General features: G+C 44.0%; 1 protein-coding gene and 1 long non-coding RNA gene across 2 annotated transcripts in view; one reads left to right on the top strand and one right to left on the bottom strand.

Annotated features, from left to right (window-relative positions):
* Nucleotides 1-46,336: 46,336 nt before the first annotated feature.
* Nucleotides 46,337-121,671, bottom strand: LOC120241015. Its single transcript, XR_005530813.1, has 3 exons — nt 121,582-121,671; nt 57,949-58,112; nt 46,337-46,542 (listed from the first exon to the last, which is right to left on the bottom strand). It is a non-coding gene; the product is annotated as an uncharacterized LOC120241015 (long non-coding RNA).
* A 1,421-nt stretch (nt 121,672-123,092) lies between these two features.
* CALM2 (calmodulin 2) overlaps nt 123,093-133,689 on the top strand; it is a 14,530-nt gene continuing 3,933 nt past the window's right edge. Inside the window, exons 1-2 of the mRNA XM_039245925.1 lie at nt 123,093-123,185; nt 128,958-128,988. Of these exons, the coding sequence (XP_039101856.1) occupies nt 123,183-123,185; nt 128,958-128,988 (34 nt within the window). The 5' untranslated portion in view covers nt 123,093-123,182. The remainder of the gene's footprint in view (nt 123,186-128,957; nt 128,989-133,689) is intronic.

The raw sequence follows: 133,689 nt of genomic DNA on the forward strand, positions 1-133,689 counted from the left end.
TCTGGCTTTACAGTCCCTCCACCTCCCTGTGCTGGCCCTCACACAGCGGCCACAGAGCTTCCCCCGCAGACTCGATCACATCAGCACTGCCCTTCAGTGGCTTCTGCAGCTGCCAAGAGAAACTTCCTTAGCTGGCACCCAAGACCCTTCAGGAGCTGGACCGTGCCTTGTCACCTTCTGGTCCACCCCCTCAACAAATAGCTACCAGACTCACACTCTCAGCTCCCCCCCACCCCCCCAGCTCAGCACTTCTGCCCCTCAGAGCTGAGAGCTATCCCATGCTCGACAGATTCCTGAAGCTTCCCGTCAGCGTCAGCGGGTGTGAGGATGAATAATCCCGGTCAGGCTTCCGGTACAGTGCTGACCCACAGGAGGAGCTCAGGAATGTTCCTCGTCGTCCTTTACTCAGTCCGTGGAAATACTCAAGGACAATACAACCACAAAGGCAGATGTATGTGGTGTAATGCTCCATACAGTGCAATCCCCGGGTAAACATTTCCAGACTTAGGCAAATGTCCTCAGGCTGACACCAATTTCCTATACTGTTTTGATTTTGTTTTTTCCTCCTGTGCCCATGGTGAGCTCCAAGGTGACTCAAACACCATCTGGAGGCTAACCTCCTTGAGGACAGGGACAGGGTTGTGAACCCCTGAGCAACTTCCTAGGTCCGACACTCCTAGGTCAGCACTGTCCTTTCTAAGAATGTGAGTTGATCAATTAATTATTGACTGGATGTATGAGGAGCTGTAGGGATGGGCAAGTCATTTCAGGGTATCATCATATGAAACAGAAACAGCATTGTTTTAAGAGCCTGTCGAAGCCCAGAAGAAATATGGTACTTTCTTCTTCCTGTTGCAGGAGATGGCTAGTAAAACCACAGGGTAGGGGTGCCTGGGTGCCTCAGTCAGTTAGGCGTCTGACTTCAACTCAGGTCACAATCTCGTGGTTTGTGAGTTTGAGCCCTTCGTGGGGCTCTGTGTTCTTAGCACAGAGGCTGCTTCAGATCCTCTGTACCTCTCTCTGTCCCTCCCTCACTTGCGTGGTTTCTCTCTTTAAACAAACATTAAAAAAAAAATCCACAGGACGTTAGACCCAGAAAGACCATGAGATGACACATCAGCAGCTTGATTTGAGCTGCTGGACTGGTGAGACTGACGTGTTTAGATGCTAAGATCACAGGCCTTGTCCCGCTCTCTTCTCTTATTTCTGTTCAGTCTTCTTGTTCTGAGGTTCAGAGAGACAATGCCTATGGGATGTTTCCCCAGGTTCCAGAAAGTTCTAAACAGGCTACGATCATGAGACTCAGCCTCTTCCAGGAAGGGCTGCACCAGAGCAGATGAAAAAGCAGGCCTGTGTTCTGGGCCCAGAATCTCCTGACTCCAGCCCGATCTTAGTCTCACCCTCACACATTGAGGGTTCCAGTCCCTCAGTGCCACATGGAACCTGCCTACTCTGGGTTGGCCTGTCGGGTAAATTTTCTGATCAGTATGCATTTGCCTATCCTGTTCCACAGCCAAGGCACCTTTGGTGTCACGGTGGTCTGCCTGCCTAAGTTCTCGTAGTCTCACATCATCAAATGCCCTTTGAACATTGTGAACATGTTTTATCCAGATTATTCTTGCCTTCTCGGTAACCGTTATACATCATTTAAACTATCTGGGAGGCCTTGTATACTTTACCTCCTTTTTAAAAAAATTTTTATTAAATTTTTTAATGTTTATTTATTTTTGAGAGAGAAAGAGAGACAGAGCATGAGAGGGGAGGCACAGAGACAGACAGAGACACAGAATCCAAAGCAGGCTCCAGGCTCTGAGGTGTCAGCACAGAGCCTGACAAGGGGCTTGAACCCATGAACCATGAGATCATGGCTCCTCTGAGGTCAATTAATTACTCCTCTGAGCTGAAAGCTGGACACTTAACCAACTAAGCCACCCAGGCACCCCTACTTCACCTCTTTGAGAACCACAGGGAAAACTGATTGCTATTATTCCCATGAAATATGGGGACTCTCAAGGATCTTGTCCAAGGTTGCCTTGTAAGGTACTGATGGGCAGGGCCTCTGGCTCCTGTATCAGTAGCCCTACCAGAGAGAGTTCTGTCCATGCCGTGTAGTGGCCCCAGGGCCTACATGCAAATGTGCTGCTGTGGCCACAAAGACAAAGCGACTGCAGAAGCTGGTGCAGGTGGGCAGGTGGGTGTGAACAGGGTCAGCCAACCAGGCAGGGAATGCCAGAATGGGGGCTAGAAAGAGCTCCTCAGTGCCCTCTACTGCCTGAAAGCCTCGTAACAGAGAATAAAGTCTTCCAGACCAAGCTGAGGGGAGTGGGTGCACAACCCAGCTCTGTTCCCTATTGACTGTACACTACCGTCTTTGAGACTGTTTCATCATCTGTTAGAGATTCAAATAATATCTATTGTATAGGCTTGTGCGGATTCAATTTAAAAATGCATGATAGGCTTAGCACTCCGCCTAGCCTACCTTGATGGGTAGGTCAAGGAGTTGTTATTGTAAACGTGCAGGTGTGGTGGGGTTGTGGTGTTTTTTCATGTTTCTTTTCTGCTTTTCTGGGTTTTCAGCAAATTAGCACATATTGCTTTGGTAATTAAAAAAAAGATTTTTTTTTTTTAAGAGAGAGAGAGAGCAGGCAGGTGAGAGGGGCAGAGGGAGAGATAGACATAAAGAATCCCAAGCCAGGCTCTATGCTCTTCAAGCCTGGGGTCATGACTTGAGCCAAAATCAAGAGACAGACACAGACTGAGCCACCCAGGCACCCCCAAAAGATTATTTTTGATAATAAAAGTATTAACACCCACATTTGTTTTTGATCTATAACAGAAATGACTTATTGACAGAAGAGCGAAAGACCTTTAGATTCTTCTTTTAGGAGGTGTCTTTCCCTCCTGGAGAGAGCTAGCTTTTCAAATATGTTAACTACTGTCCCCAGCGCAAGACCAGATGCCCTCCCCCACCATAGCATCAAGCAGGCTCTGACCTGCACACCCCGAGCTTCAGAAGCTGGATGGGTTGTTGTGAAAGCTTGGGGGGAGGGGTGCCTCGGAGCCAAGGCTTCCTAGTCAAGGTCTGGTTCCGTTGTGACAGAAAGAAGTGAGCTCCCTGCTGGTTGTGACTCAGCTCTGTTGCTTCAAAATGCACAGGGATTTCACACTCTTTCCAAACAAAGGCTAAAAAGTTAGGAGGCCCTGCCTGAGGGCGTGGGGCTATGAGAACAGTAGACAGCAGAAGAGGCTGACCTTGGAAGGGGCCAGGGGCTCACACGGACATGGGAGCCACAGCTGCCCAAGAGGAGAGCCGATGTCACCTGCGTGGCACTCCCTCACTGTTCCCTTGGCAAGGCCTGGGATCCCAGGCTGAAAGAGGTCACAGTGCTCCCTCTGTATCGAGGTCTGGGTCAACAGCTCACTTGAGAGAGTCAGTGGGAAACCTATGGCTAGTATCTTTCAGGAAAGGACAGGGGTGTGGAAGAATGACAAGCAGCTTCAACAGTGTACAGGGCTCCTTAGAGAGGTGTGGAGACCCTGGCTTCTCAGAGGGCATGCCTTGAGCATGGTCATGACTTGGGAGGCTCAAGGGCAGGTGGCTGCATCCTGTTTTGCCTTTGAGGCCAAGGTGGCGTCCACACGTGTCCCCAGGACCCAACACCATTTGTCCTACTGGGCTACCTGTCAAGTGCACATAAAGCCAGTGCACACAGAGCCAGAGCACCTTGCTCTCTTCCACACAGCTTGGCCTCCCTGCTGCCTGGCCCTCCAAGACTGAGTATTTGCTAAGAGCAGTGCATTTCAGGAAACAGGCCACCTGGGGCTGCTCGAGATATAGCAATGCTTGACAACCACAATGAAAGCATTAATACCCACACATATAGGAAAAGGAAGATGTGATTGAAATGTGTACTGGGGCTTAAATAAAAAAAGAGCAGCATCTTTCCATAGAGAAAAATGGTAGAATTTGTCTCCATTTATCAAACACCTACTATATGCCTGATACTCTGTGTATGTTTTTGTTTAATTATCACAGCAGCCATATCAACTAAGTGCTGCTATATCAGCTAAGTATCATTATCCCCATTTTACAGATGAAGAATCTGAGGCTTAAATGGGTTTTGTAACTAGCCCAAGTGCACACAGTTAGTTGGGGATTGAATCCAGATCTGTCTGATTGCAGTCTATAGTCTTTGCAACAATCTTCCAAGTTACCTGGAAGGGTAGAATGGGAATGGGATGGGGGCGAGGTGGTTGAGGAAGGGAAAATGGTGAGCAGAGCACTGGGGACACTGGACACTTAAAAAAAAAAGTCAAGAGGGCAAAGAGAAGGGGAGAAGGCAGAGTGGGAACGGAAGTATCTCAAAGTTGACCAATTTCAAAATGTTCATATGGAAGATGAACATCTGTAGCTTCAGTAACTCTATTTAATCTTCATTTAAAAAGTCTGTTTTATTTTCCGTCTTCTCTTTGCAGTGTGAACGTGGGCACATCAGCATGTATTGTTAGGTTTGCAAACCTGCCCTCAGCACCCCTGGATGGCTGAGAGCATGCACATGAGCTATCTGCTCTGCTCTGTCCCAGCCCCGCACAGGGGCCAGTTGAGGCTGCAAGAGATTCCACAGCAGATTCCGGAGCCTCCTCTCTCTCCACCCTTTCCCATTTGCAGACCCCACATTCCATCTCAGGTGAAGGTAAGTCCAGTGTTTCCTTCACCACTTAAATTTCCTTTAAGGTGTGTTTCATTCAGGCCAGGTTTACTTGTTCATTATATACGAGCAGGCAGCTGAGGGACTATCAAAATCCAGAATTCACTTGGATTTGTACAAAGTCACTGTATGGACCAGTGGCATCCATGGTCACTTCACAAATTCATGAATTTCCCTGAAACTCAGAACTAACCTATCTGATCACAGGTATTAAATGGAACAAGTGACTGGGCCAGGGTCACATGGGCTCTAAGAGAGGACTAAAGTCCAAACCTCCTGGTTCCCAGACTGGTGACATTGCTCCTGAACCACTTATTACTATCCTGCCCCTTCCTCCACCAAAAGACACAGAGAAGAGAGCTGGAGAACAGAACCATCCATGTGGGGCCTCAAGGTTGTGGCTGCTGAAGTCATCAGGGCAGAAGGGCAGAGCCCAAAGGGTTAATCCACCCTCCAGAGAGTTCTGTGGTCTGGCCAACCCTTGGCCCCGGAGGTTGGCCCCGGAGGCAGGAAAGGGGCTTCAGAGAGAGCAGGTGTTAGCATATGTGGTGGGGGCTTGCATCCCTTGCCCTGAGATCTCAACACTGACTGGACACTGAGATGGCCTAGGGGCTTTAAAAATGCTAATGCCCAGAGCCCTGCTCCAGGGAATTGGAAGTAGTTAATCTGAGGTGGGGTAGCTGGCTAGATTTTAAAATCTTATGGAGTACCTGGCTGGCTCAGTTGGTAAAGCATGAGACCCTTGATCTCACGGTCATGAGTTCAAGTTACAGTTCAAGGTACATGAGTTCAAGGTACAGTTTACTTCAAAAAATAAAATTAAAGGAGTGCCTGGCCTCCCTCCAGCTGGGGATGGATCCAGCACTTGTTATCTCCCCTCTTTTTAATGAGGAAAATTTTCTTTTTAGAGAAAGGTTCAGGAGTGTGGCTGGGAGGTAGACAACCCCAGCCTGGAGCAAAAGTAACCAAGGTCTTAGGGGATCCTAGTAGAAAAGGAGAGAAAAAAGGGTATTGTGTCAAAGGATACAGTCAGAGGCCCCCATCAAGAAGTAAACTGTTGGGGCACCTGGGTGACTCAGTCAGTTGAGTGTCAGACTTCAGGTCATGATCTCACAGTTTGTGAGTTCAAGCCCTGTGTCAGGCTGTGTGCTGACAGCTCAGAGCCTGGAGCCTACTTCAGATTCTCTGTCTCTCTCTTTCGCTGCCCCAACCCGGCTCATATTCTGTCTCTTTTTCTCTCTCAAAAATAAATAAAGATGAAAAAAATTAAAAAAAGAAAAAAGAAGTAAGCTGGGGGGTGGGAGGGGGCTGTGGAACTTTGTGTGCCCTGCGGCCAATCCCACAGGAGCAGGCAGGACTGAGTAATGTCCTCCCAAGAGGAGCCTCAATCATGGGATTCCGATGTTACCTTTGTGTAATGAACAACAGACTATGAACACAGTTGCTGGAAGCCTGAGGCCAGCATGGGTATCAAGCCACTGTTCCTTGGGATCAAACATCTAGACACTTTCTGGAAGTTCGTTCGTTCATTCATTCATTCATTCATCCATCCAGTAAGCATTTCATTCACCGATTGCAAAAATATTGATTGAGCAACTACTACATCCCAGCCCAGGCACTGAAGCTATAGCAGAGAACAAACCAAACAAAAATCCCTCCCCTTATGGAGCTTCTGTTCCAGTGGGGAAGACAGATGACAAGATGGATAAGTGAAAATTCAGGAGGTTACACAGCAATGAGTGCTAAGCAGAAAAACAAAGTGGGGAGGAGGATGGGAAATGAAGAGGGAGCTGTGATACTGGCCCCACTGAAGGCTTCACCGATAAGTGACATTTGAGCATGCACTCAGGGGAGGGTGTCAGGAGAGGGGAGTCACACAAGTGTCTGGGGAAATGTTTGTTGAGCTCCTGAAACAGCACAGCTTCCATGGGCAGGAGCAGGGAGAGCCTGACCCTCATGAAAATCCAGCCACATGAGGACCCAGACTTAGGTGGGGTTTTTATTCTGCAAAGGGAAATATAAAGCGTGTCCCTCATGTATTCATATATGAAAACTGAGGATCATAATAAACTACATTCAGTAAATATAAAACATGTAGTTTCAAAATCCTTATCCTTTTGCATCTTCTTTCTAAAAAATTATTTATGTAAATTATAGATCACAGTGCAGAACAAGACCTTAGCAACTGCCTGGTGTTAGTGTTTTCCAAACTTGCTGGAAGATAAGAATCCACCGGGCTGCTTGGTTTAAAGATATAGATTCCAGCCCCCACAGCCCACCCCGCCTTCCCATCCAGGCAAGGGTCTGGGGGGTCTGTACAGTTAACCAGAGGCCCCTGGTGACACTGTGACAGGCAGGCTCGGGAGACAGAGAGAGCTCAGTCTTCGTGTTTCACAGATGAGGAAACCAAGACCCAGGGAGAGGGGGTGTCTTGCTCAAGGTAGAACCGATCAGTCAGGCAGAGCAAAAAATAATACTCAGGTGTCCCAACTCTCCCAGGTCAATAAAAGTTTTCCACACAGCACAAAGACTGTTTATGATGTTACAACTTGGGATGCGAAAGATACAGATCAAAAACAAACACCAGGGCAGACACCTGTTGGGAGAAGCAGATGTACCTGGGTTGAGTAAGTGGCTATAACCTATCCACCAAACTCAGCCAGATCTGCAGGGGAAGTGGGCTGGGTTATTCCTTTCGCAGGGTGCAATAAAATGATACCTAATAATTTCATTTGATAAGGCAGGCTTTTTCCTCTAACAAACAAAATTTAAAACCCTTCAAACCTTCAGCTTCCTATTTTGGCAAAAACAGGAGAAAAGGGAAAAAGAGGAGGGAGAAAATGGCAAAAGGACCAATCTACCCTCCCGCAGTGAGAAATATTTCTTCCACATAATGGATCTTATATGGGCGGTCTGGAGTTTAAACCCAGAAGCCAGTGGGCCAGGAGCAACTATGCGTTTGATGGGGCCCCAGGATAGACTTCTTGTAGACAGGTGTTTCTCTGATGCTGCCAGGTGTTCTTCACAGGAATGGCTTGTGGGCCTCGAAAAGAACAATGTGACCTGTGACAAGTCATAGGACCCTCTAGACCTTTGTGGCCCCACCCAAAGAGAGGAATAATCAAGCGATGGCTCCTGACGGCAGCGTCAGCGGGACGCCTTCCCCAGGCCCCTTGCAGTTGTGGCGTGTAACTCTCAGCCCTGCTGGGCCAGCACAGGAGCAGCTTGTCAGGGTTTGTATTTATGTGTGAGGGTGTGTACTGTGTGAGGGTGTGTACTGTGCCTGCCACACACGTGGAAACTCAAACACCACACCGCTCCTGTGTTGTGTGGCTGTGTGACTACATCTGGGATTGCAGCCGCTCAGGCAAACTGGCCTCTTGGGGAAAGAAGTTTCTCTTTCCAAGCCTGCTGTGCAGGCCAGCGAAGAGACATACAATCGCCTTTGTCGTTTGTTCTTCCTGTTGGGGACAAAAGCCCTTTCAGTTGCTGTGGAATGTACAGAGAGTTCTGTGCCGAAGGGCTGCTGGCCCTGGCCTGGAATCCTGCAAAAGGGGATCAGTGTGGGGAGCTGGCCGCCTCCACCGCAAGCTCCTGTGCCCGCCCTGTAGGCCAGCCTGCCAGGTATCTATGTGCCGGGCAAGTGCCAACACCCCCCCCACTCCCTGCACCCACCCCCCCAGTGCATGCTCCTGACAGGGGCCTGCAACAGCCCAACCTAACTAACTGTGGCCCTGACACATCGAAGGCATGCTTCCTTCTAACCCTCCCTGCTCTTGAGGCTGCAGTGGTCTGCAGCCTAAAGGAACTGTCTTCAGATAGGGCTGATAGGGGAGGACAGAGCTGAAATAGAGAAGCCAAGTCACTAAAAGGAGGGGGAGAAACTCTCACAACACAAAAGCAGGACGAGGCCTCAGCTCCCTGTTTATACTTTCATTCAAAGTTTAAATAGAACAACAAAGAAATTACAACTAATGCTTTGGGGGGTGGGATGAGCTTGCCACTGCAGACCTAATAGTGGCACAAGTGGCCTTTTCTCCTTGGTATTTACATCCCTGGGTGTTTCCACTGTTGCAGAGACAGAAGACTTGCCACAGGGAAACCTGTTGCCAAAATGCTGTGGGGCTGTGCTATTTCAGGAGGGCAGTTTTCCCAGGTTGCTATTATCTATGCATTTTTCTAACCAGGGTTGGGCAATTCATAGGGTACTGAAGCCAACGGGTGTTGAACTTTGTTCTAGTTTCAAAATGTAAACGAGCAAGTGCCAATGGGAAGTGCCCAGGAACTGGTCTGAGCCCTGGGGGCAATCCCAAAACATCGGCTTCCAGAGAGGGCTGGGAAACAGATTTGTGTGTCTGAAAGCAATGGGCATTCGGTCTGTCAGGGCCTGAGTCCCTGGGGTGGACTGCACAATCCCATAATCTTCCAAGCAGGGAAGAAGAAAGCAGAGAGGAGACCAGAGGGGAGAAGGGTGTGGAGATCAGACCAGCTTTTATATGTGATCTTGTTTAAACAAGACTCTTATCAAGGAGTAATCCTAAACTTTGGTCTTTCTTATTATCTCAGGTCCTTGGGGAATGGGTATGTGACTTTTGGGTTCCAAGAGGGGGATTGAATTGCCTCTTAGTGATAAGAGACACAACAAGCAGATAAGGTTGATAGAAATGGGGGAGGAATTCATTTGTGTCCCTTGGGGATGTTCTTTGCTTCCCATTATTTAGATCTGTGTTATTTGCTGCACATGGCATGGACCAAGGCTGAGAACAAAGCCAACATCTAGTTATAGAGCAGCATCTGATGGTACAGCTGTGGTGGAGGTGCTGGGGGTGCTGGGGGTGGTACAGAGCACAGAGTTGTCCTATGGCTGTGCAAGGACTGCTCAGTCCTGTGATAGCTATGTGGGTGCAGGGCACTAAGTTTTAAATCTCAGTGACATCGCTCTTATATGCCTAACACTGTCAGACACTCTGGGAAAAACCCCAAGTGGCTGACATATAATTAGCATTTTATTTATTTATTTATTTATTTATTTATTTATTTATTTAAAGTTTATTTATTTTGAGAGAAAGAGTAGGGCAGGGGCAGAGAAAGAGGGAAAGAGAGGATCTCAAGCAGGCTTCACACCAGCAGTGCAGAGCCCAATGTCAAGCTTCAACTCACAAACTGTGAGATCATGACCTGAGCTGAAATCAAAAGTCAGATGCCTAACCGATGGAGCCACTCGAGTGTCCTGACATATAATTAAATGTGTCTTTAGTATCTACTAAGTTCACAGTACTATGCTAGCAGAGAGGCCAAGGAGTGTGTGCTTGGTGGGAAGTAGTTAGGCACTGGTATTTAAACCGTCTGGGTTTGGAGCCACACTTGGCTGTGGGACTGGATAAGTTACCTCTTTTTGCCTGTTTTCTTACCTATAAAATGGGAATAATTCCCCAGGGTTGTTGTGAGGATTAAATGTAAAGTGCTTAGCACAGTGCCTGGAACACAGTAAGTGCTCAATAGATGTTGACCATCATGTGTAATTATCTAAGACTCTGAGCCTTGCCCTGCAGATGTTTACAACCTAAAGTGAAAGTAAGTCAGACATGTCCTAAAATATGACATCCCAGAATGTGATTATTGCCGATAAATATGTTACGGATGTCAGAGGAGGGCAAAGAGCCTTCAAGCAGAAGTCCTTAAAGGCCTCAGGGAAGAGAGGAAGACTTAGGCCTTCGGCACATGGCTGCAGTTTAGCAGGTGAGGACATTCTAGTTGGGAATAAGTGGCACACACAAGGACATGGAGGCAGGAACAGGCCAGGCATGCTTGTGCAGTGCCAGGCTGCTCTGGCTTGGCTTTAGCTAAGGTCCTACTGGGGAGTCATGAGAAAAGAAGCTGGAGATGAGGTAAATCAGAGCTAGATGGCAGCCTATGGAGTTTGAACTGTATTGTGTATGCAATAGGAAGCCAGGAGGACGGCATTAAGAAGGGAGTGGGATGTGCCCCTCCACCTTCCAGGAAGGTGATCTGGACTCACATATTGCAGGATGTTGGACCTACTATCACCAGATGTGTCGAGACTAATCAGCTTCAGCTTCTTGCCATACAGTATGCCAGAGGGTAAGGCTGTTCAGTGTGTAAAAAGACCCTTTCTCCATTTCTCCCATTCTTAGAGCATTCAGGACTGGCTGGGAAGTGACCTGAGAATGGAAATATGGTTGGAGAGCCTGCTGCAGGTCACCAAGTGGAGCTAAAATTGGTCTGGAACCGTGCTGTCCAGTATGGCAGCCACTGGTCATGTGTGATTATAGAGCACTTGAAACGTGGCTGCTCCAAATTGAGATGTGCTATAAGGCTAAAGTGCTTACTGGATATCAAAAACTTAGCACAAAAAAGATTGTAAAATATCCCAATAATAGTTTTAATATCTCGGGTTAAAATGTTTTAAAATTTAATTTCACTTGTTACTTTTTACTTTTTTATGTGGTCACTAGAAAGTTTACAATACACATGCAGCTCACATTATATTTCTATTAGACAGTGTAGAGGGATAGGGACTGGTTGATTTATGACATGATTTACTTATTAGGGCTGTAACTATATACTCCCTATTAGCCTGGGTAGGGTGCCTAGCTTCTAAAAAAGCCAGCCTCAGAGTTGAACCAAATCAGCATTATGCTCAGGATAAGAAGTTCAGGGAGGAAACAGTGTATCATTGTTTGTGGTCAATTCTCCAGACTTCTCTAAAAGTTGGCTTCAAAACTCTGACTTTCAACTGAGGCAGGAAGATTGTGGGACATAGCATTGTGGGGGCTGCTTTGAGGAGAAGGTCTTCACCAATGATAGTAAAGGGAGAAGCTTCTAGGACATATGGGGTGTTAGGTCATGGTTTCCTGAACCTTCTGTGGGTAGCATCTAGGGTGGGCCTGCCTGTGAACACTACCAATGTTCAGGGTTAGGAACTAGTAGGGGCGCCTGGGTGGCTTAGTCAGTTAAGCGTCCGACTTTCGCTTAGGTCATGATCTCGCGGTTCGTGGGTTCGAGCCCCGCGTTGGGCTCTGTGCTGACTGCCAGCTCAGAGCCTGGAGCCTGTTTCAGTCTGTGATTCCCTTTCTCTCTGACCCTCCCCTGCTTACTCTCTCTCTCTNAAATAAAACATTAAAAAAAAAAAAAAAAGGAACTAGTAAGAGAGTCTGGGGACAAGAGGCCTCTGAAAAACACTTTGTATGTGAAGGAAATACATTGAGCTGTTTTAAAAGCTTATCTCAAGGTTTTGTAATCATGAATAATTTTTTCTCCTCCAGTGCTTTTCAGGAGTTTTCTAACTTTCTACAGTAAATAAATAAGCGAAAGAAACTTTTTTTTTTTTTTAAAGGGCAAGAAGGGAACTGTCATAGGTTCTCTGCAGCTACTTGGGTGGAAGCTGGTCAAGAAGGGGAGACAGACGGTTCACCTGGGTGGCTCAGCCAGTCAAGCACCTGACTTTGGCTCAGGTCATCATCTCACAGTTTGTGAGTTTGAGCCCCATGTCGGGCTCTGCATTGAGCTCAGAGCCTGGAGCCTGCTTCAGATTCTGGGTCTCTATCTCTCTTTGCCCCTCCCATGCTCATACTCCCTCTCTCTGTGTCTCAAAAATAAATAAATAAATAAATAAATAAATAAATAAATAAATAAATAAAGACAGACAGACAGACAGACGAGGATACAGACAAGAATGCTGTGAGTCCCCCAGGCTCGATGTAAGCATGTCTGGATGGAGAAAGTTTCTTTTTGTGAGGGCTTGAGGGGATCCATCAGCAGCCCACGTAGGCAGGTCTGACTACTGATGTCGTGTTAAAGTTAAGGGCATTCAGGAGACACAGAGACGTGCATTCAAAATCTCAGTGTACAAGTCACCATCTGTGTGTCCTTGGCAGGCCCTCCACCATTTCCAAGCCTCAGATTCCTCATGATGCACTGGTAACACCTTTAGGTATCTAATATCTAAATACTAGACAAATGCTAGCTATCACTACAATGGAATTTAGCCTTTCGAATACTCATTCTAACAGTAATGGAATGACATTTTTAAAGTTTTCTAGGCTCCAAGACAGGTATTTCACAAGTCTTTCTTTCCAGATAAAAGTGGGAGGGAACTGGTTGCAGAAGGGCCTGTAAGGAGATATGAGACTCAGCTATGTGGATCACCCAGCCGCACACATGCTCTGTTCCAATGCCTGACATTCCATTCCCCATGTCAGAGGCCCTGAGGAAAGCTTGCAGTTCTAGAATCTCTAATTAGGAAAAACCAGAATGATGGTAAACATTTTTATAGGGTTCTTACATCAACAACCTGCCAGTCACACAGGCCAAGAAAACAATATATCAGCTTCTAACACCCCAGCTGGTGTTAATTGGGGACTCTAGTTGGCTTGATGCCAGGTCTAATTGAACAGCATTTCACTGTCCAACTCTGGGACAGTCACAGTTGTCATCTTATTGCTAATGGGTTCAATGTTCAGAAGGAAATAGGGCATTTTCCCACCATTCTTTTTTTTTTTAATGTTTTATTTATTTCTGAGAGAGAGAGAGATAGTGTGAGGAGGGGAGGGTCAGAGATAGAGGGAGATACAGAATCTGAAGCAGGCTCCAGGCTCTGAGCTAGCTGTCAGTACATAGCCCAATGCGGGGCTCGAACCCATGAACCATGGGATCATGACCTGAGCCAAAGTTGGATGCTTAACTGACTGAACCACCCAGGCACCCCATTTTCCTACCATTCTTGATGTTATTTTGTATCTTTATGGTGCTACCAATACATATAACAAAAAATTTACCATTTTCACCATTTTTAAGTATACAGTTCAGTGGTATTAAACCCCTTCTACCTTCTGTCTTTATGATTTTGACTACTCTAAGTACCTAATGTAAGTGGAATCATATAGTATGTGTCTTTTTGTGACTGGCTATTTCACTTACCATACTGTCTTCAAGGGTCATCCATGTTGTGGCATACTGCAGAATTTCCTTTTTAAAACTGAATAGTGTTCCATTGTATGTATATATCATAATTTGCTTATCCATTCATTGGTTGATGGACACCTGGTTGTTTCCACATTTTAAGTTGCTGTGAATAATGCTGCTTGGAACATGCATGTATAAGCAGCTCTTTGAGACCCGGCTTTCAATTTTTTGGATACATACCCAGGATTGGAATTTCTAGATCACAGGGTAGTTCTAGTTTTAATTTTTGGAGAAAACTCCATACTCTTTTTCACAGCAGCTGTACAGTTTACATTCCCACCAGCAGTGCACAAGCGTTCCAATTTCTCCACATCCTCATCAACACTTGTTTTCTGTTTTGTCAACAGTGTCATCCGCATGGGTTTGATGTTAATAATAAATTGCTCCAGAACTCTCCATTTGGTTTTGTTTAATATCTTTAAGTGTGTCATCTCCACTCAGATGGCAGGCTCTTGTTAATTCTTGGCTTGCTGCATTGTACCTGTTCTTTCTCCCCTATGTCATTCCCTAGGCATGCTGAAGTAGGGGCTGGTGAAGGAGGACACCACCCACGACTGAATCCACCAGGAAGATGGATTCTCTCTGGGCTGTAGGTCGCTGTCATAGTGCCGTGAGCATGGAGCCCTGATGGTGCATGGAAGAATGAAGCCAGTTCACAACAAACAACAGACCTGTCGACTCCGAGAGAAATCACACAGATCACACATACTATTACAATGCCTTAACCCCGTAGTTCGCAGCCCACCGAGCAATTTTGACCCCCAGGGGACATTTGGCAATGTCTGAAGATATTTTTGTGTGTGTCACAACTGAGTGGGAAGGACAACAGGCAGAGAGGGTACTACTGGCATCTAGTGGGTAGAACTCAAGGATACTGCTCGTCATCCCTAACCACAAAAGGGTTCCTTCCCTCCACCTCTACCCTCCATACAAAAAGAACAATCTGGTCCAATATGCCATTAGTGCTGAGATGGAGGAACCCTGGGTGAAGCTGACTCAGCAATCGATGCCCTCCATTCTATGCCCCTCACCCACACGTCCAACCGTCGCTCTCCAATCGCACTCTTGCTTCTCGTAGGCAGGTCCTGTCCCTATGCCTAAGCTTGCCTTTCTTAGTTCTGACCTCTGTGCCTTTTTTCTTGTGGTTCCCTCTGCCCGGAATGCCCTCCTGTGCACTCTTTGGACCCTGTCTTTTTTTTTTTTTTTTAATGTTTATTTATTTTTGAAGGAGAGAGAGACAGAGCGTGAGCAGGGGAGGGGCAGAGAGAGAGAGAGAGAGACAGACAGACAGACAGACAGAATCAGAAGCAGGCTCCAGGCTCTGAGCTGTTAGCACAGAGCCCGACATGGGGCTCGAACTCACGAATTGCAAGATCATGGGCTGGGCTGACGTTGGTCGCTTAACTGACAGAGCCACCCAGGTGCCTCTCCCCTGTCTTTTCTTCAAAACTCAAGCAGCTCTTCTGCTGTGAATGTGTCTTCAACCTCCGGAGTCACAGTAACCTTTCTGACCTTCCTTGGAAGTGAGAGCATTTATCTCTCACTTGCAGTGTCCAGGAGGATGGTTGTTAGGTGATATGTGGAGTTAAGCTCCTTGAGAGTAGGAACCACTTAATGTGTGTAGATACACATATGTGTCCTCCATAGAGTTTAAGGTTCTCACTAAAGAGTTGCTGAATAACAACACATCTACACTGTCCAAAGTTTTTCCTTGCTGTTCTACTGAGAACAGTACTTGTTTTTATAGTACTTGTTTCTGTACTGTGAGAGAAATGGAAGAAAGATAGAAAACTGGTTGGCTGAGGCTTGGGAATACACATGATGTAGTAGGATTTGATCTACATGACCCAGTGATGAGGATTTTACAGATTTCTAGCTCTTTATTATTTTTATTTTTTTTTACTTTTTAAATATATTTTTGATATTTATTTATTTTGAGAGAGAGAGCAGGGAAGGGGCAGAGAGAGGGAGAGAGAGAGAATCGCAAGCATGCTCTGCACAGACAGAGTCTGTGCACTATCTGTGCAGAGCCTAGTGTAGGGTTCGAACCCATGAACTGCAAGATCATGACCTGGGCGGGAATCAAGAGTCAGATACTCAACCAATTGAGCCATGCAGGTGCACCCCCCAGCTCTTTAGATTAGATAAACAGCTACTAATTCTTCATATAAAAAGTCGGTGAGGACATACATGAGTAAATAAATAACACGAGAAAATAAATGTAACACTTTGCCAAACTGCAAGTCCAGCAGCAGAACAATAGGAACTAAGGCTGAGGTTCTTCATTTCCCCAGTGTCAGAACAAGAGCTTTACCAGCCTGGAGGAGTGACTCAGCCCAACCTTTATGACCCTATGATATTCTATTCCCTTTGTATTGCACAGGTTGAACTGAAAAATCTGTGTGGCGGGGGTGGGGGGTGTTGCACAGTTGGAGAGAAGGAACTTTTAAAAGGAAAAGAATGAGCCATAGTGTTCAGCTGTGAGTGTGAATTGTAGTTCTTTATGTCCAAGCTCTGAAACCATATATCTCTTTACCTTGCTGAGTCTTAGCTCAGTTTCTCATCTGTAAAGTGGGACTCTGGCCTCTGTCTTGCTCTAGTGAGGATTAATAATGCAAATTGGCTGGCACAGTGTGTGGTAAATTAATAAACTTACACATGTTCTTTTTCTCCATTTCGCATTCCTTCCCTTCTCAGCCAACAATGATATAATAACATTAGTAATAATAATATAATACTTTATATTTTATAAGAATTTTCATATTTGAGCTTTATCAGCCTCTTTAAATAGCAGAAGTAAAGTAAATCCCATTTTCCAGATGAAAGGACAACTGGAATGTCAGAGTTGCAATGAAGTCATAGAAATAACACAGTTACAATTTCACAGAGTTCCTGTCAGCAAAGCTAGAAATGGGTTGTTTTCCTGCAAACTAGCTTTCCTTCCTTACAACTTTTTCCTTTTCTTTTCCTCCCACCCTTTCTCCCTTCTTCCTTCTTTCTTTCTTTTTTTTTAATTTATAGGTGGGTGGGAAGGAACACTACGTTTCTATACATTCCTTCCTTAGGCAACCTCAACTATGCTGGTCTATAATTGCCATCTATATGTAGATGACTCACAAAGGTTTTTAGAGCTCTCTTTTGAGTTCCAGGCTGGTACATCCTGCTAGCTGCCTATTCACCATACCCTCTTAGAGTTCTCAAAAACACCCCAAGTTTAGCAAATACATATCTAGTCCTCTAGTTCTGCTTCAAACCCTTCAATTCTTCCCAGTGCCCACAGCCTAACAGTGTTGTGCGCCATCTTGGTCCCACTGCCTCTCCAGCATCAGCTTGCATCAGCCACCTGTGGAAACCCACTTAGAACCCCAGAAACAGTATGAAGATTCTTTTAAACTGAAGACATTTGAGAGTCAACAGATGCACAAAGAAGCCTTCTTAGAGTTTCCCTTATCTGACTAAATGCAGCAATTTCTAGGAGATAAGGATGCCACTAATTCCCTGTTCAGGGTGGCTTTTGCTTCTGGAAATGAGACCAAGAGCAACCTACCATGAACCTACCATGAACCTACCATGAACTCCCTCTCTAGGAGTTTTATGACCATGATGAAGTCAGAGAGACCACTTGTACCTGCATGAGCAAACCTTATCACAAACTTTTTGATCTCCCATTTGTTCTTCTAGAAACCCATTTGTCTCACCTAAAGAAACTTATTTGTTCTTTTATTAGAGGCCTTCCCCCTCATCTCATTTCCCGACTATATTGATATATAAACCTCTGACTTTAACCATTTATTGAGCTACTTCTTTTGTGAGCTCCCACATATGCAAATATATATATATATATATACACATACATATATATATGTATGAATAATTTTTTCTCCTGTTAAGCTATCTTTTGATAGTTTAATTCGCAGGCTGCTAGTACTGAACCTAAGAGGGTAGAGGAAAAGATTTTCCTCCCTGACATGCCCTTGATCTTTGTGCTCAACTACACTAGCTTTCTTTTAGTCTCATGATTCTTCCTTTCATAGACTTCTGCTGATACTTTTTTCTCTTCTAGGAATGTATTTACCTTTCCTTGGCACCTACTTAATTACACTCATCTTTCAGAACTCAGTTCAAATAGCGCCTCCCTAAGGACCTTCTCTGAGCTTCCAATTTTAGGTTCTTAGGGCATCCTGTATTTTTCCTTTGTAGCACTCTCATTACAGTCACAACAAAATTTTGTAATATTATTTGATGTCTTCTCACTGCAGTGTAAGCTTCTTGGTGGTAGAGATCCTGTCTATTATTGCTCATATTGTATTCTAAGTTCCTGGCACAAAGTGGACTCTCCAGAAAAACAAATTACTGAATGAATGAATGCATGAAACCACATGTCACAGACTGGAACCTCCAAGATACGCCTTTCAAACACAGACACGCGGGGCCCCTACATCACAGTTCTTTGAAGGCCAGTCAGATAACTGGGGCAAAGAAATCTCAAAATAGCCAATGATAGTGTGGGAAAAGCTGTTACTCTATAGCGACAAATGTCTTGGTCATGGATTAGGTGACAGTTTATCTGAGAAAGGTTGACCCAGAAAACCATCCTGTAACATGCAACATGCATGAGGGAACCAGATCAAATTTAAAAATAGCTTTATCACTGGAATTGGAAACACTTCAGTGAGGACTCAGTCTCTCTGCTTGCAAACTCTACCCCTAAGGAGACTTTTACCTTTCTTGTTGAACCACAGAATCCCAGGATGGTAGTGCTAAGATACAGGCCCGCTGCTCTCATTTTAAAATGAGAAAATTAGGTTCAAAGAGGCTTAGCAACTTCTCCCATATCACCTAGGTAGTCGTTTGCAGAACCAGGGCTCAGACGGGGACTGTCTGCTTCTCTTCCACAGTGATGCTTGGATTTGACACCTCCTAGGTTTTAGACATCTTGGGTGGTGAAGACCCTGCAAGGTTTATGTTTTTGTGGGTCACTCGAATAGGAGGTAGGAGAGCTGGACTTTTTTTCCATTTCTTTGGTCCACTGTCAAAATGAACAAGTTTGGTTTGGGGAATTTCTGACCAACCACTCAAGGTCCAGGGGAGGGATATCTGGACTGGAGTCTGGACTATGGCAGCATGGAGGGCAGGAGCTGGGATTCTGAGGTTTGGTCTTGGCTTTGCCACCTGAGAGCTTGGGTGATCTCCTGGGCAACACCCTTTAAATATTTGTTAAATGGGTTAATAATACTTGGGCTTCAGGCTACTGTGAAACTCAAATATGATAACGAACTAAAGACGTTTAGCCCAATGTCTGGCATCTGGTGGTCAATAATAGATGGAGGTGTTGTTCATTGCCAACCTAATTCAAACCCCACATTTATGGGAGGCAAGCAGTTGGGGGAAGTAGAGTAACTATCTGGGAGGGGAAAATTCAGCCCTCTTTCTAAAGACACACTCTCTTTAGATATGTTAATATATTTAATCAGGTTGCAGTCAAGTCCTGCCTGGCAGCTGAGCCTCTTTCAGTAACTTTGCATATCTGCTCTCTGATCCATTAGTCACAGGGTTTACAGTTCACCTTCTGGAGCCATCCAACTTCCCTCATTCCCAAATTCTCAAGTAGCTTATCCGTGTAACAACCAATCACTGACAAAGAGTACTCGTGGTTAGGAGAAGACTGAAGGGGTTCATTTAAGTCTCTGTGACTATGGTATAAAAACTATTTTGAGTTGGAATGGAAATATTTTGAGTCCTGAAATCCCTTATCTGCCTAAAAGCAGAGCCTTCCAAAAGAACTCAGTTGTCATAAATCCCCTTCCCAGGTGCCATTAATCTTCCCAGAGAAGTCAGCACCATCCCCAAATACTATTGTCACAAAACTATCCTGAGTCCCATCCACTTCCTTCAGGGCCCATTTAGTTTTTTCAGACTGTGCCCTCCTCCTGTTAGACCACCTTTCCAAAGGAGAATCACCGAGGACAAAGCCCACAAAACACAAAAGGAGTTGGTTATCCAGGTTTATTTTAGTCCGGCCTAGAACCCAAAGAGTCCTCGGAAGAGCGCCCCGCTGAGCCATAGCTCAGTGTTTATATAGGGAGGGGGGCGAAGCCGGTGTACAGAAGCGAGAATTTTGCAGTTAGAGGTGGGGGTTGCTTAACAGTTGCTTGAAGAACATGTTTGACTGTTCTAATCACAATGTTCATTCAAGATTTACATCTCAGGGGCTTGCTGCAGCCAGGAGGAGCTATGTTGCTCAACCCCTGATCTTTAACCCAAATAGAGTTTGAGATCAAACAACGGTTGGTATTTCCTCATTTGCAAGCCCCTCACCTTTTGGTTCAAGGGAGTTTTACACTCCTTCTCCCCTGCTTCATCTCTTAGGATGGCACGTAACCCCCAAATTTGTAATCCCCAGTTCTAATCTCACCTTTGAATCACACTGCTTTGTGAACTCCCAAACACACATGATTAAAATAATCTTTTCTCTTGCTAAGCTCTCTTGTCAGTTTGATTCAGTTTTCCTTTCCAATGAGATCATGGGAGCACCATGTTGTTCATAAACTAAAAACAAACAAACAAAAAACCATAAAATATGCATAAGAAAGTATACTTTATTCTAACTATTATAGTGTTGTTTTTTTTTTTCCATCAAACATTAGATTCCTACAAAAGCATTTTCTTTGGTGCCTCTGCTTTGCGAGGGCCTGTGCACATCTGCATATTGGGCAATCCAACCCTGGGCATTGTTAGTCCTAATTTTACAAACTTGGAAGGCCAGGCCAGGGGTTCAGGACACATACTTGGTGAGGAGCGGAGTGAGGATAAAGTCCCAGACTGTTGAAGGGGTCAGAGCTTCTACTACATATCATTAAGGAACCCTTTCCTTTGTTTCCAGTTCCTCTCTGTGATAAAGGGCACCAAAACAAACTTCTTTGAGCATGAAGCTCTGGGCACATGCACTTCCATATACTTCTGTAGCATAGATTTTTAGCAGTGGAATGTTGAATTCAAAGCCTATGAACACTTTTCACATCTGACTGTGTTTGAAAGTTACCTGGTAGTATTTTCTCATTTCTTAGGAATCAGAAAATCTAGTACTTGAAGTTGCCTTTACTTGTGGTCTTTGGTTCTACATTCCAGAAATGAAACTTTATTCAGGGAAAATGATACAAAACTTGGAAATAAGGCACAGATGTCTGAGTGATGTTTAAATATCATCTGAAAATGTGTCCTAATAGGCCAAACTAAGGCTCAGCTGATTTGCCAAAGAAGAATGTAACTTCATTCGATGAACAATGATTGTTATTGTCATTGTAACAATTTCACAATTTCCAAGGTCCTACTCCCTCACAAGGACTCCCTAGAGGAAAGAGCAACCCCCAGATCAAGAACCTCACAGAAAACAAAAGTTTGAGATACTTTGTGTCTCCCTGACCTTCCGAGTTCAGAGTTGCTTCAACTAACCAGTGAATTTTGGCCAAAATCTGGCAAATTTGGCTCATTTTCAGAGTTCTTATACATCAAAGTCTGGTGGTCATACCTATCTGTCCGTTGTGGATGAGCTGTTTTTTGTCTTTCAAAAGTTAGAAACAGAAAATGTGGCTCTCTAAGTCATGTCTGTGCACCTGCTGGAAATCGCTAGGACCTGATTACTGTCTTTCGGGGGAGAGTTGAAAGGCCTGGTCTGGGTCCCAGAAGTGCTGACCGGAGAGGTCAGGTAGATGAGGTTTGAAGTTAAATGCTCATCTTCCAGCTTAAAGGCTGGGAACCTAGGTAAGGCTCTGGGGAACCACTGTTGTGCTGGGAAGTCTGAGAAAAGTCTCCAAAGGTGGTGGAGACCTGGGCTTGCAGGCTTCGGTCAACATTTCTTTGTTTAAGGAATTCCACGGGATGGAATCATGCAAGATCCCGGAGTGGATGGGGAGAAAGTAGTGGCCCACACTTTCTGCCTGTCTAATTCTGTACTCTCAGAGGTGTTTACCTACATAAGTTTACTTCTGTTTTTTGTTTACGGTAGGCACTCGTGTTAGTGTCTGTGTTTGTGTCTCACCCATGGCTAAAGTTATAGCACTGGAGCTTGAGGTTCTTGTTTGTGCATCTGTATGTGAGGAAAACCTTTGCCCTTCCCACTGAGGAAAAGTGATTGGCCATGTATGATGATCTGTCTGTATGTCTGTGATTGGCTTTGTTGAGGGATACTTGGTTAACAGATAACAGGAACCTGTCACTCAGACTCATTATGGGGATCTCAAGAGAAGGAAAAGAAATGCAAATAAAAAATGAGGTAACAATTAGCAGTCTGTTAAAAATGAATCCGGGATTTTTTAAAAAACATTTTGTTTTTAAATAATCTCTACACCCAACATGAAGCTCGAACTTACAACCCCAAAATCAAGAGCTGTATGCTCTACCTACTGAGCTAGCCAGGTATTTTTAAAAAGCCAGTATTTTAAAAAATCAGGGATGGTAAGACATAGAGACAATGGAAACAATTGTCATGAAAAGAAGTTTATACTTACAGATTCCTAGAAGCAGGAGGCTAGGCATGTGACATAAGGCCACATGGGGAAGCATCAGGGCTGATCAGAAGCAGGGAATACAGCCCAAAGCCTTTATTGTAGTTCATAGGAAGGAATGGGTGAGGCAGGGTAGAAGTACTGAGTAAACTTAGCATTGGGTGCTTTGAGTAATTTTGCTGGGTAATTTCCCTACTTGCCTGAAACTTAGTGCTGAGGTGGTTTAGGGCTTGGTGTGTGAAGACTTTGATGAAAGAGATGGTCAGGTGTAGGCTCTGAACTAGTTGCTTTATATATCAAAGACACTCTGAGAGAAGAGTGTTGGCTTTCTAGGGATTGGCTAGCCCTGGGAGGTGCAGTCTGTCCAGGATCAAGGCCTCAAATGCCAAAGCATTTTGATTATGAATACAGAAAATAAAGTCCACACAGTCATAAGAAAGTATTAAGATGAACTGCTATGAAGTATTTTTAATATTTGATAAATGAATGCAGAATTATATCTGGATCCACATTCACCAATACTCTCAATAGAGGTGAATCCTTGAACAGATAAGACTGATTTGACAATTTTGGTTTAAAAACAGCTCTATAGCTTTAGCTTCATTTTATCCACAGTGTGGGGTGTAATATAAATGTGTATCTCATCTTAGGCAAGACTCAAGGTTTTTTGTTTTTGTTTTTGTTTTGGTCTTGTTTTCTTTGGAAAGCTGAATTAATTTGAACTTTCTAATTTTTTGATACTGGTTTTATGGGTCAGACAAATGATCATTGTTTTCCACAAAATATTTAAGATTATGGGAATGCAAATATGTGCATTCAACTAAATTAAATTATAACAATAAATGTGTTAATAAAAAAGAAAAAATGGATTTGTTCTTGTGCATTTCAGACAATGCTTCAAATCCTTTGGATTTCATTACTTCACCTTCAATGTCCTAGGAAAGTTTCTTCCTTCCTTCTTTTTCTTTCTCTTTCTCTCTTTTCTTTCTTTCTATCTGTCTGTCTGTCTGTCTTTCTTTCTTTCTTTCTAGTAGGCTCCATGACAAATGTGGGACTTGAACTCATGACCTTGAGATCAAGAGTTGCATGCTATGCCGCCTGAGCCAGCCAGGCACCACTCATTTTCTACCCCTTGGAAAATTTCTAATGGTCATCTCTCTTGACAAACTTTAATAGCAATGACTGTGTTATTTTTATAATTGCAGCTTAAACATAATATTCAAGATCCTCAAAACACTAAGCCTTTTTTAAAAAGTGAAATCTACCCCAAACATGGGGTTCAAACTCACAACCCCAAGATCAAGAGCCAACGTGCTCTACCGATTGAGCTAGCCATGTGCCCCACTAAGACTTTAGATTAATATTATAGAATATTCAGTTAATTAATGAGAAGTCTTTGGCTGCCTGAAATATTTTTAAGAAACTTGAAATTCACAGAGAAGAAGAGAGAAAAGAACTGGATCACCAAATGTAGCTTATATATATATATTTTTTTAAAGCATCAATGAAGACGAAATTCAATATGGTATACCTTGTCATGTAATGAAAGGTTAATTACATTTTAAAGGTAAGATTGTCATTTAACTTTATACATAACTGTACATGTTTAAATATATATATACATACATATGAATATTAAAATGAATAAGCAAATAAATTATGTATGATGAAGAGAAGATGCATGGTTCAAAACTGATCTTGGGGTTTTTAGTCTGCTTTTCACCAAAGGTAGTAAAAGATTATTTACCATCTGTGTAATCTGCCTTGATAGCACACATGACTTACATCAACTGAGTATTCTTTCTCAGAAACCCATTAATTTTTGGTGCTTTTGAACCAACATCAAAAGTTCCTCACTTCTGGGGCGCCTGGATGTCTCAGTCAGTTAAGCATCTGACTCTTGGTTTAGGGTCAGGTCATGATCTCATGGTTCATAAGTGTGAGCCCCACATCAGGCTCTGTGCTGGTGGTAAGAGAGCAATCAGGGGAGGGGCAGAAGGGAGGGAAAGAGAGAGAGAGAGAGAGAGAGAGAGAGAATTCCAAGCAGGCTCTATACTGTCAGCATGGAGCCTGACACAGGGCTTGAGCTCACAAACTGTGAGATCATGACCTGAGCCAAAACCAAGAGTCAGACCGATAGAGCCACCCCGGTGCCCATGCCCTGTTTATTTAAAAATATTGCATTGAGGGCACTTGTGGGGATGAGCACTGGGTGTTATATGGAAACCAACTTGACAATAAACTATTTGTAAAAAAATATATACACACACACACACACACACACACACACACACACACACACACACGTATTGCATTGTTACCCTGATTAGCCACCTAGCCAAGTTCTCAAGCACCTATGCTTCCATCTGAAATGAGGGCTCAATCTCCTCTGGTAACTCTTCCCCCAAATTCAAACGAAAGGCAGCAAGGTATTTTTTGCACATGAATCTTATTTGGCACTTTTTAGATGCTGTTTGATATCTACCAAAAGTCTACTTTTTTACTTTATAAAAAGAAAGATGCTAGAAATAATTAGGCATGTTTGGTAATCTCCATGTTTTTATCACTCAACTGATAGTGAGAGCTGTTTTGTTTATCAGATATGGGAAGAATCATCAACAAAAAAGGGATCAACTCTTTTGAGGCAATTAGGAACAGGTTAAGCGTTGCTTCAGGGACTGTTCATTTTTTAAGATGAAAAGACACAGATGAGTGTTCAGGTACATAGACGGATACAATAACTCTCAACAAACTAATTTATAGATTTTTCCCCTATGCTTAAAATACTCTTGCTAACCAGCAGCAATTGTAACACACACTTTACCAGATGGATTAGAATGACCTTAAGATTTGTCAATGCTCTCAAAGACTATGATACACTTTTTTTTTTTTTTTACAAATAGTTTATTGTCAAATTAGTTTCCACATAACACTCAGTGCTCATCCCCAAAGTGCCCTCCTCCATGCCCACCCCCCCTTCCCCCCACATCCATCAGTCCTCAGTTTTTGTCAGCATTCAAGAGTCTCTCATGGTTTGCCTCTCTCCCTTTCCCCCACCATTTCCGCCCTTCTTCTCCCCCTTGGTCCTCCGTCAAGTTCCTCCTAATCCTCCTATACGTGCAAACATATGATATTTGTCCTTCTCTGCCTGACTTATTTCGCTCAGCATAACACCCTCAAGGTCCATCCATGTTGCTACACATGGCCAGATTTCATTGTTTCTCATTGCCATGTAGTATTCCATGGTATAGATAAACCACATCTTCTTGATCCATTCATCTGTTGATGGACACTTAGGCTCTTTCCATGTTTTAGCTATTGTGGAGAGTGCTGCTATGAACATTGGGGTACATGTGCTCCTATGCCTCAGCATTTCTGTATCCCTTGGGTAAATTCCTAGCAGTGCTATTGCTGGGTCATAGGGGAGTTCTATTGTTAGTTTCCTGAGGAACCTCCACACTGTTTTCCAGAGGGGCTGTACCAGTTTACATTCCCACCAACAGTGTAGGAGGGTGCCCGTTTCTCCACATCCTCGCCAGCATCTAGAGTTCTCTGATTTGCTCATTTTAGCCACTCTGACTGGCGTGAGGTGGTATCTCAGTGTGGTTTTGATTTGTATTTCCCTGATGAGGAGGGATGCTGAGCATCGTTTCATGTGTCTGTTGGCCATCTGGATGTCCTCTTTGGAGAAGTGTCTGTTCATGTCTTCTGCCCATTTCTTCACTGGGTTGTTTGTTTTTCGGGCGTGTAGTTTGGTGAGTTCCTTATAGATTCTGGATATTAACCCTTTATCTGATATGTCATTTGCAACTATCTTTTCCCATTCCGTTGGTTGCCTATTAATTTTCTGGGTTGTTTCCTTGGCTGTGCAGAAGCTTTTAATCTTGATGAGGTCCCAACAGTTTATTTTTGCTCTTGATTCCCTTGCTTTTGGGGATGTGTCAAGTAAGAAGTTGCTGCGGTGGAGGTCAAGGAGGTTGTTTCCTGCTTTCTCCTCTAGGGTGTTGATAGTTTCCTGTCTCACGTTCAGGTCCTTTATCCATTTTGAGTTGATTTTTGTGCATGGTGTGAGAAAATGATCTAGTTTCATTCTTCTGCATGTTGCTGTCCAGTTCTCCCAACACCATCTGTTAAAAAGGCTGTCTTTTTTCCATTGGATATTCTTTCCTGCTTTGTCAAAGATCAGTTGGCTGTATACTTTTGGGTCCACTTCTGAGTTCTCAATTCTGTTCCATTGGTCTATGTGTCTGTTTTTGTGCCAATACCATACTGTCTTGAGGATGACAGCTTTGTAGTAGAGGCTGAAGTCTGGGATGGTGATACCTCCCGTTTTGGTTTTATTTTTCAGTATTACTTTGGCTATTCGGGGTCTTTTGTGGTTCCATACAAATTTTTGGATAGTTTGTTCTAGTTTTGAGAAGTATGCTGGTGCAATTTTGATTGGAATTGCATTGAATGTGTAGAGTGCTTTAGGTAGTAATGACATCTTAACTATATTTATTCTTCCTATCCATGAGCATGGAATGTTTTTCCATTTCTTTGTGTCTTCTTCAATTTCCTTCATAAGTTTTCTATAGTTTTCATCATACAGATCTCTTGTATCCTTGGTTAGGTTTATTCCGAGGTATTTTATGGTTTTTTGTGCAATTGTGAATGGGATCAGTTTCTTGATTTCTCTTTCTGTTGCTTCATTATTGGTGTATAAAAATGCAACCGATTTCTGTACGTTGATTTTGTACCCTGCCACTTGGCTGAATTCTTGGATCAGTTCTAGTAGGCTTCTGGTGGAGTCTGTCGGGTTTTCTATGTAGAGTAACTATGATACACTTTTACCCAAGAATCATTATGAAATGGTTGCATATTATACTCAATGGAGAAGTCCACTTTTCTTCATTCTAGTATTGTGGGTTGGTCACTGTAATAAATTAACTGCTCATTCAGTTTTGTCATTAGCAAGTGGTTTCTGCTATCTCTTCACGCTGTCTAAAGACCCTTGTTACAAGCCATAGGTCAGAAATTGAATAAAGCTTTCAGGGGTGCCTGGATGGCCCATTTGGTTAAGCATCTGACTCTTGATTTTGGCTCAGTTGATTTTGGCTCAGATCATGATCCCAGAGTTGTGGGATTGGACCTGCATCTGGCTCTGTGGAGCCATCTCCACTTATGTGGAGCCTGCTCAGGGTTCTCTCTCCCTCTTTCTCTCTCTCTGTCCCTCTCCTCTGTTCATGAATTCTTTCTATCTCTTTCTTTAAAAAAATGACCTCTTAAAAAAAAAGAAATTGAATCTTTTTTTAAGGCTAATAATATGTATGTATGTATGTATGTACGTATGTCTATTTTTGAGAGGGAAAGAGTGAGAAACAGTGTGAGCACTAGAGAGGCAGAGAGAGAGGGGGACAGAGGATCCAAAGTGGGCATGGCACTGACAGCAGAGAGCCTGATGTGGGGTTCAAACTCACAAATTGAGAGATCATGACATGTGCCAAAGTCATATGCGTAACCCACTGAGCCAGCCAAGCACCCCAAAAATTGAGTCTTTTGAAGGAAACATTAAAAGGGTAAGTAAAGGTCTCAATAGGTACTCTTAACAATTGACACTGCAGGGTCACACTCTGGGGTACAGTCTTCCTAGTTTGGCTTCTGGTTATCTGAAGTATCATCCACACAAGAACAGAATGCATATGCAAAGATGCTGTGGGGGGCTGTGCAATGTTCACCCAGTTTCATTCAATCCTTATTCCTTCCTAAGCTATATACCTAGGAAACCAAATTTATCTATTGAATGAAAAGTCTTCCTAATTCTGGCTCACACGGCATGGTTGGAAACCTCTGCTGTATGGTGTGGACTTCCTGGCACTCACTTCTGGCCATCTCCTAACCAAAGTAGAATATTTCTTCAGAAATGGTCACCACTGGAGAGCAAAAGTAGCCTCGGTTTCTCTGGATCCACTCTATCGGTTAGGTTTAGAGGCTGCGGGGGAAATAGAACCACTCCATTTATTTTAACAGACGATTTGAAATCAATGATTGTTAACTCGTGGTAACAAGGTAGTTGATAAGACAAAAAGAGAATGCTAACTTATCACGGATGTAGCAACTGCCACTCCTAAGGCCGAGGGAACGAAAGAGAGAGGTTGGAACTGCTGAAACTTACAACTTGGACGAGGGGCTCTGTGGAGCTGGAACTCAGCCTCTGAGGAGGGGCTGCTGCCTGAACGCTTCCGGGGTCCCTGAGCAGGGTGTGGTGAGGGTGTCTGCTGCTCCCTGGAAGGAGCTGCAGCAGCGAGGCGCAGACTCATTGCTGGCGTGATGCTGGCAGGAACAGGAGGCACACAGGAAGAAGCAAGCCCTGTGTCCCTAGTCCAGCCTTGCAGGCTCCCACAGTAGAGCATGTTGGGTGGCAGCTAGAAAGGGAGAAAAGTGTATCGTCCCAGCCAGCAGCTGGGAGCTAATGACTTAATAACGGGCACATCTAGCTTTTCCTATTCTCTTTTTTTCCTTCTATTTTCTTACTAATTTTCTAGTAAATGAACCAGAGGTGTCATCTTTCTTTCTTTCTTTCTTTCTTTCTTTCTTTCTTTCTTTCTTTCTCTTTCTTTCTCTTTCTTTCTTTCTTTCTCTCTTTCTCTTTCATAAATAAAAAATCCATTAAAATATTAATGGATATTAATATTTCATATTCATCCATTAAAAATATTTTTTAATGGTTATTTACTTTTTGAAGAAGAGAGACACAGAGTATGAGCAGGGGAGGGCAGAGAGAGAGAGGGAGACACAGAATCTGAAGCAGGCTCCAGGCTCTGGGCTGTCAGCCCTACATGAGGCTCAAACTCACGGACCTTGATGAGATCATGACCTGAGCCGAAGTCGGACGTTTAACCAACTGAGTCACCCAGGTATCCCGGTGTCATTTCTTTACACTTCTCTTATTTGCAGTTATTTTCCTTCCAAAGGTCCAGGCCTTTGGTTTTTCTGGCATAAAATCTGATTAGTTTCTGTGTGCAAGGCAATTCCTGTTCATACTATTGAAGCTGGGCTTTTTGGTCATCAGCTACTGTGATATATCAAAGCTTCCCTATCTAGGCCCTAAGGTCTTAAAGAGGAAGTGATGTGTGTCCCACAGTGCCTGGTACAGGGCCAGACCACAGAAGGGCTGAAAATGTACAGTGACTGGCTGACTGATGAATAATGTGTTTTTACTTAAAAAAGACTCATTCCTAGTCATCATCTCTGTTCTCCTGCTCACACACAACTCAGCCTCTTCTCCACACTCCACACATGGCCAGTTAAGAAGGATTGTCTACTTCATTTCTTGGCTGGAACAGGGTGGTCATTTGGTCAAATGACGAAGTAAAAGCACATCTACTGTCATTAAGCTTGGAAACAGGAGGGCTGCAAAGCAAAGGGAATTCTAGCAAGCTCACTGGGGTAGGCTTGAGATAATCACTACATTGCCTGAATACCAAGAAAAATACCCAGGGGGGAATTTCATGATGTGCGACTTCCTGTGGTCAATCCAGAGCTACGTAGCTGATTTCATCCTTAAAGTACACAGTATTCCCTTCTTAATGCATTGCAACAGCAGGGCCCACTGCTTCCTGGGGGAGTTCTATGGTGACCAGAGAGGGGACAGGAAACATCACTTACAATCATATTGAACACAACAAGATCGAGCTTCCTTAAAAACTTCTCACTGGAGGGGCACTTGGGTGGCTCAGTCAGTTGAGTGACCCACTCTTGGTTTTGGCTCAGGTCATGATCTCATGGTCCTGAGACTGAGCTTTGTGTCAGGCTCTACTCTGGGCGTGCAGCCTGCTTGGGATTTTCTCTCTCTTTCCCTCTGTCCTTCCCCAACTTGTGTGTGCCTGCATGTGCTCTCTCTCTCTCTCCCCTAAATAAATATATAAATAAACCTTAAAAAAAAAAAACAACCTTATCACTGGAAACAACCCAAGCACCCATCAATGATGAATGGATAAACAAAATGTATTAGATCCATATTATGGAAACTTGTCCAGCAATAAGAAGAAATAAAATACTGATTCCTGCTTTACAACATGGATGAACCTCAAAAACATTATGCTATATGAAAGAAATCAGTCACAAAATATCACATTGTATGATTCCATTTATATAAAATGTCCAGAATAGGAAAATCTGTTGAGACAGAATGTAGGTTAGTGGTTGCCAGGGGCTGAGGGAAGGAAGTGGAGAGTGACTACTAACAGGTACAAAGTTTCTTTTTGGGGTGATGAGACTATTCTGGAATTAGTGGTGATGGTTACATAACCTTGTACTAAAACCCACTGAACGGTACACTCTAAATGGTGAAATTTATGGCATATAAATTATTATCTCAGTTTTTTTAAAGGAAAAAAATGATTTCATAAAAAAAAAAAATCAAAGCCATTCACTATTGCCATGAGTTTCCTAGATGACTAAGTAAATGGTATGGTGGCTTTCAACATCCAGCACTTTATAAAATTTGGAAATAGCAACATATTGAAGAAGTTGACAGCAAATATGGGTTTTGCAGGGTTCCTCCCATAGAAGTTTACAGGCAGAGTTCATATCATCCTCAAATTGGAAAGTCTACCCAGATGACCTCATGTCTGTATGTGACCGTATGTCCTGTTTCCTAACCAATTGTGATTTCTTCCCAGCAGAGATATTTATTTATTTAGACTGTAAGTTATTTGATTTATTTACTGAAAGACCACGTTTTCGCCATCTCTCAGGTCCCTCATATCTATCTATGATCCATATGTAGAAAATGTAGACAAACTTCCTCCCCTTTTCCCTAATTATAGGAGGAAAAAAAAAATTCAGCTCTGCAAAATCCTACACTGAGTTTGATCCACTTATTTTTATTTTTTTTAAAAAAATTTAAATGTTTATTTATTTTGAGAGAGAGACAGAGAGACAGAGCATGAGCAGGGGAGGGGCAGAGAGAGAGGGGGACACAGAATCTGAAGCAGGCTCCAGACTCTGAACCATCAGCACAGAGCTCGATACGGGGCTCGAACCCAGGAACTTGGAGATCATAACCTGAGCTGAAGTCGGATGCTTGACTGACTGAACCACCCAGATGCCCTGATCCACTTACTTTTAAAGAGATGGAAGGAGCGCTTGGGTGGCTCAGTTGGTTAAGCATCCGACTTCGGCTCAGGTCATCATCTTGCAGTTCGTGGGTTCGAGCACCGCATCGGGCTCTGTGTTGACAGCTCAGAGCCTGGAGTCTGCTTCAGATTCTGTATCTCCCTCTCTCTCTGACCCTCCCCTGCTCAGCTGTCTCTCTCTCTCTCAGAAATAAATAAAACAGTAAAAAAAAAAAAAACAAAAAAAAAATAAAGACATGGAAGCAAATGCTGTTTCTATCTCCTTTTAAAAGAGCAGAGCACAGGAATTCATGTCAAACACAGTTAAGGAAATGCACAGTCCAGTTACCACTGTTTGCTTTTACATTCCTTTATTGGGCTGAAGTACAGAGCACTTGAACTTTCTTCTCCTCACCTTTCTACTTTTTACTGCCTTGCTCTCAATTCAATTCAGACTTCCAGAAGCTTCAGTTAGAAAGGAGCCAAGGAGATGGAGAGTCATTTGTGCCAAGTGAGGGTCATGTGCCCATCACTGGGACACTGGTTGGGTATCTCACCAGAATCAGAATAATTTGGCAGGGCTCCAAACAGTTCTCTCTGCTCTGTTTCCTTTTGCTTTGATGATTAGCTATCTAATGCTGTGTAACAAATCATCCCTAAGCATATTGCCTTACAACAGTAAACATTTATATCTCTAGCTTAACTGTGTGGTCTGGCTCTGTTTCTCTTGTAAAAGGTGGCAGAATCAGGATGTCAGTTGGAACTGCAGTCATCTAAAGGTATGACTGGGGTGGAGGACTGACTTCCAGGCTGCCTCCCTCACACAGGTGGCAAGCTCATGCTGGCTGTTAGCAGAAAGCCTCTATTCATCACTACAGGGACTTCCCCATAGGCTTCCTTGAGCATCCTCACAACATGGCCCCTGGCTTCCACCAGAGTAAGTGATCCAAGACAGAGCACAGGGCAGAAGCGACAATGTCTTTTATGACTTTGCCTTGGAAGTCACATTCCATCATTTCCACAATATCCTGTTGATCACACAAGTCAGCTCATGCTGTGGGAGGGTACTATACAAGGGTGTGAATCGCAGGAGGCAGAACCATTCTAGAGGCTGGGTGCCACATATTCCATAAGCTAGAGGGCATTCCTCTCGATGTGCCCCAACACAAACCCCAAATCCTGGCTGGGACACCTCCAAGGAGGCATACTGCACGTCTCTACAGAGGATCCAGGGTTTGAGTAGGGATTATACAGAGGGAGGAAAAGCCACGGGGAAGATAGTCTAAGAAGGATTCAGACTTACCCATCAGAGAGAGAAAGAAAGGACTTGGGGTCCCTAGATAGCTCAGTTGGTTAAGCATCCAACTTTGGCTCAGGTCATGATCTCCTTGTTCATGGGTTTGAGCCCCTTGTTGGCCTCTGTGCTGACAGCTCAGAACCTGGAGCCTGAGTTTCTGTGTCTCCCTCTCTTGTCCCTCCCCGACTTATTCTATCTCTCTCTCTCAAAAATAAACATTAAAAACATTTTTTTAAAGAAAATGCTTGATTAGTGTCTATAAATCAGGAAGGGGCTGGAACAAAGTCAATTTTTCCAAATTACAGGAATTGAATAGAGACGGGCTTCCTTTTTAAAGCCAGGAAGTTGTAGAACAGTCAAAGCTTCTCTCCAATGAATCTCAGTACCTTGGAGTTATCCAGATTGAGAAAATAGACAATACCTTCTAAGAGGAGGTCAAAAAGTTCAGCAGGGTTCTTCCAAACTGCTCCTTGGTAGTCTCTCTAGGTTTGAAATCTGCCCTGGAGGTGCCACACACACAGTATATCTCAAGTGGCCATGAGACTTGGTCCTGTTTATGCTGGTGTCCCAGGTGGCCTTGTTAGCATAGAGCAACTGAAGGTAGCTTGGCAGGCCACTCGGCAGCTTTTCTTTGTTGTTTTGGTCGGTAGGATTGGTCCTGCGGTTTCAAGGTGGGGGAGGGAAGGCTGTCTCACTAGGCCAAACCAACTCTACAAATCTGGCTCAGATTTGAGGTGAGAGCTGGCTCCCCCTCTTCTACATAGTTCTGGCTTTGAGAGATCAGAGTTGTTACAGGAAGGCATTTGTGTGTGCTTGTGTATGTATGTGTGTGCTTGTGTGTATGTGTGTTGGGCCCCTAAAACTCCAGTTGTCGTTTCCAGTCTGGATACTGTAGAGAAAGTATTGCCAACTGAACGATACTTTGGTTGAGTATTTGTATTTATACTTAATATAAATACAGCTGATTCAAATGACTTGTGTCATGAGTAGGAATGCAAAGTTTGGGAAGATAATAAGGGGAAAATGGAAACAACTCCTCGTTCCCAAAATTCTTGGACTTTTCTGTCCTTTGTGATTGCAAGTTATACTTTCTGACTTAGGTCCACCTGTGCCTTCTCTGTCCCCAGGACCAGGATGGAGGAGCCTGTGCTACTGGCAGCTAGTTGGTGCCTCTCCAGGTGCAGAAGTGTGAATCTCCTGACGCTGTGCTTTGGGATGCCTGTGTCTGGTCCTGAATCAGGGACCGTCAGAGCTGGTCATAAGAGAGTTCTGGGTTTAGCTCTGCTTCTGTCCTCAGCTTGCCTGGTGAACTGGAGCAGGCCTCCCAGCTTCTCAGAGCCCCAGTTTCATCATTTGCCTCCTCACAGGTGGCAAGACCTGTCCTGCCCATCTCACAGGCTTATGGGGGAAGGACTGGCTGGGATAATGAAGGTGAAAGTGGGGTAGGCGTGTATGGGATTATTATTTTTAGCAGATATAAGTGAATAGGTACACGTCAAGCCACCACAGTGCAGTGGCCTGTGCTGTGTGTTGCTGAGTTTGCTCATCAGATCAGAATGGGTGCTAGCCAGTATCCTCCACCATCCATAGTAATGGCTCCAAATCACAGGCCATCTGGCAGGGCGGGGGCCAGATTTCATGCGGTTTGGAAAGATACAGTTTGGGGATACTCTCCTTAAGGAAAAGAAAGTGAACACAGGGCTTGAGCTCTCCAAGGCCTTGGGAGGGGTTCATGCAGGTGAGGGACCCTGAAGCTTCCTTAGCTTCAAGATAATTAGATAATTCTGCTCTCTGGCTTCTGGTCTTGATACAAGCCTGAGATCTGAGATTCTATGGAAGTAGGCCAAGATTCAACCACTTTTCCTCCATTGCCTTTTCTGGACTGGGAGCTTCAGGAGACCTTCCAGATGCTGAAGCTAAATTCTACTATGAAATATTCTAGCAGCTCCTACCTGGCTGTTCCCTGGTTCACTCAGGGATGGTTCTTAGTATGGTCATGATCTCTATCCCCAGAGATCCTTGCCAGGCCTCAAGCCATCATTTCACAGGTGGAGAAAATGTGGCCCAGAGACGGGCAGTGACTCATCTGACGTCACATAGCATTTTAACGGCAGAGCCAAAAGAGGAAACTGGAGTCTCTGAGTCCCATTTAGATTCTCTTTTCATCATGTCCCCTTATACTCTTGACTACCACCTAGCTGTCCATCATGAATCTACTGTCGGTGAACCAATTTGGTAGTCATTTACGATTCCATCTGGGGAGAGCCTTTGACTTGGCCAGTATGAACTCTTGCAGCCTCATCCTAGCTCTCCCCAGGCATCTGGCCATACTGACAAAAGGTCAGCCCCAAACAGCTCTTTTACCCAAGACTTGCCCATAGGATTTGCATCTGACACACCACAGGAGGTCCCCTGGCCCTAGCACCTGTCCCTTGGTATGGGGTCTGGCCCATAATTCCTTTATGTGTTTTCTGCCTTTTCCTAGAAACTGACCCTTTAGGTTGACCTTGCCTCTGATTTTGACCTTTGGTTGCTTCTAGCTCACATACTTCCAGCAAGCAACAACTCCAACTATACAAGCAAGAGGAGCAAAGCATGTCCTTCACCACCATGCCCCAGCCAGAGTACTGATTCAGCCAAAATAGAAATCCTAAAGGTCTACTCAGGACCCCTACACTGGGATCCATAGGTCCACTGAAGTGGGGGGGAGTACGTATGTGTGTGTGTAAGGAGCCCACTGTTCCCTGGGCAGACTCAGCTCTGACCCAGTCTATCCCAATGACCCTTAGACTGTAGGAAAGTCAGGGGCCTCAAGCCACACTTGTCCTTCTGGGCTGAGGGCTGACACTCAGACACTAACAAACAGCTTCAGTTGTACTAGTGTTCAAAATACTGATGTACCTCCATACCAATGGGACAATGGCTGTAGCTCTATGTCCCTTGAGGACCCTCTGCCAACTCAGATGCCTTGGCCCCTCTGTCAGACTACCCAGGACCTCCTCAGGGTCCACAAAATACAAGGTTGGCTCTTGGCCTAGTAGGAGGTCTCCAGGACCCTGCCCTAGTTATAGGGTCCAGGTCTGTCCTGAGATGGGAGTCCGGCCAAACTGGTGATTCAATATTTTGAATATCATACCTACTTGAGCTGACCCTGAGCCCACTCTCTGCTACTAAATGGGCCCCCTGCAGCCTGGTTTCTGACATGAGGTTCCCGCTCCAGTTTCACTCCTGTCCCTGGTAGTGTGTGCCTGTTGACACCTTGCTCCAAGGACAGGGATCTAGACAGTCTTCCCAGGAAGGACTTTTGCAGCCCAGCCTGGTGCTGCCTGGGACCCTGCTATCAGACAGATTGGTTTAGAGCTGGCTGCTGAGTGACCTCAGGTCTCATGCCCTTCAGGGCACATGCTGAAGACCCCCACCTGAGCTTTGCTACATTTCTGACACTCTGGGTTCTACAGCACCTCGGCCCAGAGGTGGTTCCAGTTCAGATCCCAGGCCTTCCCAGACTGCCCTGTTTAACTGGACTGTGACTGACAGTGTGGTCAGACAGGTCAGGAAGGGACAAAGAGGGGCAAAGTGCACCTCTATCACCTTTAAAAGCTCCCACCCTCATATATACACAAAGGCAGCCAACCACCCTTCTTTCTGTACTTTCCATCTTCACTGACGTGCACACTCAGCCTGTATTCTCGGGGCTGTGTATGTCCGTTTCCTCCTGATGCCCGTTCCCCAGGGGCCTGGATCCCAGCCAGTAGCCAGGCAAAAGAGCATCTGATGGACTGTGGCTGAGGGTGGCTGAATGTGTTATTCCTGAAGTCTATCTATTCACCTCGTACTTCCTCCCTTCCGGTGGAAAATGAGGCCTGAAGAGAGAAATGGAGACTTAGAGCACTAATGGTGTACTTGAGGCATGAGTGTGGAAGACACTTGGGAGGTAGTTTTCACCTCTGAAGTCCATAAATCACACTATGCAGAGAACTGTCTGTTCTGTCCAGGTATAGAAATAGGCCTATCTGAGACCAGAGAGTAAGAGAGAGAGAGAGAGAGACAGAGACAGAGACGGAGACAGAGAGAACATTTTTTTTTTCAGTACATAACCTGAGCAAGGCATTTATCTAAGCACTTTGCAACCATTTTCTCACTTTTTTCTCCAAGAGACAGATTGCCACAGAGTTTCAGATGTGTGAGGCACCTGAGGCAGAGCTATCTGAGCCAGCATTCCTTTCATCCTTCTTCTTTGGTGAGAATGTTCTGATTTCATTTGGGCTGGCAATGTACCCAGAGGAAAGTCTACATTTCCCAGACTTCTCCGCTCTGTGACTAAGATCTGGCCAACAAGATTTAAGTGGAAGTGTTCAGGATTTAAGCTCCTTCATTGAAATGGCATTCTTATTCTTCTTCTTCTTTTTTTTAATGTTTATTTATTTATTTTGAGAGAGAGAAAGAGAGTGCATTCTCAAAAGCAGAGGAGGAGTAGAGAGGGAGAGAGAGGATTCCAAGCAGGCTCCACAGTGTCAGCACAGAACCATGAGATCATGTTTAGTCGGACACTAAACTGACTAAGCCAACCAGGTGTCCCAGGAGTGGCATTCTTTTATCCCTCCCCATTCTCCTCTTGCTGCTTGGAATTCACAAGTATTATTGGCTGAAGTTCCAGCAGCCATAGTGGACCTAGAATGGAAGCCATGCATGGCAGAAGAGAAAGACAGAAGGTGCCCATGGAGCCATCACAACATCTGAGAACAGCCAACCTATGGACTTCTTTTAGGCAAAACAATAAAAACTTGTGTATTTAAGCTATTGCAGTTTCTATTTGTTGAAGCTGAACAAAATTCCTAGCCAGGAAAACTAGATATCCACATGCAAGAGAATGAACTGGACCCTTATCTACACCATATATGAAAGTTAACTCGGAATGAATCAGATGCAAACTTAAGAGCTATAACTACAAAAATATTAGAAGAAAACACAAATAAAGACCTCATGACATTGGACTTGGCAGTGCCTTCTGGGCTATGACACTATAGGTACAGGCAACAGAAGAAAAAGTAAACAAACTGGACTTCACCAAAAATTAAAAACTACCAACTATCAACTGAGGAAAAAGCAACCCACAGAATGGGAGAAAATATTTGCAAATGGCCTATCTGCTAAGAATTAACATCAGGAATATACAGAACTCCTAAAACTCAATAGCAAAAACCAAGCAACACAATTCAAAAATGGGCAAAGGACCTGAACAGGCATTTCTCTAATGGAGATACACATATGGCCAATAAGCACATAGAAAGGTGTTCGACATCATTAATCACAAGGGAAATGCAAATCAAAATCACAGTGAGATACCAATTCACACCCACTAGGATGGCTGCTTTCAGGAAAAGAGAAAACAAGTGTTGGTGTGGATATGGAGAAAATGGGACTTTTGTGCATTACTGGTGGGAATGCAGCAATGGAGCAGCCACTAAAGAAAATGCCCAGGAAAACTGGGTATCCACATGAAAAAGAATATTAACAAAACACAAAATTAGACATACCATTTGATTCCATAATTCCATTTCTGGCTGTATATACAAAAGAACTGAAAATAAGACTGGCAGAGATATTTGTACAAGCCATGTTCATAGCAGCATTATTCACAATAGCCAAAAGGTAGAAACAACCCAAATTCCTTCAATGGATGAATGGATAAACAAAATTTGGAATATTATTTAGCCTTACAAAGTAATGACTTTTGAACACATGCAACAACATGGATGAACCCTGAAGACATTATGCTAAGTGAAATAAGCCAGGCATAGAAGGACAAGTGTTGTATGATTCCACTTAGATGCGGTATCTAGAGTAGTCAAATTTGTTGATACAGTGGAGAGTGGTGACACACCAGGGAGTCAGGGAGGGAGGCAGAGGGAGTAATGCAGGGTTATTGTTTAAATCGCTACAGAGTTTCAATTTAGCATGATAAAAAAAGTTCTAGAGATGAATAGTGGTGATGGTTACACAACAATGTAAATACTTAAGGCCACGGAACTGTGCACTTAAAAATGATTAAAATGGTAAATTTTACTTTATGTATACTTTGCCACAATAAAAATATTAAATTTAAGTAAATCAGTAAATCAGGAAGTCCAAACCCCTTATTGACAGATGAACTGAAACTTATTTGGTCTGAACCATACAACTACTGAAACAGCTAAAAGAAACAAACCTGAGTGTCTTCCTGCACCTGCTCCTAAGCGCCCTGCCCCAAGGCCCTTTGGTGGAATGGGTTTCACCACCTGCCATACCTCTGAATCCTAGAAACCCTTTAAATTCTTTGATTACCCATCTGGGGTTTTCCACCTTGGGGATGAACAGTTCTCCCTTCTGCAGGGGTGGGAATAAAGAGGGGTATGGGGTTGGGTGCTAAGGTCCAGCCTGAGACCCTCTCTCTAGGGAGGTAAAGTTCAGGACACCTGCTCCAAGTAGGTAAGTAAAGCAGCTGCTCTTTCCTTTGAGGGGATGAGGGACTTTGTAGGAACTTCACTGGTGGTTAATAGTCTCCTTGTTCTCCTCTAGAGCTAGTTCTGAGATCAGAGGTTCTTCACCTCTGTTCCCTACCCCCAACATCCCTCTCTCCTCACACACTACTTTCTGTTACCAGCTGCTGGAGCCTCTTGGGTTTTTGGCTTCCCTAGCTAGATTAGATATTCTCTGAGAGCAGGGATTACATCTTCTTTGTAAATACTACTCTCCCTCGCCCCATCCCCAATTCTCCCCCCAGCATCTGCCAAAGCAAGCATGTTAACCAGGGCCCAGCACTCAGTAGTCCCCAGGGAGTTTAGGCTGCTTCATGCTCCCAAGCCTACATATCTTGTCAGAAGGTGAACCTTGGAAATGTGCCTGGTTGTTCTCCGGCAAGTTCAGCAGTCCAAGAAGGCCAAATCTGGGACAGCTGGGGAGAACCTGGGAAGGGTCTGGGAGTGGACAACAGGCCAGTGTAGGCTCTGAGCCATGTGTAATGAGTGCCTGCTACAGAGCCTGGGAGATGAGCCTGGGAGCCCAGTGAGGTGGTCTCGAAAGCTGTCTTCTTTCATAGGGAAAGAACTGAAGGTCAAGGATAGGTCAGTAGCACTGACTCTGAGGAGCCTTGTGGTCATCTTCAGGCCCAGGACTGCCTCCATTGGTCTGGTCACATGTGGGGTGGATTTCCCCAACTTTGCCCTGACCTTCCCCATGTCTACAAAGCCAGAAGATAATGGCAAGAAGAGGAAAATGAGGGTTTATGGAATGCTGGCCAACCCCCATCAGTCACTGCTTTGATCAGAGCCAGACAACCCTTCTTTTCTTTCCTTTTCTACTCTTGGACTGAGCCTCTGGGCCAGAATCAGCTTCCATTTTAAAATAGATCAGTTTCCATCTTTAAATGCTTGGAGACTTGTAAAAATTACCCAGCTCCCACCTGTCTTGCCTTTAGTCTTCCAAGGTCTTATCAAGAAAAACTGTGAAAGACTATGAAATGGGCAAAGATCCCTGGCATTCTTTCAACAGAATGCCAGGCATTATCTAGACTGTTGCCTGGACTATAGGACCCTTCCTAAGTTATCTGATTCTACAGGGATCTGTGCCTTTTATTGGTGATGACATTGCATCTCTGTAGCAACAGAAGTTAACTTAGGCCTGGCTGATGCTGAGACATGGATTCCTGTTCCAGGGATGCAAAGGAAATGCCAGTTTTGCACCTCTCAGCAAATCCCCTCCTGTATCCCTGATGGCTATATGTCTACGTTTTGGATTCTCCCATGAGCTGGCTGTAACATCTTACAGTTCCCTCATTAACTACTGAGTTAAATGAAGTTGAAGACATGTGTTCATTTTACATTTGCATTAGAGTCATGATGTTACCTTTTAAAAAATTATCCTTGGGGCACCTGGGTGGCTCAGTTGATTGAGTGTCGGACTTTGACTCAGGTCATGATCTCACAATTGCGTGAGTTTGAGCCCTGCATCAGGTTCTGTGCTGACAGTGTGGAGCCTGCTTGGGATTGATTCTCTCTCCCTTTCTCTCTGCCCCTCCCCTGCTCATACTGTTTCTGTCTCTCTCAAAAATCAACTAAAAAAAAAATTATCCTTTAACAGTTTCTAATATCTGTCTTGTGCTTAAGGTGAAAGAATAGAGAGAGAGAAGTAAAGAAAGGAGGGCAAGGAAGTAGGCAGGGTGGAAGGAGGAGTGGGAAAGGAGAAAAAGGAAAGAAAGGAGAAGCCAAGAGGAATAGGATCAAGGGCAGAGCTGGGCAGGAGAAGGAGGGGAGGGAAGAGCAACGTAATCAAGGAGGAAGCAAAAGAAAAGAATCTTATCCTTCAAACACACAAATGCTCTCTGTCTTCTGGAAGGAAAAGTCTTTATTTTGAGTTAGCTGTGAGAGGCCCTCTCAGTCTCTCAGTCCGAGAGGGAAATTATTTTCTGCCTGTTGTTTCCCAGGTCACCAGTTATATTAAGCCAAGGTCCCTTGGTGGCTGCCATCTATAATTTTTCCACTCCCTACCCTTTTAAGTCAGATCACAAAATAAGGACATTTTGAAACTTGAACTCTTGGTGATCAGAATGTGTAGAGTGTGGTCCAGGATACTCCCCGGTCTCGTGGAGCTGTCTAGGGTCCTTACTGAGTCCTGCTTAGATCAGGAACAGGAGGGCAAGCAGAGCTGTCAGGTCACACTCCCTTGGGTGCTCAGATCCTTGCCTGGCCCACTGAGACCACACGGTTCCAGGCCTTCCTCAGGCAGCAGGCCATAGCTGCTTCTACAGTGCCCTGTCTGGGATGAGATGCAGGCTCTTTGACCTGACATGCCCCACTGGCCTGGCATGGATCAGATATGTGAAGAGTAAGTTGCCTTCATTCTGAAAAGCCCCTTCACAATACGTCCTTCATCTATCTTTCCAAACTTACGTGCTGCCACACCCACCACACATCCTGCACGCTAGCCAGGCCAGTCTCCTTGCCACTCCCTGAACAAGTCAAATATTTTCATGTCTCTGTGTCTTTGCTCTTGCTGTTTTCTGCCTGGAATGCCTTTTCCCTTTCTCCTCTACCTGGTGATGTCATACTTAAGCTTTCCTTTTCTTTCCAGGCAGAGTGAATTATTTCTTCCCTTGAGTCTTCATGTGTACTTTATATATATCTGTACTTAGACACAGTACTCATCACTCTGGTTTGTAATTATTTGCCTGTCTGCCAGTCTGTTCTTCAAGGGCAAGAACCCAGGCTTATTCATGGGTTGCCCTGGTACTTGGCTCAGTACCAGGCTAGCACATTCATTTAGTCATTTCACAAATTTATTGAGCACTGATTACATGCCAGGCTGTTTTCTAGGTCCTGGATAGTGAATGAAACTGATCAAGTTCTCTCTTTTCATGGAGCTTACATTCTTGCTGGGGAGGCAGACAATATGCAAATAAACAATATATCAAGTACTAATAAATGCTAGAAGAAAATCAAGGGGGCTAAGTGCATAGACAGTGATGGAGGGTGCTATTTTAGCCAGGGTGGTCAGGGAAAGCCCCTCTTGATAAGGTGGCATTTAGATAGATACCTGAAGGAAGTGAGGGAGTGGGTCATGTTGGCATCTGGGAAATAGCATCCCTGACAGAGGGAACGGCAAGTGCAAAAGTCCTCAGATGGGAGCATGTTTGTGTGTTCAAGGACAGCAGCAAGGGCTAGAGGATGCCAGAGTAGTGTGATGGGAAGAGCTGGAGGAGAGTGGCTCCAAGAAAGAAGTAGGGGGCCAGAACTTAGAACCTTCAGGCCAATGTAGAAAACTTCAGCTTTACTCCAGGCGAGACGGGGAGCCATTGCAGTCCTGTCCCAATGTACATACATACATGGCACCGCTTCTGCTTCAATCGTCTCTCCACTACACTAAATCTACTCAAGTCTTTTTTGAGGAGAGGAGAGACGGACTTCTATTTTAGAGCATTCATGATCTGACATGACCTCTTGGCTACTCTCTGGAGTATACACAGTCCAGGGTGGGTACTCAAGAAGGTGACTGATAATGTGGGACTAGATGCAAGAGTGGCCTTGGAGGACTATGTGAGCTTGTCTTTGGCTGGACAGTAAGTCTGAGCATCTGCTCCTTTTAATCTATGTTCTCTTCCTCTTTCTTACTTAGAGAAATGTCCCCACGGATGAGGATTTTCTGTGCCTGGGTACTGAATGAACTTGGAGAAACCAGGCAAAATTTATGAGAAATAAATAGAGATCCTGTCCTGCTAAACTGAAAGATACTAACCTTTTTTTTTTTTTTTAATAATTTTTACTGCCTTTACCAAGGACATTTTTTTCTTTTAACATTTATTAATTTTTGAGAGACAGAGTGTGAGCACGGAAGGTACAGAGAAAGAAGGAGACACATAGTCGGAAGCAAGCTCCAGGCTCTGAGCTGTCAGCACAGAGTCGGATGTGGGGCTCGAACTCACGAACTGCAAGATTATGACCTGAGTTCAAGTCAGCAGCTTAACAAACTGAGCCACCCAGGTGCTCCTGAGAGATACTAACCTTGCCCATAAGACTCACCAAATAAGTCAAGGGTGACTTTTTGGAGGAGGGAGGCCCAATCTAGGAATTAATAAAAGGCAAAGCATGGCAAGAGAAACTAACCACTCCAGCACGCCTGCAGTATGACTGTTGGCTCCCAGTTACCTTTAGGAGGCCGGAGCATAGGAGGGCTAATGAAAGCCTGTCTGAGAGAAGGAATGAGGAGGCTTTGACCACCTACTGCTTCCAGGCCCCTTCCCAGGCACGTGTGGAATATCCTCACTGCTAAAATATCCACTGAATGTTGAAGAAGTGGCCTCTCTACCCCTCCATGCTCTCTCTCCAAACGGCGGAATCTCTAATGGTGGCATTTCAGGCACCAGAGAAGGTGCTAGCGAAGGGATTTCTGGAAGCGCCTCTATTCTTATTACCGGGGGGGGGGGGGAAGGCAAAAAAAAAAAAAAAAAAAAAAAAAAAAAAAAAAAAATTCCACCTCCTTTCTCCCGGAAAGGAACTCGGACACCGGAACGGGTAGAAAGTGGCCCAAACTGGCGGAGCGGTTCAAGGGCGTGCCCGCCGCCAGGCGGAATCGCCGCGCCCAGGGGCGACGGCGCCGTGTGCAGTGGAGGTCGGCGCTCGGCAGAGGGCGCAGAGGAACTGCGCCGTCTGCCAGTAGCCCAGGCTCCGCGGCCTTCGGACACCCTCCTCCCACCCGGGCGCCTCGGCGCCCCACCGCCGAATCGCTGGCTCAGCCTCCGCGTGTGTGTGGGCACCGCCAGGAAGCACCTTCCTAGGCCACCCGCAGCCATCATCTGCCCCCTTATCCGGCGCAGCCCATTTTCCGGCCAACCTGGTCTACAGGCAGTCCCGGACGCGCCACACCCTCCACGGGCCAACCCTCTCCTCCCGAAGTTCCTTCCTTTCCAGGTGTGGCCGGCGGGGGAGGAGGGTGGTCGGGGAGGGGCGTGGTCGGGAGAACACGCGCCTGGGACCTCGACCGTGAGCGTTAGCGGTTTTGTAGAAAGAATCTGCAGGTGAGAGGTTTGAGCGGATTTCACCCTAGGCACTGGCCCTTGGCTCCCTGGCACTTGGGTGAGGGCCTAGAGCCCAGAGCCCCCAGGAAAAGAGGGAAGGCATCTATCTGCAATGTTCCCTTCTGCAGGGCCTGGCAGGTGACAGGGAACATTGATATTAACTGACTGAATAAATGAATGCAATGAAATGAAATGGAAAGTGGTCTGAGACCCGGGTCTGGCCAGCTCCATGCTGGCACAATACCTCCCAGCAGAGTTTGCCACACTCACCTTGCTCCTTACCTGTCTTCCCAGGACCATCTTCCCACTCCCAGCTTTCCTTTCACTTCCTGCCACTAGTCGAAAGCTTTCCCTAGCTGCCTGATCCCAATCCCTTCCCCGAGCATTCAAAGCTCTGTACAGTCTTGCCCCAACCTACGTACATACGTGGTACAATCTTCTGCTTGAACCTGCTCTCCAACTACACTAAATCTACACAAACTGGAGTATAACATGAACTGGCCTTCCTCTGGGGAGCTGGCCACCTCCTTTTACCCTATCAGCAACACCTTCTCCCTTGCCTGCAAATCTTTCTCTTCCTTCAAGGTCCAGCTTCAGATCTCTTTCCCTTTCTTCAGGAAGCATTCCCTGACTTTTTCAGTCCAGAGTAAGTTTTCTCAGCTCTGACCTCCTATAGCATACCCTCCTTGGCACCTGATTGGTTATCAGTTACCTATGATGCTTTATCATGTAGTGCTTACATACCTATCTTTTTCTCTCCCACTACATTGTAAACATTTGAAAGGCAGGGTCCAAGTCTTGTTTATCATTGTAACTCCTCCTTCAGTTTATCACACATTTGTTGAGCATCTACTACATACCCGGTATAGAGTCTAGCATATACATCCCCCATGATGATGTTGGGGATAAAAGACGACACATGTGGCTTGAGGAAAAGTAGAGGGTATGGCTTGGAAATGAAGCACTCACTAGGAAAGTCCCAAATGTTTTCCTTTGGTAGCACTCAGCATCCTGGATTAGGAAGCCGTCTCATTCTCTAAGGGAGTGTCTGCCCATTAATGGAGCCACTCACTCATCCATTCCCTCATTCATTCATTCATTCGTTAAATATTTGTTGAGTCCTTACTTTATCCAGGTGACTCATAGGATTGGTCATACTGCAACCCCATAAGGATTGGCTGTGTGTGTGTGTGTGTGTGTGTGTATCAGGGAGCTTTTGGCGTGAGTTGCTTCTTTGTCATTTCCTGTTCAGAAGCATAAGTCCCCACTGGAAATGGTCTTGGGAAATCCTAGATTTTTGGGGAGGAGAGGAAGACCGTCAACCCTTCCAGAAGGTAAGGTGCCCAGATTTTGCCTCATAGTTCACTTTGGAACAGCCTACTATGGCAGAGCTGTTCATTTCAAAGTCCTTTCCTTCTGTGATGATTCAAGGCTTTCCAAAGAGCCCTCTGAGGTTAAGTCCATTTCCCAGATGAAAAAGCTGATGCTTGGAAAGGTAACGTTTTCCCAAAGTCACTGAGGTACGGTAGGGCTGAGCCTATTGCAGGTCATTCACATCCTGGTCTCCTGAGCTTCACTGTAGGGGGCTTTGACCTAGATACCTTTAGGACCCTATATGCTAGACTTTATACCTGGGGTGTGTAGGTGCTTAACGTGTTCCATTTATAGATAGGTACACCCAGGGCTACTGAGGAGCCATTCAGAGGACAGGAATCTCTGGCTCTCCATAATGAAGGAGGCAGGTCTCAAACAGGACATTTTAAAATTCAGATCAAAGTGGTGGCCCCCATCATATCTGGCCACTAGCAACTCTCCAGTTCTCACTCAGAAATTTAATGGTAACTAATTACTGAATCCTAACTCCAAATTCTAATCTTAATGCCCCACTACTAACCACTCCTTTAAATTATTCATTCCCGGGGCGCCTGGGTGGCTTAGTCAGTTAAGTGTCCGACTTTCGCTTAGGTCATGATCTCGCGGTTAGTGGGTTCGAGCCCCGCGTCGGGCTCTGTGCTGACTGCCTGGAGCCTGTTTCAGAGTCTGTGACTCCCTCTCTCTCTGACCCTCCCCTGCTCACGCTGTCTCTCTCTCTCCCCTAGAAATAAATAAAAAACATTAAAAATTAAAAATAAATAAATAAATTATTTATTCCCTAATTTTAACCAGAATACAACAACTCAACACCTCCAAGATCCTGGCAGTCTGATGCTGTCTTTAATATCCTTCATATAGTCCACAGCGGGGCGAAGCCTGCTGCTGTACTAGTGGGGAGCAAGAAGGTCCAAAATGAAGGTGCAAGCAGCCAGGGAGGGACTGGTAACACCATGAATTTGTCTTTGTTATGAAAGTAGCCCCTTTTCCTCTCCAGGTATTCAGGCCTTCATGTTGTCCTCAGGCCCTTCTGGAAGAGGGGAAAAGAAATAGGGTGAGTCGTTTTAGAAATTTTGAGAGAGGCCTAAAACCATGCTAGGCTTACCAGAAGAGATGAAGCATTAATGGAGGGATTCCAGCCATTCAACAAGCATTATACTAACAAATAAATGTGTCAGAGCCCCCTGGCAAGCTGTGATTCAGATACAGTTCCTGCCCTCAGGCAGATTGCTCTCTGGAGGCAGTGATTTTTTGGAGCACTGGCCATGTGTTAGGCCACTTGTTACCTACTTTTCCATGTCACATTTTGTTTAATTGCTACAACCTATGGAAAAGGAACTATTATTCCATTTTATAGATGAAATAGCTGAGGCTCCGCACTAGTAAAGGGCAAAGTCAGAGACTTAAATGCTAAATCCCTTTTCCTGCATTGCCTTTGGGCGGGGAGGGAAGTTTTCCAGTAACTGACATTTGTTCCTGAGTCAAGTCGCCTCCAGCACCACCCTAGTCCCAGGCCGCAAGTGTGGAGTCAGGGGATTGGGTCAGATTCTCTCCAAGGCTCCTCCCACTCGTGTGATGCTAAGCCTATCAGATCGCAGGCTTTGGGGGCGGGGCCAGAGGCTGTTAGAATGATCGCTTGCTGTCAGCAGTAGGTCAGAGCCCAGGCTTCAGGAGTCCTCTGTGTTGGCTGCAGTCTTTTCCTTGGTGTCTGGCTCTACCTGTTTCCCTGTTGACTACCAGGATTCCAAGCCACTGGACAATCATGGCCTACTCTTGCTTCAAGGTCAGACTAACTTTGTCCCTAAAGCACCAAGCCCTGCCTTATAGGAAGCACCTCTGCTTCCACTTTATGATCATCATAAAATAATGCTATTTAGTTAATTGGTATTTCAGGCAATTACTTTGCCTGGCCTTGTAGAGAATGACCCCTGGCCTCAAGGTGTTTACAACGTGGTTATAAAAAAATATGAACTAATAAATAAGAGTACTGTAATAATAGATCACATTCATAGAACACTAACTGCATGCCATGTGCTATAGCTTTAAATAAAGACTAGCTCATGTAATGCATAGCCACACATCACAGTAACTTTCCCCCTGCAACATATAACAGAGGTGGGAAAAGCTAGGGGAATGGCATCAGAAGAACTTACATTCAAGTTTAAATCCTGTCCAATGCTAGTTGAATGATGCTTGGAGGTTACTTAACCAGTATAAGCCTTAACTTTCATATCTACTGAATGGTAGTGTTTTACACTCTATTGGTAAAGAGCTACTTGTGAAGGCTAAGTGGAATAATGCTTATGAAATACCTAGCATGGTGTCTGGGATAGAGTAAGTGCTTAGGTGTTTATTCATTCATTTTATAAATATTTACTGAGTGTCAGGCACAGTTCTAGGCACTAGCAGTAAAAAAGTGAACAAAACACAAAGCCCACTTACTTGCTATGGTTTACTGAATCTTGGTTTCTTCTTTTCTGCCCGTGTATTTCTATTTAGTTTCTTATTGATTAGCTCATTTTAAGTAGATGTATTTATTTATTTCATCTTTGCATCATCTTGGTCAAATAGGGATAAAAGAGAATTAACTCCATGTGATGGATGGAGAAACAGAGGACTAGAGAGATGAGATGATTTATACAATACATCTGTAACAAAAGCTTAACCACAGATTGGTCTCCTGTTTCCTAGCATGGTATCCTTTAGGAATTCTCTCTTTTAACATGTATTCCAGGCAGACCTATATCTTTGGCGAGGGGGGAAGGGAGGGGGTGGTGGTGGTGGCGGTGAGCCTTCCAGAGAAAGTAACTGCAGAGAGCTCACTGTTGGAGGTTCTACCCCTCCCACCCTCAGGCTCTGTCTGAGGCTCTGTCTCTTCACCTCAGGGTGAAGTAGAGTGCTGAGCACTAGGGCATTAGGGCCGAGCCCTCCACCAACACAGACAGATTGGGCCATTATGATAGGGAAGAACAGGTGGAGAAAGAGGTAAGTGGTGATGGAGCACCTGCTACCCCCAGCCCACCTAGCACCTAGCCCACTTCGGTTCTTTGCTGCTGACACTCCTCCCATCCCTTTTTGCAAACTCACTGAGTTGACGCATGAGGATCCAGTGGGATTCCTGTGCAGAGTGGGAAAAGCACCATGAGTTGATTGGGTGTACAGGGTAAGTACAGGGCAAGTAGTTAAGAAAACTTGTATTTAGTAAAGCTGGTCCTCAAATGTATTAATATGCAGCAAAATTTATCCTAAGAAAAAGTCAAAAGAGTGGGCAAGATGATATACAAGCTTCTTCATTCATGGAAGAGCTACTTAGGATTGCAAAACATTGGCAATAAGTCCAACAAGAGGGGGCTCATTGAGTGAAACCGTGGCTTTCTCTACTCTGGAATATTAGGTAGCCATGAACAGTTTTACTACAAAATATATTTCCTGACCTGGGAAAATGACCATGATATATATATTTTTAAGTTTATTTATGGGGGGAGGGGCTAGAGAGGTGGGGGAAGAGGGAGGAGAGAAAATCCCAAGCAGGCTCTGCACAATCAGTGCAGAGCCTGATTCGGGGCTTGAACCCATGAGCCAAAAGGTCATGACCTGAGCCAAAGCTGGACACTTAACTGACTGAACCACCCAGGCACCCCACCATGATATATTTCTAAAAGGTAAGAAGCAGGCCAGAATATCACAGAGAGCGTCCAGGAAGAGGGGGCCAGGTCCAGCTCTCTTTGTCACCAAAGAAAGCCTGGCCTGATTTATTTGTTTGTAGAGCCACATCTCAACAACCTGTAAGAGGTCCATCTTCTATAAAGGGTTTCAGAAACCAGTTTCAGATTCTCCTTCCTTCCCCCTGCCTTTTTATTTTGTAACCTTAATCCTTGATGTTTCCTAAAGTCCAGTAGGAGAAAGATCACATGAAAATCGTGTTATTTACTCTCAGTCTCAGCCAGGGCCTTTGCACAAGCTGTTCCAACTGAAAGAGCTCATCATAGAGCACATATCCCTCTACACACACACACACACACACACACACACATGCACACACACACGCACACACACACACACACTCTCCCCCCAGCTCTCAACTCAGTCATCACTTCATCTGGGCCATCTTCCTTGCCTTGACTTCCCTAACTGATCACTTTCCTCTCTGATACATCCTCACAGCACCATGTACTTCCTTCTTTGTTTACATTTACTGTAATTATTTGGGGAGTGTCCTTCTCCATCTATGCTGTCTCCCTCCATGACAACAAGGATGGTGGCTATAGATGCTCTCCACCCCCTTTCCCACTCAGCATGATTCTTGCCACAGACTTTCAATAGATGTTGGATGCATAGATAGATGAACAACAATGATGGAGGGACAGATGAGGCTGCAGGATCTAAACAGCAGGAGGGGAGTGACTACAGCAGATGTCTCCAGGGCAGGATGGGCTAGCTCTATACTTAGGATTAAGTGGCAGCCTTTAGTGCAATTTCAGGGTCACTAGGACAGCCCTCTGGACCTGCACTCCAGTGCCTGATATCCCTTTTACACAAGGAGACAAAGCCTTTTGTTCCTTACAGTGTACAGAGCTCAGGCATGAATCCCACATTCCTGGAGAGGAGAGAGGTGCTCGGTGGCTTACTTACATTCACGCTAAGGGGTAAATGACTAATAGAGTCTTTCCTAAGAGCAAATTGTGATGGGACGTGATGCGTGGAGGAGGGGAGAGAAAATTAGGGAGCTAGGCTAGGGCCCAAAATGGGGAAAGGACACAGAAAAAGGAGCCTGATGCCAACCTTGACCCACACTGTATTTTGCCTTTGCTGCACGCAGCCCAGTCCTACTGGGTATTAACAGCCTTTTTGGTAAATCGGGTTCTGCAAATATTTGACGTCTGGAAAACTTTCAACAAAGATGGCGTTCAGGAGGCTGGCTCGGAGGCCCCAGGATGACAACCTAATTATGTTCCTTTTAATAGCTCCTTCCCAAGTGCTCAGTCAGGGACATCTGCTCTGCCGCAGTTGCACCTTCAGGGAGGAATATTTTTAACACCATGATGCCACAAAAGGAAACTTCTGAAGGCTAGATGAAAATGGCCTCTGCATTCACAGTGCCTCAGTGCCCAGGTAGGCAGGGCATAATGCTCTCCCCTTTCCCCACCTCCACACACTAAAACAGGGCCAGGCTCTTTTTCACAAGGAGAGGAGGTGTTGGCTTACTAGGAAGTGGTTGTTGTGGTGTGTGTGTGTGTGTATGTGTGTGTGTTTTAAATATTCCTTTTTGAGATTTCACAGAAGTATGTTTGATGCACCATGCCACCTCACCCAGCTTCCATATAAGTGAGGTGTCAAAAATAACAACCAAGAACACAGCAAATCCTCTGATGCCAGCCCTCCCTGCATGGTACTGGGCCCTGTCACTGCTTCGGCCAGTTAATTGTTCTTAGTTCACACCTCAGCTGAGGATCCTCCCCCAATACAGATGCTAGTTATGTCAGAGAAAGGAAAGGGGGAGAAAAATAAGAAAGGGAAGGATTTCTGTGGTTTGTTTACTAGAAGACTAGCTTGCTGGGAAGGCCACAGGCTAAAGATGATGTGTCTTGAGGGTTCCTGGGATCAATGAGAAAAGTGCAAGGAGCCCAGGAGATGATCTACTCTAAATTCTAGACTCCTTTTCTTCAGACAAGTTACCTGAGGCCCTGAGAGGTAAACAGACTTGGGTAAGGAATTAGCTTTGACGTTTGGGTTGGCTCTCCTGTTTTTAGCCCAGGGTTTATTTTGATGAGAGCTGCTCTATTAGTTAACCAGATCACATTGGTAGACTCTTGATTGAAGCATGGCCTCTTTAATGAGGAAGGCAGTTCTCTTTGACGGAGGGACACTGTGGAGCAAGGAGGAGAAAGGGGTTGTCCTTCTGCCAGCCAGATCACCTGGCCTGCCCTGGGCTAGACACTCATGCTAGAAGGAGCTGCTGGGCAGATGAAGGTTGTTCTGTGCTGTGTTTGTACTCATATTTACAACCCACAAATTGTTTAAGGGTGACTGCTTTTTTTTCATTAGACATTCAAGTGCATCTTAAAGGTGTTTATACTGACTTCAAGTCCCTTCTGTGAAGACAGAAGAAGCAGCATTTCCACATAAGCACCAAGGAAGACCACATGGAGTGGAGGCTGAAAGGTGCTGCTCTACTCCCTTAGCTAGAGATCTTCATTTCCCAGCTGAGTCCCAGGCCACCTGGCTCAGTGGGGCTCTTTCACTGCCCACTGAACTTTTGTTGCCTCTTCTCTTCAGCTCTCACTTGACCACCATAGACCTCTCTGGGCCCCTTACTTTTCAATTTCAGCCTCTGTTGCTAACCAGCTGCCCATTCTTTGGGTCCTTATGCAAATTCTGGAGAGGGAATGTGATTAACTCAACTTCCCTTTGGCTCCAGATGTTTTCCCTTTAGGGTGCCCAGTGTCTAGATGCACTGGTCTTGGGTCAGGGGGAGCTTCAGGGACAAGCCTTGTGCACTCAGCATAAGAATGAGCCTGTAGCTTGCCCAAGGGAGCTCTGGGGCCTGAGGGGCATCGCACTGCCTGGCCCGAGCAGTACTCACCATGCTGGAGGTGCAGTGTCGGAAAGACTGAGGGATCCCTATAGTACAGCAAAGGCAAGACAAGACCTTGGTGATAGGGCCTAGCCGTAGCTCCTAAAACTGAAGAAACAACTAAGAAACCATGATGGAAAAAATCTAGGGGGTGCGTGTGGAGGATTGGGGAAGAGCAGGTGTACAGTGTGTAGTAAGGTTGGTGTGTACAGTGAACTTGCCTTATTTACAACTTTGATAAAGACCTTGACACATATAATCAAATACTGTGACCACGACTCCGACTGCTACTACCGTCACTATCACCACTCCTACTCCTACTCCTCGCTAACACATACTCCATGCCCGACACTGTTCTAAGCACCTTCCAAATGTTAACTCCTCCAATCCTTATAATGCCTTCTGAGTAAGTACCATTCCCATTTTTCCTACGCAGAAACTAAGACTCAGAGAGATTATGTCACACCAAGGTTATACAGCTAATAAGTGGAAGAGCTGGGATTATAACCTGGGAAGCATGTGTTTTTAATGACTTTGCTACATTGCCTCCCCGATAGAAGCAGGTAGCCACCTCCACTATGCTGTTTGAGAGGTACCATTTGGTCCTAACTACCCCAGAATGTCTCCCTCAGTTCTGTCATGCTTGCCCTCTCCCTTCCGGTTCAGAAACTCCTGCTTTTAGTCACTAACAGAGTGGAAGATATGGTAACCTCAGAAGAGCCCTTTGCCCTCTCCCATTAGACCTTTGGTTTAAGCAGATGAACAATGAGCATGGTGATTTCACTCTTAGGCGTTAGTTATCAAAGTCTGGTGGTTAAAGGAAGTGGCAAAAGTGGAGATCCGGGGTTAACCTTGAACTCAGGCAGAGAAAGAAACCCATAAATGGTTTATTGTACTGAGAAACCTCAGGGAAGAAACCCTCCACCCCAATACCTACATTCTGTCATTATAGGTCTAGAGCAGTGATGATCTGCAGAACTTGCGATGACAACAAAAATGTCCTATATTTGGGCTGTCCAATTTGGTAGCTCCTAGCCACAGTGTCCATTGAGCACTTGAAATTTCACTAGTATAACTGAAGAACTAAATTTTTTATTTTAAGTAACTTAGATCTAAATTTAATTAAAAACATTTAAAAAAATGTTTAAATGTTTTGTTTCTGAGAGAGCGAGAGGCAGCATGAGCGGGGGAGGGTCAGAGAGAGAGGGAGACACAGAATCTGAAACAGGCTCCAGGCTCTGAGCTAGCTATCAGCACAGAGCCCGACGCAGGGCTCGAACCCACGAACTGTTAGATCATGACCTGAGCTGAAGTCGGTCACTTAACTGACTGAGCCACCCAGGAGCCCTATTAAAAACGTTTTTTAATGTTTATTCGTTTTTGAGAGAGAGAAACAGAGCATGAAGGGGGGAAGGGCAGAAAGATAGAGGGAGACACAGAATCTGAAGTAGGCTCCAGGCTCTGAGCTGTCAGCACGGAACCTGACACAGGGCTCAAACCCATGAACCTTAAGATCATGACCTGAGCTGGTCAGATGCTTAACTGACTTAGCCACCCAAGCGCCCCAAATTAGATCTAAATTTAAATGCCACATATGGTTAGTGGCTATCATAATGGGTAGGGTAGTTCTTGAGGCCTCCTTGAGAATATACATCCTGTTGGGAGGCTCAGACCTTAAGCATTTCTCTGCCAAAACTTTAGTGCAGGGAGTGCAAGCTAGGGATAAGGGTGTCAGGCTGGTGCATTTCATTTGGCCAGTATGAGGCTTTGGAATCTTTAATTCAAATGTCTTCAGCCAGGCAGGCATCTCCAGCCTCCATTTCCCTTAGTTTCACTCCAGGGCCAAGTCACACACATTGCCACCTCTGAAGGAGTTTGGCTGCAACCCCAGCCTTGGTAAAAGCCTTCAGTGATTTCCAACGTTATTTCGTTTGCTGCTAAGGGCAGCCCCAGGAAAGAGGTAGGGTTGAGACTGTTATGCCCATTTTATGGGTAAGAGAATGAAGCCAGCTCCACCTTTGTTGTCTCATTTGAATAGACACTGGAAACTTACATCTGGGGGGTGATGTGGCCCTTGCTGAGGAGCCATGCCCTGCCCTAGCTGCTGGCACTCACAGCCTTCAGAATGCTTCTTCCCCTGCACTCCATTCTTGTTTGCATTCAAACATCATCTTGATTCATTTTTAGTGCAATCCAGCTGCCATTCTAAGCCTTACTTAATACACTGCTTCCACTCATTTCCACTGCCTGCCTGCCTGGACTTAATTCCTTCAGAGTCAAGCACAGCTGGGGTCTATCAGCAGACACATCTGGGTGAACAGGGAGGGAAAGAATTCCACCTTCCAACTACCACCAGCCCAAGCCTGCTCCCCAGGGCTTCTATGTGGAACCTGATCTTAGTCCCATCCCAGTTTTCCAGCGGCATCACCCTGCTTATCTACTGGATTCTGGAATTTAACACCTGCTTGACCCATGCCCTGTTTCTGAATGACTGCCTCTGCCTCTCTCAGCCACCCATCAGGGCTCCCACTCAAGTTTCCTGCCTCCCTGAGCAACCCCACACTGAACTCTGTCTGTCCCCAGTCTCTCCTACTGCTTACTTTCCCTTTCTCTGGTGACTACATGTTTATAGTACTGTACGATAGTGGCTGAGGGAAGAGACCTGCCTGCAGTCAGGAGGTACAGGTTGTATGGCAAGTATTTTGACCTTTTGGAATCTCCCATTTCTAAAACTGGGATTTTTCAGGGGTTGGACCAGATTAGTGGTCCAGACTAGTTAGAATAGATTAGATTTTTTGAACTGTTTTACTTGGAGGGTTCCTAAAAGACTGCTTTGCTACATGGAAGCAGGGGACGGAGGGGAGCCAAGTGGATAGGAACTTCAGGATTTCTTCTATCCTCTCCAACCAGAGAACCCACTTTGATGTGATTAATGGACCCGGGTTCTGAAATGCTGCACAGAGAGAGAAAGAGAGATTGAAAACTCCACATTATCCATAAATAGATGATTCAAAAAACCTCTTACAGCTCTAACAAGGTGGAGGCAAAGTCTTTTCTCCCCAGGGAGTTATAGGACCTTGGGGGCAGTTTGTGTGTAGACAACTCAATAGGAGCCCAGTCAGTGCCTGTGCAGTGGACGCTGTCTTGTTCTCTTCTGTGGTGTTCCATGTGTATCTCCTCTCAACAGCCAGAATGAAAGGCCTTACTCTTATACTTCTTGAGAATTCTCCAGAGAGCTCCTAGCACAGGGACTGCAGTCTGGCCTCAAACCATTTTCCTAAATGAATGATCAGGGCACTGGGGTGGGTGGTGGGAGGGGTGGTGTGGGGACCAAAACTCTTGGTGTGAGTCCCACCTCCTTTACCGCCTCCATGGTCTCTGACAGGGGACTTCAGTCCCTCTGAGTCTCAGATTTCTCAGCAAGGTAATACTGCTTATGATCTGTTTATTAGTTTTCAGTCAGACCTTATATCTAGACCCCTCCCTCTTGCGCTGAGGTATTGTACTCTTCCCAGTGTGGGAGATCAGGAGGGATATATTAATTGTTTCTACAGAGTCTACTTTCTCAAGGTAGAAACCACAACTGAAAGGTTCAGAGTTGAGTTGTGAGAAGCAATAGCTTGCTAATAAAACCCACAAAGTAAGATGAGTCTTATAAAAACTACCACTGGGTGACAGAGGCCAGAAGAGCTGTTTTAGGAGGGAAGGGAAAAGAAAGAGGTGGTTCACAGAGGGAAGCCATGGGCCCTCTGGGCTGTGACCAGCCCACAGCACAAGGAACAAAGCCATGGGACCTGCTTGGCCTCAGAGTCGTCTTCCGATCTCCCAGAACCTATTTCTACGGATTGTGACTGGTGTAGATCCAGCATGTCCTGGCGGACAAAATAATGAAGTCAGCAAGGTTTGTCCTCAGTATTACTCCTTGAGTTTCTCTGTTCCCTCCCATTTTCCCATCTCCAGATGCCCAGAGCCTCTGGAACAAGAAAGAAGGAAAACCCAGGGACAAGAAAGAAAGAGTGTGTTGGAGTAGTACACCCCTCTGGCAATGGTGGGGACCAAATGTGAGACCTCTCTTAGAGGGGGCTATGTCTCCAGGGAATCTTGGAGAGGGGAACTCCCAAGCCAGAGGCCATGTATGACCCACAGATGTCTGTGGTTTTGGTGAACATCATGGTAACCTCAAGAGTTTTATAAAAAACCAACAACAACAAAAACAAAACCAAACCAAAAACAAAAAAAATGAAGATTTTACATAAAAATTTAGATTTCTGGCTTCTTTTAGAAAATGGGAAGAACTGAAAGTACTGGCCACACATTCCCACTGAATGAGAACTGGTTGAGCTAAGCAGCTGTTGCCCTCTTTAAAGGAAACCTTTGCTCGCTGCTTTGCTGCAGGCCCTACCAGTCCCTATTGCCCCCTGTTGTTATGTCTGGCCTCCTCCTTCCATTTATGCCACTGCCTGGCTCCTGTGATCTTTGACTTCATCCAAAGAAGTTACACAGTAATAGGGGCACAGAGAACCGTGAAGGCAATATTTCTGGGCAGAGGAACAGCTCCTTGTTTTTAACACTGTTCCATTTGGGAGCCACCCATCCTGGAAGAAGTGAATCCTGCTACACAGCCTTGTGTGGAGCATTAGACTGCCAAAGGATTTGGAAAAAAGTTCGTAAAGGTCTGCCAGCTCCCTGCCCCCACAGCCTGTGCTCTCCAGCATCAACAGCTGCCCATTTCATCCTCATCACCAGTGAGTTCAGGCCCTGATGGCTCATTCTCTGTGACCTAGGATAGAGTCAACTTTGTGTCTGAGCCCAGCCTGACCTTACAGCCTGTCCCATTATTAGAAGCCCTTTGGTCTGTGCCAGCTGATCACCAAGTCTGGGGCTGCCCCTTACCTGGGTGCCTGCACGCTTCCAGCCCTGCAGTGCTCTGGGGACTGAGTTCTGCCCTGCCTTCCCAGGCAAGGTCTTTGTGGCGGAATCCTATCCCTATAACACCCGCTGTTGCTGCCAGAGTCCTTGAGCCACAGGGCTTCCGTCCTTCTTCCACCTCTGCTCTTCTCAGAGGCCGACCTGCCCTAACCTCTTAGGACAAGCCTCATCTTGTTGCCTGCCCAGCCCTGTGCATGATGCTACCAACACAGGCAAACTTTGTCCAGGGAGTGGGCTTCATGTGGGATTTTGGCTCCCACTGGCCCCCTCAGCCAGGCAGCTTTTTGCACAACTGCACAATGATTCTGATTAGGTCCTCTGGCTCCAGCCATTGATGTTTGGCCTCATCCTCCCACTGATCCGGCTTCCTTTCTGATACTTATCCTCCTGTTCCTCAGCATTTCCTCTCCTTCCTTGTCTGACACCTAAGCCTTGGGGAAACAACTGATCAATATAATAATAATTTACATATTGAGATTTTGCTTGAGGCCATGTGCTAAGCAGTGCACATGTGTTATTATACTGGATTCTTACAACCACCATGCTATCCCCATTTGCTGGCTGAGAAAACTGAGGCACAGAGAGATTGAGGAATTTCCCCAAGGGCCAGCAAAAATAGGTGACAAAACCAGGATTCAAGCCTGCGTCTGTCTGTTGTCACAGCTCAAGCTTTTAACCACTCAACTTTGTTCAAATCAAAGAAAGCTAGAAGAGAGGCTCAGAGAAGCCAATACTTTGCCTAAGATCACAGAGTTTAGTGGTAGAACTCAAATTCAAACTCAGGTAGGTATTCTGTCACCAAGTCCAGAGTTCCTTCACCTGTCACTGGAACTCTTAGGCTGTCTCTTTCACTGTTCTGTTTGGGTCTCAGCTCCCGGCATATGATGGGGCACAGGAGGCACTCAGAAAACACTTGCAAACTGAAGGACTTACCTCATCTCATTTCATATGCCTTGCTGGAGCTGTTCTCTCAGAGACTCCTAATTGCTTTGATATCAGCCAGGATGGCCTTGCCCACAGACAAGTTTGATCTTAGCTCAAACTCCATCCTCAAAAATCTTGGAGGGCCTGGAATTCCACCATGGAATACAATTTTCCTAGAAGGGGGACAGAAGATTATAAGGGATTGAATTTAAAGTCCTAATATTTCAGGATCAATGAGTTTCTCAGAAAGTTTTCTAAGAGAACCTGGGGAGTATGAGAAACTAATGTTCTGATTTAGGGTAGGTTGGGAGAGGATATAGTGCCAAATCTAGCACAACAGGGTATGAAGACGAATTCTACTTAAAGTGGTTTTTCAGAGATCAGAGCCTTTTGATCCTGCTTCCTTGAACTCCCTATCTCTGGGTTTGACCTTGTCTTTGGGCCCTACAGGCCTCTGGTCCAGGTTCTTCTTCCCAGCTGAGGAGGTTAGCTCGGATACCCCTGGGGAGAACTTGGGGACAGGCAGGGCCCTAGGATACAGTCAGCAGAAATGCCAGCTTCACAAAGCAGAGCTTCACACCTGTCCCCTTCCGGCAGTCCTATGCCTGGCCACTGCCCCTGGAAATAGTCCTGCCAAGCAGCTTGGCGTGTTAGCAGCTCTAATGGACAGTAAACTTTGTGCAAGCCTGTAAGAGCTTTGGATTCCTAAGCTGCCTGGTGAAAATAGGTTTCTTAGAGGCCCGTGCCAGACTTAGTTCCTGCAGCGTGGTTGGGATTAAGGACTTCCAGAACCTTCACTCAATTCAATTTAAATGAGCAAAGATTTACTTAGCTGCCAGCACAGTTTCTGGAGACCAGTGCACAGGACTCCACTAACCCTTCTCCTATTCCAGTCCTTTTTTACATTCTGCTAGCAGCTCAATTTTTTAAAAACTTTTCTTTTTTTTAATTTTTACAGTTTTTATTTATTTATTTTGAGAAAGAGAGAGAGAGCAAGAGCAAGCATGCAGGGGAGGGGCAGGAGTGGGGGAAAGAGAATCCCAAGCAGGCTCTTTGCTGTCAGCTCCATTGCATGAACCCAGAGGTCATGACCTGAGCCAAAACCAAGAGGAAGATGCTTAACCGATGGAGCCATCCAGGTGCCTTAGTAGCTGAATTTTCTTAAAGCCAGAATTCCATGTTTCAAGGCTTTGGAGTAAGAGAGACATGAGTTCAAATTCCTCTGCCACTCACTAACTGCGTGACACCCACCATCGCTGAGCTTTAGTTTCTCCATCTGTAAAACATCAAGCTCATAGGATTGTACATGAGAATTCAATGAGATTGTGCATGAGCATAGACTAGGGCCCATCACCCAGAAGGCCATGATCAGTCAATAGTAGCGATCAAACCAATAAGCAAATAAAACTATAAAGCCTCCCTGCTCTTATCAAACATCCCTTTGCCCAGACACCTCCCATAATTCTCTACCACCCACAGGACAAAGTCCTGCCATCTTTACCTGGCTCTCAAGGCCTTCCACATAGAGCCACATTTCAAGTGCTTACTAACTGCATGTGGCTTATGGCTGCCATACTGAACAGTACAGAATAGAACATCTGACGGTTGCAGAACATCTACTGGGAAGCCCTGTTGTAGCTGATACTATCGCTGTGTGGGGGGAGTGGGGGAGCAAGGAGTGTGGGGAGGGGCAGGGTGACTGTTCATCCTGGATGTTTCCATCCTGGTATCTGTTTATTTTATAGGGAACCTGAGCCTGTGGCCTCTCAGGTGTCGGTTCTGATTCCTGATGAAAGGATCTTAGGTGAGGGCCATGGTGTCGTGTTGTCTTGGCCTCTGGCCAGGTTTTCCAGTTGCTTCTAGGTCTCAGCCTCAGCTGTGCTGGGCTGAGAGCATCCACCTCATGGGCTGGGGAGCCATTCAGTCTCTCCTGGGCTCTCTGTTTTCTACCTGCCCAGCTTGTACCTTCCTGCCTTCCTCCTGGCTGGGGGACTTTCCACTCCCAGCCTCTTGCATTCTGCTAGTACTTCACTTCTCTGACCCTTTAGGGCTCTTTGGCTTCCCTAGGCCCTTTTTCCCACCACCACAGGGTGTGCTCTGAGGAGCTGGGCAATCCCCAGGGGATCACCTCTTTAGGCCCCTCTGGTGTACCCTATTTTGCTTGAATTGTTTCAGGAGGAGTTTGGTCTCTCTGGCTACAATGCCAGTCCCAAAGGGCTGAGCTGTTATCTCCTATTGATTTCCCACAGCACCAAGGAAGAATGAATGAATGAATGAACAAATGAATGAATGGGTTTGACAGGCAGTAAACCCCTTCTGTTTCTACTCACCACTCTCTGCCCTCAAGAGGGACTCTGAGTAAGAACTGTGAGGGATGGTCTTCCGGAAACTCCAGGTAGGAGTCAGCCATAGTGACACTGTCTGTCTGTCTGGGAGAGTGTTGGAGACTGTAAATGATTTCTTCCTAGGAAGGGTAGTGGGTACTCGGGAGTTTTGGGGGTGGGAAGGCGGATTTTGAGACAGAACTGGAAGAGAAAGGGACAGAAGTGGGGGGCACAGTAGAAATGAGAGAAGTGGGGGTGGGGAAACAGAGGGAAGAGGGTGGGAGAGAGGGAAAGCAAGGCACAAAGAGGGAGAGATCCTTGCCTTGCACATCTCCTGGCCCCTGATGTGGCTGTGCTGATATCTCCAGCACTAATTGCTTCATTTAATAATACTGCTCTATAAAATTTCAGCAGCTGAGAGCAAGTGTAAGGGAAGATGACATAATGCATTAATAATGCAGGCAGCCAATGGAGCTGGGCTCCTGGGGAGCTCCATTAAGGAGCCACTGCTGCTGTCCTCTTCCTCGTACCAGCTACCACTCCGGGCAGGGCAGCGGGTGTCCTTGGGCCTCTGCAGACTGCAGGGTTTCGGAGCTGCGGCCCAGAGGCAGCACCAACAAACAGGAGGCTGGGGCGGCCTTAGCCTACCCATAAACTCCGGAAAGTACTCCCCCCACATTCTTTGATCTGGACAATTGATGTTTTCTCAATTTTATGTAAGTGCTACATACGGTTTCAGGATTGCTGCCTTAAATCCCACCCCCACCCCCCACTGCTCCTTCCCGACCACTCAGATTAGCAGCCCTTCCACCACCTCCACCACTGGCTGAAGTTCCTGGGGCAGCTCTCCTGATGGTTTTGTTTTAAATCTCAGTCTCATCTTTCTCTTTGCATCTGCATCTCAGTCTTTTTGTCGCTGTCCCTTAGGGACAGGGAGGCAATCCTCTCTTTCAGGACAAAGAACCTGTCATCCTAAACATGTTCAGCTGGTTTCTCTCAAGTCAGCATCAGCATCACCCCAAGCCCTCTGTAAGTGTCTGCACATGCACAACAGTCTGTCCCCAAAACTGCCAGCAGGCATCCCGATCCTAAAACTGCAGGTCACTACGTGGTTCCATACTGGTGCAAAACCTGCTCTTTTCCCACTGCCTGCAAAAACCAGTCCTGGACCACCCCCAACAAAACCCTCTAATTTGGGGCTTCTCATCCTGGGGTTTATCTAAGAAGATGCTTTAGAGTGCTGCAGAACCCCTGGAAATTATGCAATAATCTCTGTACATATATGCATTTCTCTGATAAAAATGTCTACAACATTTTCCTGTTCTCACATGGGTCCTGAATCCCCTGAACCTCAATAATCCTAAAATCCAGCTCTATCCTTGGGGAGTTAGGCCCTTAGGTAGCAGAGGTATTTAGATGGATCTTTCATTCCATCTCTGCATCTATGGCTCTAAATGAGGCCCTCTGTATCTCACCTGGATTGCTGTAGTCTAAGTTTATGTCAAAGGGGACCATGGGCTAGCAATAAAGAAGGCAAGAAGAAGCCCAACATTCATCTTAGACTCAAGTGAGAACGAAAACTCATGCTTCAAGTCTTAGTATCCAAGTGCAGCCTGGTGCCGCTCTTTCACAGTAGGACTGAAGTTTGTGTTGGCAATTCAGTGTTCTCCAGGGGTGCCTGGGTGGCTCAGTCGGTTAAGCGGCTGACTTCGGCTTAGGTCATGATCTCACAGTTCGTGGGTTCGAGCCCCGTGTCAGGCTCTGTGCTGACAGCTCAGAGCCTGGAGCCTGCTTCAGATTCTGTGTCTCCCTCTCTCTCTGACCCTCCCCTGCTCACACTGTCTTTCTCTCTCTCTCAGAAATAAATAAAACATTAAAAAAAAAAATGTTCTAAGTGTTCTTCAGAAAAGGCTTCCTTTCCCTGGAAGAAAGGTAGGAGACAAACATGTGTTGGGCACTTTCTATATGCAAGGTTCTGTCCCAAACAGTCTGGCGTGATCCTGATCACATCCCAGGAAGGCAGATCCTCCAGTCCCACTTCACTGAGGAGGAAACTGAGATTCCAAGAAGTTAAAAAACTTGAGCAGTAGAGTCAAGATGTAAACTGAGGCATTTTTATCATTCAAGTCTAGCACCTTCCATTATACAGAATTGCCTGGCCTTAAACAGTAGCTCTTGGAGGGACATTTCTGAGAGCAAGTCTGGCTAATTCCCACCTCCATGTTCCCATTTCTCACTGCCTGGTCTCCACATGTGTAAGTCCCACCCTCTTAAATCCTACTTCCACCATCAAGCTTTTTCTAGATAGTTTTTCAGTGACCACTTTGTATGGGATGACTGATGTGAGTTGATGTTAACTATACAAAGGGGTGGGCTGCAGGGGACACTATTGATTTTTAGCCAAAATCCATTTTCCCATTTATTCTTGTCTAACAGATCCTGATTTCTATAGGATATTTATTCCTTTTTCACTCAGTGGAGAGAGACCCATCTCTGCCCCAGGATGGAACTGCAGTTGGTCCAAGCCAGTCACAGAAATGCTACTCCCTCACCAGTGGTCAGCCTAGGAAGGGGCATGTGACCTAGTTCTGGCTTGTGAGATGATGGGAGAGATCGCTGGGAAGCTTTTGGGAAAGAGACATGGGAAGAGACAGCCTCTCCCTCCTCAGTGGGATATTTCCATGCCTGGAACTGCTGTGGGCATCCTGACACCCACTAGTCAACGGTGCAGAGCAGTAAGAGAAGGACTTCTTGAGCTACTGTACCAGGCACCATGAGCCTGCCTGCCTCTGAGACTCTGCTATGAGAGATAATAAATTCCCTTGCAGTTAATGCCAATTTGAGTTGACATTTTTTTTTGTTATTACTGACAAAAACCTCATAGCTGATACATTCTCCCTTCTTTAACATACAGTATTTGTACTGTTTGTCTGACACATATCACATCAATTGCCTTGTCATCTCTTTTGTGTTGTCTTGTGTTGTTATTTAACTTTTTTGTGTGTTTATGTCTTGTCTGTGAAGACTACACCAAGCTCTTCCAGCCCACATAGATGTTCTCCCCCTGCCAAATCCATATGTTGAAATCCTAACCCCCATTGTGGTGGTATGTATTTGGGGATGGGGCCTTTGGGAGTGTAGCTCTCCCAAATGGAATTAGTGCTCTCATAAAAGGGATCCTGGAGGGCTCTCGTGCTACTTTGTGAAGACACAGTGAGAAGACTAACACCTATGAACCAGTCTGCAGGTCCTCACCAGACACTTAATCTACTGATCAGTTGATCTGTTGATCCTGGAGTTCTCAGACTCCAGAACTATGAGAAATAAGTATTTGTTTTTTAAGCCACCCAATCTATGATTTTTGTTACAGCAGCCTGAATGGGGTAAGACACAGTTTTATTGGGCAACCTGGATGTTAATCAAATACCCTCAGGAATAAATCTAGAATGACAGCTGGGAAGAGTAATGAATGGAGATACCTAGAGCTATGCTGTGGTATAGCAGGGGGACCTGCACTAACCTAGGGGTAGGGAATGCGACTCAGAGAAATTGAGATCTGAAGGATCCGGGGAGCAAACTGGGTAAAAACGAAATAGGGAAATGCATTCCAGGTTGTGAAAACAGTAAGACCTGTCCTCTCTGCTCCATCCCTACTACCACTAACCTGATGCAGGCCCCCATCACTTTTCATGTGGAATATTACTGGGTTCCCAGCTTGCAACTGTGTTCCTCTCAAATGCATCTTCTTCCCATCCATGAGAGTTAGTTATGAAAAACCCTTTGGTGGCTTCCACCATCTACCAAGACAAGGCCAATTGCTTTCTTTTTTTTTTTTAATTTAAAAAAAATGTTCATTTATTTTTGAGAGAGAGACAGAGTATGAGCCGGGGGGAGCAGAGAGGGTGGGAGACATAGAATCTGAAGCAGGCTCCAGGCTCTGAGCTGTTAGCACAGAGCCCGATGTGGGGCTGGAACTCACAAACCATGAGATCATGACCTGAACCAAAGTCAGATGCTGAGCCACCCAGGTGCCCCACAGCCAATATCTTTAATAAGGCTCTGCATGATCTGATCTCTATTTGCTTCTCTATCCTTATTTTCTGGCTCTTCCAACTTCTGAGAACTCCCTACTTGTAGTTTTCAATCATACCAGATCATTGGATCTTTCTATACAGTTCTCTGAGCCTACAACATTCTTCCAACCTTCCTTTGGGTGACTGTCCTGACTCAGCTGGGGCATTGTATCACCTGGATTGGACTCAGTGGCCCCTTCTGTGCTTCTACAGCACTCTGTGCATATGAAAGTGGTCTACTGACATGTGTTCCCCCAACTAGAACTGAGCATGTCCCAGGTAGGGACAATGTCTCCTCTCTCACTGTACCCCTGAGAACTTACTAAAGCCTGGCATATAGCATTCCCTCAGGAAACATTTACTAAGCTGCACTTTAGCACTTACTTACAGTCTGGCATTGATCATATTATATTCCACATGACTGTATTGTATTCCATCAATTGCTTCATGTGTGCTAATTTTGACTCTACACTGAGATTCCAAGTTCCTGGAGGCCAGACTCTATCTTACATTTCTCAGCAGTCTTCATCACCCCAACCTAGAGGATCCACTAAATAAGCATCCAAAAAGTGCTCAATTAATGAAGGGATGAATGTGTAAATGGATGGATAGCATTAAATAAATAATTAATGTTTTCCTTCTACCTTTCCAGTTGGAAAATTATGAGTGAATCCTCCTCTTGTTGCATCCTTGTGGGCAGGGCTCAGGAGAAAAGGCTTCCTAGAAACATGAGTGTTCATGGGGAATTCTCCAAGCCTTTACCTTCCCAGCTAATCCCTGATAGCTTTATTGCCAAAGCTGGCTTCACCCTCCTAGCTGAGGGGACTGGAGGAGGGGAGATACCAAAGGTTCCAAGCCACATGTGGCCCTGAACTTTCCAGACTGGAGCTCTACCACTCCCTCCTCCCTGGCTACACTGCTTGGTGGCTAAGTAACTCATAGATTAAGGCCCAGGGACTCAGGTCCTTCTCTTCTCCTACTGTGGTTACTTCCTCTGGCCCAGGAGACTGGATGTGCTCCTGATAATGGTCTGGAGGTGCTCTCTCCTGGTGGCCCAGACTTCCAGGAGGTCTTGAGAGGGACAAAAGTCTGGAGAAGTTGGGAAACACTGAGCAGGTCTATGCCTAAGGTAGACCAGATGACAGCCAGCAAGTTGTACTGAGGATTCTCTAAGTGGGCTTCATAGCCCAGACCCCAGGAGACAGTCTAAGAGGAAGAGTAGAGGAAGGAAGAACTGAGTCTCCTGTGATGTGTCCCCTTAAAAACTGATCTGCCAAGGCTATTTGCAGATGCAAGTGAGGCCTTGCCTGCTACTGGACATGGAGCTTGACAAAGGGCCCAGAGTTGTACCCAGATTTGCCTGTGCTTGAAGGTCAGCTGACTCTGAGTGTGACCTGGGCTGCTCCTGTCTCTGAGCCTCCGAGTGTTACAGAGAAACAGGATCAGCTATGTAACTTGTGGGGTCCAGTGCAAAATGAAACAGTGGGGTCCCTTGTTCAAAAGTTTTAAGAATTCTAAGATGATAAGAGAACTTTAAAGCAAGCAGAGTATCCATTGATGCACTAGGATGTGTGTGACTGTACAGACTGCTTCTGTTTGAGGCAGGCTCCAGGACTGGGAGCCTAGGTTGGAGGTTACAAGGCTAAGAAAACTCAAAGTGGCTGTTAGTCCCAGTGCCTTTTGGTTTAAATTAAGGCGACTAGGAAGTTGCTTCTAGAATAGAATTCACCTCACTACCAAGAAAGAGGGAACACATTACTCCCTTAGTGACTAACAGTCTACAAAATTTTGGCAAATGAGCCTTCAAAGAAGGTAATTCAGAGCCAATATGGAGATTTTTAAAAGGACTTGAACAGTAGGGCTTTATTTAAATGGAAAAATATACTCTAACTTGAATAGAAGGACTCAATTTTGCAAAAGTGAAAATTTTCCCCTAAATGAATCTGTTAATTCAATGTTGGTCCAATCAAATATCAACAGGATAATCTTTGTTTTAAATTTGGCAAAATGGTATTAAGATTGATGTGGAAAAATAAACATGGGAGGAGAACCAGGAAATTTTAAAAAAAAACTAAAATAAGAGGATAGGAGCTCAGACATTATAACACATTTTCAAGAGCACATAAAGGGGCCCCTAGAACCCCCTTCAGCTCAAGCAGGTCCAGTGGATGTTCCTATCTGCTCCTGTAGCCCTGACTGCTGCATCCTGGGCCAAGGCTTGCAGGTTGTGTTCCTCAGATTCCAGGCCACTTGGGCTGCTCTGCCTAGGTGCTTATCAGGCCCAACAGGAAGGTAGGGGAGCTGCCCACTCACTGCCCATTGCCTCCGGGTTGCACACACATGGGTGGCTTCAATCCTTGAAGGGCCTTGCTACAAAACCCTCTTCCTGCAGGTTAGACTCATAAAGAAATCTGTACCCAGTTCCAGGTGCCTGGCCTCACTTGTCAGTCCTGAGGGTAAGGGGGTCATCAAGCCAAGAAAAGTCTTAAACAAGGCAGCAGCCTACTGCTCTAGGCACTGGCTGATGCATGGAACTAGGTTCCTCTCAGTTATCAGGGGTGGTATACACACACTGAGCTGTTGAGAACCCCAGCATGGCATTGCTTCTTTCCACTGGCTGTTACCTGGGTCCTTGTGCTTGGTTTTCCTTGAATATTTGCAGCCAAACTTTGAAGCATTAATTAAAGGACAGGGAAAAATTAGGATGAACATGTGATTTAGAGGAAAAGGTGAACTGATTAAAACTGGGTGTGATGTTTCTCTGAGTGTTGGGGGCTTGCCTTCCTTCATCACTCTCCCCAGCCCCTTTCATTCCCAGTGATAACTAAGAGGACTATTCCAGAAAGCAGTGGAGATCCAGATATGTGGACACTCTTAGTGCCCCCTGGTAGCCCTGGGCTCTGTTCCCACAAGGGACACTTGCTTCACTTGCTTCTCTACGAATTTGTTTTGGGGGCAAATGGTTTGGAGTGAGTGAAACAAAATCCCATGGTGGTAGTTTATCTCCCTTCCGGAAACCATTGTTTGTGTTTGCCAAAAAACAAAGCAAATTGCCTTTTGTCTAAACTGGGAACAGAGCTCTTGTTGAGCCAGGGGTGGATTTCTAATCTTCTTTCTCTGCATCTGACATAGGACTAGTGGTCTTTGTCCTGAACGGAGTCATTGCAGACGTCTGAGAGAGAAAAAGCAAATTTGCCAGCAGCCCGAGTGGGGTCTGGTGTGTTGACATTCACTGGCTGAGACTTAGATCAGCTGTCACTGCAGACAGACCTGTTTCTTATTTTAATGCTGCGGCATAAACCGAGAGGCTGCAAGTGCAGCTTCCAGCAGGGGCTGGAGCTCAGGGCACATCAGGTTCTTAAAAGGTCCTTAGAAGAGTCTTGCAGAGACCAGCTTCCTGAGAGCAGAAAGGGCTGAGGGCCTGGGGCCCAGCATCGCACCCCTCCTCCCAGTCCCCGTCTGCTGCATTGCACCACAGATTCAGTGAAGACATCATCCTCAACCTGTTCAGAGAGCTGCTTGCTGCTCAGCTCTGACAATTAGACTGGCTGCTGCAGAGAAGTACTCATCCTCACTGACATATGGCTTTTTAAAGTGATAAATTGCATTAGCAAATTTCTTATTAGCTCTGCTGTCAGGAGGGAGCTCCTGCCATGTTAGCTTGCTGAGGCTGATGTATAACTTCCCGGCCATTAATTACCATGCCAAGGGCTAAAGAGACTCAGAGGCTGGTGGGTGGAGGCCCTCATTCTCTCTTCCCCCTCCCATGGGAGGCCAGGGAAGCTGGTCTTGGTGTTGAGCTGTCTTAGCTCTGACTTGCAGTGGGCTCTGCACTTTGCGCTCCTGATCCTGGTAGGTATGGCCCAGGATGCCCAGACATCATCTGGGCTGGTTGGAGCTGGGTTCTCCCTTAGGACCTCTAGGATTTGGCAGCTTGGAATCTGCACAGCATCTCCTTTAGAGCTACGTGTTCAATGCAGAGCCTTGACTGTGTCCCAGAAGGTGCTCTGGCCTCTCCCTGGGGGTTCAAAGCCACTGATTCTTCTCCTACCCCCTCCCCTCACTCCAGGCAGCTGAAGAGTCTCCTCCTCAAAGGTGACATCATGTCTCATGCTCAGATCTTTTCTTGGTGACTATCCAAGGAACTGCATATTCAGGATGGTCAACCCCTGATTTCTACGGGCTCAGGATTCTATTTTACACAGGAATTGCATAAAACACACTCATCAATGGGCAAAATGAGAGAAGGAACATTTCATTTTTTTTTTGTTTTACCTATTGCCCCAAACTAGTAACCATTTGGGCATGGGTTCGACTCCTTTGAGAATCAGGCAGAACAAACAGATTCTCATGTCCAGGAAAACACACATACTCACACTTGTGCATTAAGTTTCAGGGCCTTCTCAGACCCTTGGCAGCCCATTTGTGAATCCATGTTTTATAAATGCCCTTTCCAAGCCCCTCAGAGCAGCTGATCCCTGGGAAGGGACCATATCGGCAGCCTCTTGCCACAGGAAGTGAACTAGCCTTTCCTAAAACAACAGCAGAGATGGCTCCCCAGGGCAACCCTGGGCACTGTCTGGTGAAGGGCACTACATGCAATTGCATCATTTCTTGGGTTACATTAGACATGGTAGGTCTGAGAAATGGGCTCAGGGAAGCAATGATTCTGTGGCCAGGTCTGCATTAACAACTCCTGAGAAATCAGTTTTGTGGTTGGGACATTTTCTTGTCCTGGTGTGCTCCTTCTAAGAAGGGAGGTGGGGGTGGGGAGGAAGAGGCAGAGACTGGCAGAAAAGGGGAAGATTCTGAAATGGGTGTAGGGGAGGGTGGATGTGTGAGTGAGTGAGTGAGTGAGTGAGTGAGTGAGTGAGTGAATGTGTGTGTGTGTGTGTGTGTGTGTGAGAGAGAGAGAGAGAGAGAGAGAGAGGCAGAGAGAAGGGAGGGGAAGAGTGCTGAATTCCTCACTATTCAGCTTTAGGATGTTTGAGATGGAATCTTGGAAAAATTATGAGGATGGATTTGTACTTTTTTACATGCATGGCCTCAAATCCTGCATTATATTGAGCTTTGGCTGGGAATAATGCTCTGTTCTGTGAAGTTTAACATGCTTCTTTCTTGTCACCTCTCAGAAGGCTGGGCTTGAGGAAACAGGATGGTGGAAAGGTGGAAACAAATTCCCTAAGTAGCTGCCAAATTATTCTCCAGGGTTCCCAGTTGTTTCCATGACTCCCTGAGGAAAGCAGGAGGTCAAAAGTGCTGTAATAAAACCAGACCCAGCCAGGGTTCCATTGCGGGATAGAAGGCCTGATAAGCAGCCCAGCATGGATTGCCTCTTTCTCTGAACTTGGGAGTACATCTCGACATTAGCCCAGATCCCAGTGTGGCCTCTGGCCTGCAGGTGGTCCAGGCCCACCCTCACCTTCCCCCTACCCCACTCCCTCCAGGTTGGTGCAGACATGAGCTGGGCTCTTACTCCAACCCTTCCTAGCACCTGTCTGGTTTCCCAAGAATCCTTCCAGGATGGCACAAGTTGGGATCCAGCCCCACCGGTTTGACCTGCTCACCATCCCCTTTGGGTGCGTCATGTCCGGGCCCCAGCAGGTTGGCTCATATCTGAGAAGGCCACTCATTGGGCTTCTAGCTCCACACCAAAGCCCTCCTTGTCTATCCAGCTCCATGGCCCAGAAACTGGGGCATGACAAGCCACCTGCCAGCATCCCACTTGCTCCTCCTTTACTCTAGGGACAAACACCAATCTGGCCACTGACAGACGCTGAAAGGGCCCATGATTGTGTGAACTGGGGAGAAGCCTACTCAGACTGACTTGGTTTCTCTGAGGACTGTTGGGCCTGGAATTAAATACATCTTCTCCCTGCCCATAGGCCAAGATAAGGCCCTGAAGCAGAGGGGTCGTTCCAGGGAAAGGACACTGTTGGTTGCCAAGAGGATGCTATTCTGCAATGACACATGGGTGGAGGGAAAGGAACCCATCCCTGAAAAGGTTCCCCGAACATCTCGTGTCTGTCCTGCATGGCCTCAGCACTTCCTCCTTTCCAGCTCTGGGATTCAAAGTGGGCTCTGCACTTTGGGCTTCTGATACTGGTAGGATGCCTCATGCCATGCCTCTTGCTAGCTTACTCCCTGCTGGGATCAGGTTAGGCTGTGTCTGAAGTTAGGGGCCTTCCCCCAGTCTTGGCAAGGAGCAGCATCAGTGGCCCAGGAATGTTGGAAGCATGGGATATGTTTTTCTAGGAAGTTAACTTTCAGGAAAAAGATTTGAAATGGGGGAAACTGAACAGCCTCCCAACTTTGTGTCCTGAGACCCTTGTACTCCATAGCAACCAGAATTCCATGAAGAGGAAACAACTAACTAAAGCAGCCTCCCCACTTCCCCCCATCTCTTTCTGTCCCGATCACAATCTTGCCTTTATTTGTGTGTTCGTGTCCTAGATACTGTCTGTCTTCTTCTACTACTTCCTCATTCATTACCTCATGAGAGTAGGCCCTTGTCTTGTTAATTGTCACATCCCTGGTGCCCAGGAGAGGGTCTGGCTCCCAGTAAAGGTGTGTGATCATTATGTGTTGATATGATGAGAATGGTTAGTATGTGAAGAGGAGGCCAGGACCAGAGAGGCCATCGGAGTAGGAGTGAAAGGGACATCTGACACCATCCTTTTCATGACCCTTCATGGGCTAGGTGGGTGAAGTCCAAGTTTGTCATCATAACATGCAAGGCCCCAATCCATCTTCCTTGGCTCATTTCCTGCTAGTTGTGCCCCTCACCCCCTGCCCCGACCCTAGTAAAGCCTCTGATGCTTCAGCTTCTCCAAACTGTTAAGTGACTCCACATTCCAGGGGGTTCCTTCCCATGTGCCCACCTGGAATGCCTTTTGTCTACGTAGTTAGGAACTGTGATACCTAGTTTTTACAGTGACTGTGAAGATTAAGGGTTAGAGTATAGAACAAGTTCCTAGCTCATGCTTTGCGCCAAACTGAGTCCTCATTAAATGCTACGTAGCATCCCTCTCTTTCCTCTCTGTCTGGGAAATGCATCAGCACAGGGGGCCTTCTTCTGAGATGCTTCAGGCCATAGTTCTGTGTTCTTCTCACAGTTAGAGATGTGTTAGGGGGTCTGTGTTCCCAAGCTGTCCCCCAGGGCAGAGGCATCTATACCTCATTTGTACTTAATATGATACTTGGTACAATAGTAGGAGCTAAATGTATGTCCGCTCAATAAATGGAACCAAGGGCCTGTGAGGCAATGGGTTGTTCATCTTTCAGAGCGAGAGCACACACCGATGCTACTCAGAAGGAAGGTCATTATCTGGGTCCTGCTCGCCTGGGAAACCTAGGGGTGGGGGTGGGAGTCTCCCTTCTGTGGCCTAATTGGCCATCTAGTACAACCAGCCATGAAATCAGAATCCACATCCCAAGCACCACAGCCACATCCAACTTTCCATCAATAAAGTATTCAGCTGCTCCACAGCCACAATCTGCTCTGTGTCTGGAAGGGAGGAGTTCTTCCCACTCAGTGCCCGATTCCCACTCCTCCTGGGCACATACTGTCTCTTCAGTCCCTGGATCAGGCCTTTGTTATCCTACCTCTGTGCCTTTACCAATGCTCTGTGCCCCATGCCCACAAAACAGGACTGCCTTTGCTCCTCCTCCTCCTTATCCAACTCCCACCCACCCTTCTCCAAGGCCTACCACCTCTGTGAAATTTTCATTAGCAGTGATCTTTCCCTGCCATGGATCCCAGATATGCATCTGAACAGCAAAACCACATTTCACAATCACAGACAGGTGGGATTAGGTGTGTTTTTTTTTAGATTTTATTTTTTAAGTTATCTCCACACCCAATGTGAGGCTTGAACTCACAATCCTGAGATTAAGAGTTGAACGCCCCACTACTGAGCCAGCCAGGCACCCCTGGGATTAGTTCTTGAGTGAACCCATCCTAGTTCATATGGGATAAAGACCCTTGACTCAAAATAATGGCTTGCTGTTGCTGTAGACTGGGGCTGGGGCACTTAGTAGAAAGCAGAAATTGGAATTTCCAATGAAAACCTATGGGAGCTTTCAGGGGCTTCTGCCTGGCCTGGACTCTGAAAGCTTCCCCACTTCAACCAAGGCTCACTCTCAGGTCTTGTCCCTACTCCAGAACAATTATTCTGTAGGGCAGGGCAGGAGAACATTTAGGTCGAAGACAGAGTGATCTCTGGCCACAATATGTTGCTTCTGGGTACATGATGCCTGCTGTTTAATGTGGTGAGCTTGGGATGTTGTGAGATTGCCAACACAGCAGTGAGCTGAAGGCAGATTCTGGAAAGAAAGGGCATTTGTATGGGGACCCATGGCCAACCCTGTATAATCAGAGCAGTAGGGTCCTGCTTTGTGCATCTTGAAATTAGGTGTGAATAAGATATTTGAATCATTTGAATCATTATTCAAATGATTTTGATCAAATGTTTCCTATAGTGTGATAAGAGTTGGCCCAATGCCTGCAGGATGGTGTGTGAAAAATGGGCATAGGATATGGGTTTGGAGTCAGGCAGATGGGGCTTGAACTGGGTTCTGCTTGTTGTTTGGCTGAGGACCACAGACCAGACACTTACTTTCCTGGGCATTCACACACACTTATATATATTTATGTGTATATATAACCAAGTGTCAATGTGTGTGTGTGTGTGTGTGTGTGTGTGTATGTGTATATACTTATATATCTGTGTATGCATATTGAGTGCATGTATGCATGCATGTAATACGTTTAGCTCTACAGACAGAGCACTTTGATTTTTTGAGGATTCTTTATGTGCTAAACACTATGTCAAGCATTTTATTTTCAATGCCTTCATTTAGCCCTCACAACAACTATGGGAGGAAGATACTATTATTCCCATTTTACCACTGGCAAACAGAATTTTAAGAGAGTGGTTAAGTAATGTGCCATAAGACACATTTATGAAAGGGCAGAACTGTGATTCAATGTCAGGGTTTCTAAACACTGAGACATTTTGCTTTCCTGTAAAATGAGACTAAAAATATGTCACTTTGTGGTATCTGAGGAAGAAACAAGATAAGCCCTATGAAAGACTATTGTAAACTGTAAAGTATCATTTTCCAAAGAAGACTCAATTATTGCCCTCAAGCACTTTATAATCTGACTGAGTTCATCAATACAACCAGCACAGTGCTTAGGTAAATCTAACCAAGTGTCAAAACATATGGTGTACACCCTAACTAAGTGATTCAATGTAGCATCATCATGAATGGGACAGACAGGGCATGCCTCCTGACATGACAGGATGCCATGGGGAGGACACAGCATCACCTTCATAGTATATTCTTGCCCCCAATTAGCCTGAATCCAATCAGGCAAATCCAGATTGGGGAACATTTTACAAGACAATTTGCCTGGACTCTTCAAAAATGCCAATGTCATAACCAAAACGGAGACAGGGAGAGACCGTGCTAGGTTAAAGGAAAATAAAGACACACAACAATTAAATATACTTTGTGAATCTTGATTGTATCCTGTGTGGGTTTTTTTTAAGCCATAAAGGATATTTTGGGAGAATCAGAGAAATTTAAATATGTTTTATAAGTTAGCTAATATTACTGCATCAGTGTTAAATTTCTTAGGTGTGATAATGATATTGTGGTTATAGGAGGAATTATGGGAGGAATGTCCTGGTTCCTAAGTATTTGGAATGAAATGTAATGATACCTGTGACTTTCAAATGCTTTTGCAAAAACAAAGAGTAGATAGATAGATAGATAAATAGGCAATAAATGTATAAATATAATATATAAATATATGTATACTTACATATTTATATAAAAAGAAAAAAAGAAACAAATGGCAAAATGTTAATACTTAGTAAATCTAGATGAAAGATTTATAGGTTTTCCTATATGATCCTTTCAATTTGTCTCTAGGTTTGAAAATTTCGCAGCAAAAATTGAGACTTGAGCAAACAGGTTTAATAGAGAGGGTAAGTAATGTATCATTAAACATATGTATTAGATGGTGGATCCAGGGTTCAATGTATGCCCCAGTGCTAAAGGGAGATAGCTATTTATTTACTTATTAGTTGTTTTAGTGACAGATTTTTTTAAATGTTTATTTATTTTTGACAGACTGAGAGAGGAAGAACATGAGTGCAGAGGGGCAAAGAGAGAGGGAGACACAGAATCTGAAGCAGGCTCTAGGCTCTGAGCTGTCAGCAGAGAGGCTGGGCAGGGCTCAAACCCACAAACCACAAGATCATGACCTGAGCTGAAGTTGGACCCTCAACCGACTGAACCAACCAGGTGCCCTGGGAGATAGCTATTTAAAGGAACCTAGAACTGAACACTTTTATAATATCTCCAGCAAGTATATTTCTTCATTGGCTCCATTTTTAATCACTGGGGTAGCCCAAGAGGGGGCCCACATAGTTCCAGGGTCTGGGGCAGCTTCTCCACTCTTGTGCAGCAATGACTCTAGTAGTGAGCTGTTCAGTAGAGCTGCTTTCCCTTTGACTCTAGTGTAGTCAAAATAGTTCCTTGCCCCAGCCTCCAGGTTTCTAAGAGACAAGGCTCAACATCCTTGCAGAAACTGGGAACCCTCTTTGGTGCTGTGGTTTCTATGATTGCAAACAAAATCCAAAGGAGGGACAAAGATGGTTAGAAAAGAACCTTCAGCAAACATGCCTGTGGTCACCATCAGAGTCATCTGAGGTGCTTATTTAAAATGCCCTGCCATGCCTGGGTGGCTCAGTCAGTTAAGCATCCAAGACTCAGTTTTGGCTCAGGTCATGATCTCAACAGTTTGTGAGATTGAGCCCCACGTTGAGCTCTGTGCCGACAGTGTGAAGCCTGCTTGGGATTCTTTCTCTCCCCCTCTCTCTGCCCCTCCCCCTTCCCCCCACCCTCTCAAATAAATTAACTTTATTTTATTTTTTTGTAATGTTTTATTTATTTCTGAAAGAGAGAGAGAAACAGCATGAGCAGGGGAGGGTCAGAGAGAGAGGGAGATACAGAATCTGAAACAGGCTCCAGGCTCTGAGCTAGCTGTCAGCACAGAGCCCAACGGGGGCTTGAACCCACAAACCATGAGATCATGACCTGAGCTGAAGTCAGACGCCCAACTGACTGAGCCACCCAGGGGCCCCTAAACAAATAAACTTTAAAATGCCATGCCTACTGAGGCTGGGGCCTGGGAATCTTCATTTTAACCAGCACCCCAGGGAATGCTGCAGCACACTAAAGTCTGAGAATCAACAACATGGCTTAAAATCCAAACCTCCGTAGCTGGCATTCAAGGCCTTGTAAAGCTTGGCTTCCTTAATCTCCAGCATTATTTTCCCCTGCAGTCAGGTTAAAGGGTCCCCTAACCTACTCTCCAGCCTGGGCTTTTGCTGTCCTACCTTTCCTTGGAATCTTTCCTTTCTCCCCTCAATCTACGTGATGCCAACTGAGCCTCAAGACTGAATTCAAGTCCCACCTATTCCCCAGAGTCTTCCTGATAACCCCAGCCCATGTCCCAAGGGTTGCTCCCTTTCTCTGACACCAGTGTTAAATTGGTGGCTCCTCTATGATGGTTTGTTACTTGCTTTGGTTGAGTTCACGTCATTCTCCTGACCACCTGTGAAATCCTGGAGAGCAGGGTTCACATCTTTTTCTCTTGCATCCTCCTCAGTACCAAGGATAAAGTTTAAGTCCTGGGTAGGTCCTTAGAACCAGGTTGCTAGTAACCAAATTGAGGGAGCGATGGGAGAAGAATAGTGTAAAAGAGAGGGGAGAGAGAAAAGGGAGAGGATTAGATGTGGCCATGATAGCCTTTGTGCAGAGCATAGAGCCTTTTGGTTGAGTCTGAGATTCTGGCTCTGTGGATGGGTGTTATTAGGATGACGGTCCTTCCCCTCCCCCATAAGTATTTGCATTTGGGGCTGGACTGCTTTGGGGTCCCTGCCTCCTCATGACAATTTGCATCCACAAATTTACATGGAAGGGAAGGAGCTTCCTGAGAGGGGAGAAAGGGCCTTGCCACCTTGCCATTTTCCTCGTTTGTCATTCAAAGTCATGTATGGTGAGCCCAAGGCGATGGGCAGGTATGGGCAGTGGAGCCAGTCTCTAGGAGAGTATGGCTGTGTCCCTGAGGTAGTGTCTGGACTTCTCCCTGAGGCTCTCAGTGGTAGCCTCCCTATAGCTCTTTGGTGGCCTACCCCGGATTCCTCCAATAACATCTGCCCAGCTATGCTTGAAGTAGTTGAGATTAGCAAGCAGTTCTGTGGGGGAGGAAGACATCATGGGTATTTTGTAATAAATATAAATGATTTTCCTCACCAGGAAGGTGAGGCCTGCCACATTCATGCTGTTCCCAGATCCTCTTACTCTGTTCCCTTTGTCTGGAATGCCCCTTTGTCTGGAATGCCCACACTGATTGACGAATTCCTCAGGGAGACCTGGCTAGATTACTCAAAGTGGACATAGACTCTGCTTGAAGGCCTCTTGGACAACTCTGTCTTCCACTCTGACCATGACTATCTCCCAGGGTGGCAAAGAGAAAAGACAATCGTATTCAGGCCAAACAAAGGGCTTGTAATTGCTTCTATTTCTGTCTTCCCATATTTCGCTGATAAGGCTGGCAAACCTGGGTGCCCCCACCTCAGAGTATCTTGGCTAGTGGGTGCCCCGGATGGTGTTGAGTGGTTGCATACTGCACAGAGGGATGGCTCTGAGCCCTCTGGGATGCTTCTCAGCCACGAGTTGTCTGTCCCAGCCCAGACAAAGGATGTACTCAACCACAACAGCCATGGGACAAAAAACAAGGCAGATGGAAGAAAAGCTACAAAGATAGCAGTCGTTGGAGTAGCAAGGAAAGAAAGGTCAGTGACCCTATGAAACGTAAGCACAGTTTGCCTTGGGAGAGCCAGGAACCACAGAGTTGGCTCCTAAGGGAGGAAAAAATGAAAAGAGAAAAATCAGTGATGCGGGAAGCTTCTCCTCACTGGCATCCTTTAATGGCTGCAGGGGGAGGGGGAAGGACGTGCTGGAGCTGGGAATATATTAGCTACCTGATCTCGTTACCAAGGGAGTTGTGGAGTCCCAGCGCCCGGAGGCCTCTCAGGAGATGGTAGCTAATTACGGATGGGTCTCTGGTTTGATACAGCTCTGCCTCAGGGTAAAGGATGGAATATATATGACCCCTTCAAACTCCCCTTAACTGTACAGAGCAGGTCACTGCAAAACAAAGAGAATTCAGGAGGCTGCCACATAATTACTTGTTTGCGCGCTTCCTTTAGTTTTTGAGGAATCTCGTGACGGAAGTCCTAAGTGTTCAAAACCAGAATGAATTTTGGGATTCCACTATACCCGCTCCAACACCTTGCCCTTTTATTTAAAATAATAATTAAAACTCAAATTCTCCTGAAATCCTTAAGACAGAGGCTTTACAGTCAACAAGAACATGATCTTTAGCTTTCATTAGAAATGTCTTGTATTTCTCTTTGTTTTAAGGGAGGGTGGTGTACACTGGAATATTAATGCAGAGCATTTAGATGTTCTCAATTTGAAAAGAATGTGAGAATTAATGCTTGAGTTTAATCGAAGCCTGAATCATCACAGATTTTTACCCTCCTTTCTTAATCACTTTCACCCTAATTAATTCTTCTGTGGCTAAGTCTTGTTACATTAGATAGTCTGCTGATTATTTCCACAATCAAGAGACTGTATATTCATGCATTTTTAATAAGGAATGACTGCATCCTTTTTCATAAGTGATCCTGCTGGTTGGCAGTTGCAGCCGCTAAAATAATTATAGAGCAGATTACTTACTTTTAAAGCATTGTTTGCTGTCATATTCATTCTAGGTGACAATTTGGAAGAGCTCCGAGGCTGCTATAATCAGGCAGAGGAGCAGGGTATTTAATGTGGCAATTTTCAAAGTCAAGTGCTGTTTATTCATAGGTCAATGCCTTTTTAAAAAAAAATAAACACAGGGATAATTTGGTCCTGCTGGCTGATGAAGCCATGTGCTATAGACTCGAAGGCCATTCTTTGCTCAGTTTAAAACCCTAACTTGCAGAAGGCCCTACTTCTGAAGGCTGCCTGGCACCTTCTGCCTTCAACTATGACTGGTCCAAATACGGTTATTCATGTCTGATTATTTCTTATATGATGGGGTGCTCTCTAAATCAGACCCTGATATCACTGCAACTTAGAGGGCTTGAAGCAGAGGATGCAGTAATTCCAAAGCCTCAGCTGTTTTCTGTTTAGCAAAGGAAGAGGAAAAAATCTACCTTCCAGAAAAGACCATTTTTTTGTCTTGGGAAAAACACTGGGCTTTTTGGTTATGCAGAGGAAAACTCAGAGCTGATTCTAGAATGGACAAATTGAGACAAGAAGAAATAAATGGCTGTGCATACTAATATAGAAGGCTGTCTCTCCAGTGGGCAGACAGAGCTACCACACTCACGGCTGAAGTTCTTCCAGTGTTCACTTGGTGAGAGAGAAGCTTTCCTCTTCTCTGTTGGGGAAAACAAAGAGTTGGGGCCTGGATTCCAGGTAGGGGAGTCTGGCCAATGGCCCTCCTGTCTGTGGGAGTTAGGTTAGCTCTGGAGAGAGATGGCAGGCCTGAAGGCTGTGCTGGGAGAAGGCAAGCAGGGCACCCAGGCCATAGGTCAGTGGCTCTAGGAGAGTTTATAGGCAGCCTCCTCCAACTTGGTTTTTTTTTTAAGTGATTATTTATTTTGAGAGAGAGAGAGAGAGAAGGGCAGAGAGAGGGAGAGACAGAATCTCAAGCAGGTTCCACGTTGTCAGTGCAGAGCCCAATGTGGGGCTTGATCTCACAAACCACTACAAGATCATGACGTGAGCCGAAATCAAGACAAAATCAGACGCTTAACCAACGAGCCACCTAGGCACCCACAACTTCATTATTTTTATTCTGTAATTGTAACTCTCTTTTGCCAACCCCCAGCGTTCAGCAGTTTTGTTAACTTACAGCCTTAGCAAAATAAGAAGCTACAGGCACACTTGCAACACAGGGGGGCAAGGGAGCGTGATCTTCCCTTAGACCTCCTGCCCTACAGCCTGTTCAAGGAAGAACAGCAGTCCTAGCCTGTGTGAGGGGCCACAGACTGGCCTTGGGGAAGGAAGAGACTCTTGAGGATCCACGTGGAGATGGAGACTCAAGCCGAGGCCTCACTCAGGTAGGCAGGTACAGAAGGGGAATGAAACAAACCTCCTTCACCATAGACTGGAGAGACCTTCAGAAGGAGAAACTACAGTGTGCAAATTACACAGGCCTGGGTTGTTGGCTAGCAGCCATCTGGGTTGCCCTTAATATACACTGCAGTTGGCCAGAGTCTCAGAGGTTGTCCTGCTCCCTCTACTCCACACCAGCTGTTCAGGGAAACAGCCAGACTGTAGCAGCCTCCAGCTCATTTCCCAGGAACATCACTGCCAGCTGCTCTGCAGAGCCCTGAGCCAGGAACTAGAGGCATCATTGAACCTTAGGTCATTAGTCCCACCCCTGCTGCAGATAAGGAAACTAAACAGTTCTGGGGCAGTTACTATTTATAGTTAAATGATGAAAAGAGGTGCCCTCAGACTACTGAAGGCATTGAGGAGATTGGAAGGACAAGACCTGAACAAATATTTGGCGACAGGGTAAATAAATGGCACGCTGGCTGGGTGTCCCTGAGCCAGCCCTCCAACCTCTGTTTCACTGAGTGGGAACTTAGACTCAGAGAAGTAATGTGACTTGTTCAAGGTCACTCTATTGATGAGAAACAGGTTCAGGACTTGTATCCCCACCTCCTAAGTTAAATCTCCTTCTGTATAGCCCATCTCTTAGGTGAATTCATTTTTAGCTAGAGACAGGGGGCTGGCTCACACTCCTCCATGGTATGCATGTCTAAAACACATTTAATCCTCATGAATATTTCTTTTTTTAATGCTTATTTACTTTGAAAGAGAGAGCACATGAGAGAGAGAGAGCTTGCAAGGGCGGGGGGAGCAGCAGAAAGAAAAGGGGGAGAGAATCCCAAGCAGACTCCATGCTGCCAGTTCAGAGCCTGATGCAGGGCTCAAACTCACAAACCATGAGATCACAACCTGAGCAGAAATCAAGAGTCAGACTGAGCCCTGAAAACTGAGCCACCCAAATGCCTCTAATCTTCATGAATATTTCTAAGACCCATTTTCGGCTTTGCCTTTGATCTGCATCCCCAAGGCAAGATAAATGGTAACGACTGGAAGGTTAGCTGCTGGGGATATTGGGCTAAAGGAGCTAAGGAAGTAAATCACTTGGTAAGTGAACTTAGAAAGGCCAAGATGTTAAACTCCAAGCCAACCAGGATTTAATTTATTTGTTACTGAGGTCAATGTCATTTTTACTGCACACTAATAAAAGTCTGAGCTCTGCTGCCAAGATTCAAGAGAAATCTTAGTTGTCATTTTTCCCTTCACTAGTAAGAAAATGGAGACTGTCAAATATGGGAAGGCTGGAAGAAAGAGAACAAAGGAGAAAATACAGAATGTTCCTCCCCTCCTCTGGTCTGCACTCTCTGTTTCTGGGACAGATGGAGTCATTTCATCTTGCTCATCAAGGTCATGGCTTCCCTAGGAACAGGGGTTCCTTCCTGGAGGCAACTTCCTTCCTTGTATAGCCAGTGCTTTGGGCCAGAAGGTGTGCAACTTGGTGTTTTGGCAGGTGTGGAGCTCAATACAGGAGACCTCCCATACGTCTGGACCCTTTAACTTCCCTATCCTCACTCATCTCAACTGTCTCCTACCCATTCTCCTGAACTAGTAAAACCACTGCCAGGTCCACATGAACTCCATTCACCTTAGTAAGTCATTTCAAAAGCTTTTTCTCCTCCTGGTATTTCCTCTCTAGATCTCACAGTACTTGCCCAGGATTACACAGAATCGTGTGCCCTAGACCGTACTTTATCGGCCACTCCTCTGCTCTACCTCTGTCCCTTAAAGAATTGACAAGTCTCAAGGGCTGGTGAGGAATAATCAAAATAAAACAAAAAACAACAATTAAAATTAACCATCTATTGAACAGCTACTATTTTTTGGTGAGGGGCTTCACATAGCTTCATGGCCTCACAGATTCCTCATCTCCACCTTAGAGCTCTACAGCTCTATAGCTTTTGCTATACCTGTTTTGTAGATGAGGAAATAGATACAGAGAGGTTGAGTAGTCTGAATAATTTGCCCAAGCAAGATTAACAGTAGCCAACTGAATTGCATCAACCAACCTGGGGAAAGGAGTTGTGGATGGCGGGGGCAAGGGGGCAGACTCTCCAGCCCTACCTCTGGGGAACAGCCTTCATCCACAAGCATCCCTGCCCTGGGCAGGGTGAAGCCTGGACTGGCAAAAGGCCACCAAGACCTTCTGTCAGCTCGCTACCCGGGATCACTTCCTCCTTTGCTCTGGCTCCTTGCTTGCCATGCAGTCTTCTGACCACAGGTTACTCCCCTGTACCGTGTGCCTGCAGGGACAAGGTATGCAGGCCTGCAGAGGCAGGGATCCCAATCTGCGGAGTAGCTGTTACTCAAGACTGCGCCCACATGCTGTTCTCTTGTCCTGGAATGCCTCCCTTGCCTCCTCATCTTGGCTCTGTGGAGATGGCTTTACCTTGGCTAAGTGCCCCCCCTCCCCCACGTAGTCCCCACACCTAACCCTCAGTTATCTCTCATGGTGTGTATCATTCTCAGCTATTAATTATTTACATAGATTTTTAAAATTAACGGATTTTTAGAGCAGCTTTAGGTTCCTAGGAAAATGAAGCTGACTGTACAGAGTTCCCTCATAAGCTCTCCTTCTTCCTCCACCCCCTCATGCACTACTACCAACCAAGGTCCACAGTTTATGTGACCAGTTTTTGTTGTACATTTTATGGTTCTGGACAAATTTATAATGACATGTACCTACCATTATGGTATCATGTGGAGTTTCACTGTCCTCAAAATCCTCCGTGCTCTGCCTATCCATCCCTCTCTTCCCACTAACCTCTGGAAACCACTGATCTTTTTACAGTCATCATGGTTTTGCCCTTCCTAGAATGTCATGTGGTTGGAATCATAAAATATGGAGTCTTTTCAGATTGGCTTCTTACTGAGTAAAGTACATTAAAACTTCCTCCATGTTTTTCCATGGCTTAATAGCTTATTTCTTTTTACTGCTGAAAAATACTCCATTATATGGCTGTACCACAGTTTATTTCTAACCATTCATCTGCTGAAGGACATCTTGGTTGCTTCCAAGTTTGGGCAGTTATGAATAAGACTGCTATAAACATCTGTGTACAGGCTTTTATGTGAACATAAGTTTTAAGCTCCCCTGGGTAAATATCAAAGAACACAACTGCTGAGTTGTATGGTAAGAATATGTTTAGATGCGTAAAAAACTGCCAAACTGTCTTCCAAAGTGGCTATACTATTTTGCATTCTCACCAGCAATGAATGAGAATTCCTTTTGCTCCACATGCTTGCCAACATTTAGTGTTGTTGTGGTTTGGATTTTGGCCATTCTAATAGGTGTGCAGTATAATCTCATTGTTCTTTTAATTTGGAATTCCCTAATGACACATGGTGCTGGGAATTTTCTCATATGCTTATTTGCCATTTGTATTTTCTGTGCTGAGGTATCTATCTGTTTAGATCTTGTGCCCAGTTTTTGTGTTGTATGATTCCTTAATGTTGAGTTTTAACAACTCTTTGCATATTCCTTTTCAGATAGATCTTTTGTAAATATTTTCTCCAGTCTGTGGCTTGTCTTTTGATTCTCTTGAAAGATGTTTATTTATCTCCTTATTAGAATGCATGCTCTATGACATTGGAGACTACTTTATTTATAGCTGCTTGACACATAGTAGGCATTCATTAAATATTAGGAAGAAAGAGAGAAACAGAGACAGAGAGAATTAGCATTCTAGTATATATATCAGTGCTTTATTACTTTGAATGATGTCAGTCTATTCCTAAAAGATAAATCCACCCTCAGTCTATTGATCACACCAAGTTTGGGAGCCTGATGAGGGATAGCCCCAGACCTTAGAAAATTTATCAAGATAGGCTACCTCCTTGGGAATCCTCTTGGCCTCTTCCCTTGGAACCACCCTCTCTCTTGCTACTCATCTTCTTTCTAACATCAACTTGTTGTATTTCCTATAAACAATGGTGAATTTTCAAAACTGAGACCCTCCCCCAAGTATTATGCCTCTGCACAGGGGTGGTAGTCATGTTTAGTTTTGGCAGTCCTGTGTCAGAGTACCTAAGGCACTGCCCTGAGGAGACCACTAGCCTCTGGCAGTCTTATGTGGGCCGTTTGCATGCAGTTCACTTGTTGCCAGCCACACAGCTCTACCAGTTTCAGCCCTTTCCCTCCAACACCCTCTGAACTCTGCTGGGCTGTGAGAGTTGATCTGGGTCTGGAATTTGTTACTGTATTAGCCTCCCAGAAGTTGGTGTCAGTTATGACTGTTAATCCCTCAGGGACCCTTGTTCTCTTGGGAGCTGGGAAAAAGAGTGACCAGATGGAAAGAGATGAGTGTGGTGGTAATATTCTTGATAATGGTTAATTTCTTTTTCTTTCATAGTTTATTGTCAAGTTGGATTCCATATAACACCCAGTGCTCATCCCAACAAGTGCCCTCCTCCATGCCCATCACCCCCCCTTCCCCTCTCCCCCACCCCCATCAGCCTTCAGTTTGCTCTCAGCATTCAAGAGTCTCTCATGGTTTGCCTCCCTCCCTCTCCTCAACTATGTTTCCCCTTCTTCTCCCCCACGGTCCTCTGTTAAGTTTCTCCTAATCCTCCTATAAGTGAAAGCATATGGTATCTGTCTTTCTCTGCCTGACTTACTTCGCTCAGCATAACACCCTCAAGTTCCATCCATGTTGCTACACATGGTCAGGTTTCATTCTTTCTCATTGCCATGTAGTATTCCATTGTATAGATAAACCACATCTTCTTGATCCATTCGTCCACTGATGGACACTTAGGCTCTTTTCATGATTTGGCTATTGTTGAAAGTGCTGCTATGAACATTGGGGTCCATGTGCCCCTATGCATCAGCACTCCTGTATCCCTTGGGTCAATTCCTAGCAGTGCTATTGCTGGATCATATGGGAGTTCTATTGTTAATTTTTTGAGGAACCTCCACACTGTTTTCCAGAGGGGCTACACCAGTTTACATTCCCACCAACAGTATAGGAGGGTGCCCGTTTCTCCACATCCTCACCAGCATCTAGAGTCTCCTGATTTGTTCATTTTAGCCACTCTGACTGGTGTGAGGTGATATCTCAGTGTGGTTTTGATCTGCATTTCCCTGATGATGAGGGACGCTGAGCATCATTTCATGTGTCTGTTCGCCATCTGGATGTCCTCTTTGGAGAAGTATCTGTTCATGTGTTCTGCCCATTTCTTCACTGGATTATTTGTTTTTTGGGTTTGGAGTTTGGTGAGTTCCTTATAGATTTTGGATACTGGCCCTTTATCTGATATGTCATTTGCAACTATCTTTTCCCATTCTGTCGGTTGCCTATTAGTTTTATTGATTGTTTCCCTTGCCGTGCAGAAGCTTTTTATCTTGATATAATGGTTAATTTCTTGAACACTTACCATGCCAGGCCCCATGCTAAACACATAATATATATGATCTCATTTAATCCTCCCCAGACATACTATTACTGTTATCCCCACCTTACAGATGACCAAACTGAGTCAGAGAGAGTAAGTACATTTGCCAAGGTCAGACACCAAATAAGCGGTAGAGCCCAGATTCAAACTTGGCTCCATGCCATGCTTTTGACCACCACTACAGCCCTCTCTTTACCTGCCCACTACAAAAAAATTATGTATCTCTTCCATATAACTCTTCCTTACAAAACAGGTCTTTAATATCTGTGACTCAGGCTGCCCTGCTTGAACCCTAGGGTTTTCCCCAGGGGCATGCACCTCATGGCAATCTTTCCAGCGGCTGTTACTCCCACAGAGGCTTCTACCTCTTCCAAAGGAAACCTGCAGCTTCGAGGCAAAGGTGCCCCTACCTCATGCTCCAGTCCTTTGGTCATCCTAGACTCTTATTAGCTCTATCTTCCTATAAGCCTTTCAAGGAGACTTTGTGGGTTCCAAAATAGAGTCATTTAAATGGTTTATTGCTTCATAAACAGGCTCTGCAAGGACGCTGCAGGCCCGTGTTGGTTGAAACACTCAGTTCCTGTATTTTTGGGTTTGGATTTACCTTTCCTGGCTGCGGGTACTTCCTTATTCCGGGCAGGTTGACCTTTATAGGGTAAGGGTGGGGAGGAGGGGGGTTGATGTGACAGGCTGGCAGAATGCCCCTTCTGCTTTCTCAGGCCTGCGTGATGAGGAGCCAGAGGAATAGTCTTTCCTCTTTCCTTCAGTCTGAGCAAGCAGGGTTTATCTGATAGCCTCAGAGAGGAACAGGGAGACCTACAGAATCCATGAGTCTCCATCCTGCTAGCCTTTGACTGGAGTGCCACCTGGGATAACAGAGGGGGGAATTGTCTAATACTTGTCTAATACTCACAGTTTCTAGTAACCCCCCCAGCCCCTCCATGAGGAAGTGGAGCCCAGATATTGACCACATTGGTTTTTTTAATGCAGCTAACAAGTGGCTCTATGAAGCAGGTCCTGGTTGGGAGTAGGATCTTCTGAATACACTTCAAATGAAGGGTTTAATTTAGAGAGGTGAGGGCAGGATTCAGGGACAAACAAAAGTTGGTGAGGCACCCAGAGATGAGCAACAGCAGGAAGCTCTGACTAACCCACAAGCCTAAAAGATTAAGGAGTGGAAAGAGTGAGACCAGAGATGGGTGAGAGCTGAACCCCTGGGGGTGGAGCTAGAGTCACTGAGGGACACAGCCACTGCCAGGACCAGGCTTCCAAGCCGGAGGAAATAGGGAAGAAATACCCTTATCGCTCTTCTTTCCTGCTTTCCCATCCTTTCCATGTCTCCTACTGGCTGAACCCATCCCAAACACAGATGATGCACTCTAAAGAGGTCAGTCACCTGGGCACAGAGCAAGATAGAAAAAGAGGGGATGGGTTGGTGGGCAGGAAGTCGGCACAAATGACGTACAGGCAGTATAGCAATGGAGCTGGATTGTGAACCATGTGTTCTTAAGAGCTCTTATCCTTTTCTGTGATTCTTTCTAGATGAGTTGCCTTTTCACCATGCAGCACCCTTGACTCTGGCACAAGCCCCCTCAGAGACTAAGGCACTGGCCTGCCTCACCTATTTATTAATTTGAATGATCCTTTTCTCACTTCTGTCCTGTGCCTGTTCCTGTAGGAAACTCTCCTAGAGAATGAAATTGTCTGAACCTAGGCTTCTGGCCAACTGGATCCCACCACGAGCCTGACTGCTGGTTCTATCTTTGTTTGTTTTTCGGGTTTGTGCTCACCTGGCCCCGCAATGGTTCCCAGATAAGTCACCTTCGATTTCTGACCTGCCATCTCCTCTCCCCATCCTCTACCCCTACCAGTTCAGCATTTTGGCATTATTCTCTTTTCGCCTTTTGCATTATTCTCTAAAGATTTTGCTGCCCTTACCATGAGTAGTCAGCCTTTGGTAACATTACCATTACCCTGTCACTATTTTTCTGGGCAGACACTGAGTGAGTGCTCTGATTGCCCAGACCAGAAAGAAGCTCAGGCTGTGCCGATTCTCTCAGATGGCCTGCAGATTTAGTGTGAGCTGTGGTTAAGCCTTGAGGGGTGGTTGACTGGAAAGTGCTGGAAGGCTGAAAGGTGGCTCCTTTGATATGTCAGGAAACTACCTTCAGGGAGAGAGGTACAGGGAAGAGTTTATCTTCCAATGTGTCTAAGGCGGCACCAGCAAGGTGTTGACTAGAAACTTGGGAATTTCTGGAATGGTCTCTATGTAGTCTGTCAACCTGTATTTTCCATCCACAAACTTTTATCCCGGTTTATCCACTTATCTCTCCCCTGAAGCTTTGAGACTGGCTAAATCTGGGGTCTGGGCTCAGGCTGGTCAGAAGTTTGCCTCAAAACACCATTCCTTGGGGCAGTGGGACTTCTGGATGTGGAAGTCCACTGATTTCTGCCTGTATTTTAATCATCACCTTTACAAATGGTTATGATGATGACCACAATAGCCTACATCTCCCATTATCACCTACCATTCCAAGTACTTTACAAATTGCAGATGGTTTTGTCTTCATGACATTATTATTATCCTCATTGCACAGATAAAGAAAGCAAGGCTTAGAGAGATTACATGCTTTGGCCAAAGTCACACAGCTAATAAGTCCTACATAGAGCCTGAATCCAAACCTGGTGAAGTGTTCAGAGCCCACATTGTTGCCATGAGCATGCATGTATTGCCTATTGATGGCAGGGGGTGGGTTTTCCCTTTTTTCTTACCCTTTTTCAAAACAGGCTTTGTTGAATTATAACTGATATGTATTTAAGAATACAATTTGATGAGTTCTAACATATGTGTACAGCCATGAAACTGTTTCTGAAATCAAGATAATGAGTAAGTCCATCACTCCTCAAAGCTTCCTCTTACATCTCTCATTTCCCCTATTACCACCTGCTTCTAGGCAACCCATGATATGCTTTCTGTCCCTATAGATTAATTTGCATTTTCCAGAATTTTATATATGGAAACAGAGAGCATGTAGTCTTTTTTGGTCTGACTTCATTCAGTGTAATTATTTTGAGGTTCATCCATGTTGTTGTATGTAACAATAGTTCATTCCTTTTTACTGCTGAACAGTATTTCATTGTATAGATGCACTAAAATTTGTTTATCCATTTACCTCTTGATGGACATTTGAATTATTTCCAGTTTGGGGATATTACAAATAAAACTACTATGAGCATTCAAGTACAAGTTCTTTTTAAAAAAATGTTTATTTTTTTAGAGAGAAAGAGAGCATGAGTTGGGGGAGGGAGGGGTAGAGAGAGAGGACTACAGAGGATCCAAAGCAGGCTCCATGCTGACAGCAGTGGCTCAATACAGGGCTCAAGCTCATCAACCCTGAGATCATTACCTGAGCCGTAGTTGACACTCAACTAACTGACTGAGCCTCCCAGGTGCCCATTAAGTACAAGTCTTTTTGTGGACATTGGCTTTCATTTCCTTAGCGTACATACCTAGGTGTGGAATGACTGGATCATATAGTAGGTGTATGCTCAATATTACAAAAAGTGACGAAACCATTTCCGAAATGGTTGTGCCATTTCACAACCCTGCTAGCAGCGTATGAGTTTTAGTTGCTCCTCTTTCTTACTAACATTTGGTATAATTAGTCTTTTTAATTTAATCATTCTTGTAGGTATATTAGTAGTTTTTCATTGTGTATATGTGTGTGTGTTTTGTTTTTTGTTGTTTTTCTTCTGTTAAGTAGGCTTCACACCCAGTGCAGAGCCCAATCAATTCGGGCTTAACAGACTTAGCCATCCAGGTGCCCCTCATTGTGGTTTTAATTTGCATTTCCCTAATGACTAATCATGTTAAGCAACTTTTCATCTGCTTACTTGCCATCTATCTACTATGGTGAATTGTCTGTTCAAATTTTTTGCCCATTTCTTCAAAAAAAAGATTGGATTGTCTTATTACTGAGTTGTAAGACTTCTTTATATAATCTAGAACATGTCCTTTGTCAGATAAGGTTTTGCAACTCTTCATGTCTCACCTTTTCATTTTTATAACAGTGTCTTTTAAAGTACAAAAGTTTTAAATTTTGAGTTTTCTTTATAGTTTGTGGGTGTTTGTTTTCCCTGGCAATTACCAGGAAGGAAATTCTTCTCTCTCTCTTTCTCTGTCTTATTGTGGTAAAATATATATAACATGAAGTTACCATTTTGACTATTTTAAAGTGTACAGTTCAGTTGCATTAAGTATATCCACATTGTTATAGTTCATATGTTTGGAATCCATTTAAGTGATTTTTGGCAAACTCAGGTCACTAAGATTTTCTCCTGTATTTTCTGTTAATAGTTTTAGCCTTTGCAGATCAATTTCAAGTCAAATTTTGTGTATGGAATGGTCAAGATTCATTTTCACATATGGTTAAAAATTTGTTTCTGCACCAGTTGTTGAAAAAAATTATCTTTTTCCCACTGAGTTACACTGATAAATTTGTAAAAAATCAGTTGGTTGTGTTTTGACTATTTTCCTGGTTTGCTTTAAACTCAATTCCTGACAGTTTGCTTTCTGATTTTCACAGACTGTCTTCCTGGACAGATGCTCCCACTGGTCACTGCACTGATCTGGATCCTGACGTTCCTTCCTTGCGAGTTGACAGATTTCTAGTGGCATTTTCCAGGTCTGACCTAATCCCTTGCCTATTCCCTAATCTGTATTCAGCCTTGCTCCTGTCCTCCTTATCTGGGCTCTGTGCCCAGGACCTGTGACCTGCTGCTGCCCACAGTCTCGATACTGTCAGAGTCCTGGAGGGCAAGAGCTGCAGTTGGGTCCTGTTGTAGCACACAGGATTTCTCAGCCAGTTACTAAGGAAACCCTCACATGGCAGACCGGAAATGCAGCCTTCACAGCAATGAAACGGCTACCAGACCTTCTCAAGACCTCACCAATCATTGGTATCAGCCCAGCTGTGAACCCTAGTTAGACAAGAAGTGAGATTGGGCAGAAAAAACATTGATGGATAAAACTGAACAAGGGAAATGCAAAGCCTTGCAAACCAGTTCTTCCACAAGGAAAGAAAATCCTTTTAAGGATACTACTATGGAATCCATGTATCCTTATGTGACTTAGAGGCAGAAGGACCACAATGGGTGATCCCTGCCTAAATACGTCATAATATCTGATTAACAAAACCTGGGAGAGGCCTTGGAATGACTTCCTTATATTGTATGGACTTCTCTACCAATCTGGATGATGGGAGAATGTCTCAAAAGTTTGCTGAGAGACATGACTCTGTACCAAACAGGGTGGACCCAGAAAATGTTGATCTCAGCAGGGACTACACAGTTTGCCTCCCAGACTGGTTTATGTTAGAGCCTCAAAGCAACCTGCATGAGGGGAATATCTTTTGGAAATATTTTATTTTTAATTCACTCGAAACAGATTACTGCACAGAACATCCAAATCAAAGGTAAAGCATTATTATGCAGCAAAAACATTTTCCATGAGGAATAAAGAATCCCTGTATTCAGCACATGCTCAGGGGAGCATCTGAGAGAGGCTGCTCCTAGCACACATATCCCTCCATTCCCAAGAGGCTGAAAGGGCAGGAAGGGCAGGCACCATGAATGTGCAGCTTGTCTTACATGGATACTGGACTCTGCGTGTTTTTCCAGCCATTATCCACACTTAGGCTCTTGCCTTTGTGAGCCAACAGCTCCAGTGTGGGAGGTGGTCAGACATGGGAGCAGAGAGTTTTATTTTAGGGTTGCTCTACTCAGTTCATTCAGGGATGACCCTATAAATACTGAGATCTAACCAAAGTCCCTACTTCCAGGAAGTCACACACACACTTTCCTGGAAATGCACACAGTCGGCCTCCCTTGTGGGCTGTGTCAAATGGACAGAGTGCATGGATGTAATGGTTGGGGATATATATGGAAGGAAGGAGACATGGATTAGCATCATCACAGACTCATTAGCCACTGGGCCATGAGATTTGTCCTAGAAAAAGGTAGACCAAGACTCATTCCTTTCCCAGGCCCACTTGGGAATGGAGGCAAATCAAAAAGGCTTATGTAGATGCTCAACTCTGACACTGCAGGACTTTAGGGACTTTCAGGTCTTCTCAGGATGTCACTTCCCTGATGTAAGGTGCTGTGAGCACCATGTGGGAGAAATAACCTCTGCTGCTCTGAAAAATGATGAGGGTGAGAAAACAGAAAAGTTTCTCATGGTAAATAAAGCCTTGACAAAATTAAGACTTTTAGGACATACTTCCCCATGAACCCAAGTTTTTGGCCAGACTTACTGGTAGGCAGGTTAAGCTGAAGCTTTTGTGGTTTGAAATCCAAATGGTGTTATGGGAAGAGCACATCTTTAGAGTTAGGTACAAACAAACTTGTCATTGTTTATTCATCTATAAAACAGAATAATCCCTATCTCACTGGATTGTTATGAGGATTATATTTTAAAAATAATAGTACTCAAAAGATTATTATGTGGCAGCTACTGTGTTAAACACTTTACATATATTAAACCATCTAGTCTGAACTTATTATTTAAATGGTATAATGTTTGCAAAGTGCCCAGTACAGTGTAAACTACATAGTAGGTACTCAGGAAATGGTAGTTGCTGCTATGCCATCACTTCGGTGATACAAGGAAGGACCTCTTGCTCCTCTTACTCGCCTCCTCCCCAGACTGTTGATGTCTACACTGAGAAATGTGGCTGAAAACATAATCATCTTTGGAAAAGAGGAAACACTGGCATTGAAATGAATCCCAAAACATAAATGACTGATGATGGAACCTTTCCTGACAGGAAAGGGGAAGGATGTGGGGAAGGGTGTAGGGGTTAGGAGTGATAAACTTTCCTGGCCCTGCCCAAAGAACCCACCTGCAAAGCAGTTGGGGAGATTCATAGTGAATTTTCATGGGCCAATAGGGGACTTTCTGTACATTTGTTTTTAAATCTGGTTGAGTGGGGATGGAAGGGGGTGTCACAGAGAGCCCAGGAGAATTCTGTATCATTGAATTTTGAGGAGCACCTGGGCTGAGGGAGATGGAAGGGCCTGGATCCAAGTGAGCTTCTATGGGGATTCTGGGGCAATGAACAAAAGAAATCGCAGAGAAGTCTCTGGCCATTTCATTCCAGACTCATATCCTTCCACACTGGGGGGACTCCAGGGTTGAGAGACACTGAAACTGACAGAATTATCCAGTAGTGGAGTCCTAAAGACCCTCAGATGGGTTTGCAGCTGGGTGGGCTGTCCCTCAGGTGCTTGCCACAGGCCCCAAAGGCTGGGCTTCTCATAAAAGTATTGTGGTTTTCTGTTTCCATAACTTCTAACAGCTTCTTCCAGGGGGCAAACGTCTTTGAGGGCAATTATAGAAGGCTTGTAGAATTCTCCAATGTAAGGCAATATCGAGGAAAAGTGAAACACTTTTGAGAAAGGGTTCTGGGAAATTTGTGCAATGCATTTCCAAAGATCTTATATTTTAAAACAAAACAAAACAAAACCTCTTCCAGCCAGCCTGCACCCCTAAGAATCCAGGCCCCAAAAAGGTCATAACCTTTGGGCTTTTATCACTTTAGGAAGACATGGTCATATGTTTATGCATTTTTAATTTGTTTGTCTGCTTCTCTTTGATTTTAAAATTACTATTTTCTCTATATATCTCAATAGACTCTTAGTTTCACTTCTAGAAATGAATATAAAAGTCATTCTTTATGCACCTATTAAATGGTCAAAATCCAGAACACTGACAATACAAAATGCTGACAAGAATATGGAGCAATAGAAACTCTCATTAATTACTGGTGGGAATATAAAATGTATAGCCACTTTGCAAGATAGTTTGGCAATTTCTTAAAAACAGGGGCACTTGGGTGGCTCAGTAGGTTGGGCATTCAACTCTTGATTTAGGCTCAGGTCATGATCTTGTGGCTGTGGGATTGAGCCCCATGTGGGATTCCGCAAGGGGGTGGGGCAGGGAGATTGCTTGAGATATTCTTTCTCCCTTTCTCTCTTTCTCCCTCTGCCCATCTCCCCCGACTCCCTTAAAAAAAAAGTTAAAAAGAAACAACCAAACATACTCTTGGGGTACCTGGCTGGCTTAGTTGGGCACAGAACGTAGTTAGAAAAGAAAAGAAAAGAAAAGAAAAGGAAAAGAAAAGAAAAGAAAAGGAAAAGAAAAGAAAAGAAAAGAAAAGAAAAGAAAGAGAAAGAAAGAAAGAAAGAAAGAGAGAGAGAGAGAGAGAGAAGGAAAGAAGGAAGGAAGGAAGGAAGGAAGGAAGAGAGGGAGGGAGGGAGGAAAGAAGGAAGGAAAGAACCCAAAAAACTAAACATACTCTTTACTTGAGAGAGGGAAGGAGAGAGAATGCACAGCAGGGGAGAAGGGCAGAGGAAGAGAGGAAATCTCAGGTAGGCTCCATGCTCAGCAGGGCTTGATCCCATGACCCTGGGATCATGACCTGAGCAGAAACTAAGAGTCCAATGCTCAACCAACTGAGCAAACATACTCTTATATATTTCAGCAAATGCATTCCTTGATATTTATCCAAAAAAGATGAAAATTTATGTTCACAAAAACCTGTACATGCTTTTTTATAGTAATTTTGTTCATAACTGCCAAAACTTGGGAGCAACCAAGATTTCCTTTGGTAGGTGAATGGATAAGTAAATTGTGGCACCTCCAGACAATGGAATATTATTCAGCACTTAAATTCAGCACAAGACCATGACAAGATGTGGAAGAAGCTTAAATATATATTACTAAGTAAAAGAAGCCAATCTGAAAAAGCTATGTACTGCATGATTCTAACTATATGACCTTGGGAAGAGATAAAATAATGAAGACAAAAAAGATAAAAGTAAAAAGGTCAGTGATTTCCAGGGGTTAGAGAGGAGGAGGAATGAATGGGTAGAGCACAGAGGATATTTATGGCAGTAAAACTACTCTGTATGTCATCCTAATGGTTGCTACATGTCATTATACATTTGTCCAAACCCATGGAATATACAGCACCAGGAAAGCACCCTAATGTAAACTATGGACTTTGAGTGATTATAATGTATCAGTGTAGCTTCATCAATTGTAATAAATGTACCACTCTGTTGGGAGCCATTGATAATGGGAGGGGCTATGCAGGTTTGGGAGTAGGGGTTATATAGAAAATCTCTGCATTTTCCTCTCAATTTTGCTGTGAACCTGAAACTGCTCTAAAATATAAAGTCTATTAAAAAAAAATGAGTCTGGTCTCCATGGCTGCAATAAGAAAAAAAAACAAAAAAACAAAACACTAAACAGACCCCTTCAGTGTTAAAGCCATCTGCCCAAAGTTCCACAGGTTGCAGAACATCTGCAGGATGGGGGTGGCCATGATAAGGAAGAGAAAGCACCAGGCTGCCCAGTTCATATTTAACGGTTCCTTCCTTTCTTTTTTCCCTCCCTCCCTCCCTCATTCATTCATTCATTTCTTCATTTACCAAATCCTTAGTGAGCACCTATTTTGTAACATGCACTCTGCCAGGTGCTGAGCATACAGTAATGAATAAAACAGAAATTCCTGGCCTCATGGAGCTTATTTTCTAGTGAGGGAGACAGCATGCACAGAGGCCCTGAGGCGGGAATGTGCCTTGGGTGTTGCAGCAACTATGAGGATGCCTGTGTGGCTGTCTGTGTGTGTGTGGGGCGGGGGGGAGGGGGGTCAGTAGGAGGGGCTGGAGGTTAATGGGTCCAGAGCACGTGGGCCTGAAAGGTCACTGTCAGGGCTTGGCTTTACTTTTTTTTTTTAAACATTTTTTTTTGTGTGTGTTTTATTTATTTTTAAGAGAGAGAGACAGCGTGAGCAGGGGAGGGTCAGAGAGAGAGGGAGTCACAGACTGAAACAGGCTCCAGGCTCTGAGCTGGCAGTCAGCACAGAGCCCGACGCGGGGCTCGAACCCACAAACCGTGAGATCATGACCTAAGCGAAAGTCGGACGCTTAACCGACTAAGCCACCCAGGCGCCCCGGGCTTGGCTTTACTTTGAATGAGGTGGAGGAACCACTAGGAGGATGTGAGCAGAGGAGTGACTCGGTCCACCCTGCCTTATAACAGAGTGCCCCAGGGTGCTGTGTGGCATGACTTTAGGGTCATCAGCAGGAGTAATGCTCCCAGTGAGGAGGCTGTTACAGGAGTCTGGGCCAAAAACAGTGCTGGCTGGACCAAGATGGTGGTGGTGGACAGGTATGAAGTGTTCAGTTCTGGACACATGTTGAAGGTAGTGGCGGTTAATATCTGCTGGCAGATGGAATGTCTGGTGCTACCAGGTCCTGACTTGTTGTGAACCATGTTTTCATTTAATGGTGGATATTGGACCTCTAGGTCTTTGGGCAGCAAGCACCAAATCCCACACACACAAAGTTACAAATGAGTATTGTTCTGGAAAGATGTGCAGATCAGAAGGAACAGCTGTAGAACCGGTTTTGAAAGCACGGGGCTGGGATCTCAGTATAAGAAGCTAACCCTTCAGGTAAGGCCTCATTCATGGGTAAAGAGCTCCAGGGATCTCAACCCAGGACTCAAATTTCAGGGACACAGCAATGAGTAGGCCTACCTTTCAGCCACATGGTCATCAGTGGACAAAGTCACCCAGATGGATGGTGGAGGTAGATACTTCACTAGAGATAAATTGGGTGCTGAGATAAAAAGCAAGGGAAAATGGATGTTCAACATGGAAAAACCACAGATGCTTACACCTAATTCCAGCATAGAGTTCATGAGGTGAAAGGAATGGAGGTTCAGGATTTGACTGATTAGGAAGTGAGCAGGGAAAAAATATTTAAAAAAAAAAAAAAAAAAAAAGGGGNAAAGGGGCGCCTGGGTGGCTTAGTCGGTTGGGCGTCCGACTTTCGCTTAGGTCATGATCTCGCGGTTCGTGGGTTCGAGCCCCGCGTCGGGCCCTGTGCTGACTGCCAGCTCAGAGCCTGGAGCCTGTTTCGGAGTCTGTGTCTCCCTCTCTCTCTGACCCTCCCCTGCTCACGGTGTCTCTCTCTCTCCTAGAAATAAATAAAAATATTTAAAAAAAAAAAAAAAAAGGAAGTGAGCAGGGAAGGATCAGGTGGCTTCCTCTAAGTTGTGTTGTGGAAAGAGGGCTGGCCTGGTCTGGGCTCTACTGTTTCCTAGCTGTGCTACTTCAGGCTAGTAATTAACCTCTCTGGGCACAGCCTCATGGACATCATCAGCAAAGGCTATAAACCTCATCTTTATGAAGGACCACTTAGATGGTTTCTTCTACTACCCCCTCCCCTCAAATCCCACATTAATTCATAGCCTTATTCTGTAGAAATGTACAATGTGCTTTAGGCTTCTTGAAATTTTGAGACCAGCTGAGGATGGGGAATGCAGATGCAGTGTCAGAGAGGGGCTGGAAGTGGAGAGTGAGTGAGGCAGGCAAAGTATGAGGAAGAGCATAAATTACAGGGCACACAGAGAGTGCAACAGCATTTCATAGGCAGGATTAAGACAATCCTAACATTCTCTCCTATTGTTCACTTTCTGCCTTTATTAGGTCCAAAGAATCTTCATCTTCTGAAAGGTTTGATCCACCCAGTATTTTTTAAGCTTCAAGATACAGTACCAGTTGCTACACCGTCACCTTGAATTCCCCACTGGGGATGCTGTGCAGGCAGCAAATTACATTGGATTTCTCCCCAATCCACACTGAGCATTCCATTCCCGGAGTGCCCCCCTCCTCCCCGCACTTATGCCCACTTACATTTCATACCATCCTATTTAGCACCTGATTACATATTGCCTTGAATTGTTCTCCAGCCCACTGTGATCAGAGCCTCCCATCTCCCAGCCCGCCCACCCCTACCTCCCAGTATGCTGGGTTTTCAACCTCCTTAAAACCTATTCTCTCCCTTGCCACTTCCTGTCATTGCATCAAATCACCTTTCTTTGTTTCCTTCCCCATTTAGCCCAAGCTTCATGAACCATCTCATCACCCTCCTTTGCCTAAACCCTCCCTCCTGTCTGCCCAGTCCTGCTGTTATTCCTGTCTAGCCATACCTCAGACTGATCAGGCCGGCTCTTCCTTCTCTGACATCTGGGCTCCTGAGCTCCACTGGAGAAAATCACAGCCCACGCAGATTGGCACTACTACAAAGTCATCATCTGCAGCCTCAGCAGGCTGCTGAGCTGCCTGGAAACCCTTCTTAGTATCCCCATCAGCAAATTGGCCCTTTCCTCAGAATGGCTTTTCTAAGCATCTCCCACTCCTTGAGCTTTGCTGAAGAAATAGAGGCTATCAGGTAGGAATTCCCTCATCTTCACATACCCACACCTCTGCCCCACCAGGAAAAATATCATCCCTTCCTTCATTTTCCTTGCCTTCCCTTGTCTTGAAGGCTATGGAATCTCCTCATCTGGGCAAAGGGAAGCCCTCCCGAGTCCTCTGCAGCCTAGGCACCACCTTGGCTTTTTCAGCTCCCCCATCTCTCCTGTGCCTTCCATCCCTAACTCATCCTGTCTTTCTCCTGCACACACAAACATGTTCCCTCTCCAGCATGCTGAGATTCTTTTCCTTCCCAGCCAAAGTCAATTGAAAAGTATGCTCATTCAGGCCATAGCCCAATAGGACCATAAATATGTGCAAAGGACAAGAGTGACCTTCTCATCGTCAAGGGCATGGCCATTTTTGCAGCCCATCTTACTTGACCCTGCTGAAGCTATGACACTACTGACCCCTCTACTTTTCTTGTTTTTCTCCCTTCTCTGGATTGTCACACTCTGTTCTACTGCTTCCCCTGATCCCATTCAAATCTTGTTAGACTCTATTTCTCCCTCCTAGTGCTCTCCTGCGGATGATCCTTCAGGCACTGGTCATGGTCTCTGGGATAATATTCAGGTTCCTTTGGATGGCATCCAAAGTCCTCCCGCTTCCTCTCCCTCTCAGACGATTTATCCCCTCCTCCACTGACCACATTCTCTCATCTATGTACCTTTACTGCATTTCTTTCCTCCTTTCTTGCTGCCTTACCTGTTTATCTTTTAGCAGCCAGCTCAGGTGTTACCTCATTCCCATGTCAGTCTTTCATGAACACACCTCATCTAAATTTCTAGAACACTCTGAGCATGTCGTAGGCTTTGCACTGATCACATTACATTGAAATGATCTGTGTCTGCTCCAGATAGTCAGTCCCTCGAAGCTGGGGACTGGACCTCTTAGCCCCCATATGCTTGATGCCTGGCAGAGCTTGGCATATAATAAATATTCATTTATGTTCGCTGAATGAGTAAATGAGTTAATGTATTAGTCAACAATTGATATATATGTATATAAATATAACATTATATCATATATATCTGTATTTATATCATGTATAGATGCAGTTGTGGCAAAATACATATGACATAAACATTTAAAGTGTGCAATTTAGTGACATTCAGTATCTTCACAATGCTGTGCAACCATCACCACCTTCTAGCTCCAGAGCATTTTTATCATGCCCCCCAAAAGTTCCTGTACCTATTAAGCAGTCATTTTTCATTCCAATGTCCCCCTAGCTCCTGGCAACCACTAATCTGCTTTCTGTTTCAAAGGATTTGCCTAGTCTGGATATACTATATAGGTATAAAATCTGGCATCTTTTGTGTCTGGCTTCTTTCACTTAGCGTAAGGTTTTTAAGGTTCTTTCACACCGTAACACGTATTGGCACTTCATTCCTTTTTGTGACTAAATAATATTCCACTGTATGGCTTTACTACGTTGTGTTTATGCACTCATCAACTGATGCACATTTGGGTTGTTTTCATCTCTTGGCTATGACAGACAGTGTTGCTATGAAGATTTATGTACCTGTTTTTGTTTGAACACCTGTTTTCAATTCTATTGGGTATATACCCAGGAGTAGAATTCTTGGGTCATATGGTAATTCTATGCTTAATTTATTGAGGAACTACCAAACTGTTTTCCATAGCAACTGCACCATTTCACATTTATATTTACATTATGATTTACAATACACGAGGGTTCCAATTTCTCTACATTCTTGTCAACATTTGTTACTTTCCATTTGTTTTTGGGTTGGTTTTTTGTTTTTTTTTTTTAGTATAGCCATCCTAGTGGGTGTGAGTGGTAGATATATTTTGAGGTATATGCTTAGCTTAAATGATTTCTATTTATAAATGCTTTATTGCCATCTGTAGAGGGTGGTTTTCAACAGCTACTTATGCCTAATGGGGCCCTGACCTCTGGTCATAGTTGATTCGATCCGAGATGGATTCCTGAGCCAATTTGAGCCAAAAGAGCTCTTTCCAGGGGAGTTTGTGTTTGAAAGAGAGGTACAGGGGAGAGAGACTTGGTTCCTGTGGCTGGAATATGAACTTGGGAGCTGTGGGTGTCTGTTTTTGATTTCAAATGTGGACAGAGCAGCAGAGGGAACTCTCCACAAACAAAGATGGGCACAAATACTTAGATATGGAAATGAAAGATGGAGAGAATACATATCCTCTGAGTTTCTGACAGTCTTCAAGTTCCCAGTTCTAGTCTTTCCTTAAGCCAATGAGATTCCTGCCCTTAGGGCCTATAAATTACCCTTCCTATTGTGGGTAAGCTAAGGCCAGTGAATTTCTATTTCTTGCAAGCAATAGCATCCAGGCCAACAACCACCCAGTAGCTCCCTCAAAATCTACTTGACCTAAGAGGGGCCCTCAAACTGTAGCCCAAAGTAGCTGCAAGGCTACTTTCATTTTCTGTGTCTCAAAAACCATTTCTTGTGACCTGAATGACCTTACCCCTGCCCCCCAACCCAAAGTAAATTTGGAGGCAAATCCAGTGTATTAATATCATCAAATATTCATGAAACATCTTCAAGGGCAGGGTGTCCAGCATTTTGCTACCACCTTGATGTGTCTTTTGGCATCTGTTCTAGAACTCTTTCAGCTCTCCAAGTGTCATGTTTTGTTGTTTTACTTATCACTGTAAATTTTCTCACTCTTAAAGAGTTTTTCAAGGGCAGGGAGGCAACATGGTGTGGAGGAAAGGACATTCAACTGGGAGTTTTGAAGAACAAAATCTTAGTCCTGCCACTAGCTTTGCTCTGTAATGCTGAGTAAATCATGAGACTCTCTTGATCTGTTTTCCCATCTGTGGAAGTGGGAGAGAAAAATAATACTTTCTCTGCCTACTTCACAGAGATGCAAGCTAAAATTAGGTCATGTATGTGAACATTTTATGAGACAAAGATATATAAACTGCTGTATCTATAATGTAATGAACTCACTTGATTTTTATCCCACTTCCAGACACCAAGTTCAATGTCCTTACTCAAAAACGACTTGAATTTAACTCTAGCTGCTTATTTTCTTCTTAAAATGTGACTTTGTATCTTCATCCATTTCTCCTGAACACTGATAATCCCTTTTAATATTACAAATAAAGGAAATGAGAGACATGCATCCTGTTCTGTTTTAAGGCAGACTAATTTCTTGCCATTTGTCATTTCTTAAGGACTGTACTTACTTTCCTTTAACCTAACATGCCTAATATGTGTCCACTGTGTATGCTGCCCATCACACAGTGGTTCCCAAACTTGTCTGCACCTTGGAATCAATGAGGAATACTGATTATTATTAATGCCTGTGTCCCTCCTAGAAATTGTGATGCAATTGATCTGTAGTGTAGCCTGTGGCTTTGGAATTTTAAAAGATCCCTAAATGAAGGACGCCTGGGTGGCTAGTCAGTTGAGCATCTGACTCTTGGATTTTGCTTGGGTCATGATCTCACAGTCATGAGATAGAGCCCCTTGTTGGGCTCCTTGCTGGACACAGAGCCTGCTTGGGATTCTCCATCTGTCCCTCCCCCACTCCTGCTCACTCATGCAGTCTCTCTCTCAAAAATAAATTTTAAAAAACATTAAAAAAATCATTTAAAAGATCCCCAAGTGATTCAAATGTAGAGCCAGGTTTGGGATCCACTGCCTTTAGGATTCTTCTTTTTTTTAAAAATCCAATTCTAATCTTTTGAGGATTAATTCCTAGCTAGGCTCTCACCTGAAACATTTCCTTTATAAATTGCTGTAGGAAACAACAAGGGATGAATCCTATATCCATCGCTTCTTCCTACTGTGATTGCCTTGAACTTCATCAGGTTAACTGAAATCCCTTCTGATAAATGCAGTGAAGCCATTAATGGAGGCTTCATTTATTCATATGCATGTTTCCTATTCTGCTGTGTTTTCCTCTAATAATTTAGTTATAATTTGCATGATACCTTTTTTTGTCCCCAATTCAAATGGCCTTTCACTGTCCCTGAGTGGTTGGCTAGGTCTGTCTACCTGCTGTCTGTCTTCACTTCTGGATGGACAAAATTTCCCTCTTTCCAGTTACATTATCTCCATATTCTGGGTCTAGCCAGACAGCTCAGTGAACTTGTTGTCATGGTTGCTTGGGCTACACCTCAGACTGAGATACTTCATAATTTGCAATCAGAATTAGTAAAGCAATTGTGCACTTTTTAGAAGTTATTTATGTGTGTATGTATGTATGTATTTATTTAGAAAGCACACGGGAGAGCATGAGCAGGAGAGGGGCAGAGAGGGAAAGAGAGAATCCTAAGCAGGCTCCGTGCTGTCAGTGTGGAGCCTGATGTGGGGCTCGATCTCACAAACCGTGAGATTTGACCTGAGCTGAAACCAAGAGTCTGATGCTTAACCTACTGAGGCACCCAGGCACCCCAGCAATTTTACACTTCTCATTTATCTAGTCCTGCCCGACTGGAGGCCAGGTTAGACTATTGATTCTGTAACATAAGCAAGCTCTGGTAGGGACCCTCTGATGGTGATGGCCAACACCATACCAGCTTTTGTAAGGAGCTAGAGCAGTTTCAGACCTGAACACAAATTTCCACAGGCCTCTCTTGAGCCACACCCTGACCCAGAGGAGTATGTGAGTTTCATCTCAACATGGATCTGAATTTTAAAATAAAAGCTATGACTGCTGTTTCACCAGGGCATCCTCCCCACTCGGGATGAGTCACTGTCTTTTATCTGCCTTGGCCCTCAGGGTTTATAACACCATCTGATTCCAGTGTGCGGGGATGACAGAAGAATGGATGCATTCAGTCAAACAAGTATTACTGAGTCCATATGGTGCCTGAGCCTGTGATGGCCCTCATTTCTCTCTTTTTCTTGTGGTTCACTACTTCCCCAACTGGCTAGAGCCAGAGTGTCAATTCCAATCAAGGGTGAGAGTTCAAATCCACCTGTGTCATCAACAGAGGGCCAAAAATCACTCACTCTCTCTTAATTCTCTTAATTATTTCAGTTGTTTAAATTCCTTTACTCTCTGTCTCTCCGAAGAAAACAATTTTTACATTAAAATATAATTTGAGGTATTTCAAACCAATTTATCATTACTATCAATGACTGAAACATAATAGTATTTCCCCCACTTTACCTTGCTTCAGGAGCCCAAGATAAGTCCAGAAAGGTTTATGATGCCTGAGGCTACAGTTACTTCTCTAGATTAGGGCAAACAAGGGCCACTTTACTTATGTATTATTAATGGAGGATCACTATTAATAATAAGTGAATCTACTGAGCATTTACTGTATGCCAGACACTATGCTAAGTCCTTTCCATAATTGATTTAAATTATCTCGTCCTAAATAAATAGGTATTATTCATTATCTCCCTTTTAAATATCAGAACACAGAAACTTAGGGAAGTTAAAGCTTACACAGCTAGTAGATGGCGGGACCCGAACTTGAGCCCATTCTGACTAGTTCAGAGTCTGTGCTTTTAATCCCTGAAGTCTTCTGAGGTCATCTCCTTTTATGGAAATGTGCTTGTGCCCCAGTAACACAGCTTTCCATGATTTTAAAAACTAAGGCCTGTATGACCATTGGGGTTGTAAACATGAGGCATCAATAGTTTAATGCACGTAATAGTTACTTGAGAAATAATTATCAATAGGTTGACTAACAAATGACATTTTATTCACCCAGATTCTGGATAGGGTTCTAGATGTTAGGAGAGGATGGAGGGGAGCCGATTTTGCCTCCTGGGGGAGGTTTGTGCAGACAGTTGCTTCAGCCATGACTGTATCCTGTCATTGCTCATTTCAAGTCTACTCTAAAAGGCTCCTTATTTCAAGACCCAATATAAGAGTGATGGAGCTGACTACAAGTCTGAGGACTGCTGAGGCTTTTGAAGGAAAAGATAACAATTACAGAAAATGAATCCTGTGGTTTAGAAAGAAATCAGCTGAACTTATGATCATTTTGTTCGTTCTTTTTTTTTTTTTTTTTAAGAAAGAAAAGAAGGAAAAAAACTGTTCTCATCACAAAGAAAACAATTTTGTTAGGCCTGGAGAATTACAGTCTATCCATGAAGACTTCAACTTTCTGAGATACCTAGATTTTTAGCACCAAAAGAGACCTGTAAAGATAGTTTTTTCATCTGAGTCCTGATTTTCACAGAAAGGAAACTGAGACCTGAAAGAATCTGAGGCACACAACAGTGCAAGCTAACCCCCAGTTTTCTTCTATTCTCTATCCCATGCCTTCCTTTTACTTTTGCTTTTTGAATGACAGGATATTCTAAGGCCACTGAGAGAGAATTAAACAATTTCTGCCTCTTTAAGAAAGGTCAGTAGAGGTCCAAAACTTCTAGAAAGAAAAGAGCCAATTATTTAATCTAATTTCAGGAACAGTCTTGATCTTATTAGCTTAGGGACTGAATAAGGAGGCAGAGGCTCTACAAAGTAAGATTTATTACTGCTTTCCATGAAAGCAGAGGGAAAATGAAAATTGGCTTAATGGGGATTTGGGGCTATAATGTAATTCTTGTCTCAGCTTAGAGAAACAATCCACAAACAAAAGGTCAATGGATCCTAGTAGTGATCTCCTGAGTCAGTGAGGAAAGGGGTCACCTCCCATTTCTCCTGGGATCCCTAGGACTAGAAGTTGCCTCTGTGGTATGGAAGCCTAGAAAGGAAGTAATCCATTGAACTCATATTGGCTTGGAAAGTGTGTTTAAAGTGCCACTGCTTCACCAGACCAGTGAAGCAATGAATAAGATTTTCTTACAGGGAAAATATCTAGCAAAGATGTGGCCAGATACTAATATGAGTTCCTAGGGGAAGAATCTGCAGTTGAAAATGGATAAAAGGAAGGGAGGTTGGCGTAGTATCAATTCAATAAGCATTTATTGAATACTAACTATGTAATAGACACCAAGAGATAAATTAAGCCTTCTCTGTTCCTGGAAATGCTTGCAGTTGAGTAGGAACTAGCAACCACAGAAGAACCTGTTCCCAGGATTCAGATGCCAATATACAAAACTGTCCAGTATCCCATAATTCATTTCCATTCCGAGACTTTTGTTCTGTTACAATTATTAGGCAACACAGTTCACTCCTGTGGGCTATAAAACTCCCCAACAAATTAGCAGCTCACAGATGTAACCCTAGCAGCTGGGTGCTGGGTGAGGCACACACATCCAGTCAAAGTCTGAAGATGCTTAAAAGAAGAAACAGAAAGTCAAGAGTCAACAGAAGCACCCAGTTTCCTTCCCCAGATGTCATCAGTGCAAATACACAGCAAACTCTATCCTAGTCCAGCTCACAAATTCAGCTTTCAGCGGCCACCTCACTCTATCAAGTCTTTAATTGGAAAGGGATTGCTTGCTTGTGTTTATAAAAAATAATAGCATTATCCATCATGGGATCTGACCCAGGCCAATGCCAGTTGGATCAATCAACCTTTTAAAAATATTTTTAGGATAAATATTCAGCTACAGTCATGAATTAAAGATGTGAGGGAGAGAAAAATAGTACAGAGCTTACAGTGGTTAACACTGGGTTTAAAACCAAAGTGTGATGTTGCATTAATCTTCTTGTTGAAGCCTCTTACGAATTGAGGAAAATTTGTTTTAAACATCTCTGTTCTGATAAACATTAAGGATTCTTTAATTTTGTGGAAAGTGAGGAGGGGAACGACTTCCATAGGGAAAGGGGAGGCAGGTCATGGCTAAATCAACCTCCAAACAACAGAATTTCCCTTTTTTAATTTTCTCATGTTTATTTATATATTTTGAGAGAGACAGAAAGAACACAAGCAGAGGAGGGACAGACAGAGGGGGGAGGGAGAGAGGGAGGGAGGGAGGGAGAGAGAGAGAGAGAGAGAGAGAGAGAGAGAGAATCCCAAGCAGGCTCTACACTGTCAGTGCAGAGTCCTATGCAGGGCTCAAACCCAGGAACCAGTAGATCATGACCTGAGCTGAAATCAAGAGTTAGATGCTTAACCTACTGTACCACTCAGGCGCCCCCCGAAACAAAAGAATTTTCTACTAAAACTGTGTATCTGGTTGCTAAATAATAAATGCCTTATTGGTAATTTTACTTATCCTCCTACAGACAGATATATTACCAAGTCACAAATCCTTGTGTATATACATAACAGTAGATGAAGTAAGTGGTGGTATCCACAGCCATTAGGGTAACTCTATGAGTCCTTAACTGAATTACCCATTGTTCTTCTGTATTTTCACAAGTCAAGTTATGTCAAAGATTTAGGAAGTAGCAGGCCTGGCTTCATGTGTTACACTGGATCTCTCACTCAGAAGGGTCCCATACCTGGGTACTGATGCTCAGCATTTGCCATCTTGAAACTGATAGTAATTTAATTTTTAATTTGTGTTAAGTAAAGTCTAATGGAACAATGGAGCATGTGCTCAGGGGGTTAGAGCCTTGACTTTCCTGCAGTCCTTTCTTCCTACACCTTCCTGACACCTTGGGATGGATTCTTGACCATCTGTCCCCTGTCCTCTAGGGACCTGAGCCTCCCCTGGCCTCCCCTTCCCCACTCCTGCCTTGTGATTGCTGCCACCCTCAGGTAGGGGTGGTGACCAGTTCCCATCAGAGGCAGGAGGCCTTTGTGCCACTGTTGCCCTCTGTTCCTGGCAAGGGCCTGCACACAGGTGTGAGGTGGGTCAGGTTGAGTGTGCATTCCAGGGCATCTCATGGTGGGGAAAAGTGGCAGCATTTCCTGCTCTGGGCTGGTAGTACTACAGTGCATTTGGTCAGCAAATTAGGAGCATCCTCTGATCCAGGTACTGAATGCAGCCAGCATGGAGGTTATAATCTCTCAGGGAGTCACCTATTGACCATGGGTTGGTGCAGAGGGCGTATGGGAAAGGGGAGATTAATTTCTTCCCCACTCCCAGCCAGGATCCTACATTTTCATTTTGTAATGGACCTTGTTGGCAAGTAGTCAACCTCGAAGACTGTGGGGGTAGGGAGAAGCCTACTTAAAAAAAATTTTTTTTAACGTTTATTTATTTTTTTGAGAGACAGAGAGTGAGCAGAGAGGGGCAGAGAGGGAGTGAGACACAGAATCTGTAGCAGGCTTCAGGCTCTGAGCTGTCAGCACAGAGTCCAATGCAGAGTTTGAACTCACAAACTGCGAGATCATGACCTGAGCCAAAGCCAGACGCTTAACCCACTGAACCACCCAGGTGCCCTGAAGCCTACTTTTTAATATGATTTTTATTTGGCATCTAAGTTGGTATAAAACCTGTTGGTAACTACATAACAAGAAAAAAAATAAGTTCCTACCCTGAAGGGCTTCTCATCTAGTTGGAAATAGATGAAATTGACATAGATAAAATAACAAGGTTCCTCTATAAAGGATATATTATTAGAGAGGGGTCCTGAAAGTAGTATTTAAGTCTGGACGTGAGCAAAGAGGATCCCTGGTAAATGTGCTCCAAAATGTAGAGAGGCTAGTACAACCTTACAATGTACCCTGACATGATCCTTGTATGTTTTTGGTTCAAGGCCACTCACTCACAGCTTCTGGGGGGAGGACCATCTTGGTTTGAGAGGAATGTGAGAACAGGCATGGCTGACATGGATGATGGAGGAGAGAATTGCAGAAGAAGAGAAAATGGGTTTAAGCCTCCTTGCTGTGTACACTAAGGTACACAGAGAGGCTGCTACTATTTAACATGGCAAGCCACTCCAAGTTCTTTCTAGACGGGCAAAGACAGAACAAAGGGAGCTGACCTTATGTTTAAGCAAATGACGGAGTAAAGTCAGGTTTCACAGTGAGCTCTGTTATGACGGAAAAGCAAATATTCTCTGGTGAAGGCTGACTTAATTAGACATTTTAATAATTCATGAGTCTTTAAAATGTTTGCCAGAAGATTCAGAGCTCAGATTCTGCTTCTGGTATTTAGTTCTGGGTTTTCTCTATAACAAATTATGCTGCTTCATGGAGCAATGGCAGGAACAAGCCTGGGAATGTGAAGTTTGGTTTGGCCAGACTGGCACAGTTCTTAACCTTTTGGGACTTAGAATCTCTTTGAGAATCTGGTGAGAGTTTTAGACCCTGGGTCTAAGAAAATGTATGTAAATTCAGTGTCTTACAGACTCCCAGAAGTCTTTCTTGAACTCCAGCTTAAGAATCTACAGTTTAGATGATTTCTAAGGACTCTAACATCTTTTTAACCTTCCCACAAGCCAGTCTGTCAATATGTCACCTGGAAATGCTGTGACTCTTCAGGCTTGCAGGCAAGCAGTCTCATGTGGATGTTTGCAAAATGGGAAATGCAAAACACAGTATTTGTTCATTAGGTTGCAGCAATGCTAATGCAGAAAAGAGGACTGAATGAATCAAAAGCCATGAGTCAGCTCCCTCCCCGCCACCTGCCAGCAAGCAGCCTGCTGTAGCCGAGGGGTTGAGCTGGAAGTCAGATAGCCTGGAGCCCTCAAACCCTGGCCCAGGCATTTTCTGTCTGTGACTTGGGGGACCCACTTAACCTCTCTTAGCCTCAGTTTCTTCATTTGTAAAATGAGGCCAATAAGATGTATCCTATGTGTCATGTTCAGAGGAAGAACTGAGGCAACCTTTGTAAATTAGGTATAGTTCCTGGGCCATAGTAATGCTCAGTAAAGGTAGTTCATTCCCCTGATCTCACCCACAAGGAGGAGAGGTGCTGTGAATTGAATGCTGTGGGAGGGGAGAGACTGAGGAGTGGCTGGGAGCTCTCTATGAATTCTATGGATATGTGGTTCCTCTCCCGCTCCCTGTTTCCCATAAGACTTCCCTAAAGGAATGTGGGCTGGGTTCAGCTCAGGAGGCTGGGGCAGGACCCTGTGTGGCAGCCTTGGTCTGGAGGATCTCCCTGTCTTCTCCGCTCTATTGCTGCTTGGGAGTGTGGAAGCTGCAGGAAACGAAGGGGGAGATCCTGGGCTTTTTCTGGCTGCAGGCCTGACTGCAGCAGAGAAGAGAAAGAGGCGGGTGAGGGAGGTAGTCTCCCTTCTTCTCCATTTCTGAGCAAGCAGTCTGTGTGTTATTTAGGAGCCCACAGTGAAGCTGGGGCTGGTCCTGGGGGACATGCAGAGCTTGGCAAGATGCTCAGAGACTGCACAACTTTGACATGAAATAAGACAAGCTCCAGGACGGAGAGTGGAAGGGATGGATGCACAACGTCCTGTTCAATATGGAGTCCAGATGGGAGGGGGCATGAAGGCAGGATGGTGAAAAGAACACTTAGGCAATGCCAGGTACCTAACGTGCACTAGGTCTCACTCTCACATCACACTCCAGGGTACATGCTCTAAGCCTTTATCGTACGATGAGGAAACTGAAGCTCAGAGAGGTAGTGATTCACTCAGAGGCAATAGCTGCTAAGTGGTGCTAGGGCATTCAAACCAGGTCTGCTGCCTCTGAAATCCTTCCTCCCCATTCTCCATTCAGGTTGATTAGGTGAAATGGGAGGTCTTCACAGTCCTCACTCTGAGACCTGTGAAGCCATTACCAGTTGCGTACAACGCTATGCGCAGAATCCAAGCTCGGTAAATATTTGCTCCGTGAATGAGGAGGAGAGAATGCTCTAGGCAGTTCTAGGCATTCACGTGCACTGTTTACTTTTCTTCCCACATTCTCCCATGAGGAATCCTCATCCCTCCCTTCCCTCAACTGAAAACAAACTCAGAGTGGAATGAGTGAAGTGCCTGGATTACACAGAGCCTGTCCCAGAGACTGATGGTAGATCAGTGAAAAGCAGGTCTGCAGCGGGCAGCAGCAGGGAAGCTTCAGCCCAGTTTGGGCCTCTGCCAGGGAGGAACCCTGTCATCCTAAGGAATTTTCTGAGCAGAGTCTCCGGACCTGATTTGTGTTTTGTTTTTTTTTTTTAATTTTTTTAATGTTTTATTTATTTCTAGGAGAGAGAGAGAGAGAGACAGCGTGAGCAGGGGAGGGTCAGAGAGAGAGGGAGTCACAGACTCTGAAACAGGCTCCAGGCTCTGAGCTGGCAGTCAGCACAGAGCCCGACGTGGGGCTCGAACCCACGGACTGCGGGATCATGACCTAAGAGAAAGTCGGATGCTTAACCGACTAAGCCACCCAGGTGCCCCTCCTGACCTGATTTGTAACTAGTGATGTGAATGTATTACCTAGAGCTGAGTGCCAAGCAGAGAGCAAAATGAGACCACCTCTCCATTCATTTCCAGCCACTGATTCAATGATGTTGATAAACTGTGATTTTTAAATGGAAAGGGCTTTGTCATCATGATTTTTCAATAAAATTCTAGCCGAGCTCTTTATTTCCTGACCAAGGCCCTAGGGGATCAATTTTAACATGCTGGACATGACATAATCCCCAGGGTCAGCTTTTTATTTCATTGCCATCATAAGGTTATCAGAGTTGTAGCTAGAATTTACCTTAAATAATAGACTTTCGGATGGTAAGAGCCTGTATTATTATTTACACTTAGTAAAGTCCCTTTGGATAGTAAGAACCAACATAATATTAATTTTCTTGCTGTCACTGACAATATGAATTGGTTTTGTGTAAGAACCAGGAGCTCATTGGATTGAATTTAGGAAATTGGAAAAACAAATTTGACTTTAGTGGGTTTGAATGATTACGATGTAATAAACATATAAAGGCTAGGAAGCTAATTTATCATTGCTTTCAGTTTTATTTATTTGAAACTCCTTCATGGTTGGTATAAACAGGCTTTATTAAAGATTATGAATTCAATTTCCAAATGAGTTGTAAATGGCTTTCTATAGAGAGATTACTTGATTTGTTGTTTTCCTGAATAAAACATGTTTTTGCCCAGTGGGGTTATGTAGCCTATATATCCATACTGGAGCATCATTCTGTTGAGTTTGGCATCTATGATGTGCAACGTTTGATTTGTTCTCTGATCTATTTGTCTTCACTTTCTTTAATAAACACCGAGACCAAATGCATAACCTCTTAAGACCTGCACTTCAATGAATCATAAGAGAATGTCTGTCTGTGTGGCAGTTTATCATTTGAATGATAATTCTGGTTCCCTCTAAAAATATTAAAGTGTCTGCTCTTCAAAATAGACTGCTGTGAGAGACATGAGGGATGCTGTGGGTCACTGATGAGGAATCATAATTGACCTTAGTTGTTGCATGGTAACAGACTCTCTGGGTATTAGATCATTGCATACTGCAGAACTACCAACACAATTGCCCTCGGAGGGGAAAATTTTGCATTTGCGAATAGGAAACTAGATATAGCAGACTCTTGTAGAAAGGCAGTCTGTCAGGAGAGCTGGAACCTCTCTGAAGATGGCCCTCCAGAGCCTGCCATATTGCAAAAGGCTGTTCAATTTCAATCCTTTCACAAAAGCATTGTAACTTTTATAGCCCAGTGCCTACTAGAATAATGCACTGCACAAATGAAAACACTGTAAAGGGAATTAGTATCCACGTGAAGTATCTCAGAATGCTGAAGCTGGGTAGGACCTTGGGAGGCCATTTATTTTCACTATCTCAAGCCAGTTGGCATATTTGCATGTATTAAAGCTACTGTCTAATGAGCTAGAAAAACTAATTGCCTTAAGAGAGAGGATTCTCTTATTTATATATATATATACACACATATATATATATTTATTTATTTGGTTGAGATAGAAAGAGAGAGAGAGGGCACAAGCAGGGGGGAGGGTCAGAGGGAGAAAGAGAGAATCCTAGAGAGAATTGATGCAGGGCTTCATCCCACAACCCTGAGATCATGACCTGAGCCCAAATCAAGGCTGGATAGCCAACCGACTGAGCCACCCAGGCACCCCAAAAGATAAGATTCTATCTCTCTCCAAAGTTCTTGCTTAAACCCCAAACTTCCTCTCCTCTTATTAAACTCTCAAACATCCAAGTTTGCCACTTCCCACTTCCCATTGGAAGATAATTCTTTTCCCAAGATGCTTCAAATAATCCTAAAGCCCAGGCTTTTTGGATCACCTCAGCAATAAGACATTGTATGGCCCCCAATCCAGCTTTACCTCTGATTGGTCTGAATGTCCCAGTTGTCTCCCTTGTCTTGGATTCTTTCAGGTGTCCATCACTGCACCTAGCATAGAGTGGGTACTCAACTTTTCTTGCTGCTGTCAGTTAACACATTCTTAGTGGGACCTTCCAATTTGATATAAATTTATGACTTTGGTTTGGCTCTCAGTAAACCTGCTTTCTCAATTCCAACCACTATTTTGTTGTCTGACAGGAGATTATTTCCATTATCTGTCTGTAGTCCAATGTATCCTAGAAAACACGGATGGAAACCCTGCCTTCGGAAAGTTTTTAGTCTACTGACATAAAAAAGAACTACTTGGAATTCTTGTATCATATAGGTTGTCTTGAATTGTATTCTAGATGTTACATGTTTATAGATTTTGCATCTCAAGTTAGAACAGTCTTCCATTTCTTTTTATTTCACATAGTTTCTAGAACAGTGCTGGGCACTAGTAGGTACTTAGTAAGCAATGAATGGATGATGACTGTATTCTGTGTTCAAAGGCAGAAAAGTGCTGTGGATAGGTGTGGATGTCAGATAGAGATGAGTCAGAAATCTAATTCTGAGAGCTACTAGCTGTGTGACTGGGCAAATTATGTAAATCCTTTAAGGCTCAGCTATTCCATCTGTAAACTTGGATGATTGTAGAACTGACTCTATAAGTTTGCCATGAAGATTAAATGTGATACTAAATGTAAAATGGCTAGCACAGAAACTAGAATTTAGTGTTTGAAAAATGTTAGCTACTATTATTATAATCATGAGTGATAAAAACTGGGGCACAGGGTCTCTATTGTCAGTGCAAAGCCCACTTCGGATCCTCTCTCTCCTTCTCTCTCCCCCCACTTCAAAAATAAATAAAACATAAAAAAAATAGAAGTGATAAAAACACATACAAGGAGGTGAGGAGGGTAAGAAATAGGGGTTACTGGAGTTACTATGGATGGACTAGAAGGTTAGAAGAATTTTAAAGAGGGCAGGGGTGGAAGTCAGCTGTGTATAGTATAGAAGGGATTCATTTGGTAGTCAGGGAAACTGGGTTCTAAACTGCTCTTCCTTCATATTCATGCAGGACCTTGGGCAATCCCCTCATCTTTAGGGACTACATTAAATGACCTCTGAAATCTCTTCCCACTCAAACCAATCTATAACTTGAGGAAAAATATTCTAAGGGTGTTTCTCCCCACCCCCCTCACTAAAAGGGACCTTAAAATCAAGAGATCCTGTGACTGATTTGCAATCTGATGTCCAGAAAGGCTATGAAACTTGCCCCAAGATCACAGAGCAGTTGGTGGTGACTTGGATACAAATCCCTACCTCTAAGACCCTGTGCAGCGATGTGTCCTCTATATGATATCAAATGACTGGAAGACAGGAGAAGGTATAGCCCAAGAGACACTTGCTGGGGCAGGGGAAATACAGTGCAGGGCTTGTTGGGATATACTATCACCGGATATAAAGGGACACACCTGAAAAAGACCTCTGGTCCACAACTAAGAGTTTTAATATGATAAAGGTAACTAGAAATCACTGGTAAGTAAAATTATTCCAATTTTACTTATTATTAAATGATATAGGGGCACATGGGTGGCTCAGTTAATTAAGTGTCTGACTCTTGATTTTGGCTCAGGTCATGATCTCACAGTTCGTGAGTTCAAGTCCCATATTGGTCTCTGCACTGGCAGTGCAGGGCCTGCTTGGGACTCTCTGTCTGTCTCCCTCTCTTTCTCTGCCTCTTCCCTGCTTGCTCTCTATCTCTCTCAAAATAAATAAACATTTAAAAAAGGACACAGTAAATCTAGACAAAATTTATTCAAATAAACTTAAATATGAACATGAGAGATAAATTAACATGGGAGTTTCCTATACAATAGTAAAAAAATAGTCTTTTGAGTCCATATAATATTGGAAAGGTTTTTGGGGACCTAGGGTAGCTACCCTCCCTTTTTCTCTCCTGACCTTGGAATCACCCTATGCCAAGCACTGAACTATGAGATTAAAGCAAAGTTCCTGGTCTCCCCAAGGTCTTGCTGCCTTCAGGGAAGTAAGCAGGTGTGAGGATGGGAGGGGGGACTGCGGGAAGACATGGTCTCTCTGCCAAGGGCAGTTGTGGCTGCATCCTCCTGGCTGGGGTCTTGCTTTTCTCTTGTCCTGGCCCTGTCTATCTAGGCCTTTCACCTGCAGCTTCCAAATGGGCTTTGTGATATTATATATTTTCCAGTTTGACTCAGTACTCCCAATTCACACTCATAAATATGATACCTTGTGAAAGGACTGAAGGAGATGCTAAGAGCTACACAGAGAGAACACAAAGAATCAAGCACTGAGAGCAAGGATCCAGAATAAAGTCTGCACTGAGAAGAAAAACTTCTGAGGATCTAAGGAAAGCCATTGAAGTGTTTATGGATAGGCTGAATACAACAAATAGAGAATGATGACTTCTTACAGGTTTGGAATGAAATACATTGGACGTCTCTGAGGATCCTTGAATAAAATGGCTGATTCTAGATCCAGGCAGAGAAAGTAGAAGTTAGCCTGGAATATTTTGTGTCAGAAAGCAACTACTACTCAAAACTTGATAGAGATAGGTCAAAAAAACCATAGGAATTCGCCTGAACAGCAACTATGGACAAATTTGGGACAACTTGAGTACCAAAACCTAAAATAAATGTAATTGATTATAATACAGTGAATTAAAAAAAACACAATTAATAGTAATGTTCTTAAAAGGAGAGAATAAGAGAGGAAAAAATATTTTATACAAAAAGAATATAAGCTAATACATATGGGAGAGATTACAGAATTAGAAAGACCATATGCAACCCTCAATGTAACTATATTATCAGATGATGATCATCGATGCATGATAAAATCACTAGGTGAAGAACTGCTGGGGAAAGGATATTTATATGTTATCAGAATATCACGCCACAGGTTACTTATCAATTAAATGTGGAAAACACATCCTTATGATGGTGAGGTCTGGTAGATGCCATCTTAACTACATGATCAAATTCATCATCACTAAGAATGGAACATTGGCTCTTATGTGCTCTTAAGATGATGCAGTATAAAATACACAATATTGCCTGTGAAGTATTTTTGCCAAAAGTCTTCAACAAGAAACTCATCAAGCCTTTAGTCCTAAATTCTAGTTTGTAGGAAGTACAGGGGATAGAGAAACACATTAAATAATACTATGATAAAGCGATCAGATGAATCTAGAATGCAGTCGTTTTAAGAGAAAACTGTTCTGGATCCTTTAAAATATCAATGTGGTGAAAAACAGAGGAAGGGAAATTATCTACATTAAAATTAGAATCCTAAATAGACATAAAGTACAACCCTTTGTCAAATCCTAGTTAAAAAATAAATAAAACAGCTATAAAATGATTTTGGAGACAATTAGGGAAATTTAAGTATAGATTGTATCTAAGATAATATATAATTTTTAAAGGGATTTTTTAAAGTTTATTTACTTATTTTGAGAAAGGGAGAGTACGCACATGTGCACACGAGCTGTGTTGGGGCACAGAAGGAGAGAGAGAATCCCAAGCAGGCTCCATGCTATCAGCACGGTGCAGGGCTAGAACTCTCACACTGAACCACGAGATCATGACCTGAGCTCAATGACCAATCTATGCAGGTGCCCCATTACATAATATTTTTAAAGATGTAATAACAGTATTGTGGTTTTGTAGGAGAATATCCTTCTTTATAGGTGAAATACAGTGAAATTCACAGCTGAATTTCTTTCTTTCAAATGTTTCATCCAAAAAAAAATTTGTCAGTCAGTGTGTGTGTACAGAGAGAGACAGAGACAGAGACAGAGAAAGAGAAAGCAAATGCTAGCCTTTGCTGAATCGAAGTGGATAGTTTATGAATGGTTTATTGTACCATTCTTTCAATTTTTCCATACATTTGAAAATTTTCAAAATAGAGAACTAAATTTCTGAGAAAATATGTGATAGTTAAAAAAAATGCTTGCATCTAGAAAAAAAGAAGCTCTTTCATTCCTAATCAATCCTGTTACTGTAATCGGGGCACATCTATGTCTCCCTCAGCCCCCACATGAATGGCAGGGGCTGTGACTCTTTTCACTTTGGAACCAATGAAAGCAAGAATGTCGCAGTAAAATACAGAAGATGTTTTCTCTAAGTGACTCCCATTTTTCTCATGGAGAGAGGAAACCTAGCTCCCTCCTTCCAGGAAAGATGGTGGAAAATCACAAGACATGATAATTCCCCAGCAAGTAAACTTTCTTTTATTAATATGACTTCATGGCATCAAAAATAAAAACAACATGAGGAACTCAGCAAGTCCAGATACTAACCCATAGCAAGTCCCATACTAACACAAGCTCTACTAGGGTGCATCTGATCCTATAGCCACATCAAGCTGTGAACCTTCTTTACAGACTGTCTGGCCCCTGGTTCCTGATTTCTCTATAAAAGAGAGGTCAGTGAATCTCAAACAGAGCAAAATGGCAGATGGGCTTCCAAACTGAAATTGTTACTGAGAGTTTCATGGAAGATATAGTACATAGTATGATTCAGAGCACACACTAAAGAAAACTGAAATATAGAAAATGAAAGAAAGAAAATAGGCAATTAGATAGTTTAGAACATTTAAAAATCTTTTTTCAAAGCAGACAATGATTTACTACAAGTTCCATGAGGAGAACCCAGAATTGCTGGCTAGTTAAATGGGAACTAGAAAAAAATGTGAAGAAGGGAAGAAAGGACCCCAATAGTGTCAACTTTAGAGCCATGAGAATGGGAATCCTAATTGTTTAAAACAAAGGATAATCACAAACCAAGCTAGTATGGAGAAAATGAAATTAAAAATTTGAGGTACATATTTGAGGTTAAAATTCAAGGTTGCAGAGAATTCACACCTCCATATAGGTCCCCATGCTGCCAATAGAATACCAACCATGACATAAATCACCTTTTTTCTGTGAAACCATTCACTGTTGAAAGCATAATTGTTTTAGCTTAATTATGTGGTGGTTAACTGCTTTATTCTTATTTCATCAAGCTAACCCAATCTGAACCTTAAATTTTCTAAATGAGAAAAAATACAGTTTGAAAATTGCCTAAACAATTATACAATGACACAAAGAATCCAAAGATGAAAATTACATTTGATTAAATATATATTTAGAATTTTCAAATTTATTTAAATAATACATTAGAAGATGAGATTGTCTTGCTGGCTACTTTCTATTTTACTTTTTATTTATTTATTTAAAGTTTATTTATTTTGAGAGAGAAAGAGAGCATGTGAAAGCAAGGGAGGAGCAGAGAGAGAGGACCCCAAGCAGGTTTCATGCTGTCAGCACAGAGCCCGATGTGGGGCTCGATCTCATGAATGGTGAGATTACGACCTGAGCCAAAATCAAGAGTTGGACACTTAATTGACTGAGCCACCCAGGTGCCCTGCTTTATTATTTATAAGACAACTCACACTTTATAATAATTTTCTGAGTGATTTTTAAAAGCCACGTGGAAAAGGAAAATGGAAAATGATAATATCTTTGTCCATTCATCTACTTATTCATTCGACAAAATTTACTGGGCATCAACTGGGTCCCTGCACGAAGCAAGGTGATAAGCATGCAAACATAAATTATGGTCCCTTAAGGGACTCAGGTGGTGTCGCCAACTTATAAGGAAATAGAACCATAAGGTGTTGTAAGGATATTTTGAGAGAGAGTGATTATTTCTCTTTGGGCTAAGGGGAGATGGCTGGTGGATCAGGAAGACATCACAGGGTATATGATGCTTGTGCCAAGGATGAGTGGAAAAGTGTAGAAGAATGTTCTAGGCAGAAGGAGCAGCACGAGGAAAGACAAAGAGTAGAAAACAGTGTAGTGTATGCAGATATCTGCAAATAGTTCAGTGTGGCTTGGGTGACAGGGTAGAGGGAGGTGCACAGGTTGGGGTGAAAATATGAGAGGTTCAGGTTGGATGTGGTTTTAGGGCCTGGGGACCTCCAGAAGAGTTGCCAGTAGGCATTTTCAGGAGTGCAAGAGAGGGCTCTGGCCTAGCCTCCCTTTAGAGAGCCTGGTTGTGGCCCTCCTTCAAATATACCTCTAGATAAAGGGCCAAGAGGACATCCCACCTAGAACCCACATTTCCCCACCCCTTAAGACTATTCTCTGTCCCTAGGATTAGGAGATTCCTTGATCAAATAGCACTGACCCTGCTTCCCATGTAGGCTTGCTCCTCAGGTCCACTCTCCAAAGAGCAAACTGTGTCTCTAGGGTGCATGTCTCTAGGCCCTGAAGGATGGACAAGAGGCAACTATTTGTGGGGCTATCGATAGAGCCTGCTCAAGACCATAATGTCCACACAAGTGAATGCAAGACCTCTCCCAGTGTGGATGGAGCTGGGGGTGAGAAGAGAAACAGGTAGGCTGTGGGTTAGAGGATGACTTCCTTATACTTCCACAGTTTGGTCGGTGAGTCCAAGATTCTAACATTGGCCACGGCCCTTTGGGTGATTAAGAAAGTTTCTGTCAGGGGCGCCTGGGTGGCTTAGTCGGTTGGGCGTCCGACTTTCGCTTAGGTCATGATCTCGCGGTTCGTGGGTTCGAGCCCCGCGTCGGGCTCTGTGCTGACAGCCAGCTCAGAGCCTGGAGCCTGTTTCAGTCTGTGACTCCCTCTCTCTGACCCTCCCCTGCTCATGCTGTCTCTCTCTCTCTCTCCTAGAAATAAAATAAAAATATAAAAAAAAAAAAAAAAAAAGAAAGTTTCTGTCAAGGTAGAAGAACAGAGCATATTTGTTTGTTAACTTGAGCATATTTAACATATGCTACATAAGACTCAGTTTGTACTCTTGACTGAGCCCACAAATGTTAGGGCCAGCCTGAGTGGCCAGAAATACAATCAGGAATTTAGGGAAGACTTTACCTCTGGCCACCCATATTTGGAGGTCATCAGCACTGAAACAATGCTATGGGAGTGCGGAGTTTGCTCAGGGCAGGTGTCAAAAGTCACAAGGAAGAGAGCCATGACTTAAACCTGGAGGCACATTACCTTTTAAGTGACAGGTGCAGGAGCCAGCCAAGGAGCTTGAAAGAAACTGCCAGAGAAGTAGAGGTACTAGGAAGGGGTCATTCCCGAAGCCAAGAGAGAAGAGTATTTCATGAGGAATGAAATGGTCAACAATATGGACAATGTATGTAATGTGATGGGCACAGTGCCTGGCCCATGGTGAGCACTCAATCATCAGTGGCTGTGAATGTGCTAATGATGATGTCAATGATGGAGGTGGTAATGATATCTCATTCCTCTGTGCGTCTTCTCCCTGCCTCAAACACCTTCTCCTTTTTCTCTCTCTCTACTCAAATTGCTATATATCACATTCTCTAGGAAATCATTCCCTTGGCCCATTAGGTTATCCTCCTACATACTCCCGTAGTCTCCTATGCTCATTCTTATCACTGCACATTCAGCAAGTAGTAGGCTACTGGTATTTACTGATTGAGTGGTCACAGTTTCTAAGGTGCCCAATCATACTGGTTTGCCTGGAACTGTCTGGTTTTAGCACTGAAAGTCCTATGTCCCAGAAAACCTTCAGCTTTAGGCAAACCTAGATGGTCACCCTAAAATGACATCTCAATTTTTTTGAATGAGCAAATAAATAAAAGGCAGTAGGTCAATATCAAAGCTAATGGCCCTCAATTTTTCCTGTGTGTATACGAGGATAAGCCCATACAGGATGTCCTTTCCATACTCTTTTTACCTCTTAACGAACTAAGGATGCTGTGGGTAAGACATTCTCATGACCTGGTTGGATTCCTGTCCCAGCTCTGCTCTGCCCCATAATCCTTGTAAAGGACAGCTGCACCTTCTCAACCAGGGGGCCTTATCCGATCCACAGAACAAGAAAATGATTTGAGTACTATTTTCTCAATTCTTTCAAAATTGACATACAAGTGCCATTTTAGATGCATAGGAGCATAGCTGATGCATACTGTTGATGCCTTAGGGCATTTAGGGCTTAATTCTTTCACCTGTCAAGAATGACATGGGACCTACAATCAAGAATGCTGCTCTGATCGGCCTCTACCCTTGTTGGTTAGCACAGCTGGCTGGAGGAGAGAAACTATGGGAAAGAAATATCAAAGGATGGGGCTTGTGTTATCTGTGCTCTGCAAATTGAGGAACTGGGGCCTGGAGAGGAAGTGCATTCTCATTTTCCCAAGATGGACAAAGGTAGAAGGCTGTGAGATCTCACCAGTCAGGAAGGGGAAAAAGAAAGACAACCAATCACCTCCGTGGCTTTGACGTGATGGTTGTCATCAACTTTGCTTCTCAGTTGGCAATTGCCAAAGTCACGCTGCACTGTATGTCATCTTGTGGAAGACAAATGCTCTATAAATAAATTGACTTGGAACAGTCTCAAATACACATAAACCACAATGGCTTTAAATGTAAGTCTTGACTTTTTTCTCATTTTCTTTCTCATTTTGGAGAGATCAGCAAGGAAGTTTCTGCAAGAGAGGCCTTACTGAAATTCAGCCTAAGAAACCAAGAACTTTCCTGTAGTCTCTTTGACATGCTTCATTACCAAGTATTTGTTTAAAAGCTTATTGATTCAATACCTACAACTCTAAGCATGCACCCGTATATTACACTTAAGCTTTTGCATTATACGTTATACATGAATCCTTTTAAAAATTCATTTTCTAGAAGAGGTGATTATTCATTTTGTCATTCAATTTCCTATCATTAAAAATTTCATATGTAAAATCATGCATGCTGATGGGGTACTGTGTGAAGAGAGAATATTTTTAGTGACTAAGCTGAGAGAAAAGCTTGTTGATGGCTCTTCCATCTGAGCAAGAATCAGAGACAAATTTCTGAGGAATAAATGCCTTGGAAGACTTGGGAGCTACCAGAATGAAGAGTACAGGAACCATGGCCATAGGGCCATAGCTCAGATTCTGAAGCAGAGGTACCCACTTTTAACCAACGTTCTCAATGGTATTTCATTTGTGTGATAAAGTTAATTACCTCCCCCACCCCTGCCTCATCATATCACTACATTAGCAAGGACAACAGAAGCACAGGATCCTGAGTTTTCATTAAATAGTCATTCATCTGAAAGGAAAGTCATAGTGCCACCAATACTAATTGAAAAAGCATTTACTTTATGTTTGATTTGCATGACTGAAAGAAAGAGGATCCATCCTTGGCCTAGTAAATACTTTTGATGGTAGAAAGAAATGTCTAAATAGGCTAAAGGATGTTAAATTCCACTGAAGCTTTCCAAGTATGTGCAGAGAGCAGTTACAAAACATCTTGGTCTTGCTGGGCAACCTTCTTCTCAGTAGGCAAGGTTTCACCTTGGCCTGCTAAAAATGCTGGTCACTTAGGTTTCAGGGGTCCACAGGCCTATGCTTTTTACTGGGAAATTTTAAGGCTTAGTGTGGCCTAAGATGATTCCTTCTGGACAGCAGCTCTACCAACAACCTTCTTGAGGAACTGCAGTCTGAGCATTAAACCCTAGTTCCTTCCTAACTTCCCAGCAACCCTCTCCTGTGCCTGGCTAGTTCTAGTAATGTCTAACCACTGGCAGCTCTTCCACCGTGCCACGCAATCAACTGCATGTCTCTAGGCCTTTGCTCTGTTTTCTTTCATCTGGAACTTGTTTCTCTCTTCCTCTTTGCCTTTTGATTGTTTCCTAGACCATTTATCATAGCAGACTCAATTTAGGAGTTATCTTCTTCAGAAATCCTTTTTGGAACCTCTGTGGTAAGCTAAGGTCCTCTCCTTTGTGCCTTGTAAACTCCTTTTATGGTAACAATTACGTTGCAGTCAAATAGAATTCACACAGTAGGTGTTCACGACCTGATTATTAAATGTTCCAGGTTATGAATGCCCTTACTTATTTGGGGGTGGGACTAAGGAGCTAATTAAAAAAAAAATGTGTGCCTTAAAATACACATAAAATTGACCACCTTAACCATTTTTAAGTGTACAGTTCAGTGATATTAAATACATCCATAATGTACAAACATCTCCACCATCCATCCTTCTAACTCTTTTCACTTGTAGATATGAAACTCCATACCCATTAAACAGTAACTCCCCAGCCCCCCTGCCCCAGACCCTGGTAATCACAATCTAATAATCTACTGGTAAGTCCCTAGTAGATTACTACCTGTCTCTGTGTGATTTTGACTATTTTAAGTACCTCAGATTAATGGAATCATACAGTATCTTTTTGTGACTGGCTTATTTCTCACTTACCACATAACGTCCTCAAGCTTCATTCATGTGGCGGCATGTTGTAGAATTCCCTTCCTTTTCAAGGCTGAATAACATTCTATTGTATGTACATATCACATTTTGCTTATCCATCCCACTGATGGACATTTGTGTTGCTTCCAAATTTTCGCTACAGTGAATAACGCTGCCTTAAACGTGGGCATACCAATAGCTCTTCAAGATGCTACTTTTTCTTCTGGGTACCTACCTAGAAGTAGAATTGTTGGATTATATGGGAATTCTCTTTTAATTTTTAACCCTTTAAAAAAAACTGCCATACTGTTTTTCCACAGTGGTTGTACCACTTTACATTCCCACCAACAGTGCACAAGGGTTCTCATTCCAAGGAGTGAACTCTTACATGTTTTTTTAAATGCCCATTTAAATCTGAGAGATTGCAGACCTAAAGGGGCACATTTGTTACGAGGGGAAGGTATATTACAGTGACCACCTGTTGAGTGCTTCCCTTGCGCCCGATACTTCAACATTTTACATTAATCTAACTTTCCTATTACTCTAATCCTTATGATAAGCTTTTGAGATAAGTATTACCTCCAATTTACAAATGAGGCTAAAGATTAAATGACTCTTCCAAGATCACACATTTAACAAAGCGGACCAACCAACACTTGTACCCAGGTCTGACTGCAGATGGGGACCCTGGTATTCCCCACTATCAAGGGGCTATTGGGGTGACTAATCCCACAGAATCTCGGAGACGGGGTTTCTGAATGACTTTTCTGGGAAAGGACTCCCTGGTAAGAAAGGTGCATGGCAAGTCTACACGCAAGACCCTCTCGGATTAAGTCTCTTCAACGAGGTAGCTGCATTTATCCTTACCTAGATTTTATTGGTTTCGTGAAGGAGTGAAATGGAAAACGCGTGACCTCCACGAGGCCCAGAAGCTGTGCACGGGGCACAGGTTTCCTGGGGTCTTTCAGCGTCACTCTTTATACGCCTAAGGTGTTTTCGCCTCCCCCTACACAAGGGGCGGGAAAGTGTGTGTGCGAGTGTGGGAGAGAAGGATGGGTGGAGGAGGAAGGTTCTCCAGCCAAGCGCAAGAAAAGTGACTCTGCCGCCTGGCGCAGTTGCCAGGACAGCGCGGCCAGACCGGCAACAGCAGAAGCCGCACCGCGTCCCAGCGGCGGCAGCGAGGCCGAGTGACGCATTGCAGGTACGAACCAGCCAATCGGAGGCCGTCTCAACGATCGTTGGGCCACAAAATTCCAACACGATGCTCCTCCGCGCCGCAAAGTAGGGCCCTTCGAGCGCGACTCCACCGGCCTTTTAACAGGCTGGCTGGGGAGTGAAACCCACTTACGTCATTCGTTCGCCCGCTTCCCTTTATCTCTTGCCTCGTCGAGTAAATTAACAGTGGATAAAGGAGTCCTGAAAAGAGTTAGAGAGGAGGGGGTTGGCCGGGACTCGTTTGCGATGTTCCGTTATCTGGCATGCGGCGGAGGGATCTGGCGGAGGGAGGTGTTTATGAGGCGCTGGGGGCGGAGGAGGAGAATTAGTCCGAGTGGGGCGAGCGAGCTGAGTGGTTGTGTGTTCGCTTCTCGGAGACCCGTAGCGCTTGCAGCATGGTGAGTGCGTCGCTAAGCTGCTGGCGCTTGGCCTGAGGGGGGACGAGGCTGAAGCGAATTTGTGAAAGAAAGGGAACTCTGCTCCCCTACATCGATCAGGAGTGTTCTTTGCCATAGGGATGGCGCGAAAGAGACTGGGGGCTCCGCGGCGGTTGCGTCGCAGGTGCTCCCCCATCCTTATCCTCCTCAGGGAGGAGTCCCCTAGCGTATTGGGGTCTTGGAGCATTGCCTACGAGGCCCCCAAGCTCCTCAGGAGCTTGGCCGGGCGAGGATGATATATCCGAGTTGGGGGGCAGCCCAGCACATGGTGGAGGCGAGAGTGGAAGGGCGGGGGGTGGGGAGCGGCAGGGCAAAAGCCTCGGGTCGGGCATCTCGAAAGGTCAGTCCCGGGGCCGGATTCAAAAGCCCAACGGACGGTTAGTCCTGGCGCCAGGAAGCGCCTTTGTCCGCTTGCGGCCGCCATGCGCCGAGGGGGCGGGAGGGAGCGCCAGCGCCGCCGTTAGCCCGCATCCCCCGCGTGCCGGGGAAGGGGGGGCGCCGGGGGGCGCGCGAGCGGGCGCGGCGCGCTGTGTGGGCCGAGCCGGCGCAGCGCGGGGAGCGGCCGGGGGGGGCGGGGCGGCGGGGCCGGGGCCGCCGCCCGCTCGACTCGGCTCGCGCCCCAGCTGCTGCGCTGGCACCTGCAGAGCTGCGGAGGTCTCGGCCCGCGGCGCTGCGGGCCTGGCTGGTTGGGCATGGGTGGGGGAGGGCGGCCTCGGCAGTTTCCCATCCCCCTCTGGTGGCGAGAAGGAAGCTCGGTGAATCCTGATCACTCCACTCCATCTGGACTATGGGGCCTTTACCACCACCCATGGCTGGACAGTTGTTTTTTTTTTTTTTTTTAATTCTTTTTTCTATAAGCGGCTTTGTCATTGAAAGAAATGAACTTCATACCTGAAGTCTGGCGCGTCCTTACAGTGCACGTCTAGAGAAAGTCATCCGCTCCAGCTCCTGTTCGCCTACTGAAAGGAGCTTTGGGGTCACTGCTTTTACCCTCCTGTAGTAGTGGAAAAGAGCCAGTGTCTATGTCCTATTCTTGAGTACTCAACGTGCACTCCACAGTTAACCACATACACGGCAATGCCTCCGCTCCAGCCCTCTTGAAAAGGAGTCGTATTTCCTTACAGAAATTGCCAGACCATCTTGACGTGCAGTTCAATTCATTTGTATAGTAATGGCTGTCAAATACGGTAGTGATACAGGTATACCCAGGGCGGGGGAAGCCAGGAAAGTTTAAAAGCATTTTCCTGTCATACGAGACCAGAACTCCTGTTTTTTTCCTGTTTTTTAAAAAAAAAAAAAAAACCTAATGAGGGCGGTAATTTGCAATACCTATTTTGTCTTTCCGTCTGCCAAGTGGTTACAGCAATGGGTGTGTCCAGAAGGCAAGGTGACATCTTAAACTGGAGTTGGGAATTGTTGCCAACTGAAACCTCCAGCCTGTATGGGTGTGGGGGGGAGGAGTTCACCTTGGATAAAACTAGTGTTTATTTAAGTTTGATGCACGCGTTCTATTGTGATCATTTTAAATTGTTCTAAATTTGAATATACTAGTTGAATTTACTCTTTTAGGTAAAACAAGGTGTATGTAATCAAGATTTTACATTGTGGGGTAAATTTTTAAAAAAGTTTTCGAATGAAGGTAAAGTTTTCTCCTAATCAGTCTGATCATTGAGTCAGAAATTGGAATAGATTTTCTTGATAGTGCATACAGTTGGTATGTATGTACGCTTTCATGGTCTTCTGCCAGGGATAAGCTTTTGTAGTTCCTGTTTACATCATTGGTGCTTTGGGGGTTTTCCGTTAGTTTGTTCCATTGACAGTCATTGTTTAGTGAAATTAATTAGGAAGTTGTTTTAAGGTAAAGATCTGAAGATTTAAAATTAGGACTCTTATCAGTTTATAGAATAAAAATTTGTGTGGAAGCAGAATAAAATTGCTCCCGTAGTTCTTTGGTTTTCATGTAGTTGATACATGTTCTTTGAAAGGGCTGGGGATTGCTTTAAGAAGACTTGGGGCCCAGCTGATAAGTAAAAGATGTGAAGAGGTAGAAAGTTTTGTGCTTGTTTAAATAATCATTATTGCATCAATATGCAAGGAGATCAATGTTACACTGAGGAAATTCACTACGGCCCTGTTAAAATCTATAGAAGGTTCTAGATTTAGTTATAATGATCATATTAGGCTTTTAGTAAAGATCCTAATTTCTATAAAGTTTTTTCTGTATGATGCTATATGTAGTAAGTGCTGTTCTGTCAGAATTAAGGTATATGTTAACTCTACTAAAATAATTTAAAGACTGTAAAATACCCTGACTTCTGAAATGTAGAAAAAATTTTACTTAGTAAGCCTTTGTTGTATCTAAGAAAAACTTGGAATAAAGAGGAATGAATGAAAGCCAAAAGTTTGTGTTCCATTTTCAGCCTATGGATTCATCCATTTATTCAAATAAGAATTTTGTATTATTTTTAAACTGCCATTCACTAGATAGGCTCCAAGAGTATCCATGTCTACTTTTGAATGCCACTTAGGAAATGTTTAGTAGGTACATAATGCTTTCGCTTTTCAGGTCACACAGTCTAGATTAGTGTTTTTTAATGTTTACAAATCACCTGTGGTTCTTCAACATGCAGATGCTACTTCAGTAGGTTCAGGTGGAACCTGAGAGCATGTTATGCCTGGAAGCTTTCTCTGTAGTGATCAGAGCAGTGGGAGGAATTCTATCAATTGTAGAAATAAGGGAATAAGAACTAGTCATCTCTCTAGTGGATTGTTCTTGACTTTACTGAGATAAACACACATGTTAATGAGCTTGAGTTTTCCCAAAAGTATAATTCTTCTCGTTCTTCTAAGAAAATGGCATTCTCCATAGACAGAAATAAGAACCAAATTTATTTTCATGTAGTTGGAAAAGGCTTACAAATTAGAGTGCTAGGGAGTCCTGTGTTTTTGCTTTTGGTAGGCCTTAGTCTGAATGTTGTTGGTAAAGTTTATTTTAAAACCTTGAACTCTGGTTTAGTAGTAAATACAAAAACTTCTTTAAATTTCTTGAAACAATGCAAGCAAAATCACAGAGCACTTTGAAGGCTGAGTAACAAAATGTAATGGCCCCATGCCATCTTGTCCAGCTTTCTACCTCTAGGAAAACACATTCTTAGAAAAATTCACAAATGAGCTTTAAGGAATGAACTATCAAACAGAATGTTAAGTTACAATATAGTGCTTTTAATTTTAAATGGATGGGAAAAGTAAAATTAAGAAATAAACTTCCATGTAGGAATAATACATTTTCAACTTAACTTTCTTAGAAAGGATGCATTTTAAATAGGTATCTCCATATTTATTATATGACAAGGGAAGCACATATGCATATGTGTGTTTTGGTCCTCTGAAATAATTCTTTAGAAGTAATCTGGTAATCTATAGAGTGAAGATGACTGGGATAAAAGACAAGGTATAGCGGGAAGAAAATACACTTCAAAATACCTGCATATGATACAGTCTGTGAGATCTTCAATGAGGGCTCTGCTAACGAGATGATGCCATGCATGTCTATGTGGAAATTGAACTATAGTCAGGTTCTTATTTAACATTGTAGGTTTTTTGATTAGTTAATATATATAAAATAATTATTGAATTCTTTGGGCTGCCCCTTCACATAGTTTCTTACTCTGCACCATAACCTTGTAAGGTAGTTGTTGTTCAGATAAAATTGTCTATGAGCAGTTGAGTTGGCCAAGGTCACATGGCTGTTAAAAGTGGCAGAGCTCTAGGATATTAGTCCAATAACTCAAAACACTGTCCTTTTATCTCTACTCTGTCCTTTTTTCAGAAATGATAGAAATCCTGCAAAATGGGATTGGATTAGAAGTAAATCCTTTAGGGGCGCCTGGGTGGCTTAGTCGGTTGAGCGTCCGACTTTCGCTTGGGTCATGATCTTGCGGTTCGTGGGTTCGAGCCCTGCATCGGGCTCTGTGCTGACTGCCAGCTCGGAGCCTGGAGCCTGTTTCGGTCTGTGACTCCCTCTCTCTCTGACCCTCCCCTGCTCACACTGTCTCTCTCTCTCTCCTAGAAATAAATAAAAACATTAAAAAAAAAAAGAAGTAAATCCTTTATATAGCCTCTAACAAAGTAAACACCAAGTCAGCGGATTTACTGTGTTTTAAATCTTACTCCATAGGGAAAACAACATAGGACTGATTTTATATCAGATACTTGATGGAGGATTGGAATTTGGAAGGATAAAAGTAGATCTTTTTTTTTTTTTTTTAAACTTCTGCATTTGAACTTAATTATTGCCTCTTCAGTTTTAAGATACCAGGCCTTTGGGGTTTTTTCTTTTTTTAAAATAGAAACAAGTTGAGTTTGCCTTGAGGTCAAATCAGAATTGTTGAGCAGGGAAAGAAACTTAAGCTTTCTGGGTCCTTCCCACATTTTCTCATGCTATTCGCTAGAAAAAATGTGATGCTGTTCTGCATTAAGTTCTTTTTTTACAGAACTGTGTTCTTTAAAAAGAGTGAAACCAGGCAGTGTTTATTTTTTCACTGGCAAATGAATTGGTTAATCACAATGCTTGATTTCATATAGGTAAAGATATTAGAAGGCTGTTTCTTCTTAGGGGCTTCTCAGTACCACATAAGCAGTTGTTTCATGGGTTTATGTACTAGTAAGTGGTGAAATGTCCAAAGATGAAGGCCACACGAAGCACAAGAAGCCTTGATATTTTTAGATATGTTTATAAATTATGGTACTCTGCATTTCAAACTTAAAGGTATTGAGTATGTCTAAAACTTTGTTTAATTCTGACTCTACTAGTTAATAATTTTGTACTCCTCCCTGAAATTTAACCTGAACCTCTCTCCCTATCTGTAATATAGAGAATAATACCAGTAGAGGAATATTATGAAGATTGAATAAAAACCACGTATATAATGGGCTTTAGCAAATGCGTGGGCTTTTTTTTTTTTTTTTTTTTTAAGCAAAAATAAGTAACTCTTCTCTGTGCTTAAAAAAGCCTTAGGTTCACTTTGGGGTTTCAAAAGTCAAGAGAAAATGGATAGTTGGACTTAACATTTAGTAAATAATGTAGTTCAAGTGTTTAGAATCCTGGATTCCCCCCCACAGTTGCCTGGTAGCTTTCCTGTTGCACCAATTAGGACAGCTTGGAGTTTTAGCTTTATAATAGATGGGATTTTCGCTTACTTTTTTTTTTTTTTTTTAAGGTTTGGAAAATCTTTTTCATGTCCAAATGATATGTTTAACCATTTCTAGGGGTAACTTTGAATGTAGTCCTTGGACATATTTTTGGTTCAGTGGACATTTCTTCTAATAGTAGTTTTCATCTGCTAGAGGAGGTGAGCTTAAGTTTAGGTATCCTAATTTTGAGAAAGGAAATAATGTTTTTGTTGGAGTCTATCCTTGCTTTAGAAGAATAACAACTCCATTTAAACTCTCTAGTACTCTAGTATGCCAAATTGCTTTTTTTCCCCAGTTTGTGTGAAATTTAGACTTTGATATGTATTCTGAAATATTTGGTTTAAGTACTAAAACTTGGTCAAGACAATTTAGCTTTGAAGATAAACCAGATGTATGCATTTTCTGTTTGTTGCTCATACTAAGGAATGTTAGACTAAATGCAGTTTACTGTACAAGGTAAAACTTGAAAGTTTTAAAACCTGTTTCTTAATTTAACTGCTAATCTGTATACTCACTTACCTCTCTGTGATCTCTTTGTAGGCTGACCAACTGACTGAAGAGCAGATTGCAGGTAAATAATAAATTGTACCCATTGGAGTTTATTATAAAGTGAATAGCCAACTTCAAAATAAGATGCTTGTATGAAAGAATTTACTTTAGGGTCCTGGGTGGCTCAGTCAGTTATATGTCCGATTTCAGCTTAGGTCTTGATCTCCCAGTGAGTTTGCACCCCTCATTGTGCTAGCTGCCTGCTTTTAGCACAGAGCGCACTTTGTCCCACTCGAGTTCTCTCTCTCTCTCTCCTCTTTGAAAAATAAATTTTTTTTTTTTTAATATTTTTATTTATTTCTAGGAGAGAGAGAGACAGCGTGAGCAGGGGAGGGTCAGAGAGAGAGGGAGTCACAGACTGAAACAGGCTCCAGGCTCTGAGCCGGCAGTCAGCACAGAGCCCGACGCGGGGCTCGAACCCACGAACCGCGAGATCATGACCTAAGCGAAAGTCGGACGCTTAACCGACTAAGCCACCCAGGCGCCCCAGAAAAATAAATATTTTAAAATATATATGTAAATAATTCATTTTGATCTATGTAGTAGATAGTAACAAATGGGTGTAATGTAATATAGTAATGGAATCTGCTTTGGCAAATGAGAAGGCATGCTTGCCTGTGAAAGATGTCTGGAGCTAACTAAATAAAGGCAAGTTTTGGGGGTACCTGGTTGGCTTAGTCAGCTGAGCCTGTGACTTCGGCTCAAACCTCATGGTTTGTGATTTCGAGCCCTGCATTGGGCTCACTGCTGTCATCGCTTTCTCAAAAATAAACATTAAAAAAAAATTTAAAGGAAAGTTTTTAGTCTTTGTGGGTATATACTTTGGAGCTTGGTGGTGGTGGTCTTTTTTTTCTTGAAGATTATCTTTCGGGTGAATTCTGACTGTTTTTTAGTATTGCCAAATTACGCTTCACAAGAAAAAAGAACCAAGGTGTAATTAATAGGTAACTTGAAATGTTGAATCAGAAAGGGAACATTGAATTTACCCCAGTTTAAAGTAGCTCATATTTTAACCTAGAGTTGCACATGGAATCAATCCGGGATAACCATTATCTTTACAAAAAAACTTAGATTAGAATTTGTGAATTCATTGTAGTGTTAAAATGCTTTTCAAACTCTTCCTTGCTTCAGACTATTAACACAAGCATCAGGGGCGCCTGGGTGGCTGAGTCAGTTGAGCGTCTGACTTCTGCTCAGGTCCTGATCTCACGGTTTGTAGGTTTGAGCCCCGCATTAGGCTCTGTGCTGACAGCTACCTCAGAGAGCCTGGAGCCTGTTTTAGATTCTGTGTCTCCTCCTCTCTCTGACCCTCCCCTGCTCATGCTGTCTCTTTCTCTCAGAAATAAATAAAACATTACAAAAAAGATTAAAAAAACAACACAAGCATCAAGCGGTTTTAACTACCAGTTTTCCTGGTAGGCAAGAAGTTTTAAGTGTTCAAAATCACTAAAGCATTTTTTTTAATGCTAGAGAAAACTGAGAAGCCCACTTGGAACTCCACTGTATAGCCCATTTAAAGTAAGCCCCTACCAATGTAAACACAAATTTAGAGTGCCCAGAAATCACTAGTCTTCTTATACATTCATCACAAATAACAGGACTGTGTAGAGGAGAAAGCTCTTAGCATTAAGGACCAAATATAAGTAGGTTTTATTTTTACTTACTGTGTGAATTTGACTTAAATCTGGGATTTGCTTTCTAGAATTGATAAACTGCATGTACTGAGTGCTGAAGCAATCAAGCAGAGCTTTGGAAATAATTTCTTCATTTATATTATTTTAAATGTGTCAGTGAAATGTAAATTACTCTAGTGTTGTTGTTGTTAATAATGTCTCCTTTAGGATCTGTTGGGCTAATTAATATTTCCAGTCTTAAATTCTCCTCTAATATATTTACCTCCCTGTCTGCTTTTAATTTCTTGGTATTCCTATTCAATAGTTAGTCCTGCTGTATACAACATAGCATGTTCACTTTAAGGAGAAAATAGATGATGAGTCTTCAAAGACTGATAGTATTTTCTTAAGAATTCTAGTAGTGGTTCACTGGAACATTCACTTTAAGATAAATTTGGTCTTTTCGTTGACTTTCATCATATAATTAAATTTCCAGTGGAGATGAGAGAAAATCTATTTTAGATTCTCTCCCTACCATGCATTTTCCTAGGTTTGTATTTATTTTTTAAATTATTTTTGTTTATTTATTTTGAGATAGAGCAAGCAAGGGATGGGCAGATGGAGGGAGGGAGGGAGAGAATACCAAGCAGGCACCACACTGTTATGACAGCACAGAGCCAGATGTGGGGCTCGAACTCATGAACCATGAGATCATGAGCTGAAATCGAGTCGGATGCTTAACCAGCTCAGACACCCAGGTGTCCCTTCCTAGACTTTTAAAACCATTCCTTGGACCCCAGGGTTTAGAAAAACCAAAGCTTTTATTCCACTAAAATAAAACCCTGTGAGATCCGGGACCTTTTTGTTGCCTCTTGTATCCCCTGTGCATCACACATAGTGAGGACTGAAGGATGCATACACTTTTCAAAGGTTCCAGAACACCATCTACTGTATCCTAAGAATTAGTCTGCTTCCATCCAAAATCCCTTCCTCCTAAATTTGATTGTTTTAATGTCCACCTTTGAGGTAGAGGCAAATTATTTTCTTTATCCTGATAAATGTAATTGCTGGGGAACCAGTAACATTTTAGAGTCCTTATCAAAAAAAAAAATGTTAACAAGCTTCATAAATAAATCAACATTCAATATACGAAGGTACTTTTTAAGCTACTTTTATCTTCATGTGATAATCATTACCACTTCAGATTTGTTTAGAAATTCTAACAGCAAATAACTTAATCTAGAAAAAGCATGTTTGTTTAGATTAAGTTACTAGAATTGTTCACATTACCTAGTCTTAAAGAGCAATCCAGAAGACTCCAGTGTGACCTTACTAACAAGTTAATTTTGTTGAATGACCCTGCCATGATGTCAGTTGTTGGTGTTTGACATTTAGGGGACTAATAATAAGAAAAACCTACAAGAATTTTTCTTTTTTGAAGTTCCATTGTAGGGGTAAAACTTATTTGATAAAAATAATAATCTTCCTCCATTTACATAAGTGCTGACAAAAGTCTGATACATGGCCTTTAAGAGATTATTAAGTTCAGAATTTCCTGAATACATGGAAGTTGGTAAACAGGCATTTAAGGGAATCTCTTGTTTAGAATGGCGTGCCTTTATATATAAAGATAATTTTCTTGTGACTTAAGTTATTAGATGATAGATGCCGTGTGTTCAAACCTGAATAGTTTATGCATTTCTAGACAGTACTTCTATGTCCTGCTTGGGGTGGGGCGAGGGGGAACCTGAGTAAAATGAAAGTGTCTTCAAATTCTGCTACTTGTGGGATTTATTGATCTATTTTTGTCAGAGTCAATCTAGTTAATCTATATGCTAATTTCATAAAATCAATCCTACTTTGCCACTAAGCTTCTGATACGAGGGGAGTTCTCTGAAAACAAACAATATTAAATGGAATGGAGCTGTTTTATTACTGAATGTAGTAAATTACTCAGCTAGTCAGTGATAACTTGGTCTAAAGCTAAACAATTAGATTTCAAGCAGAAGAAAGTAATGTGGCAATCTAAAAAGGTAGTAATAAGACCAGGTAGTTGTGTGGGTAATTTTGTTTTTGTTTTTTTTTTTAACATTTATCTATTTTTGAGAGACTGAACACAAGCTGGGGAAGGGCAGAGGGGTGGGGGAGACAGTCTGAAGCAGGCTTTAGGCTGTAAGCTGTCAGTGCAGAGCCTGACCAGGGGCTCGAACTCATGATCTTTAACCTGAGCCCAAGTTTGATGCCTAACCGACTGAGCCTCTCAGGTGCCCCGGGGAATTTTAAATAAAGAATCCAGTTAGAAGGCTGTTGTAACAGTCTAGGCAAAAGATGACAGTGCCATTAAACAAGATAATGTTTTGTAGAGATGTAAAAGGAATGAAGCAGTATTATTCAGAGGGAAAAAGTTAAAAATGTCTTCTGCTTGCATTCCTAGGGTTGCTGGGGAATATAGAATTCTTTTTCGTAAGTCTTGCTTGGGGTCAGCCAGGGGAGATGTTCTGTAGGAAGTCCGAAATAAAGATACTGTAGGGTGGGAAGGGGTACATTCTAAGACCCTAGTGGATGCCTGAAACTACTGACAGTACCAAACTCTGGTTTTTCCTATGCACACATACCTATGAAAAGATGAACAACAATAACAGCTATAACAATATACTGTAATGTAACGTGAGTGTGGTCTCTCATAGCGTACTCACCCTTCTTATGATGGTGTAAGGTAATAAAATGTTTGCGTGATGAGATGAAGTGTGTGGTGAATGATACAGACACTGTGATGTAGTGTTAGGCTGCTGTTGACCTGGCAGTATGCCAGAAGGAGCATCTACTTTTGGACTGCAGTTGATAGACTAAAGAAGTCTTCGTTATAAGTGGACATAGATGAAATGGCCAGAGAGAAGAAAAGGGATAAGAAGATTGGTCACATCTACATGTGAAAGATAAATACAAGCAAGAGCTTTTGACAGTGTAAGCTAGGAGGTAAGCTGAAGTACTCTTGTGAAAGCCAAGAGTTTAGAGTTTTTTCAGTGTTGTTTTGGATGCTGCAGGAAAATGAGATAATCTTTTTCTTGACACTTGTCAGACATAGCTTTGAGTGCTTTATGCTTCTCAGT

Source organism: Hyaena hyaena, unplaced genomic scaffold (genome assembly GCF_003009895.1).
Source record: "Hyaena hyaena isolate Hyena2069 unplaced genomic scaffold, ASM300989v1 scaffold_274, whole genome shotgun sequence".
Taxonomy (NCBI): Eukaryota; Metazoa; Chordata; class Mammalia; order Carnivora; family Hyaenidae; genus Hyaena; species Hyaena hyaena.